Source organism: Gymnoscopelus braueri, assembly GCF_963280865.1.
Source record: "Gymnoscopelus braueri genome assembly, chromosome: 19".
NCBI lineage: Eukaryota > Metazoa > Chordata > Actinopteri > Myctophiformes > Myctophidae > Gymnoscopelus > Gymnoscopelus braueri.
In genome coordinates, this window is record NC_137621.1 from 40,842,271 (window position 1) to 40,964,037 (window position 121,767).

Below are 121,767 nucleotides of genomic sequence, written 5' to 3' on the forward strand. Positions count from 1 at the left end.
CCTGACCTCTAGGGAGTGCACATACAAAGTTTTACACAGATCGGTGCAGTTATAGGTAAAAACAGTAATTGGCATGTTATAGCGCCACCATGAGGCTGATTTGAAATTGTTCAAGTGGCATGTCTTCCTCGGACTAGTGGCCTAGTGGGTGCAAAATTTCATGGGAATTGCAAGCTGTGTTCATGATTTGAGGCATTTTGTTCAAAACGGAGCACTTCTGCAAACTTTGGAAGCCATTTTTAGCCAATCAGGATGGAATATGAAAAATCTGAAAGACTCGTTTCGTGTAATGACTATAGAGATACTCTGTACCGATTTGCGTGACGTTTGGACAAAATCTGTAGGAGTACTGTCAAATTTTTTTTGTGCAAAAAGCGGCCTCCTGGTGGCGCTATAACAGGCCCATGTGAAAAAATTGGGGCAAAGGTTCTGAATTGGCATCCAGGGAGTGTGTGTGCACAGTTTCACTACGATCAAGCCAACAGTGCCGGAGATAACCTGTTCACAGACGGACACACGGACGGACGGACACACACACACACACGGACGGACAGGGTGCAAAACATACTCTCTCGCCATGCCTTTCGGCCTGGCGGAGACAATTATTGTAGCACTGTGAGATGTGATTCTAGTGAGGCGGGTGATTGAGGGATACAGACTCATACTGTACATTAAGTTGATAAATTCTGTTAATGGAGTTGGCTCGAGAGAGATCAATATTATAATCACCACAAAAAAAAAACATTTTCGTATGAATTTTGCTCTCATACATCCCTGATAGTATGTCACTAAATGTATCAATACATGAACCTGGACATCTGTATACGCAGCTTACTAGAATGTTTTTAGATTTTTCCATTTCTATTTCAACAGTTATACATTCCATGCTATTATCTATTGCTTGACATACTTCCCACTACTTTACATTTATAGTCTTCGTCTATGAATAGAGCCACTCCTCCACATTCTTTTTACTTTCCTATTTAAAGAGTACCTCTCGTACCCCTCTATGTCAACCTCCTCAGATTGATCCTCCTTTAACCAGGTTTCAGATATTACAATTACAGTGAAAGGATTATTCTATATTTTTTATTATTTCTTTTAAAAAAATTTAGAGATGTTTGCTTTCAAGCTTCTACTATTACATGTTTTAATTGATTGCTGTTATATTCTCTATTATAGTCAAGAAGCCATGGCATGCAGACCTATTTATTCTTTTCAGTACAACTTGATCCTGTGTGTGTGTGTGTGTGTGTGTGTGTGTGTGTGTGTGTGTGTGTGTGTGTGTGTGTGTGTGTGTGTGTGTGTGTGTGTGTGTGTGTGTGTGTGTGTGTGTGTGTGTGTGTACGTGCATGCATGTCTTACAGTAACATTCATTCAGATTTCAATTCAAGAAAATAACAGAAACTTGAAAATCATGGATTCACATTTACATAAATAATGTACCAAATAGAGAGACATGGCATAACGTGTTCCATAGATGATTTCTGTATTCATATAGTACTTTGGTCAATGAGAATTGTTTCTAGGTGTTTTATAAATACATTTCTCATGACTTGTATCACGACCCAGCTCATTAGTTCTGTCAGATAACTCACGAATAGATTGAACCAATATTACAGACCAAATATATGAAACAATATTATAGAATGAGAATACGAGAGTGGATGTAATATATTTTATTTTGGCGTTCAGGCTCTGCTACATTTTTCTCCCTGCTCAGCATAATTAAGACAACCATCATTAACCTTTAAGAGCAGGGAGATATATATACATAACAACCCCCCATGGGGAACAGAACCAAAGCAGAGCCCACTGGTGGTGCTGGGGTGGTGGTGGGAGTAAACGCTGCATGACAACACCTATGAAACACTAAGCAGACAGAACACAGATGAAGGTGAGCTTAAATAACCCGCCCGATTGGACAGCTGACTGCCACGTCAGAGTATGACGTACTGTATGGGTCTGCATGATGCTGTAAACAGCACCATAGAATCTCTCTCGAGTATATGCTGCCAGAACTAACTCGCAGGCTACGTATAATTTGTGGCAAATGTTTTTTTTCCATAAATTACGCAAAACATAACGAAAGCTACAAGGTGTGTGTCAGTGTGATCAGTGTTACAGCTGATGGATGGGTGAGTGTATGTGCACGGTCTTATAAAATGTAGAAACAGGGCGGAGGCAAAGAAAAACAAAGATCTAAGAAGCGTGCACGCACACACACACACACACACACACACACACACACACACACACACACACACACACACACACACACACACACACACACACACACACACACACACACACACACACACACACACACAGTTACACCTTCTCTGGGACCGATAATATACACAATGCATACATCAGAATGTATGTGCTTTACAGTAGGCCTATGTACATTATGTTTTATGTTGTTGGTGATGGGTAAATGCAGGAGGGAGCACGGTCTAAGCGCGTACAATAGTGATGAGTGAATACTGATGCTACGGTTTCCTGTTATATGATAGAGATGAAACTATGGCTTCCTGTCACATGATAGAGCTGAAGAGAAAAGGTGGTGTGAGAACTGTCAGCTTTTTTCAACCACAGACAGTAAATCTGTCTTCAGCTTCATCTACTGTGCAGAAGTGACTGCAGAAGTCTGTCAACTACCTCTGTTCTGGTCGGGAGACAAAATTACTCAGTCCAGATGACCTCTGTTAATGGCAAGTAACTTACCAAAGTTTCCATTGCTAGGGTGTTGTTGTGTGTATGTGCAATCTAATATATACCTTTGGGAGCTTTCACATCTAATTCTTGGTATATGAAGGGACTGGAGTGCACATTAGATGTTGTGTATGTGCAATCTAATACATACCTTTGGGAGCTTTTACATCTAATTCTTGGTATATGAAGGGACTGGAGTGCACATTAGACGTTTTCAAGTTTTATTCCATTTAGCCCAAATGTGTCCTATGATAACCCAACCTGAGGACTACATTACAGGATTAGACAGAAAACCACTTCCCTGCTGATTCTTGTTATGATGAATATGTATATCAGACATTATCATACAGTCTCTAAATGTTTGACTTTCAGAGTTTCAAATCTGTCTGTTGGTGCTGCTGATATGGACCTTGAATGTTAAGGTAACAACCACCCACACTCTTGCATCATGCATATGATTACAAAAAAAGAAGAAACAACATAAAAAATACTATCAGCCGGCGCATGGGTGGCAAAGAACCTGCCCACCACCGCAGAGTCTAGGGATTCAAATCCACTGCGATATATCCGGCTTTGTCAAGCGTCTATACGAACACAACTGGCCCATGTTTGGGGGAGGGAAGCCGGGCGGGGAGGGTGATATTTGTCAATGCACATGCCCTACGGGCTGGGCAGCACCTGTCAGCAGGAAGTGTGGGGGAGTGGGACAGAGGCGCTGCATCCTTCCGGTGGGGGCTCATCACTAGCAGGTGAGCCAGTAGGGTACAACAGCACTGATATTGGTTTGGGGAGGAATCAATTGGCATAATGACTACATTGGGGAGGAAAAGGATTAAAAATAACTGGATATATAAATTTCAAAAACCGAAATAGTTGTTTCGTATTATGTTTTTTTTTATCGTTTTTTGATCATATGTTGTCCTAGAACAATTTTGCCGTGTTTGCCCAAAGTTGCCATTTGGGCAAAATAGCATAATCCAATATGGCCACTGAATGCTAGGCGGGAAAAAAAAGTTTTTTGGCTTTGCTGCCTTTTTGATAGATTTTAAGTGAAGATGGACAGGAAATAGGGAGAGAGAGACGGGGAGAGACACGCAGCAAAGGTCGTCGGGAACGGGACTCGAACCCACGATGCGCTGTCAGGCTATATTAGAGCCTATAGGTGCCCGGACCGACTACGCCAGTGATCCGGGCCGAAAACGTTACTTTTGACCCGCTTGTCCTAAAATGATGTGTATACCTATTTTTTAGGGTTTTCATAAGCGTAGAATTAATTTCTGATGTTATATTTTAAATTGCAGGTCAATCTCACCTGCAAAAAAAACACTATCGGCAATGAACAACACTACACCTGATATACACAGTATAGTACAATACTATATCCGTGCAGAACGTCAGAGTCAGTATCCGTACGGTATTGTCCTCGGAATGGTGTTACTCCAGAGTTATTAGTCTATTGACCAAGCAGAGAGGCCGTGTACCTCATTGTATAACCTCATAGCTACTGGCACAAATGACAGACCAAGTCTATCGTACTACCGCTTCCGTTGAATCTGTCTTTGCATCGTTTGTCTATGACAGTCCAGCTGCGTAGAGATCCCATTCAAGCATAGTAGGAGGTTGGTTGTCGTATGCGATAAAATAATAGATATGGAGGATAGCTAATTCTGAGAATACTTTCAACATTTAGAAATGATCATTATTTTTCTGTTAGTCAAACCGATATTATATATTATATTATACAGATATTGTTGTCCATTGTAAAAGCAAATCGCTTTCAACCATGAGGTATTCAATATCTAATTTGTTGAAAAATGTGCATTGATTCTCCAGACCAGCTCAACCCAAGGGAATACCACCACTCAGGAGAATCCCACCCCTCAGGCCACCACTCAGGAGAATGCCAACACTCAGAAGAATGCCACCACCCAGGAGAATGCCACCACTGAGGAGAATGCCACCACTCAGGAGAATGCCAACACTCAGAAGAATGCCACCACCCAGGAGAATGCCACCACTGAGGAGAATGCCACCACTCAGGAGAATGCCAGCACTCAGAAGAATGCCAACACTGAGAAAAATACCACTGAGAAGAAGAATACCACCATTGAGGTCTATTTTGATTACTCTGAAACCATTATGGATTGTGACATGAACACCACGCAATGTGTGAAAGCCTCCAATTGCAGATTTCGATCCTGGTTCATCCCCACCTTCTGTTACATAATCTGCTTCCTGGGACTCACAGGGAACATACTTGCTATCATGCATTGTATATACCATATATTCCACAAGGATCTATCTATCTATCTACTCAACATGTTCTTGGCAGACCTTTTCTTTTCCATGTGTCTCCCCCTTTGGGCAGCCAACTCCATATCAGACTGGGCACTTGGCCAGGAGGTATGCATAGCCATGCAAACCATTTACAAGGTAAGCTTCTATAGCAGCATGCTGTGGATGTCCTTCATCAGCATGGTCAAATGTGGCGTTATCAGTCACTATCACTATGAATCCTACAAGTCCCTGTGCTGCAAGGTGTCGTCACCTGTTGTCATCTGGATCATGGCACTTGTCTTCTCTGCACCAGAGATAATGTACACCACCATCAACAACCAGACTTGCTCGCCCTACACTGGCAGCTCTAAACCACTTCATGCAGCATACAGCATACAGATGAGCCAGTTAGTCTTGGGTTTTGCCATACCGCACCTGTTCATGTGCTTCTATTACTTTACCATTTCAAAAGCAGCACACAAATACAGGTTCAAGATTCCTTTATTTAAAAAGTTTGCATTTGTTGAGGTGGCAGTTTTTCTTCTCAGCCAGGTGCCCTACAATGTGGTTCAACTTTTTGGCCACATTGGTGGAATCGTGGACTACAAACAGGAAAGCAACCTATTTTGTGCCACTGATGTTACCCAGTGTGTGGCCTTCTTGAGGTGCTGCCTGAACCCTGTCGTGTATCTCTTCATTAGAGAGACATTCCGTAAGGATCTGCTGAAGTTACTGAGGGCCTGGGGTTGCTGTGGTATGTCCCCTCTACCTACATTGGACTTAATGAACCAGATGGAGGACAAGGACACCTGTGGTACGAGACAGAATGCAGCAGAGGCCAGGGTCTGCATGAACCAGGAGCAGTTGGTCATCTATGGTAGGAAACAGAGCTAGCCACACTGAGCTCACCACTATTTTCTCACCCTAAAACTATTAACAGCACCAACTATTCAGAACTGTATTACACAAACAGGGGCTTGGTGATGTGCCTTCAAATCAATATCATGATTATTTAAAACTTTTGCCTCAATTACGACAATTGACCGATAATAGATCTACAAGCTTACAACGAATTGCGATGGGACGTGTTGTGAGCTTATAGATCGGCTAGTTTCACTACTTTTTGTATATGCCACCATTGTACATCGAAATATAATACAGGGTTAAGTGGTGAATCGGACTAATCGATTCATGTAGACTTTTATAATAATCCCCTACAAGCTCACAGTGTGGTTCAATGCGAAGCGTTGTGTGCTAGTAGATCTGCTATTTTCGTTGAATGTTCACAACGTTCCCGAAAGCTTGCATATTATGACATGCCCAGGTTGTCCAATAGGTTTCATGTGGTTAAAGGCCCGAACCTACACTTTGTATTTTAGTTCTTTCTCCTTCTGCCACAGTTTTGCACATTTCATGAGAGGGTAAATGACAGATACATGATTGGAAGTTATGTGCATTACTTGCACAACTAATATGACAGAAATCTGCCTGTTGGGGCGCCATAATTAAAGGTAAAAAAGTTGAACTTTGAATGCCTACGTCGAGTCAGATTTACATAAAATGTTCTACAGACATCATCTATCCTCACTCTGACTACAAGTTTGCCTCATTAACTACTAAATTCCATCTGACTAGCCATTTTCGGTACTGTAAATCTGATTGATACCAAATCTTCTATTAATCAATATTGGACCAACCTTATCAAAACTGACATACTGTACACTACAGCTTGTTGATATTTTATTTAGTTTTAAGTAATTATAAGGGGGCGGCCATAGCTGAGTGGTTAGTGAGCCCGCCTAGGGAGCCAGAGGCCCTGGTTCCCCCAGGTACGATTCCAGGCCATGCCAGCAAATGTGTCGATGAAATGAAAATTGTCCCTGAGCAAGACTCTTAACCCCCCCGTAATTGCTCACATGCCCTCATTGGAAACAGGACCGCATTAACGGACCTGTTAAAGGAATTATCCTTATTGACCAAGCTTTCAATTTCTAACAGTCCGTATTGGCTTGAACCCTCAAAATGCCGCTTTGCATCTTGTTTAATACTGAGACAGCTCACTTTTACGTTGTTTGAGGACTTTATAATGGCAGTGATGACGGGGCCCCAACCAACTCTGATGAACAAAACTACACAAAACTAGAAAAAGTGCTCCTCGTAGCACAGGTCTCCACCAGGTGAGGTAGGTTATTGTTGGCCAGCAATGTTTGGAATTTGCCAATCAGGATGGAATATGAACATAAACATCCCTCAAATCGGATGGAGGGGCAACCTTTTGAAATTGAAAATTCTCTAATTGTCTTTTATTTGCCAGGGCCGGAGATGCTTCCTGTCTGCCCTCTAGTTGATGCTGATTGGAGGGAGATGAAAGAGGCATCATCTAATCCTCAGGGCTTTGATGTTCAGATGATGTCATCACTGTTCAAATACAGGGCAGACATAGATATTGCCAAGTAAGCAGAGATGAATATGTGTGTGTGTGTGTGTGTGTGTGTGTGTGTGTGTGTGTGTGTGTGTGTGTGTGTGTGTGTGTGTGTGTGTGTGTGTGTGTGTGTGTGTGTGTGTGTGTGTGTGTGTGTTAATGTGTGCGTAGATAAGTGTTTTCATCTCCTTTTGTGAGCATCCAAACAAATGCCCCTAAACTACAGAAAAACATTTTGCAGATAATTCTCCAGACCTCTCTGTTTAACTTTTAGGTCCCTGCTGACATTTGTTGTCAACGAGACAGATACTCTGTCCTATGAGTTGTTGCTGAGCTACCTGATGGCCTGTGTGAAGGGCGGCCATGACGCTGAGGTGTCAGACGTGTACGAGATGATGTGCGCACGTTTTCCGTCGCTGGAAACAGCTGCCTCCTCCCTGTTCATCAAGTCCTTCAGCAAGACAGAGAGGTGGAGGGAGGCCCTCAACATCCTGCAGAATATTTACAAGGTTGACTGACTGTTCATCTTATTATTATAACTTTATCTCAATAATTTCTCTTTCTGACAGTATCCATTTCATCACAGTTCTCAACCTGTCAGTCTATTGCTCCTCACTCCCTCTTTCTTGTCCACACACACACATCCCTCCATGTGTCACCAGTGTGGTTGATAATTATCATCGTGATGTTTGAACTATACTTTGATATACAGTAGCCCTGGCCGATATGCCCAAAATATCATATCACAAAAGTGATATGATATTTTATATTATTTATATATTTATCTTGAAATGCAATTGTAATTTTCCAAATTAATTCAAAGTGATGCATTTATTTAACTTTATTAGAGATTTGAGCTGTGGCAATCTCGTCTAAATACAACTGGAGCTGGGCTCCATCTATTGTGGACTTGAGTGAAAGAGTTGCAAAGGTGCAGGGTCTGCACTTTATTACCGTACAAGTTTGAACAGTCAAAATGGTTTCTATAAACATACAAAAGTAAAACAACATGAAGCATTATACCACAAATACAACTAATACTGCATAATATTACTGTAGCACTGTATTTAGACTTTGTTTAGCATATAGCATACGCTAAGGTCCGCCCTCCGGCCTCCGCCCATCGATGTTAGACAAATTGCCTTGAAATGGACAACTCTGCCATTGACTTGCATTGGAATATCAAGGTTTTTCCACATAAAATAATCAATGATTTCTGGAGTCAGAACTACAAAATCTCTTCCTAATCTCGTAAAAAAAAACTGCAGTATGCAGTGGAAAAATGTCCATGTCATTACTATTTCAACAAACCAAATACAGGCACATTTGTATCAGTCTCAAGAAAGAGGGATCTAGCATCTAATATCAATCAATTACATGTCGTTAAGTACATTATCACTGGACAGGAGTGTTTGTGTACCGCACGGTAAGACAAATAGTACCGGTTAATTAATACACAAACATGAATACAAATTTTAACGAGCGGTACATCGGCTTCACGGATTTGCGTCACGTCACGTTTGTGCCGCTAAGCCCCTGATTGGCTGACCAGACCTGTCGGCGTAACTGATTGGCAGAGCTTCGCATAGCCAGCATAAATGGAACGACTTGCATCGTTCCCATGTGCCGTCCTAGTGTTGCTAGTTGATGTCTATGTGTGTGGTAGATTCCATTGACTGCCATATATGTATAGGAGCGTTGTCTAACATAATGGTGGTTAGCAACGGTTGTTAAGCTAGCATTGGACAATTGCTATTGCGATCAGTCTATTAACAACATAACCGCATCTTGTAAGACTAAATTAACAACTGACAACAGGTGTAAGCAAAACAGGTGTAAGCAAAACACTCTACAGGCTGTGCAACATCATATACGAGCTGTACAGCATTATAAATAAAACAGACTTACATGGTCATTCTCTCATTTGACTGCTCAAAAGGCATCCTAACTAGTCACTGTATGGTAAAAAAAAACGATACCTTTGCATGGACTTGAAATACACATACCTTAGAGACCTACTTTGATACCATTTTTTTTTCTTCCTAAATCTTTATCCCACGATTTTGTAACCCCATTTTTTACACCCAGTGCCAAATGCCAATTGTCTATGTAATCCTGGGCACTACCTTCCCTCTGTCTACTTTGATACCATTTGATGTGCGAGCTCCGTTTACAACCAGTTTTTTGGCAATCATTTTGCTTCCCTCACCAGGAAGCCTTTGGTTGAATCCGGTTGGGGAAGCAAAATGCACACTTGGGAGAAACTAAATATGTGCATTATCAGCTCCCAGTTTCAATGTCAACACCCCAACAGGTCTCCCTCCCCTCGCCTTGCAACTACAGCGAAGTCATCACCGGAGCCGTTATACATGGTGATTCAGCCACGGCCTGGGCACTTTACGATGAGCTTACCAACAAGGGAATCAGTCCACACCAGGACACCTGGGATGTGCTGTTCAGGGGAGGACTGAGGGAGGCGGAACAGGAAGGGAGTGAGGGACCAGGGAGTGTTTCTCAGTCTGAGCAGCAGGAGAGGCTTCTGGGCATTCTACACAACATGAGAAACAACCAGGTGTATCCGCAACAGAGACTAGTCAGCACCATCAAAACCTGGTTTGAAAGGTACGACTGCTGAGTAAGCCTATAGGTGAATGCCCAAGCAGAACTCATACGATTCACTCAACCAGTGTTCATTTAACTCAGAGTGTATAAATGGAACCAAATGTAGGGTGTAATTCTCTGTCTTGCACACATCACTGTTGTTGTAATGCTTGAATGAACTTTGCATGATTTCTCATAAACCCTCCCTCCCCATCTCCAACACTATTCTTTACCTGCTGTCTCTCTCATTTTCTCTCTTCAGTCTTCCTGGGCAGAAATGGAAAGGAAGATGGCCCCCCATCACCACCAAGTAAAAACATTATGTTCACTCTTTCACTGCACTGTTTGTGTGTATTATCCCAAGGAAATATATTGTTTGCAAAATATGTCTTTGGGGCCTAAGACATATTGTCGATACACAGTATTATGAAACATTCTAACTAATGGGTACACGCACATGCTTTTGTGTGTGTGTGTGTGTGTGTGTGTGTGTGTGTGTGTGTGTGTGTGTGTGTGTGTGTGTGTGTGTGTGTGTGTGTGTGTGACTGTACAGTATGTCACCTATGTTTTCTCCATGGTTGTATGTTTATGTGCATCTGTATTTGATTTCATACATCAAGCTGTTCTCATGTATTTGTTCATTTTCATTCTGTGTGGATTTAGGGGTGTGTGCAGTTTTTGTGGGTCTGTGCTAGAGTCCATTCAACTTACTACTGAGGAGTACCAACGACTGAAAGACGTAGTAATGACTAACATCCTCCAAGGAAAGGATGTCTTCAAGAAGACTACACCCGAGGTACACACACGCACGGCACAGCACGTGCACGCACACGCAGGTTTTGGACAAAATGCAAAATGGTGGAAAATCTAGTCAGACGGAAATGGGCATGGCCGTTGTGTGTGTGTGTGTGTGTGTGTGTGTGTGTGTGTGTGTGTGTGTGTGTGTGTGTGTGTGTGTGTGTGTGTGCAAATATTACTGATATGTGTGTGCAGTGAAATATAATAAAATGCGATCCAGCAGGCTTGAAAACATCGGAATCAGAATTGCCACTGTAATAATACTCACATAAGCTTTCCTATGTTACCCTAATTTGTAGTCTCTCAAGCCAGACAAGTACTCTTGTACCACAAGGGCCTCGCAAAAGTTGTGACAGGAAACTGATCTGTTTGTCATTTCCATTCATTAAAATATACGTGTATTAAAGTATATTTAAAAAAATATTTTCTAATTTTCATTTCTGCTAAGCATCGAGCTAGATAGGCTTTGACTAATTAGGTTTCCAGTAGTTCTTATTTACATGACAGCAAAAGCAAAAACAAAAAGTGGGGGGAAGGCGGGAGATCGGTTTCAGGAACATTTGAAAATGGTGTGAACCAATAGTCTGTCTACCAAATTTGATTGACTTCTCATTCGTAAAAGGTACTTTCATTTAATTCATTGAATCTACCCTATTATAATTAGGGGTTCTGATTTCTTCTGACATCTGAGAATTTGTCAGGCTGCTTTTAATAGTTTTCACATCCTCCCATCATTCTCTCTCTCTCTAGGAGTTTAATATGTTCAAGGATTTTGTGAAGCAGAAGCCGGCATTTAGCGTGGTCATAGATGGACTGAATGTGGCCAATATCACAACCAAAGGCAAGCAGTCAGAGACGGTGAGAATGCCAGACATACAGACAGACATACAGTACATGCGTGTGATTGGAAGCTAATAGATGGCGTCTATTAGGTTCCACATACACACATACTGTATATTAGAGATAGGCTCGTTACTGATCTACAAAAAAAAAGTGATTTGACGTATGGATAGCATTGCAGTCGTTCACAGTCCCATGGTAAAGCAGGTATGGGCCTCAGAGAGGTGCTGCCCTAATAGTTTAAACTATTAACAAAAAGTATATATAAATACAGTAGATTTCTTCATTGAGACATTTACGTTTTGTTTTACATATTTAGATTTTGCTGAAAGAATTTGGTCTTAATAAAATTATGCTTTTAACAAGCTCAAATGTGCTGCTAAGCATCGAGCTAGATAGCTATTATAACTAGAATATTCGCAATTCTGGGAAATTGCAAAGTGTGGTCGTGGCCGCCGGGACTTGAGGAATACACCGGGAGGAATACCGTGCGACGTGCGATTCGAATTTGGTGCCGATCGCATCCCGCGTTCGTGATACGTGCCATTTTGATTTTAAGAAATAGGCCCCTCCCACTAAAGAAATAGGCCCCTCCCACAAATGTAACGGCACAATTATATTGTCATGTCACTCCTGAGATCACTTGTATTTCATTTTGAGAGGATTGATACCCCCCAAAATCATGTTTTTGCATTAAACGGTTATATGGAGATTCATTCCTGAATAGAATGTTCTGTTCAATTAGGCTTTGTGTGTTTTCATTCTCAAAATGCTTTACATGCTCTTATCACATTTTACTTTATGTATTTGTTTTACCCTACCTGTGACCTCTCTCTCTCTCTGTTCCCCAGCTGTTAGCAGTGGTGTCGGAGTTGGAGCGTCAGGGTCAGGTGGTGTTGGTTCTGGGCAGGGAACACATGCTTGAGCCATCCATGTGGCTTATCCAGCAGAAGGCACACTGCTTCTTCACCGACAACTTGTAAGTCCCTCTGAGAATATAGACACATTATGATCATTGGTGATTCCATAGTCGGCAACATTAAATAAAAAATGGCCACTACATACTCCTTTCCCGGTTGCAATGTTTTAGATGGATACAACCACTGGTCCCTCTGTTTTAGGAAACATCCTCACTCCTGAAACGTTATCAATGTCAATTCAGCGTTATCACCAGTGACCAGTCAGCAGTCAGAAACACTGAAGAGTGATTTTAACAGCCATTTCAACTCTTAACCTACAGTACTCTGAACGTATCCTAATTTTAACCCTATAAGCCCCATTCAGATATATCTATCTTCTTGCTCACCTACCTATCTCTTTCTAACCTCAATCTGCATCCATTCATCTACTTGCCTCTCCATCCGCCTGCCTGTCTCATCACTCCATCATCCGTCTTTTATCAGTTCAGAGGACGACCCCTTCCTCCTGTATGCCGCGTTGCATTCTGGGAACCACTGTCGGTTCTTGAGCAGCGACCTGATGAAGCACCACAAGGCGTGCATACCAGACAGAGGCTCCAGACACCTGTTCTTCAAATGGCAGAGAGGACATCAGCTGTTGGTGGACGGATGCATCACACCCAACAGGAGTGTCTGTTTCCAGGTGAGAGGAGAGGAGAGGAGAGGAGAGGAGAGGAGAGGAGAGGAGAGGAGAGGAGAGGAGAGGAGAGGAGGGGAGGGGAGGGGAGGGGAGGGGAGGAGCGGAAGGTAGGAGACAACGAAAAATGGAGCCAGTTTACTGTCATTCAAATGGCTGTGGGGACATATGGTAATTGGTTAATAGGTCATAGTGGGAAGTCAAATTTCAGGTAGAGTATAGATAGGAGAGAACAGAGACATTATATATACAATAATATATATTATCACTTACAGTGCGTCCACAATTTCTGCTACCCTGCTGTGTGTGTGTGTGTGTGTGTGTGTTTCAGAGTATCCCTGTTTATGACACCATAGTACAGAGTGGAGACAACACTTGGCATATTCCTTTTGACGACTCAGACGAGGAGAGGACTAGCAGTCCCAGAGTACCACACCGATGGCTGTGTCTCACCAAGACAAACAAAACCGTTCATGTGGGACGAACTGTTCATATCTCTTCGCCACTTTTGGTAAATGTTCCCCTAGAATAGGGATGAGGAGGTTCAAGTGGTTGATTTAACTCCACTAATGCAACCAAATTGACCCATAATGAAGCAATCCAATAACAGCAAACTGTCATATGGTTTAATTGTAAGTGTGATACGGCAAATGAAATTGTCTAATAAATTAAATACAATGGAAGAATTATTTTATTATCTATATCAGGGGTTTTCTTTCAGGTGGTCTGTGGACCACTGGTGGTCCGTGAAGGTATTGCATACGTGGTCCCTGACCATGCATTTAGTAATGTTTCTAAGATTATTTTTTTTATTCCACGGAACAGTGCATTAACGACATGGTGACCTATGATGACGCGTCAATGCTGTCAGTTACTGGGAAGTCGGAGGTCAAGAAATTCCACAGAAAAGGGAATTAGAATCTCAAGAAGGGGAAGTGTACCAGATTGTCCGATTGAGTAATCATTATTAAGAAATGTGCCCATATAATCACATGTGTCTGCTTACTCATACATAAGATACAAATCAGTAAATCACACTCACTCAAAATCAGGCACCCAGCAAGTAAGTGTGTGTGTGTGTGTGTGTGTGTGTGGGGGGGGGGCTGATTTAGGCAGTCACACCTGGCCTGAGTACAAACTAATTGGGCTCTGAGCTGGTTGTGACTGCAGGCACGTGTAGTCACACCCAATTAGTTTATAATATCTCAAAAGACACTTTACATGGGGGGCATGAGAAAAAAACAAAGAAAAACTTTATTGGGGGAAAAAAACACTAAGAAAAGGCTTGTCATTACACACCGGCGATTATGCGAATATACGCAAAATTCGGACTCGTTCCGAATAAATAAAAGACGCTTTTTCGCTTCGCTTTTTCGCTCCGTGGAAGCTTGGACTTTATAAGGTTTTTTAAAAAAAAGTATTATTCGCATGAAAAAATCGCCCCCAGTGTGTAAGGAGCTTTAGACTAAGGAATAAAATCAATAGAAACAGTGGAATGAAGAAGAAAAAAGGGGGGGGGGGGGGGCGGAGTTAGCTGGGGAAAGGTTTAGAGGGTGGGGGCATCTCTGAGAGTTTTGGGGAGTGCATTCCACAGGGTTAGGGTTAGGGGCAGCAAGGTACAGTATCACCCCAGATACGGTACTTGGTCTTGGGGACCTCAAGGAGTTTTACATCACCAGACCCGAGGGAGCGGGAGGGGACATGACGTTTGAGGAGATCGAAGAGGTAAGGGGAGCCAGATTGTAGGTGTTTAGTAGTATTTTGAAGTCTGGACTCAGGCCAGGTGTGACTGCCTAAATCAGCCATAACCCACACCACACTGATTTATTTTTTGGGTGTGACCTTTAAAGGGTTGAAGCTACGGTTTCCTGTTGCATGGCTTCCTGTTGCATGATAGAGCTGAGGAGAAAAGAAGATGTGAGGACTGTCTGCTTTTTTCAACCACTGACACAGTAAAACTAGCTTCATCTACTGTGCAGAAGTGACTGCAGAAGTCTGTCAACTACCTCTGTTCTGGTCGGGAGACACAATTACTCAGTCCAGATGACCTCTGTTAATGGCAAGTAACTTACCAAAGTTTCCATTGCTAGGGTGTTGTTGTTGTGTGTATGTGCAATCTAATACATACCTTTGGGAGCTTTCACATCTAATTCTTGGTATATGAAGGGACTGGAGTGTACATTAGATGTTTTATTCCAATTAGCCCAAATGTGTCTTATGATAACAACCTGAGGATTACATTACAGGATTAGACAGACAATCACTTGCCTGCTGATTCTTACCAGTTATGATTATGAATTTATGTATATCAGACATTATCATACAGTCTCTAAATGTTTGACTTTCAGAGTTCCAAATGTGTCTGTTGGTGCTGCTGATATGGACGTTGAATGCTAAGGTAACACACACCCACCCACTCTCATCATGCCTATGATTACGTGCTAATCTGTAGATTCTGTACATAATACTGTAGCTAAGAGTAGTAGAGACAATAGCTAGGAGTAAAAAAAAAATAATAATAATACAAAATAAAAAAGACTATCACAGGTGTTTGGGTGGAACAGTGATAATTTAAAGTACTTGCCCACCCGGCTTTGTCGAGCGTCTATATGAACACAATTGGCCCGTGTTCAGGGAAGGGAAGCCAGGCGGGGATGGTGATATCTGTCACGGCACGTACTCCTATAGGCTGGGGCGGGAGGAGTGGGACAGAGACACTGCATCCTCTCGGTGGGGGCTCAACACTAGCAGGGGAGCCAGTAGGGTACAACAGCTGTGACAACAAACAGATATGTGTGGGGGGAGGAATTAATTGGCATAACAACTAAATTGTGGCGAAAAAAGGGTAAAAAACAACCGTCAACTCTAAATGATTAAAAAGCAACAATAACAACCAAACCTCCACTATCAGTAATGAACGACACCAGATACACAGTATCAGGTTTATCAATAGTCAGGTATAACAATATCCGTGCAGAACGTCAGAGTCAGTATCCGTACGGTATTGTCCTCGGAATGGTGTTACTCCAGAGTTATTAGTCTAATGTTATTAGTCTATTGACCGAGCAGAGAGACAGTGTGACTCATTGTATAACCTCATTACTATTGGCATAAAAGGACAGACCAAGTCTATCATACTTCCGCCGGGGAAGTTGATTCTGTCATTGTCTCTCTTGCTCATTTGCCCAACTATCTCCTCATTGAGGAAGTGAAGGGGTTTGCAATGATTGCTTCCAGTTTCCTCAGTGTCCTCACCTCCGACACCTCCTCCACACCGTCCATTTTAGCACAGAAGACGGAGCCAGCCTTCTTCACCAGCTTGTTCAGTCTGTTTGTGTCCCTAACATAGCTGTGACCAGGGTTGCCAGATCTGCTTATTATAATTTCCCCGCAAGATTTTATTTGAAAATAGCCGATCTACAAGCTCACAACGCGTTGCATCGCGACGCGTTGTGAGCTTGTAGATCTGCTATTTTCAAATAGCTGATGTATATGTGCTCATGTGGCCCATAGTCGCTTCTTTTGGTCTGGTTTTCCTAGACCTGGTTGCTTATTTCTCTCATAGAATCTGGCAACACTGGCTGTGACCCCCCCCCAGCAGTGTTGGGCAGTAACGCGTTACAAAGTAGGCTAATATATTACTGTAATATTAAACTGTATCTTTTCCAAGTAAACGATTAGTATAGGAAGGTATTACAATTGCCAAAACAGTAATATTATTACATATAACTGATCCAAGTAACAATGCATTACTGTGTTACAATGAACACAGTTTTTGACAGAGATAAGCTCTCTCTCTATTTGCATCTATGACTGTCAGTCAAGCTGCGTAGGGATCCCATTCAAGCACCACAGTAGGAGGTTGGTTGTCACATGCGAAAGAATAACACGATGCATTGTTAGATTTTGGATCTGTTCTTTTTGAGAATGCGACTTGGCTAAAGTATGACGTACGTGCCGGTCAGGGGCTCCATGTCCGTGGCTCAAAAAGATAAAAGGAGGATAACAAATTATGAGGAAGACGACAGACATACTTTCAACACTTGGAAGTATTATCATTATGTAGTCAATGATCCAAATATTGTTGTCTATTGTATAAGCAAATCGCTTTCAACCACAAAGTAATCAATATCTAATTTGTCAAACATCTGCATTGATTCTCCAGACCTGCTCATCTCAAGAGAATACCACCACTGAGGAGAATTCCACCACTCAGGAGAATGCCACCACTCAGGAGAATGCAACCACTCAGGACTATTGTGATTACTCTATGGATTCTGACATGAACACCACAGAATGTGTGAAAGCCTCTAACTGCAAATTTCGATCCTGGTTCATCCCCACCTTCTGTTACATAATCTGCTCCCTGGGACTCACAGGGAACATACTTGCTATCCTGTATTGTTTATATTCTCGTATATTCCACAACGAAAAGAGGAGGATATATGCGGTGTATGGACTCAACATGTCCTTGGCAGACCTTTTCTTTTCCATGTGTCTCCCCTTTTGGGCAGCCAACTCTGTATCAGACTGGGAATTTGGCCAGGCGGTATGCAAAGCCATGTACACCATTTACAAGGTAAGCTTCTACAGCAGCATACTGTGGATGTCCTTCATCAGCATGTATAAATCTATCCTGTTTAAATTTGTCAAAATCAGTTTCAAAATCAATTTATTCAAGTCCCCGGGCTGCCAGGTGTTACCTGTTGTCATCTGGATCATGGCACTTGTCTTCTCTGCACCAGAGATAATGTACACCACCATCAACAACCAGACTTGCTCGCCCTACACTGGCAGCTCTGAACCACTTCATGCAGCATACAGCATACAGATGAGCCAGTTAGTCTTGGGTTTCGCAATACCGCTCCTGTTCATGGGATTCTATTACTTTACCATTTCAAAAGCAGCACACAAATACAGGTTCAACATTCCTGTATTTAAACTCGGGAAAAAGTTAGCATTTGTTGAGGTGGCAGTTTTTCTTCTCAGCCAGGTGCCCTACAATGTGGTTCTACTTTTGGCCACACTGGACATTGGTGGAATCGTGGACTACAAACAGGAAAGTAACCTATTTTGTGCCACTGATGTTACCCAGTGTGTGGCCTTCTTGAGGTGCTGCCTGAACCCTGTCGTGTATATCTTCATTAGAGAGACATTCCGTAAGGATCTACTGAAGTTACTGAGGGCCTGGGGCTGCTGTGGTACGAGACAGACTGCAGAAGAAGCCACACTGTACAAGGACACCTGTAGTACGAGACAGAACCCAGAAGAATCCTGGGTCTGCATGAACCAGATGCAGTTCAAGGACACCTGTGGTACGAGACGGAACTCAGCAGAAGCCTGGGTTTGCATGAACCAGGAGCAGTTGGACATCTATGGTAGGAAACAGAGCTCAGTGGCCACACTGAGATCACCACTACTTTCTCTCCCTAAAACTATTAACAGCACCAGCTATTCAGAACTGTGTGGGGGTGGGGGCTCCTCACTGGTAGGTGTGTCAGTAGGATACAAGAGCAGTGACAACACAGAAATGTGTGTGGGGAGGAATGAATTGGCATAATTCTTTTTTTGAATTCCTATGTCGAGTCTGATTTACATAAAAGCCTATCCTCATTCCTCACTCTACAAGTTTTTCTCATTAAAGTCCGCCTGACTAGATTTTCTAGTGGAGTAGGTCCGATTGCTACAAATCTTCTATTAATCATTAAAGACCAATCTTATCAAAACTGACATACTGTACAGCTTGTTGATATTTTATTTAGTTTTGAAGATATTGATTTCAATTTCTAACAGTCTGTGTTGAACCCCCAAAATGTCACTTTGCATCTATATTTAATACTGAGACTGCTCTCTTTTACATCGTTTGAGGACTTTAGTCTAAAATCTTATAATGGCAGTGATGAGGGGGCCCCAACCCACTCTGATGCACAAAACTACGGGATGTTACATTGTACATAAATAAATGAAATTAAAAAACTAGAAATAGTCTCCGCCAGGTCAGGTTGCCTACCCAGGGCCTGCAAACTTTAGAAGGCAGTTATAGTAAATTGGAACAGAATATATTAAAAAAAAGTGATTCATCTTGATCACATGAAATTTGCTGGAGTTGCAGGCTGTTGTTCCCCCGCCGACAGGGGGCGGGGGGACAACTTCGAAATTGAAAGTTCAATTCTCCAATTCTCTTTTATTTGCCAGGGCTGGAGTTGCTTCCTGACAGCCCTCTAGCTGATGCTGATTGGAGGGAGATGAAAAAGGCATCATCGAATCCTCAGGGCTTTGATGTTCAGATGATGTCATCACTGTTCAAATACAGGACAGACCTGGATATTGCCAAGTAAGCAGAGATGAGTGTGTGTGTGTGTGCGTGCGTGCGTGCGTGCGTGCGTGCGTGCGTGCGTGCGTGCGTGCGTGCGTGCGTGCGTAAGTGTATTTGTGTGTGTGTGTACTGTCATGTGTAAAGGTACGTGTTAATGTGTGCGTAGATACGCGTTTTCATCTCCTTTTGTGAGCATCCAAAGAAATGCCCCTAAACTACAGAAAAACATTTTGCAGATAATTCTCCAGACCTCCCCGTTTAACTTTTAGGTCCCTGCTGACGTTTGTTGTCAACGAGACAGATACTCTGTCCTACGAGTTGTTGCTGAGCTACCTGATGGCCTGTGTGAAGGGCGGCCATGACGCTGAGGTGTCAGACGTGTACGAGATGATGTGCGCACGTTTTCCATCGCTGGAAACAGCTGCCTCCTCACTGTTCATCAAGTCCTTCAGCAAGACAGAGAGGTGGAGGGAGGCCCTCAACATCCTGCAGAATATTAACAAGGTTGACTGACTGTTCATCTTATTATTATAGCTTTATCTCAATAATTTCTCTTTCTGACAGTATCTATTTCATCACAGTTCTGAACCTGTCAGTCTTTTTTACTTTTTAATACTTCTGCAAGTTTCTTTTATTAACTTTATTAGAGATTCGAGCAATCTCTAATAAAGGCAATCTCGTCTAAATAAAACTGGAGCTGGTCTCCATCTATTGTGTGGACTTGAGTGAAAGAGTTACACAGGTGCAGGGTCTCAGTTAACTTGCTCGTACTTACCGTAAAAAACTGTCAAATGGTTTTTATAAACATACAGCGACACAGAAAATTACGACAACATAATATGACTGAGTAAAAAGTAAAACTTATGCAAAAAAAATTGCATTATACCACAAATACAACTGCTACTGCATAATATTACTGTAGCACTGTATTTAGACCTTGTTTAGCATAGCATACACATTAACATAGTCAAACAAACAAACAAACCAATAGATTTGTCGCTAAGCTCCGCCCTCGCACCACTCAGCCCATCGTTGTTAGACAAATTGCCTTGATTTGGACAGCTCCAAAATCTCTTCCTAATCTCATCACAAAACCCTGCAGTGCCGGTATGCAGTGGAAAATAATCCATGACATTACTATTTCAACAAACCAAAAACAGGCACATTTTTATCAGTCCCAAGAAAGAGGGATGTAGCATCTAATATCAATCAACTACGTGTCGTTAAGTACATTATCACCGGACAGGAGTGTTTTTGACAAATAGTACCAGTTGATACTCAATCAAACATGAATAAACACTTTAACGAGCGGTACATTGCTTCATGATTCTGATGTGTTGAACTGGAACTGACCGACCCGTCTCCTAATGGAAAGGGATATAAAATGGCCCCTCCAACCGCTCTTGATACGTGGAATCACTGTTGCAGATCCCACAGCAGCAACGCTTGCGTCTGATATCTTATTATGATATTCCTATTCTTGTTTTTATTCTGTACTATATATAATTCACGGAATCACATGTGTGTCTGTCTGTGTGTGTCACACAAAAGTTTACCCTGGCATAACTCGGACAGCATCTGATCTGACCGTTTGATCTCAGACTCTGCATTTGTGTCCCATATGAACCCCAGCAGTTGGGGAAGCAAAATGGCACACTTGGGAGAAACCCAAAATATGTGCATTATCAGCTCCCAGTTTCAATGTCAACACCCCAACAGGTCTCCCACCCCTCGCCTCGCAACTACAGCAAAGTCATCACCGCAGCCGTTATGCACAGTGATTCAGCCACGGCCTGGGCACTTTACGATGAGCTTATCAACAAGGGATTCAGTCCACACCAGGACACCTGGGATGTGCTGTTCAGGGGAGGACTGAGGGAGGCGGAACAGGAAGGGAGTGAGGGACCAGGGAGTGTTTCTCAGTCTGAGCAGCAGGAGAGGCTTCTGGGCATTCTACACAACATGAGAAACAACCAGGTGTATCCGCAGCAGAGACTAGTCAGCACCATCAAAACCTGGTTTGAAAGGTACGACTGCTGAGTAAGCCTATAGGTGAATGCCTAAGCAGAACTCATACGATTCACTCAACTACAGAGTTCATTTAAGATTGATACATTTAGAGTGTATAAATGGAACCAAATGTAAGGGTGTAATTCTCTGTCTTGCACACATCACTGTTGTAGTAATGCTTGAATGGTCTTTGCATGATTTCTCATAAACGCTCCCTCCCCATCTCTCACACTATTCTTCACCTGCTGTCTCTCTCATTTTTTCTCTCCAGTCTTCCTGGGCAGAAATGGAAAGGAAGATGGCCCACCATCACCACCAAGTAAAAACATTATGTTCACTCTTTCATTGCACTGTTTGTGTGTATTATCCCAAGGAAATATTGTTTGCAAAATGTGTCTTTGGGGCCTAAGACATATTGTCAATACACAGTATTAGCATATGAAACATATTAACTATGGTTACACACACACTCTTGTGTGCCCACTCACGTTTTGGCCTATAAATCTTGATCCGTAGGTCGTACAATCAATATCTTTTCCCCTGGATTCCTTGGATCATGAAGCAACATATACTGTAGGCCCGGCCATTTGTGCCAGATTACATTTTCTGCCATTTGCTACTACTCCTACAGATTTTGTCCTAAACTAACACAAATAGGTACACATTATCTCTGTGGTCATGTGATCAAGATGTACAAGTTGATTTCTTAGATCCCATTCCAAGTGGCTATGACTAAAGTTTGCGGGTCCTGGCTAGACAACCCAGCTCAGAGGAGCACAATTTTGTAGTTAATTTTCATTCTGTGTGGATTTAGTGGCGTGTGCAGAAGTTGTGGGTCTGTGCTAGAGTCCATTCAACTTACTACTGAGGAGTACCAACGACTGAAAGACGTAGTAATGAATAACATTGTCCAAGAAAAAGATGTCTTCAAGAAGACTACACCCGAGGTACACACACACACACACACACAGAGTTTTTGGACTAAATCTGCAGTAATAGTATTAAAATACATTAAAATATACGTATATTAAATAAAGTACATTTAAAAACTATTTTAGAATTTTCATTACTGCTAAGCATTGAGCTAGATAGGCTTTGACTAATATGGTTTCGACAGCGAAAGCAAAACTGAAGGTGGGTGGAAGGCGGGAGATGGGTTTCAGCGGGAACATTTGAAAATTGTGTGAGCCAATATGATCTGTGTCTACCATATTTGATTGACTTCCCATTCATAAGCGGTACTTTCATTTAATTAATTTAATCTACTGTTCCACATTCTAATTAGGGGTTCTGATTTCTTCTGACATCTGAGAATTTGTCAGGCGGCTTTTAATAGTTTTCACATCCTCCCATCATTCTCTCTCTCTCCCTCTGTATGTCTCTCTATCTAGGAGTTTAATATGTTCAAGGATTTTGTGAAGCAGAAGCCCGCATTTAGCGTGGTCATAGATGGACTGAATGTGGCCAATATCACAACCAAAGGCAAGCAGTCAGAGACGGTGAGAATGCCAGACATACAGACAGACATACATGAAGTGTGATTGGAAGCTAATAGATGGCGTCTATTAGGTTCCACATACACACACACTGTATATTAGAGATAGGCTGGTTACTGATCTACAAAAAAGGTGATTTGACATATGGATAGCATTGCAGTCACAGTCCCATGGTAAAGCAATTATAGGCCTCAGAGCACCTCCCAGTGGGCCGCGGAGGTGCTGCCCTAATAGTTTAAACTATTAACATTTTGCAGCCATGTTTGTAAGCATAATGAAGTTGAACAACTTTTTTGCCTTATAGATTGAAATGCCCAAAGTTTTATCTGTTTTCTGTGTTTCCTTCATTTTAGACTTGTCATTTCGTTTAAGCAGAATAATGACCATTCATTTGTTTTATACTGTAAGCATTACATTTATTTCAGTATGTGAGCCCTGACCATTGTGACACATACCCAGGTGGCTCTTTAGTTACAAAAAGTTATGTCTAATAAATATATCGAGCTATTCATCTGCCTGATGAGCGGCGAAGAGATTACATAATCCTTTTTCATAATAATAGTCTATGTGTGTCCCATGTTTCCACAGGGTGGCACGCATGTTTCCTGTTCTGGTTCATTTCCCCATACCTTCATTTGATTGGCTCGGCAGCCAATTTGAACTGTGTAGGTGTCAGATGTGTTTCCGGTTCCAATATGCTGCCGAGCCAAACAAACAGTAATGGAAAAATTAACTGGAACATGAGACAGATATGCCACCATCTGGAAACCTGAGACTACAGTTATGCACAGAGTCTATAGTGTCTGCTTTGGCAATACATGAACATAAACACTTTCATTACATTGTCCTAGAGTACATTGAAATGCAGTAGCCTATATACCTAAGAAGTTACTTCCACCAGCTGGTGCTGTGAATACAGAAAAATATACAGCACAGGTCTGATAGAGAGAGCTAAACAATGCCTTTGACCTTTCAAGATTCATTCATGAATAGAACGACCTGTTCAAATAGGCTTTGCGTGTTTTCATTCTCAAAATGACATGCTCTTATCACATTTTACTTTATGTATTTGTTTTACCCTACCTGTGACCTCTCTCTCTCTCTCTGTTCCCCAGCTGTTAGCAGTGGTGTCGGAGTTGGAGCGTCAGGGTCAGGTTGTGTTGGTTCTGGGCAGGGAACACATGCTTGAGCCATCCAGGTCCTGGGACCAACACGATATGAGCCTTATCCAGCAGAAGGCACACTGCTTCTTCACCAACAACGTGTAAGTCCCTCTGAGAATATACAATATGATCATTGGTGATTCCATAGTCGGCAACATTAAATAAAAAACGGCCACTACATACTCCTTTCCCGGTGCCAATGTTTGAGATAGATACAACCACTGGTCCCCTCTGTAAAAGAGTGACGTTAACAGCCATTTTAACTCTCAGTGAACCTTATTCAAATGTTAACCCTATAAGCCCCCATTCAGTAGATATATCTATCTTCTTGGCTTGCTCACCTATCTCTGTACTTAAAGGGATATTTCACTTTCAAACATGTTTTAGGTCATTTTAACGTCTACTCTGGATTTTGACACCCCCCCCCCTTCCTATACAAACCCATTGTAACTTCAAACTCGATTTTAACCATGTTAGATTAATTAAAAATACGCGTCCTTGGTTCTGGTGACACCAAATCCCGAGTAGACGTTAAAATGACCCCAAACATGTTAAAATAATCTCAATCTGCATATATTCATCTACTTGCCTCCCGTCTCATCACTCCATCACTGTCTTTTATCAGTTCAGGGGACGACCCCTTGATCCTGTATGCCGCGTTGCATTCTGGGAACCACTGTCGGTTCTTGAGCAGCGACCTGATGAAGGCCCACAAGGCGTGCATACCAGACGGAGGCTCCAGACACCTGTTCTTCAAATGGCAGAGAGGACATCAGCTGGTGGTGGACGGATGCATCACACCCAACAGGAAGGTCTGCTTCCAGGTGAGGTGAGAGGAGAGGAGGGGGGAGGGGAGGAGCGGAAGGTAGGAGACAACGAAAAATTTAGCCACTTTACTGTCATTCAAATGGCTGTGGGGACATATGGTAATAGCTGAATAGGTCATAGTGGGAAGGAACGTCCAAATTCAGGTAGAGTATACAGTAGATAGGAGAGAACAGAGACTATATTATCACACATACTGTACGTCCACAATTTCTGCTTCCCTGCTGTGTGTGTGTGTGTGTGTTTCAGAGTATCCCTGGTTATGACAACATAGTACAGAGTGGAGACAACACTTGGCATATTCCTTTTGACGACTCAGACGAGGAGAGGACTAGCTATGAAGTACCACAACGATGGCTGTGTCTCACCAGGACAAACAAATCTGTTCATGTAGGACGAACTGTTGCATGGCGCTCACTCATTTCTACACCGTAATCTATCTCTACACCAAATCTCTTTGCCAAAAGTAGCCGATCTACAAGCTCACAAGTGAGCTTGTAGATCGGCTACTTTTGGTAAATGTTCCCCCAGAATAGGGATGCAGAGGTTGATTTAACTCTGAACGTACAAATGCAACCAAATGGACTCATAATGAAGGAATGGCCACTCACAGCTAACTGTCATAATGGTTTAATTGTAACTGTGGAACTGCAAATGAAATTGTCTAATAAATTAAATGCAATGGAAGAACTCTTTCAAACGTATTAATTATTATCTATATTACCCATTTATCATGTTTTGCAGAGGTGGGTAGAGTAGCCAAGAACCTCAAGTCCTCAAGTAAACAAAGTATTACTTTAAAATGATAATGACTCAAGTAGAAGTAAAAGTAGTCATCCAAATAATTCAGTAATGGTAGTTACTCTAACCGCCTTTTATCCTATAAAATTGCCTAGTGGGTGGGAGGCCCCAAATGCCCATAATACTGTATGGAGTCAAAGTCCACCCGTCAAATGCGCATATATGGAGATCAACATGCACTGATGTCAGACACAAAATAAACTAAATACACATATATGGAGATTAGATTTTCAACATGCACTTATCAGTAGGGAGAATTAAGCTGGCCAACTCGTTACGCGGCGGATACAAGCACCAAATTTGGTACACACATTCTTTAACGTGTATCTCACCATCTCAGAAGGGGCGCCCAAAAATTCGGACCCATTAAATGCTTTTTAAAAAGGGAATATCCAAAATGGCCGCCAGTAATGACCCATGATTCCTAAGAGGTGATATAATTCTGACATTTTGGCTTAATGTGCTAATTGTAGCTTTTACATTTATAGTAAATAGACTAATAATAAAGGATTTGGCCAAATCCTCCCATGAAATTGTTAAATATGTTTTAAACACCTTTAAACACCCAATAGGCTTACAATAGGCTTAAAAAGCACTCTGAAAGATTCCACATTAATCTTTCTGAGTGATATATTGTTAATGTTAATCATTTTTACAAACTTTTATGAATGATTATCTATATATATAATATATTGGGAAAACTTCATATGACCAGAGATCAAGCCCTCTAGTGGGGCACAACTCAGTTTTAATGCTCCCAAAATTGACTAATTTCTACAGTTGGGATAGAAGCCCACAGTTGGATGTAATATTGGGAATGTATATAAATGTTGTAACATAAGACACTGGACTTAATGTAGACTGACCCTTGGGGAAGGGAAGTAGGGGGTTGTGTGGAGGAGGGTCTGTTCATGTTTTTGTTACTCATGCCAGTGTTCACAGGCAGCATGGACCACTGCTTTATTTGTTTTTTTAAATCATTGCAGCCAACAATTTATGTAAAACACTATTCCATAAACAATAAACAAAAAATAGGTTCTCATGCATGCCAATTGATCAAGCCCATGAACAAAATAATGAGTTGGTAAAAGGTACAGGAGGTGCCATTGGTCTAACAGTCTAGAGAACCCCACGCCTTTCGGCGATGGATGGTAGCAGGACCAGAGCAGGCTAGACTTCTTGTTAATTTTGAATCACAGTACATGCATTCAGATGTAACCTCTATGTTTCAAACTTGTGCAACACAATCTCAATCATGGGCAATCCATTTCTGGATACATGTCAAGAGTTGCTTGTATTGGACACTCGCAACTGTGCAAATGAACTGTGCATTTGAAGCCAAGATCCAAGGAGAGAGCAAAACTATCAGCTTTGAAAAGTGAATGTAACCTCTTCGGTCAACTTTTAGTAAGTTTAGAGATGGCAACCTGGATGAGTTCTTCTCTCATGAGTATAATATTTATCCTCCAGCCCTGTCCAAAGACGGTAAACTCAATTTGCCATCTCAGAAATCTGATTTGTTGGGTCTAATAGCTGCCGATACTTACCCACCACTACCATCGTCTGTTGATGCAAAGATTATTGATGGTGCTGCTAATGCCCACGCCCTACCTCTCTTTGAAATGTTAGCTGAGAAGGTTAATGCCACCACGTTCGAACCTAGGGAAGCAAGTATATGTAACTAAAGGTAGGCATGTGCTTTCATCAGGTCCTCTAGCCCCAATGTCAGAGTGTGACCATGAGGAAGCAGACACAAGAGTGTGCATCCATCTGAAAGATGCTCTAGAAAAGGGTGCACAAACAGTCGTAATTCGAACAGTGGATACGGATATCATAGTGATCCTTGTTGGTCTGTTTACCAAAGACTACCCAAATATAGGCATCTGGGTTGCTTTTGGTATGGGGGGAAAAGTCCAGGAAATATGCATCAACACTATTTCCAAAAAGCTGGGGAAGAACATGAGTTTGGCTCTACCCGGATTCCACTCATTCACAGGTAGTGTTACAACTTCACAGTTCCAGGGCAAAGGCAAAAAGACAGACTGGGCTGCATGGAAATCATTTCCAGAAGTGACAAACACCTTCATTGCTATGACAGCTGATCCTTTTCAGCTGCTTAGCCAGGAATCAAACACTTTTGCATTGCTGGAAAGATACACCAGTGTTCTGTATGCCAAGACAACTGACATCGAAAATGTCAATGATCTAAGGAAGGACCTGTTTGCTCAAAAATGACTCTCAATGGAAAACATTCCTCCCACACTGGCTGCACTGCTACAAGCCAGCCTGTACCCTCACCCCAGGCAGCAAGGAAAGCCCAGAAACATCTAGTTTAATAAAGTCAATAATTATGAGTAAGAGTACCCCTTGGCGCCTATCAGAAGAAATCTGATAGATAGAAATCCTAGATAGACGCTGCAAAGTTAAGGATGCAGAGGCACTGGTACTGTGCATCCCTAGTAGTGAGCCTTCTCAGCAGCCGGTCCTTCGCCCAGGCAGCAGTGGCTCCAGAGGAGTTCACACAGCCCCAAAGAGGCCAGTGCAGCATCCTGCCACAAGTGGGCCCCAGGCCAAAGAAACAGACTCCCTCCCCCTCCCCCAGCTGAGGAGCGGCCCCCATCTCAGCGATAGCCACCAATCAGTCAGTAAGGAGGAAGAAGTTGTTGTACAGAAATGGGGGGAAAAAAGATCATGTCACCTGTCACAGCCAGGCATGTTGCCAAGGGTGCAGCGACAAAAACGAACAAAACAAAAATCTAGTTAAAAAAAAGATGATGCCAGAAGTTTCTGGCATCATCTCCGCCAGGCCGGACGGTCGAAGGCTGTTTGTCTGAAAGCTTCATCAGTGGGGTGAGGGGTGCTGCTGATGCATTTCAGCACAGATGTAGCGTTAATTCGGCAGCTAGTTTGGTCTTTTTTTTGTTTGAGCAGGTGTTTGGTCCCCCCCACCTCGAGCTTGGTGCTCTGGTCTGCAGCCCCTAAAGCCTGTGCGTTACGCCGGGCCTAGAAGACAACTCTGTTTTCCAAATTGTTAAACGACAGTTACAGCCTAATAAAAATATTCAAATAATCTTCCCTTAATGATGGTGCTTCTTAGACAAAAACCTCTCCCAGTGTTTGTGGTTGAGACCAGTGAAGTCGTCCAGTTTGGCTATCTCTTTGAGGTATTGGGCCAGGTTAAACAACTCCCTGTCCTTCTCTCTGTTCGTATGAGCCTTCATAAAGGGACGGATCTTCAGGCCGTTCTGTGGGTTCATGAGGAAGTTGCGTCTGATGTCGTCAAACATGATAGTGTTCTTCCTGCTGTAGAACTCGTCATACTTACCCCAGATCACCCCCAGAGGTTTCACGTCCACAACCCCCTTCTTTGGAGTGTGTACAGTGATCATGGCCGCACTGTCCAGCATGAACGTGATCTTGTAGTTGGGGTTGCCTGTCACTCCCAGCTCCTTCATTTTGACATCAATGTACTTCGTACTTGTGGCAGACCAGATGACTATGTCATAGTCCTCGTAGGCCGAGGTCAGAAACTCATGGAGGAACGGCCTCATCAGCTCCTGGCCCGTCTCTGCGCATGACTTGTGATCGAACAGTGTGTAGTCTATATCCAGTACCAGCAGTCTCTTGCCCTCTCTGGGTGGGTTCATCTCATCCACCTTGTAGTCCTTTACTCTGCGTGCGATTTTAGCCAGGTTCTCCTCTCTCTGCTCTACTTCAATGACCTCCTCCTCAATATCAAAGTCATTCACCACCACTGTGTCTGTGTCCTCCGGCGGTGGGGCTAAAACGTCTTCCAGGCTCTCCTCTCTGGTTCCCATCATCATGATCTTGGTGTTGGGCTTCAGCTTCAGGGAGCCCAGCTTCACCTCATCCTCCACTGGCTTCCCGTGGACCTTTAGTCCCAGCAGCTTCTGTCTCTCGGGCAGCACTCCAGTCATGGTTTTAATGGACTGTTTGAGATCCATGATGGTGTCCTCCTCTGACAGAGAGCTGATGGAATACTCCTGACCACACCACTTAATGATCATCGATACAGACATGGCTGCTGGTAAAAGCCTGTGAATCACAACCACTCCACTCACACACACACGCACACACCCCTGGTTGCAGTTAGTTATGTGCACGCAAGCAGGGTTGACAACCACACACACCCCCACAAGCAACCAAGAAAAACGGCGGAAAATCTAGTAAAAGATTAATTAAACTAAAAGATCTCTCCTGTAGATGAACATTTCGTCGACCAATAACTAAACTAAACAAAGAACACAGATATCCCCACATGAAATTCCCTTCGGTTGGTTTGGTCCAGTGTCATCAGCAGTGACATCAGCAATGATGTCACCAATCCTATACGAATAAGGGGAGAAATGCGGCGCGGCAACAAATACAAGAGAGACATTTAAGATGCTGTCGTCTCTCTTAGCCAAAAGGTTTGTGAAAGTGGTATGTCAGGCACCATGGAGGCCAACAATGACTGAGATGATGATGCCAGCTCATGGTTATTGTGGAGAGACACCCAGGGGCAACCAGGTTGACCTGTTTGAGGTCCCTATTCCCCCATGGGAGGAAAAGAAAGGAGAGCTCATTGACATCAAGAGACGACGCTTGCTCTATGAGAGTCGCAAGAGGGGCATGTTGGAGAATTGCATTCTGCTCAGCCTTTTCGCAGAACGCTACTTGAACACAATGACAGAGACCCAGCTGCTGCAATATGATAGGTTGATCAATGAGCCTAGCAATGACTGGGACATCTACTACTGGGCCACAGAGGCCCAAACCACTCCTGATGTTTACCAAGGAGAGGTCATGGATCTGCTGAAGGAGTTCACAAAGAACAGGAACCAGGAACAGAGATTGGATGCCCCCAACCTAGAGTACCTGGACAAGGAAAGCCAGTGACAGGTTGTCCCACAGGTTCTCCCACGCTCTCGTTCTTCTACCACAGGCACCGCCGTTTTTTCCCCTTTCAACGGAACCAGAGCAATGCATTATGGGATTGGTAGAGCTTAACAAGTGACCATCGCATGTACCTACATTTCACTGTGCATTGTGGGATATAATGAGTCCACATCGTATGGCGTAATCACTATACTGCACTACATTATAGTCCAGTGGTTCTCAAGGTGGGGTTCAGGAGCCCCCAGCTAAATGACTGGTAATGTTATGGGGCCCTAATGCATAGTAAACTGGGGTCCTTGATATACTGGGGGTCCGGATATAGTGCACAATATAGTAAGTAGGGAGTGATTTCAGACACAGCCTGTGTCTGGGGGTAATCTCACAAAGCAGTGGATGGGTGCAACTCCATATTTCATCTATGACATACATCTATTATGTATGACTCATATCTGGGCATGGTTTCAGCCTGATCTGACCGCTACCGACCTCCATTATTATTATAATTATATACCATTATTATTATTCTAAATGAATAAAGTTAAATATTTCAAAACATTTACACAATACATTATGTGGGGAAAAAATAGGGCATTTTGTGGATCTCTAGCCACATAGAAACAGCATGGCTCCAATATGGATCTGGGACTTAATGTGAAGGAGCACAGTGCCAACTCGAATGGGAAGTTGGTCAGATCAGTGGTTATGCAGAAATATATATCTATAAATCTACAAATCTGTCTGTCCCTTTAATGCCCTTTTTCTTATTAAACCTTCTTCAGATGTTATGCCAATTTCTGTGTTGTCACTACTGACTCACCTAGCAGTGAGGAGCCCAACTCCTAGTAGGAGTTAGTGCAGTGACAATTATCACCCTAGCCACCTGGCTTCCCTCGCCCGAAGACAGGCCAATTGTGTTTGTGTAGACACTCGTCAAAGCGGAAGGACCACGATGGATTTCGAACCCACACCCTTCGCGGTGGTGGGCAGGCACTTTACCACCGAGCGCCCTTCTTTTATGCCCATTTAAGGAGATAGTACTGACATCAGACTGGTTTCTACTATGATAATGGGTACCGCACTAAATAAGTTCTCTAACAATGGGTATACTGAAAATGGGTATTGTATAACGGGATATTGCATAACCGGAGGGGCATGTTTTGTTTTTTTGATTGATTGATTTTTATTTATTTATTTTTGACTAAAATGTATTTACATCATCATTGACATTATCTGTCAAAAGGATGAAACACAAAAAAGCTTGAGAGCTTATTTCTATTGTGGTCCTTTGAGGAGGGTACATAACTCGGACGCCGCTTAGTCGAATAGCAGACCATCGGCCGGTCGTCGCGGGCACTCGCGCCTGGAGGCGCTCGGGCGCGACTCCTTGGCCTCAAGGTCTGCTGATTCGGCGCGGCTCCGTCATGGTCCAAAACTATACTTTATCAGCGGAAAAATAAGTTGACTGCCGCTCCTCCACCGGCAGTTCCGCGACTGCCGCTCCTCCACCGGCAGTTTCCGCGGCAGTTCCGCTGCTCCGCCGGCAGCTGACGCTCCACCGCCGGCAGTCACTGCCGGGAGCTGCCGCTCCTCCACCGGAAGTTCCGCGGACGTTCCGCGGCTGTTGCCGCTGCCGGAGAATGCACTCGCTCCTTCTGCCTTTGAGTGCAAATGTGTGTAAACAGAGTGTCATGTGTTTGGCGGAAACATACAACTAAAATCAATAATGCATTCATGCAATTTGGACATACTAGACAACTAAAATAGCAAAAAACAACAACATGGGTACTGTATCTGTGTGTGTCCTTTTATGCCCATATATGGAGATCCCTGATGCCATCAATATGATGTTATAGTACCTGCGTCGAAGTACTCGGATGATGGGTACTGCACTTAGTACACCGACAGGTATTACATAACCAGAGGGGCATGCCCTAGTAAAATCAAAGTTAAATATTTCAAATATAAAACAAAGTGTGGTGCCGATCGGTCCAGCAGTTTGCAAGATCAGCTCTGGAGACAGAGAGACAGACAGATAGAAACAGACAAATAGATAGATGAACAGAGACCCTGACATATAGTACTTCATGCAGTACACAGCGTGTGTCCCTTTATGCTAATGAAATACTGTACATGCCCTCTCCCAAATTGGTACATCAGTGTTTAGACTGGCCTCTAATCTCACATTCCACTCAATAGGTCGAGCTCCATATTTGGGCAAGTCTGTAGCATCAGTCATCTATGAGTATGACATATCTATCTAGGACTCCTTATTTAGGCAAGGCTTCAGATAATACTATGATATTATTCAAGTATTATTCATATCCCTTGTGACATCTATGTCACAAATGGACAGTAGAACTTAGCCAACCCCAAATCCGGGTCACAAACACACTCTCAACCACATACAGAGATACCAATCACATTGATGCTGAATAGGCGACACAGTGGATTGACACCATTACCAGCTTCACGTTAGCGTCCATATGGACATCAGTGCCCATGCATGAGGGTACCAGCACTATCCCTTATATGGGACGATTGACCAATTTGGCGAAGACATCGGTTTAACAGATGGGTCGGGCTAGCCAATCAGCCACTTACTTTGACTTATTACTTTGCCAGTCCACGAAGCTGATGGTTTGGGTTGGCCAATCAGAGAAGCCGAAGAATTCAATCTCCCAAACACAGATACAGATATTCGTGATTCTTTGGATTCTTTCGGAAACCGTTGGTCCGTCTGGATTACCGTTTGGCTCTGCACACGTGAGACATACAGGCCAAGTTTGGGACTGAACAGTCGGATGATGTACGACCCAGGACAAATTCTGTGTGACAGATACACAGAGATTCCATAAATTACTTAAACCCTCAATACTTTGTAAACTTGACCTTTGGCTCTGTACTTGGTCTTCTCTTTTTTCCCTGTACACCAAACCTCTTAGCCGAAAGTATCCAATCTACAAGCTCACAGCTTGTAGATCGGCTATATTCAGCTAATGTTCCTCCCAGAATAGGGATGTGAGGGTTCAAGTGGTTAATGTAAAAATATAAAAATAAAGTGCCTATCACACAAATTTTTGGGGGTGAACTATCCATTTAAGGCCAATTTATACCTGTCGTGTGACAAAAAAAAGCCGTTCTACAAGCTCACAACGCATAGTGAGCTTGAGTTACTTCAGAGTTACTTTTACTTCATTGGCCTAATAGCAGTGTGCACGGGAAAGTCTGTACATTAGCCCCAGGGCTAATGTACAGAATATACATCAATTTAGACATCTCATCTTCCACAGTTACGCTGTAAATACGAGTACTTGATCTCATACCATATATGGCAATCATTATGTCAACATCTCTGTCCAATTAGAGCACGGCTGTGATGCACCGACCACAGAGTTTGGGGGGTATAAATAAACGTGTCGACGCCACACTGAACTGGACTTGATTCAGTGAAGCCAAGTTCAATCGTAGCACTAGAAACAACCTTTATAACGGTTTTCAGTTGAAGCAGAGGCGCTTGTTCCATGATCTTTAAGAAAGGCTTGTTAACCATGTCGAAGTTTGTCCTCTATGCACTGCTTATGGCCAGCTCGCTGCTTGTGACCTGCAGTGGGTCAGCCCTGATCACAGAGGAAGACAATGTCCTGGTGCTGAGAAAAAGTAACTTTGATGCGGCATTGAAAGTTCACCCCAACATTCTAGTAGAATTCTATGCCCCATGGTGTGGCCACTGCAAAGAACTGGCCCCGGAGTATGCCAAGGCGGCCCGCATGCTGAAGGCAGAGGGTTCAGCTATTCGCCTTGGCAAAGTAGACGCCACAGGAGAGACGGAGCTGGCCCAGGAGTATGAAGTCCTGATATACCCGACCATCGTGTTCTTCAAGGGAGGAGCAAAGGAGTCACACATGGATGGCAGGCAGGCTTATGACATTGTCAAGTGGCTTAAGAATCGCACAGGCCCAGCTGTTTCCACCCTGGCCGATGTCACGCAGGCAGAGTCTATGATCGCAAACGAGGTGGCAGTCATTGGCTTCTTCAAAGATTCTGAATCATCAGAGGACGCTAAAGCCTTCATTAAAGAGGCCGTAGATGATATTCCATTTGGGATGACCTCTGATGATGCAGTGTACTCAAAGTTTGAGGTGTCCAAAGACTCCGTGGTCCTCTTCAAGAAGTTTGATGACGGTCGTAACATCTTTGATGGGGAGCTTACCGAAGCCAAGTCCCATATCTTTATGTTCATGTCCAAGGCTGCTACTGACTTTAGGCACAAAATTGACCAATTCAAGAAGGCAGCAGAAGGCTTCAAGGGCAAGATCTGCACACTCTTCACCGAGGGAAAACTCAAGCCCCACCTCACGAGCAGTTACATCCCCGAAGACTTGGACAAAATCGCTCCTGTGGTCAACATGACCACAGGAGCGAGGAGGACCCGACGCGATGAACGGAGCATAGGCCAGTTCACTAACATGATCAATTTCTGTTGTAGAACGTGCCTAAATGCGGTCTGGTATGTCGACTATGGAAATTTCTGTGGGAATTGGGGCGAAGGAGAGGCAGTTTGTCCTCTAGATGAATGCTGCAGAATACATGATCTCTGCTGGCACCACTACTCTGAAGTCAAGAAGTGCCCGATTAGACCTGATTTCCAAGACTACAAATGGTACTGTGATCACGGTAAGAGGATAGGCTGCGATGATGGGACGAAGTTCTGCGATCAGGAGAATTTCTGCGTGAATGTGAACAATGAATGTGAGCAGTTTTTGTGTCAGTGTGATCGTCGCGCAGTTAAGTGTTTTGGAAGGAATGAATGGCATAAAGAGCATCACAATATTGCATAGAAATATTGTATGGCCCTGAGAACGGAGACCTCCCTCTGCGGCTGCTACCTTAGAGCATATTGGAAACTGGAAGCTGTGGAAACGTCGGATCCTGGTGACTGTGTTGGAAATGGCCCTGCCTTTGCTGTTCTCAGGCATCCTCATTGTTTTGGGTTGGATTGCACTATTTTCCCATCAACTTCAGCTTTGTGATCAACGGTTATGACATCTGTCACGATATGGCTCTGATCCGCCGCAGCCTAGGTCTCTGTGTGTCCTCAACAAAACATCATTTTTTTTCCTTTTTTTTTTAATTCCTCCAAATGGCGCTCTTACCTAGCCTATGGATGGTCCCTTCCCAGCGAGTGAACGAGAGAAGCAGAAATGACTTAATAAAATAAAATAAAACTCAATTTGCCATCTCAGAAATCTGATTTGTTGGGTCTAATAGCTGCCGATACTTACCCACCACTACCATCGTCTGTTGATGCAAAGATTATTGATGGTGCTGCTAATGCCCACGCCCTACCTCTCTTTGAAATGTTAGCTGAGAAGGTTAATGCCACCACGTTCGTACCTAGGGAAGCAAGTATATGTAACTAAAGGTAGGCATGTGCTTTCATCAGGTCCTCTAGCCCCAATGTCAGAGTGTGACCATGAGGAAGCAGACACAAGAGTGTGCATCCATCTGAAAGATGCTCTAGAAAACTGCACAAACAGTCGTAATTCGAACAGTGGATACGGATATCATAGTGATCCTTGTTGGTCTGTTTACCAAAGACTACCCAAATATAGGCATCTGGGTTGCTTTTGGTATGGGGGGGAAAGTCCAGGAAATATGCATCAACACTATTTCCAAAAAGCTGGGGAAGAACATGAGTTTGGCTCTACCCGGATTCCACTCATTCACAGGTAGTGATAAAACTTCACAGTTCCAGGGCAAAGGCAAAAAGACAGACTGGGCTGCATGGAAATCATTTCCAGAAGTGACAAACACCTTCATTGCTATGACAGCTGATCCTTTTCAGCTGCTTAGCCAGGAATCAAACACTTTTGCATTGCTGGAAAGATACACCTGTGTTCTGTATGCCAAGACAACTGACATCGAAAATGTCAATGATCTAAGGAAGGACCTGTTTGCTCAAAAATGACTCTCAATGGAAAACATTCCTCCCACACAGGCTGCACTGCTACAAGCCAGCCTGTACCCTCACCCCAGGCAGCAAGGAAAGCCCAGAAACATCTAGTTTAATAAAGTCAATAATTATGAGTAAGAGTACCCCTTGGCGCCTATCAGAAGAAATCTGATAGATAGAAATCCTAGATAGACGCTGCAAAGTTAAGGATGGGGAGGCACTGGTACTGTGCATCCCTTGGTCTTTTTTTTTTTTGAGCAGGTGTTTGGTCCCCCCCACCTCGAGCTTGGTGCTCTGGTCTGCAGCCCCTAAAGCCTGTGCGTTACGCCGGGCCTAGAAGACAACTCTGTTTTCCAAATTGTTAAACGACAGTTACAGCCTAATAAAAATATTCAAATAATCTTCCCTTAATGATGGTGCTTCTTAGACAAAAATCTCTCCCAGTGTTTGTGTTTGAGACCAGTGAAGTCGTCCAGTTTGGCTATCTTATTGGGCCAGGTTAAACAACTCCCTGTCCTTCTCTCTGTTCGTATGAGCCTTCATAAAGGGACAGATCTTCAGGCCGCTCTGTGGGTTCATGAGGAAGTTGCGTCTGATGTCGTCAAACATGATAGTGTTCTTCCTGCTGTAGAACTCGCCATACTTACCCCAGATCACCCCCAGAGGTTTCACGTCCACAACCCCCTTCTTTGGAGTGTGTACAGTGATCATGGCCGCACTGTCCAGCATGAACGTGATCTTGTAGTTGGGGTTGCCTGTCACTCCCAGCTCCTTCATTTTGACATCAATGTACTTCGTACTTGTGGCAGACCAGATGTCATAGTCCTCGTAGGCCGAGGTCAGAAACTCATGGAGGAACGGCCTCATCAGCTCCTGGCCCGTCTCTGCGCATGACTTGTGATCGAACAGTGTGTAGTCTATATCCAGTACCAGCAGTCTCTTGCCCTCTCTGGGTGGGTTCATCTCATCCACCTTGTAGTCCTTCACTCTGCGTGCGATTTTAGCCAGGTTCTCCTCTCTCTGCTCTACTTCAATGACCTCCTCCTCAATATCAAAGTCATTCACCACCACCGTGTCTGTGTCCTCCGGCGGTGGGGCTAAAACGTCTTCCAGGCTCTCCTCTCTGGTTCCCATCATCATGATCTTGGTGTTGGGCTTCAGCTTCAGGGAGCCCAGCTTCACCTCATCCTCCACTGGCTTCCCGTGGACCTTTAGTCCCAGCAGCTTCTGTCTCTCGGGCAGCACTCCAGTCATGGTTTTAATGGACTGTTTGAGGTCCATGACGGTGTCCTCCTCTGACAGAGAGCTGATGGAATACTCCTGACCACACCACTTAATGATCATCAATACAGACATGGCTGCTGGTAAAAGCCTGTGAATCACAACCACTCCACTCACACACGCACACACCCCTGGTTGCAGTTAGTTATGTGCACGCAAGCAGGGTTGACAACCACACACACCCCCACAAGCAACCAAGAAAAACGGCGGAAAATCTAGTAAAAGATTAATTAAACTAAAAGATCTCTCCTGTAGATGAACATTTCGTCGACCAATAACTAAACTAAACAAAGAACACAGATATCCCCACATGAAATTCCCTTCGGTTGGTTTGGTCCAGTGTCATCAGCAGTGACATCAGCAATGATGTCACCAATCCTATACGAATAAGGGGAGAAATGTGGCGCGGCAACAAATACAAGAGAGGCATTTAAGATGCTGTCGTCTCTCTTAGCCAAAAGGTTTGTGAAAGTGGTATGTCAGGCACCATGGAGGCCAACAATGACTGAGATGATGATGCCAGCTCATGGTTATTGTGGAGAGACACCCAGGGGCAACCAGGTTGACCTGTTTGAGGTCCCTATTCCCCCATGGGAGGAAAAGAAAGGAGAGCTCATTGACATCAAGAGACGACGCTTGCTCTATGAGAGTCGCAAGAGGCATGTTGGAGAATTGCATTCTGCTCAGCCTTTTCGCAGAACGCTACTTGAACACAATGACACTTAGACCCAGCTGCTGCAATATGATAGGTTGATCAATGAGCCTAGCAATGACTGGGACATCTACTACTGGGCCACAGAGGCCCAAACCACTCCTGATGTTTACCAAGGAGAGGTCATGGATCTGCTGAAGGAGTTCACAAAGAACAGGAACCAGGAACAGAGATTGGATGCCCCCAACCTAGAGTACCTGGACAAGGAAAGCCAGTGACAGGTTGTCCCACAGGTTCTCCCACGCTCTCGTTCTTCTACCACAGGCACCGCCGTTTTTTCCCCTTTCAACGGAACCAGAGCAATGCATTATGGGATTGGTAGAGCTTAACAAGTGACCATCGCATGTACCTACATTTCACTGTGCATTGTGGGATATAATGAGTCCACATCGTATGGCGTAATCACTATACTGCACTACATTATAGTCCAGTGGTTCTCAAGGTGGGGTTCAGGAGCCCCCAGCTAAATGACTGGTAATGTTATGGGGCCCTAATGCATAGTAAACTGGGGTCCTTGATATACTGGGGGTCCGGATATAGTGCACAATATAGTAAGTAGGGAGTGATTTCAGACACAGCCTGTGTCTGGGGGTAATCTCACAAAGCAGTGGATGGGTGCAACTCCATATTTCATCTATGACATACATCTATTATGTATGACTCATATCTGGGCATGGTTTCAGCCTGATCTGACCGCTACCGACCTCCATTATTATTATAATTATAATCTCCTAGGGTAGTTAATACCCTCACAAAAACATGTAGTAATCCTGGTCACTATACCGCCTCCCCCATGACAGCCGGGGCGCCTGATGGAGGGGAAGGGAACTGGTTGGAATAACGTGTTCCTTCCACGCGCTACGTCCAACCAGGGAAACTCCCCCCTGTCAGGTGACAAGAAGGTCAGTTGGCTCTCATGCCTGAAGGAAGCATGAGCTCGGCCCTGGCCTCCCTACTGTGGGGTGACAGGTGTAATACTGGTGTAGGGCTGGTGTAGTGCCCAGGATCACTTAGGAAATTGGCACCGGGTGAAAAAAATGGGTTACAAAAATCGCGGGATAAAAATTTAAAAGTAAAAAAAATAATAATTATATACCATTATTATTATTCTAAATGAATAAAGTTAAATATTTCAAAACATTTACACAATACATTATGTGGGAAAAAAATAGGGCATTTTGTGGATCTCTAGCCACATAGAAACAGCATGGCTCCGATATGGATCTGGGACTTAATGTGAAGGAGCACAGTGCCGACTCGAATGGGAAGTTGGTCAGATCAGTGGTTATGCAGAAATATATATCTATAAATCTACAAATCTGTCTGTCCCTTTAATGCCCTTTTTCTTGTTCAAACTGTTCAAACCCCTACAACGACCGCGACCGGGCAAGGGGCTCTACCGCAGTATCAAGAGTTCCACCACCAGGCTCTGGTGCAGTTTTGGTCCGGCTGCTGTCAGGATGCTGAATGAGGAGGCATAAGCCTTGTTCAGCAGCCTGACAGCAGGCGGTGCAAAAACTTTTCTGGCTCTTCCTGAACACACCTGTGGATTATACCAGGGACAATGACTTGGACTTAGCTCCCCCTCGGACACACCTGTGGACTACACCAGGTACAAATGACTTTTTTGTTGCACTCCCTCATGGAGCTACTTGCGGATTATACTAGGGTCAGTCCACCCTAGGTGGACACGCACTGACCTTTTGCACCTTAATCCCATGTATAACGCACTGACTTTTTTGTTTTTTTTATTGTGCTCTTTTTTTTCTCTAAGCACCTTAACGTCCATATGTATATCATGCACAGTATAAGTATAACATGCACAGTATACATACATTGCTGCTATGCTCAGGCACCTTAGTTTCTTATTATCTCAGGTACTTTGTAAATATGTAGATAACTTGTCTGGCCTTCTGTTGCTCTCTTGTTTTGATCTCCTTCCCACTTGCCCCCCACCCCTCTTCTTCTCCCCCCCCCCCTCTTCTTTCTATGGAAATTAACGTTGCGATGGGAACGATGTACAAAAACGAATTTCACCCACTTCTTTACCTTGTAAACCTGTGATGTGACAATAAAACTGATTCTGATTCTGATTCTGATTCTTATTAAACCTTCTTCAGATGTGCCAATTTCTGTGTTGTCACTACTGACTCACCTAGCAGTGAGGAGCCCAACTCCTAGTAGGAGTTAGTGCAGTGACAATTATCACCCTAGCCACCTGGCTTCCCTCCCCCGAAGACAGGCCAATTGTGTTTGTGTAGACACTCGTCAAAGCGGAAGGACCACGATGGATTTCGAACCCACACCCTTCGTGGTGGTGGGCAGGCACTTTACCACCGAGCGCCCTTCTTTTATGCCCATTTAAGGAGATAGTACTGACATCAGACTGGTTTCTACTATGATAATGGGTACCGCACTAAATAAGTTCTCTAACAATGGGTGTACTGAAAATGGGTATTGTATAACGGGATATTGCATAACCGGAAAATGTATTTACATCATCATTGACATTATCTGTCAAAAGGATGAAACACAAAAAAGCTTGAGAGCTTATTTCTATTGTGGTCCTTTGAGTGCAAATGTGTGTAAACAGAGTGTCATGTGTTTGGCGGAAACATACAACTAAAATCAATAATGCATTCATGCAATTTGGACGTACTAGACAACTAAAATAGCAAAAAACAACAACATGGGTACTGTATCTGTGTGTGTCCTTTTATGCCCATATATGGAGATCCCTGATGTCATCAATATGATGTTATAGTACCTGCGTCGAAGTACTCGGATGATGGGTACTGCACTTAGTACACCGACAGGTATTACATAACCAGAGGGGCATGCCCTAGTAAAATCAAAGTTAAAAATTTCAAATATAAAACAAAGTGTGGTGCCGATCGGTCCAGCAGTTTGCAAGATCAGCTCTGGAGACAGAGACAGACAGATAGAAACAGACAAATAGATAGATGAACAGAGACCCTGACATATAGTACTTCATGCAGTACACAGCGTGTGTCCCTTTATGCTAATGAAAGACTTGCCCATACTGTATATGCCCTCTCCCAAATTGGTACATCAGTGTTTAGACTGGCCTCTAATCTCACATTCCACTCAATAGGTTGAGCTCCATATTTGGGCAAGTCTGTAGCATCAGTCATCTATGAGTATGACATATCTATCTAGGACTCCTTATTTAGGCAAGGCTTCAGATAATACTATGATATTATTCAAGTATTATTCATATCCCTTGTGACATCTATGTCACAAATGGACAGTAGAACTTAGCCAACCCCAAATCCGGGTCACAAACACACTCTCAACCACATACAGAGATACCAATCACATTGATGCTGAATAGGCGACACAGTGGATTGACACCATTACCAGCTTCACGTTAGCGTCCATATGGACATCAGTGCCCATGTATGAGGGTACCAGCACTATCCCTTATATGGGACGATTGACCAATTTGGCGAAGACATCGGTTTAACAGATGGGTCGGGCTAGCCAATCAGCCACTTACTTTGACTTATTACTTTGCCAGTCCACGAAGCTGATGGTTTGGGTTGGCCAATCAGAGAAGCCGAAGAATTCAATCTCCCAAACACAGATACAGATATTCGTGATTCTTTGGATTCTTTCGGAAACCGTTGGTCCGTCTGGATTACCGTTTGGCTCTGCACACGTGAGACATACAGGCCAAGTTTGGGACTGAACAGTCGGATGATGTACGACCCAGGACAAATTCTGTGTGACAGATACACAGAGATTCCATAAATTACTTAAACCCTCAATACTTTGTAAACTTGACCTTTGGCTCTGTACTTGGTCTTCTCTTTTTTCCCTGTACACCAAACCTCTTAGCCGAAAGTATCCAATCTACAAGCTCACAGCTTGTAGATCGGCTATATTCAGCTAATGTTCCTCCCAGAATAGGGATGTGAGGGTTCAAGTGGTTAATGTAAAAATATAAAAATAAAGTGCCTATCACACAAATTTTTGGGGGTGAACTATCCATTTAAGGCCAATTTATACCTGTCGTGTGACAAAAAAAAGCCGTTCTACAAGCTCACAACGCATAGTGAGCTTGAGTTACTTCAGAGTTACTTTTACTTCATTGGCCTAATAGCAGTGTGCACGGGAAAGTCTGTACATTAGCCCCAGGGCTAATGTACAGAATATACATCAATTTAGACATCTCATCTTCCACAGTTACGCTGTAAATACGAGTACTTGATCTCATACCATATATGGCAATCATTATGTCAACATCTCTGTCCAATTAGAGCACGGCTGTGATGCACCGACCACAGAGTTTGGGGGGTATAAATAAACGTGTCGACGCCACACTGAACTGGACTTGATTCAGTGAAGCCAAGTTCAATCGTAGCACTAGAAACAACCTTTATAACGGTTTTCAGTTGAAGCAGAGGCGCTTGTTCCATGATCTTTAAGAAAGGCTTGTTAACCATGTCGAAGTTTGTCCTCTATGCACTGCTTATGGCCAGCTCGCTGCTTGTGACCTGCAGTGGGTCAGCCCTGATCACAGAGGAAGACAATGTCCTGGTGCTGAGAAAAAGTAACTTTGATGCGGCATTGAAAGTTCACCCCAACATTCTAGTAGAATTCTATGCCCCATGGTGTGGCCACTGCAAAGAACTGGCCCCGGAGTATGCCAAGGCGGCCCGCATGCTGAAGGCAGAGGGTTCAGCTATTCGCCTTGGCAAAGTAGACGCCACAGGAGAGACGGAGCTGGCCCAGGAGTATGAAGTCCTGATATACCCGACCATCGTGTTCTTCAAGGGAGGAGCAAAGGAGTCACACATGGATGGCAGGCAGGCTTATGACATTGTCAAGTGGCTTAAGAATCGCACAGGCCCAGCTGTTTCCACCCTGGCCGATGTCACGCAGGCAGAGTCTATGATCGCAAACGAGGTGGCAGTCATTGGCTTCTTCAAAGATTCTGAATCATCAGAGGACGCTAAAGCCTTCATTAAAGAGGCCGTAGATGATATTCCATTTGGGATGACCTCTGATGATGCAGTGTACTCAAAGTTTGAGGTGTCCAAAGACTCCGTGGTCCTCTTCAAGAAGTTTGATGACGGTCGTAACATCTTTGATGGGGAGCTTACCGAAGCCAAGTCCCATATCTTTATGTTCATGTCCAAGGCTGCTACTGACTTTAGGCACAAAATTGACCAATTCAAGAAGGCAGCAGAAGGCTTCAAGGGCAAGATCTGCACACTCTTCACCGAGGGAAAACTCAAGCCCCACCTCACGAGCAGTTACATCCCCGAAGACTTGGACAAAATCGCTCCTGTGGTCAACATGACCACAGGAGCGAGGAGGACCCGACGCGATGAACGGAGCATAGGCCAGTTCACTAACATGATCAATTTCTGTTGTAGAACGTGCCTAAATGCGGTCTGGTATGTCGACTATGGAAATTTCTGTGGGAATTGGGGCGAAGGAGAGGCAGTTTGTCCTCTAGATGAATGCTGCAGAATACATGATCTCTGCTGGCACCACTACTCTGAAGTCAAGAAGTGCCCGATTAGACCTGATTTCCAAGACTACAAATGGTACTGTGATCACGGTAAGAGGATAGGCTGCGATGATGGGACGAAGTTCTGCGATCAGGAGAATTTCTGCGTGAATGTGAACAATGAATGTGAGCAGTTTTTGTGTCAGTGTGATCGTCGCGCAGTTAAGTGTTTTGGAAGGAATGAATGGCATAAAGAGCATCACAATATTGCATAGAAATATTGTATGGCCCTGAGAACGGAGACCTCCCTCTGCGGCTGCTACCTTAGAGCATATTGGAAACTGGAAGCTGTGGAAACGTCGGATCCTGGTGACTGTGTTGGAAATGGCCCTGCCTTTGCTGTTCTCAGGCATCCTCATTGTTTTGGGTTGGATTGCACTATTTTCCCATCAACTTCAGCTTTGTGATCAACGGTTATGACATCTGTCACGATATGGCTCTGATCCGCCGCAGCCTAGGTCTCTGTGTGTCCTCAACAAAACATCATTTTTTTTCCTTTTTTTTTTAATTCCTCCAAATGGCGCTCTTACCTAGCCTATGGATGGTCCCTTCCCAGCGAGTGAACGAGAGAAGCAGAAATGACTTAATAAAATAAAATAAAACTCAATTTGCCATCTCAGAAATCTGATTTGTTGGGTCTAATAGCTGCCGATACTTACCCACCACTACCATCGTCTGTTGATGCAAAGATTATTGATGGTGCTGCTAATGCCCACGCCCTACCTCTCTTTGAAATGTTAGCTGAGAAGGTTAATGCCACCACGTTCGTACCTAGGGAAGCAAGTATATGTAACTAAAGGTAGGCATGTGCTTTCATCAGGTCCTCTAGCCCCAATGTCAGAGTGTGACCATGAGGAAGCAGACACAAGAGTGTGCATCCATCTGAAAGATGCTCTAGAAAACTGCACAAACAGTCGTAATTCGAACAGTGGATACGGATATCATAGTGATCCTTGTTGGTCTGTTTACCAAAGACTACCCAAATATAGGCATCTGGGTTGCTTTTGGTATGGGGGGGAAAGTCCAGGAAATATGCATCAACACTATTTCCAAAAAGCTGGGGAAGAACATGAGTTTGGCTCTACCCGGATTCCACTCATTCACAGGTAGTGATAAAACTTCACAGTTCCAGGGCAAAGGCAAAAAGACAGACTGGGCTGCATGGAAATCATTTCCAGAAGTGACAAACACCTTCATTGCTATGACAGCTGATCCTTTTCAGCTGCTTAGCCAGGAATCAAACACTTTTGCATTGCTGGAAAGATACACCTGTGTTCTGTATGCCAAGACAACTGACATCGAAAATGTCAATGATCTAAGGAAGGACCTGTTTGCTCAAAAATGACTCTCAATGGAAAACATTCCTCCCACACAGGCTGCACTGCTACAAGCCAGCCTGTACCCTCACCCCAGGCAGCAAGGAAAGCCCAGAAACATCTAGTTTAATAAAGTCAATAATTATGAGTAAGAGTACCCCTTGGCGCCTATCAGAAGAAATCTGATAGATAGAAATCCTAGATAGACGCTGCAAAGTTAAGGATGGGGAGGCACTGGTACTGTGCATCCCTTGGTCTTTTTTTTTTTTGAGCAGGTGTTTGGTCCCCCCCACCTCGAGCTTGGTGCTCTGGTCTGCAGCCCCTAAAGCCTGTGCGTTACGCCGGGCCTAGAAGACAACTCTGTTTTCCAAATTGTTAAACGACAGTTACAGCCTAATAAAAATATTCAAATAATCTTCCCTTAATGATGGTGCTTCTTAGACAAAAATCTCTCCCAGTGTTTGTGTTTGAGACCAGTGAAGTCGTCCAGTTTGGCTATCTTATTGGGCCAGGTTAAACAACTCCCTGTCCTTCTCTCTGTTCGTATGAGCCTTCATAAAGGGACAGATCTTCAGGCCGCTCTGTGGGTTCATGAGGAAGTTGCGTCTGATGTCGTCAAACATGATAGTGTTCTTCCTGCTGTAGAACTCGCCATACTTACCCCAGATCACCCCCAGAGGTTTCACGTCCACAACCCCCTTCTTTGGAGTGTGTACAGTGATCATGGCCGCACTGTCCAGCATGAACGTGATCTTGTAGTTGGGGTTGCCTGTCACTCCCAGCTCCTTCATTTTGACATCAATGTACTTCGTACTTGTGGCAGACCAGATGTCATAGTCCTCGTAGGCCGAGGTCAGAAACTCATGGAGGAACGGCCTCATCAGCTCCTGGCCCGTCTCTGCGCATGACTTGTGATCGAACAGTGTGTAGTCTATATCCAGTACCAGCAGTCTCTTGCCCTCTCTGGGTGGGTTCATCTCATCCACCTTGTAGTCCTTCACTCTGCGTGCGATTTTAGCCAGGTTCTCCTCTCTCTGCTCTACTTCAATGACCTCCTCCTCAATATCAAAGTCATTCACCACCACCGTGTCTGTGTCCTCCGGCGGTGGGGCTAAAACGTCTTCCAGGCTCTCCTCTCTGGTTCCCATCATCATGATCTTGGTGTTGGGCTTCAGCTTCAGGGAGCCCAGCTTCACCTCATCCTCCACTGGCTTCCCGTGGACCTTTAGTCCCAGCAGCTTCTGTCTCTCGGGCAGCACTCCAGTCATGGTTTTAATGGACTGTTTGAGGTCCATGACGGTGTCCTCCTCTGACAGAGAGCTGATGGAATACTCCTGACCACACCACTTAATGATCATCAATACAGACATGGCTGCTGGTAAAAGCCTGTGAATCACAACCACTCCACTCACACACGCACACACCCCTGGTTGCAGTTAGTTATGTGCACGCAAGCAGGGTTGACAACCACACACACCCCCACAAGCAACCAAGAAAAACGGCGGAAAATCTAGTAAAAGATTAATTAAACTAAAAGATCTCTCCTGTAGATGAACATTTCGTCGACCAATAACTAAACTAAACAAAGAACACAGATATCCCCACATGAAATTCCCTTCGGTTGGTTTGGTCCAGTGTCATCAGCAGTGACATCAGCAATGATGTCACCAATCCTATACGAATAAGGGGAGAAATGTGGCGCGGCAACAAATACAAGAGAGGCATTTAAGATGCTGTCGTCTCTCTTAGCCAAAAGGTTTGTGAAAGTGGTATGTCAGGCACCATGGAGGCCAACAATGACTGAGATGATGATGCCAGCTCATGGTTATTGTGGAGAGACACCCAGGGGCAACCAGGTTGACCTGTTTGAGGTCCCTATTCCCCCATGGGAGGAAAAGAAAGGAGAGCTCATTGACATCAAGAGACGACGCTTGCTCTATGAGAGTCGCAAGAGGCATGTTGGAGAATTGCATTCTGCTCAGCCTTTTCGCAGAACGCTACTTGAACACAATGACACTTAGACCCAGCTGCTGCAATATGATAGGTTGATCAATGAGCCTAGCAATGACTGGGACATCTACTACTGGGCCACAGAGGCCCAAACCACTCCTGATGTTTACCAAGGAGAGGTCATGGATCTGCTGAAGGAGTTCACAAAGAACAGGAACCAGGAACAGAGATTGGATGCCCCCAACCTAGAGTACCTGGACAAGGAAAGCCAGTGACAGGTTGTCCCACAGGTTCTCCCACGCTCTCGTTCTTCTACCACAGGCACCGCCGTTTTTTCCCCTTTCAACGGAACCAGAGCAATGCATTATGGGATTGGTAGAGCTTAACAAGTGACCATCGCATGTACCTACATTTCACTGTGCATTGTGGGATATAATGAGTCCACATCGTATGGCGTAATCACTATACTGCACTACATTATAGTCCAGTGGTTCTCAAGGTGGGGTTCAGGAGCCCCCAGCTAAATGACTGGTAATGTTATGGGGCCCTAATGCATAGTAAACTGGGGTCCTTGATATACTGGGGGTCCGGATATAGTGCACAATATAGTAAGTAGGGAGTGATTTCAGACACAGCCTGTGTCTGGGGGTAATCTCACAAAGCAGTGGATGGGTGCAACTCCATATTTCATCTATGACATACATCTATTATGTATGACTCATATCTGGGCATGGTTTCAGCCTGATCTGACCGCTACCGACCTCCATTATTATTATAATTATAATCTCCTAGGGTAGTTAATACCCTCACAAAAACATGTAGTAATCCTGGTCACTATACCGCCTCCCCCATGACAGCCGGGGCGCCTGATGGAGGGGAAGGGAACTGGTTGGAATAACGTGTTCCTTCCACGCGCTACGTCCAACCAGGGAAACTCCCCCCTGTCAGGTGACAAGAAGGTCAGTTGGCTCTCATGCCTGAAGGAAGCATGAGCTCGGCCCTGGCCTCCCTACTGTGGGGTGACAGGTGTAATACTGGTGTAGGGCTGGTGTAGTGCCCAGGATCACTTAGGAAATTGGCACCGGGTGAAAAAAATGGGTTACAAAAATCGCGGGATAAAAATTTAAAAGTAAAAAAAATAATAATTATATACCATTATTATTATTCTAAATGAATAAAGTTAAATATTTCAAAACATTTACACAATACATTATGTGGGAAAAAAATAGGGCATTTTGTGGATCTCTAGCCACATAGAAACAGCATGGCTCCGATATGGATCTGGGACTTAATGTGAAGGAGCACAGTGCCGACTCGAATGGGAAGTTGGTCAGATCAGTGGTTATGCAGAAATATATATCTATAAATCTACAAATCTGTCTGTCCCTTTAATGCCCTTTTTCTTGTTCAAACTGTTCAAACCCCTACAACGACCGCGACCGGGCAAGGGGCTCTACCGCAGTATCAAGAGTTCCACCACCAGGCTCTGGTGCAGTTTTGGTCCGGCTGCTGTCAGGATGCTGAATGAGGAGGCATAAGCCTTGTTCAGCAGCCTGACAGCAGGCGGTGCAAAAACTTTTCTGGCTCTTCCTGAACACACCTGTGGATTATACCAGGGACAATGACTTGGACTTAGCTCCCCCTCGGACACACCTGTGGACTACACCAGGTACAAATGACTTTTTTGTTGCACTCCCTCATGGAGCTACTTGCGGATTATACTAGGGTCAGTCCACCCTAGGTGGACACGCACTGACCTTTTGCACCTTAATCCCATGTATAACGCACTGACTTTTTTGTTTTTTTTATTGTGCTCTTTTTTTTCTCTAAGCACCTTAACGTCCATATGTATATCATGCACAGTATAAGTATAACATGCACAGTATACATACATTGCTGCTATGCTCAGGCACCTTAGTTTCTTATTATCTCAGGTACTTTGTAAATATGTAGATAACTTGTCTGGCCTTCTGTTGCTCTCTTGTTTTGATCTCCTTCCCACTTGCCCCCCACCCCTCTTCTTCTCCCCCCCCCCCTCTTCTTTCTATGGAAATTAACGTTGCGATGGGAACGATGTACAAAAACGAATTTCACCCACTTCTTTACCTTGTAAACCTGTGATGTGACAATAAAACTGATTCTGATTCTGATTCTGATTCTTATTAAACCTTCTTCAGATGTGCCAATTTCTGTGTTGTCACTACTGACTCACCTAGCAGTGAGGAGCCCAACTCCTAGTAGGAGTTAGTGCAGTGACAATTATCACCCTAGCCACCTGGCTTCCCTCCCCCGAAGACAGGCCAATTGTGTTTGTGTAGACACTCGTCAAAGCGGAAGGACCACGATGGATTTCGAACCCACACCCTTCGTGGTGGTGGGCAGGCACTTTACCACCGAGCGCCCTTCTTTTATGCCCATTTAAGGAGATAGTACTGACATCAGACTGGTTTCTACTATGATAATGGGTACCGCACTAAATAAGTTCTCTAACAATGGGTGTACTGAAAATGGGTATTGTATAACGGGATATTGCATAACCGGAAAATGTATTTACATCATCATTGACATTATCTGTCAAAAGGATGAAACACAAAAAAGCTTGAGAGCTTATTTCTATTGTGGTCCTTTGAGTGCAAATGTGTGTAAACAGAGTGTCATGTGTTTGGCGGAAACATACAACTAAAATCAATAATGCATTCATGCAATTTGGACGTACTAGACAACTAAAATAGCAAAAAACAACAACATGGGTACTGTATCTGTGTGTGTCCTTTTATGCCCATATATGGAGATCCCTGATGTCATCAATATGATGTTATAGTACCTGCGTCGAAGTACTCGGATGATGGGTACTGCACTTAGTACACCGACAGGTATTACATAACCAGAGGGGCATGCCCTAGTAAAATCAAAGTTAAACATTTCAAATATAAAACAAAGTGTGGTGCCGATCGGTCCAGCAGTTTGCAAGATCAGCTCTGGAGACAGAGACAGACAGATAGAAACAGACAAATATATAGATGAACAGAGACCCTGACATATAGTACTTCATGCAGTACACAGCGTGTGTCCCTTTATGCTAATGAAAGACTTGCCCATACTGTATATGCCCTCTCCCAAATTGGTACATCAGTGTTTAGACTGGCCTCTAATCTCACATTCCACTCAATAGGTTGAGCTCCATATTTGGGCAAGTCTGTAGCATCAGTCATCTATGAGTATGACATATCTATCTAGGACTCCTTATTTAGGCAAGGCTTCAGATAATACTATGATATTATTCAAGTATTATTCATATCCCTTGTGACATCTATGTCACAAATGGACAGTAGAACTTAGCCAACCCCAAATCCGGGTCACAAACACACTCTCAACCACATACAGAGATACCAATCACATTGATGCTGAATAGGCGACACAGTGGATTGACACCATTACCAGCTTCACGTTAGCGTCCATATGGACATCAGTGCCCATGTATGAGGGTACCAGCACTATCCCTTATATGGGACGATTGACCAATTTGGCGAAGACATCGGTTTAACAGATGGGTCGGGCTAGCCAATCAGCCACTTACTTTGACTTATTACTTTGCCAGTCCACGAAGCTGATGGTTTGGGTTGGCCAATCAGAGAAGCCGAAGAATTCAATCTCCCAAACACAGATACAGATATTCGTGATTCTTTGGATTCTTTCGGAAACCGTTGGTCCGTCTGGATTACCGTTTGGCTCTGCACACGTGAGACATACAGGCCAAGTTTGGGACTGAACAGTCGGATGATGTACGACCCAGGACAAATTCTGTGTGACAGATACACAGAGATTCCATAAATTACTTAAACCCTCAATACTTTGTAAACTTGACCTTTGGCTCTGTACTTGGTCTTCTCTTTTTTCCCTGTACACCAAACCTCTTAGCCGAAAGTATCCAATCTACAAGCTCACAGCTTGTAGATCGGCTATATTCAGCTAATGTTCCTCCCAGAATAGGGATGTGAGGGTTCAAGTGGTTAATGTAAAAATATAAAAATAAAGTGCCTATCACACAAATTTTTGGGGGTGAACTATCCATTTAAGGCCAATTTATACCTGTCGTGTGACAAAAAAAAGCCGTTCTACAAGCTCACAACGCATAGTGAGCTTGAGTTACTTCAGAGTTACTTTTACTTCATTGGCCTAATAGCAGTGTGCACGGGAAAGTCTGTACATTAGCCCCAGGGCTAATGTACAGAATATACATCAATTTAGACATCTCATCTTCCACAGTTACGCTGTAAATACGAGTACTTGATCTCATACCATATATGGCAATCATTATGTCAACATCTCTGTCCAATTAGAGCACGGCTGTGATGCACCGACCACAGAGTTTGGGGGGTATAAATAAACGTGTCGACGCCACACTGAACTGGACTTGATTCAGTGAAGCCAAGTTCAATCGTAGCACTAGAAACAACCTTTATAACGGTTTTCAGTTGAAGCAGAGGCGCTTGTTCCATGATCTTTAAGAAAGGCTTGTTAACCATGTCGAAGTTTGTCCTCTATGCACTGCTTATGGCCAGCTCGCTGCTTGTGACCTGCAGTGGGTCAGCCCTGATCACAGAGGAAGACAATGTCCTGGTGCTGAGAAAAAGTAACTTTGATGCGGCATTGAAAGTTCACCCCAACATTCTAGTAGAATTCTATGCCCCATGGTGTGGCCACTGCAAAGAACTGGCCCCGGAGTATGCCAAGGCGGCCCGCATGCTGAAGGCAGAGGGTTCAGCTATTCGCCTTGGCAAAGTAGACGCCACAGGAGAGACGGAGCTGGCCCAGGAGTATGAAGTCCTGATATACCCGACCATCGTGTTCTTCAAGGGAGGAGCAAAGGAGTCACACATGGATGGCAGGCAGGCTTATGACATTGTCAAGTGGCTTAAGAATCGCACAGGCCCAGCTGTTTCCACCCTGGCCGATGTCACGCAGGCAGAGTCTATGATCGCAAACGAGGTGGCAGTCATTGGCTTCTTCAAAGATTCTGAATCATCAGAGGACGCTAAAGCCTTCATTAAAGAGGCCGTAGATGATATTCCATTTGGGATGACCTCTGATGATGCAGTGTACTCAAAGTTTGAGGTGTCCAAAGACTCCGTGGTCCTCTTCAAGAAGTTTGATGACGGTCGTAACATCTTTGATGGGGAGCTTACCGAAGCCAAGTCCCATATCTTTATGTTCATGTCCAAGGCTGCTACTGACTTTAGGCACAAAATTGACCAATTCAAGAAGGCAGCAGAAGGCTTCAAGGGCAAGATCTGCACACTCTTCACCGAGGGAAAACTCAAGCCCCACCTCACGAGCAGTTACATCCCCGAAGACTTGGACAAAATCGCTCCTGTGGTCAACATGACCACAGGAGCGAGGAGGACCCGACGCGATGAACGGAGCATAGGCCAGTTCACTAACATGATCAATTTCTGTTGTAGAACGTGCCTAAATGCGGTCTGGTATGTCGACTATGGAAATTTCTGTGGGAATTGGGGCGAAGGAGAGGCAGTTTGTCCTCTAGATGAATGCTGCAGAATACATGATCTCTGCTGGCACCACTACTCTGAAGTCAAGAAGTGCCCGATTAGACCTGATTTCCAAGACTACAAATGGTACTGTGATCACGGTAAGAGGATAGGCTGCGATGATGGGACGAAGTTCTGCGATCAGGAGAATTTCTGCGTGAATGTGAACAATGAATGTGAGCAGTTTTTGTGTCAGTGTGATCGTCGCGCAGTTAAGTGTTTTGGAAGGAATGAATGGCATAAAGAGCATCACAATATTGCATAGAAATATTGTATGGCCCTGAGAACGGAGACCTCCCTCTGCGGCTGCTACCTTAGAGCATATTGGAAACTGGAAGCTGTGGAAACGTCGGATCCTGGTGACTGTGTTGGAAATGGCCCTGCCTTTGCTGTTCTCAGGCATCCTCATTGTTTTGGGTTGGATTGCACTATTTTCCCATCAACTTCAGCTTTGTGATCAACGGTTATGACATCTGTCACGATATGGCTCTGATCCGCCGCAGCCTAGGTCTCTGTGTGTCCTCAACAAAACATCATTTTTTTTCCTTTTTTTTTTAATTCCTCCAAATGGCGCTCTTACCTAGCCTATGGATGGTCCCTTCCCAGCGAGTGAACGAGAGAAGCAGAAATGACTTAATAAAATAAAATAAAACTCAATTTGCCATCTCAGAAATCTGATTTGTTGGGTCTAATAGCTGCCGATACTTACCCACCACTACCATCGTCTGTTGATGCAAAGATTATTGATGGTGCTGCTAATGCCCACGCCCTACCTCTCTTTGAAATGTTAGCTGAGAAGGTTAATGCCACCACGTTCGTACCTAGGGAAGCAAGTATATGTAACTAAAGGTAGGCATGTGCTTTCATCAGGTCCTCTAGCCCCAATGTCAGAGTGTGACCATGAGGAAGCAGACACAAGAGTGTGCATCCATCTGAAAGATGCTCTAGAAAACTGCACAAACAGTCGTAATTCGAACAGTGGATACGGATATCATAGTGATCCTTGTTGGTCTGTTTACCAAAGACTACCCAAATATAGGCATCTGGGTTGCTTTTGGTATGGGGGGAAAAGTCCAGGAAATATGCATCAACACTATTTCCAAAAAGCTGGGGAAGAACATGAGTTTGGCTCTACCCGGATTCCACTCATTCACAGGTAGTGATAAAACTTCACAGTTCCAGGGAAAAGGCAAAAAGACAGACTGGGCTGCATGGAAATCATTTCCAGAAGTGACAAACACCTTCATTGCTATGACAGCTGATCCTTTTCAGCTGCTTAGCCAGGAATCAAACACTTTTGCATTGCTGGAAAGATACACCTGTGTTCTGTATGCCAAGACAACTGACATCGAAAATGTCAATGATCTAAGGAAGGACCTGTTTGCTCAAAAATGACTCTCAATGGAAAACATTCCTCCCACACAGGCTGCACTGCTACAAGCCAGCCTGTACCCTCACCCCAGGCAGCAAGGAAAGCCCAGAAACATCTAGTTTAATAAAGTCAATAATTATGAGTAAGAGTACCCCTTGGCGCCTATCAGAAGAAATCTGATAGATAGAAATCCTAGATAGACGCTGCAAAGTTAAGGATGGGGAGGCACTGGTACTGTGCATCCCTTGGTCTTTTTTTTTTTTGAGCAGGTGTTTGGTCCCCCCCACCTCGAGCTTGGTGCTCTGGTCTGCAGCCCCTAAAGCCTGTGCGTTACGCCGGGCCTAGAAGACAACTCTGTTTTCCAAATTGTTAAACGACAGTTACAGCCTAATAAAAATATTCAAATAATCTTCCCTTAATGATGGTGCTTCTTAGACAAAAATCTCTCCCAGTGTTTGTGTTTGAGACCAGTGAAGTCGTCCAGTTTGGCTATCTTATTGGGCCAGGTTAAACAACTCCCTGTCCTTCTCTCTGTTCGTATGAGCCTTCATAAAGGGACAGATCTTCAGGCCGCTCTGTGGGTTCATGAGGAAGTTGCGTCTGATGTCGTCAAACATGATAGTGTTCTTCCTGCTGTAGAACTCGCCATACTTACCCCAGATCACCCCCAGAGGTTTCACGTCCACAACCCCCTTCTTTGGAGTGTGTACAGTGATCATGGCCGCACTGTCCAGCATGAACGTGATCTTGTAGTTGGGGTTGCCTGTCACTCCCAGCTCCTTCATTTTGACATCAATGTACTTCGTACTTGTGGCAGACCAGATGTCATAGTCCTCGTAGGCCGAGGTCAGAAACTCATGGAGGAACGGCCTCATCAGCTCCTGGCCCGTCTCTGCGCATGACTTGTGATCGAACAGTGTGTAGTCTATATCCAGTACCAGCAGTCTCTTGCCCTCTCTGGGTGGGTTCATCTCATCCACCTTGTAGTCCTTCACTCTGCGTGCGATTTTAGCCAGGTTCTCCTCTCTCTGCTCTACTTCAATGACCTCCTCCTCAATATCAAAGTCATTCACCACCACGGTGTCTGTGTCCTCCGGCGGTGGGGCTAAAACGTCTTCCAGGCTCTCCTCTCTGGTTCCCATCATCATGATCTTGGTGTTGGGCTTCAGCTTCAGGGAGCCCAGCTTCACCTCATCCTCCACTGGCTTCCCGTGGACCTTTAGTCCCAGCAGCTTCTGTCTCTCGGGCAGCACTCCAGTCATGGTTTTAATGGACTGTTTGAGGTCCATGACGGTGTCCTCCTCTGACAGAGAGCTGATGGAATACTCCTGACCACACCACTTAATGATCATCAATACAGACATGGCTGCTGGTAAAAGCCTGTGAATCACAACCACTCCACTCACACACGCACACACCCCTGGTTGCAGTTAGTTATGTGCACGCAAGCAGGGTTGACAACCACACACACCCCCACAAGCAACCAAGAAAAACGGCGGAAAATCTAGTAAAAGATTAATTAAACTAAAAGATCTCTCCTGTAGATGAACATTTCGTCGACGAATAACTAAACTAAACAAAGAACACAGATATCCCCACATGAAATTCCCTTCGGTTGGTTTGGTCCAGTGTCATCAGCAGTGACATCAGCAATGATGTCACCAATCCTATACGAATAAGGGGAGAAATGTGGCGCGGCAACAAATACAAGAGAGGCATTTAAGATGCTGTCGTCTCTCTTAGCCAAAAGGTTTGTGAAAGTGGTATGTCAGGCACCATGGAGGCCAACAATGACTGAGATGATGATGCCAGCTCATGGTTATTGTGGAGAGACACCCAGGGGCAACCAGGTTGACCTGTTTGAGGTCCCTATTCCCCCATGGGAGGAAAAGAAAGGAGAGCTCATTGACATCAAGAGACGACGCTTGCTCTATGAGAGTCGCAAGAGGCATGTTGGAGAATTGCATTCTGCTCAGCCTTTTCGCAGAACGCTACTTGAACACAATGACACTTAGACCCAGCTGCTGCAATATGATAGGTTGATCAATGAGCCTAGCAATGACTGGGACATCTACTACTGGGCCACAGAGGCCCAAACCACTCCTGATGTTTACCAAGGAGAGGTCATGGATCTGCTGAAGGAGTTCACAAAGAACAGGAACCAGGAACAGAGATTGGATGCCCCCAACCTAGAGTACCTGGACAAGGAAAGCCAGTGACAGGTTGTCCCACAGGTTCTCCCACGCTCTCGTTCTTCTACCACAGGCACCGCCGTTTTTTCCCCTTTCAACGGAACCAGAGCAATGCATTATGGGATTGGTAGAGCTTAACAAGTGACCATCGCATGTACCTACATTTCACTGTGCATTGTGGGATATAATGAGTCCACATCGTATGGCGTAATCACTATACTGCACTACATTATAGTCCAGTGGTTCTCAAGGTGGGGTTCAGGAGCCCCCAGCTAAATGACTGGTAATGTTATGGGGCCCTAATGCATAGTAAACTGGGGTCCTTGATATACTGGGGGTCCGGATATAGTGCACAATATAGTAAGTAGGGAGTGATTTCAGACACAGCCTGTGTCTGGGGGTAATCTCACAAAGCAGTGGATGGGTGCAACTCCATATTTCATCTATGACATACATCTATTATGTATGACTCATATCTGGGCATGGTTTCAGCCTGATCTGACCGCTACCGACCTCCATTATTATTATAATTATAATCTCCTAGGGTAGTTAATACCCTCACAAAAACATGTAGTAATCCTGGTCACTATACCGCCTCCCCCATGACAGCCGGGGCGCCTGATGGAGGGGAAGGGAACTGGTTGGAATAACGTGTTCCTTCCACGCGCTACGTCCAACCAGGGAAACTCCCCCCTGTCAGGTGACAAGAAGGTCAGTTGGCTCTCATGCCTGAAGGAAGCATGAGCTCGGCCCTGGCCTCCCTACTGTGGGGTGACAGGTGTAATACTGGTGTAGGGCTGGTGTAGTGCCCAGGATCACTTAGGAAATTGGCACCGGGTGAAAAAAATGGGTTACAAAAATCGCGGGATAAAAATTTAAAAGTAAAAAAAATAATAATTATATACCATTATTATTATTCTAAATGAATAAAGTTAAATATTTCAAAACATTTACACAATACATTATGTGGGAAAAAAATAGGGCATTTTGTGGATCTCTAGCCACATAGAAACAGCATGGCTCCGATATGGATCTGGGACTTAATGTGAAGGAGCACAGTGCCGACTCGAATGGGAAGTTGGTCAGATCAGTGGTTATGCAGAAATATATATCTATAAATCTACAAATCTGTCTGTCCCTTTAATGCCCTTTTTCTTGTTCAAACTGTTCAAACCCCTACAACGACCGCGACCGGGCAAGGGGCTCTACCGCAGTATCAAGAGTTCCACCACCAGGCTCTGGTGCAGTTTTGGTCCGGCTGCTGTCAGGATGCTGAATGAGGAGGCATAAGCCTTGTTCAGCAGCCTGACAGCAGGCGGTGCAAAAACTTTTCTGGCTCTTCCTGAACACACCTGTGGATTATACCAGGGACAATGACTTGGACTTAGCTCCCCCTCGGACACACCTGTGGACTACACCAGGTACAAATGACTTTTTTGTTGCACTCCCTCATGGAGCTACTTGCGGATTATACTAGGGTCAGTCCACCCTAGGTGGACACGCACTGACCTTTTGCACCTTAATCCCATGTATAACGCACTGACTTTTTTGTTTTTTTTATTGTGCTCTTTTTTTTCTCTAAGCACCTTAACGTCCATATGTATATCATGCACAGTATAAGTATAACATGCACAGTATACATACATTGCTGCTATGCTCAGGCACCTTAGTTTCTTATTATCTCAGGTACTTTGTAAATATGTAGATAACTTGTCTGGCCTTCTGTTGCTCTCTTGTTTTGATCTCCTTCCCACTTGCCCCCCACCCCTCTTCTTCTCCCCCCCCCCCTCTTCTTTCTATGGAAATTAACGTTGCGATGGGAACGATGTACAAAAACGAATTTCACCCACTTCTTTACCTTGTAAACCTGTGATGTGACAATAAAACTGATTCTGATTCTGATTCTGATTCTTATTAAACCTTCTTCAGATGTGCCAATTTCTGTGTTGTCACTACTGACTCACCTAGCAGTGAGGAGCCCAACTCCTAGTAGGAGTTAGTGCAGTGACAATTATCACCCTAGCCACCTGGCTTCCCTCCCCCGAAGACAGGCCAATTGTGTTTGTGTAGACACTCGTCAAAGCGGAAGGACCACGATGGATTTCGAACCCACACCCTTCGTGGTGGTGGGCAGGCACTTTACCACCGAGCGCCCTTCTTTTATGCCCATTTAAGGAGATAGTACTGACATCAGACTGGTTTCTACTATGATAATGGGTACCGCACTAAATAAGTTCTCTAACAATGGGTGTACTGAAAATGGGTATTGTATAACGGGATATTGCATAACCGGAAAATGTATTTACATCATCATTGACATTATCTGTCAAAAGGATGAAACACAAAAAAGCTTGAGAGCTTATTTCTATTGTGGTCCTTTGAGTGCAAATGTGTGTAAACAGAGTGTCATGTGTTTGGCGGAAACATACAACTAAAATCAATAATGCATTCATGCAATTTGGACGTACTAGACAACTAAAATAGCAAAAAACAACAACATGGGTACTGTATCTGTGTGTGTCCTTTTATGCCCATATATGGAGATCCCTGATGTCATCAATATGATGTTATAGTACCTGCGTCGAAGTACTCGGATGATGGGTACTGCACTTAGTACACCGACAGGTATTACATAACCAGAGGGGCATGCCCTAGTAAAATCAAAGTTAAAAATTTCAAATATAAAACAAAGTGTGGTGCCGATCGGTCCAGCAGTTTGCAAGATCAGCTCTGGAGACAGAGACAGACAGATAGAAACAGACAAATAGATAGATGAACAGAGACCCTGACATATAGTACTTCATGCAGTACACAGCGTGTGTCCCTTTATGCTAATGAAAGACTTGCCCATACTGTATATGCCCTCTCCCAAATTGGTACATCAGTGTTTAGACTGGCCTCTAATCTCACATTCCACTCAATAGGTTGAGCTCCATATTTGGGCAAGTCTGTAGCATCAGTCATCTATGAGTATGACATATCTATCTAGGACTCCTTATTTAGGCAAGGCTTCAGATAATACTATGATATTATTCAAGTATTATTCATATCCCTTGTGACATCTATGTCACAAATGGACAGTAGAACTTAGCCAACCCCAAATCCGGGTCACAAACACACTCTCAACCACATACAGAGATACCAATCACATTGATGCTGAATAGGCGACACAGTGGATTGACACCATTACCAGCTTCACGTTAGCGTCCATATGGACATCAGTGCCCATGTATGAGGGTACCAGCACTATCCCTTATATGGGACGATTGACCAATTTGGCGAAGACATCGGTTTAACAGATGGGTCGGGCTAGCCAATCAGCCACTTACTTTGACTTATTACTTTGCCAGTCCACGAAGCTGATGGTTTGGGTTGGCCAATCAGAGAAGCCGAAGAATTCAATCTCCCAAACACAGATACAGATATTCGTGATTCTTTGGATTCTTTCGGAAACCGTTGGTCCGTCTGGATTACCGTTTGGCTCTGCACACGTGAGACATACAGGCCAAGTTTGGGACTGAACAGTCGGATGATGTACGACCCAGGACAAATTCTGTGTGACAGATACACAGAGATTCCATAAATTACTTAAACCCTCAATACTTTGTAAACTTGACCTTTGGCTCTGTACTTGGTCTTCTCTTTTTTCCCTGTACACCAAACCTCTTAGCCGAAAGTATCCAATCTACAAGCTCACAGCTTGTAGATCGGCTATATTCAGCTAATGTTCCTCCCAGAATAGGGATGTGAGGGTTCAAGTGGTTAATGTAAAAATATAAAAATAAAGTGCCTATCACACAAATTTTTGGGGGTGAACTATCCATTTAAGGCCAATTTATACCTGTCGTGTGACAAAAAAAAGCCGTTCTACAAGCTCACAACGCATAGTGAGCTTGAGTTACTTCAGAGTTACTTTTACTTCATTGGCCTAATAGCAGTGTGCACGGGAAAGTCTGTACATTAGCCCCAGGGCTAATGTACAGAATATACATCAATTTAGACATCTCATCTTCCACAGTTACGCTGTAAATACGAGTACTTGATCTCATACCATATATGGCAATCATTATGTCAACATCTCTGTCCAATTAGAGCACGGCTGTGATGCACCGACCACAGAGTTTGGGGGGTATAAATAAACGTGTCGACGCCACACTGAACTGGACTTGATTCAGTGAAGCCAAGTTCAATCGTAGCACTAGAAACAACCTTTATAACGGTTTTCAGTTGAAGCAGAGGCGCTTGTTCCATGATCTTTAAGAAAGGCTTGTTAACCATGTCGAAGTTTGTCCTCTATGCACTGCTTATGGCCAGCTCGCTGCTTGTGACCTGCAGTGGGTCAGCCCTGATCACAGAGGAAGACAATGTCCTGGTGCTGAGAAAAAGTAACTTTGATGCGGCATTGAAAGTTCACCCCAACATTCTAGTAGAATTCTATGCCCCATGGTGTGGCCACTGCAAAGAACTGGCCCCGGAGTATGCCAAGGCGGCCCGCATGCTGAAGGCAGAGGGTTCAGCTATTCGCCTTGGCAAAGTAGACGCCACAGGAGAGACGGAGCTGGCCCAGGAGTATGAAGTCCTGATATACCCGACCATCGTGTTCTTCAAGGGAGGAGCAAAGGAGTCACACATGGATGGCAGGCAGGCTTATGACATTGTCAAGTGGCTTAAGAATCGCACAGGCCCAGCTGTTTCCACCCTGGCCGATGTCACGCAGGCAGAGTCTATGATCGCAAACGAGGTGGCAGTCATTGGCTTCTTCAAAGATTCTGAATCATCAGAGGACGCTAAAGCCTTCATTAAAGAGGCCGTAGATGATATTCCATTTGGGATGACCTCTGATGATGCAGTGTACTCAAAGTTTGAGGTGTCCAAAGACTCCGTGGTCCTCTTCAAGAAGTTTGATGACGGTCGTAACATCTTTGATGGGGAGCTTACCGAAGCCAAGTCCCATATCTTTATGTTCATGTCCAAGGCTGCTACTGACTTTAGGCACAAAATTGACCAATTCAAGAAGGCAGCAGAAGGCTTCAAGGGCAAGATCTGCACACTCTTCACCGAGGGAAAACTCAAGCCCCACCTCACGAGCAGTTACATCCCCGAAGACTTGGACAAAATCGCTCCTGTGGTCAACATGACCACAGGAGCGAGGAGGACCCGACGCGATGAACGGAGCATAGGCCAGTTCACTAACATGATCAATTTCTGTTGTAGAACGTGCCTAAATGCGGTCTGGTATGTCGACTATGGAAATTTCTGTGGGAATTGGGGCGAAGGAGAGGCAGTTTGTCCTCTAGATGAATGCTGCAGAATACATGATCTCTGCTGGCACCACTACTCTGAAGTCAAGAAGTGCCGGATTAGACCTGATTTCCAAGACTACAAATGGTACTGTGATCACGGTAAGAGGATAGGCTGCGATGATGGGACGAAGTTCTGCGATCAGGAGAATTTCTGCGTGAATGTGAACAATGAATGTGAGCAGTTTTTGTGTCAGTGTGATCGTCGCGCAGTTAAGTGTTTTGGAAGGAATGAATGGCATAAAGAGCATCACAATATTGCATAGAAATATTGTATGGCCCTGAGAACGGAGACCTCCCTCTGCGGCTGCTACCTTAGAGCATATTGGAAACTGGAAGCTGTGGAAACGTCGGATCCTGGTGACTGTGTTGGAAATGGCCCTGCCTTTGCTGTTCTCAGGCATCCTCATTGTTTTGGGTTGGATTGCACTATTTTCCCATCAACTTCAGCTTTGTGATCAACGGTTATGACATCTGTCACGATATGGCTCTGATCCGCCGCAGCCTAGGTCTCTGTGTGTCCTCAACAAAACATCATTTTTTTTCCTTTTTTTTTTAATTCCTCCAAATGGCGCTCTTACCTAGCCTATGGATGGTCCCTTCCCAGCGAGTGAACGAGAGAAGCAGAAATGACTTAATAAAATAAAATAAAACTCAATTTGCCATCTCAGAAATCTGATTTGTTGGGTCTAATAGCTGCCGATACTTACCCACCACTACCATCGTCTGTTGATGCAAAGATTATTGATGGTGCTGCTAATGCCCACGCCCTACCTCTCTTTGAAATGTTAGCTGAGAAGGTTAATGCCACCACGTTCGTACCTAGGGAAGCAAGTATATGTAACTAAAGGTAGGCATGTGCTTTCATCAGGTCCTCTAGCCCCAATGTCAGAGTGTGACCATGAGGAAGCAGACACAAGAGTGTGCATCCATCTGAAAGATGCTCTAGAAAACTGCACAAACAGTCGTAATTCGAACAGTGGATACGGATATCATAGTGATCCTTGTTGGTCTGTTTACCAAAGACTACCCAAATATAGGCATCTGGGTTGCTTTTGGTATGGGGGGGAAAGTCCAGGAAATATGCATCAACACTATTTCCAAAAAGCTGGGGAAGAACATGAGTTTGGCTCTACCCGGATTCCACTCATTCACAGGTAGTGATAAAACTTCACAGTTCCAGGGCAAAGGCAAAAAGACAGACTGGGCTGCATGGAAATCATTTCCAGAAGTGACAAACACCTTCATTGCTATGACAGCTGATCCTTTTCAGCTGCTTAGCCAGGAATCAAACACTTTTGCATTGCTGGAAAGATACACCTGTGTTCTGTATGCCAAGACAACTGACATCGAAAATGTCAATGATCTAAGGAAGGACCTGTTTGCTCAAAAATGACTCTCAATGGAAAACATTCCTCCCACACAGGCTGCACTGCTACAAGCCAGCCTGTACCCTCACCCCAGGCAGCAAGGAAAGCCCAGAAACATCTAGTTTAATAAAGTCAATAATTATGAGTAAGAGTACCCCTTGGCGCCTATCAGAAGAAATCTGATAGATAGAAATCCTAGATAGACGCTGCAAAGTTAAGGATGGGGAGGCACTGGTACTGTGCATCCCTTGGTCTTTTTTTTTTTTGAGCAGGTGTTTGGTCCCCCCCCACCTCGAGCTTGGTGCTCTGGTCTGCAGCCCCTAAAGCCTGTGCGTTACGCCGGGCCTAGAAGACAACTCTGTTTTCCAAATTGTTAAACGACAGTTACAGCCTAATAAAAATATTCAAATAATCTTCCCTTAATGATGGTGCTTCTTAGACAAAAATCTCTCCCAGTGTTTGTGTTTGAGACCAGTGAAGTCGTCCAGTTTGGCTATCTTATTGGGCCAGGTTAAACAACTCCCTGTCCTTCTCTCTGTTCGTATGAGCCTTCATAAAGGGACAGATCTTCAGGCCGCTCTGTGGGTTCATGAGGAAGTTGCGTCTGATGTCGTCAAACATGATAGTGTTCTTCCTGCTGTAGAACTCGCCATACTTACCCCAGATCACCCCCAGAGGTTTCACGTCCACAACCCCCTTCTTTGGAGTGTGTACAGTGATCATGGCCGCACTGTCCAGCATGAACGTGATCTTGTAGTTGGGGTTGCCTGTCACTCCCAGCTCCTTCATTTTGACATCAATGTACTTCGTACTTGTGGCAGACCAGATGTCATAGTCCTCGTAGGCCGAGGTCAGAAACTCATGGAGGAACGGCCTCATCAGCTCCTGGCCCGTCTCTGCGCATGACTTGTGATCGAACAGTGTGTAGTCTATATCCAGTACCAGCAGTCTCTTGCCCTCTCTGGGTGGGTTCATCTCATCCACCTTGTAGTCCTTCACTCTGCGTGCGATTTTAGCCAGGTTCTCCTCTCTCTGCTCTACTTCAATGACCTCCTCCTCAATATCAAAGTCATTCACCACCACCGTGTCTGTGTCCTCCGGCGGTGGGGCTAAAACGTCTTCCAGGCTCTCCTCTCTGGTTCCCATCATCATGATCTTGGTGTTGGGCTTCAGCTTCAGGGAGCCCAGCTTCACCTCATCCTCCACTGGCTTCCCGTGGACCTTTAGTCCCAGCAGCTTCTGTCTCTCGGGCAGCACTCCAGTCATGGTTTTAATGGACTGTTTGAGGTCCATGACGGTGTCCTCCTCTGACAGAGAGCTGATGGAATACTCCTGACCACACCACTTAATGATCATCAATACAGACATGGCTGCTGGTAAAAGCCTGTGAATCACAACCACTCCACTCACACACGCACACACCCCTGGTTGCAGTTAGTTATGTGCACGCAAGCAGGGTTGACAACCACACACACCCCCACAAGCAACCAAGAAAAACGGCGGAAAATCTAGTAAAAGATTAATTAAACTAAAAGATCTCTCCTGTAGATGAACATTTCGTCGACGAATAACTAAACTAAACAAAGAACACAGATATCCCCACATGAAATTCCCTTCGGTTGGTTTGGTCCAGTGTCATCAGCAGTGACATCAGCAATGATGTCACCAATCCTATACGAATAAGGGGAGAAATGTGGCGCGGCAACAAATACAAGAGAGGCATTTAAGATGCTGTCGTCTCTCTTAGCCAAAAGGTTTGTGAAAGTGGTATGTCAGGCACCATGGAGGCCAACAATGACTGAGATGATGATGCCAGCTCATGGTTATTGTGGAGAGACACCCAGGGGCAACCAGGTTGACCTGTTTGAGGTCCCTATTCCCCCATGGGAGGAAAAGAAAGGAGAGCTCATTGACATCAAGAGACGACGCTTGCTCTATGAGAGTCGCAAGAGGCATGTTGGAGAATTGCATTCTGCTCAGCCTTTTCGCAGAACGCTACTTGAACACAATGACACTTAGACCCAGCTGCTGCAATATGATAGGTTGATCAATGAGCCTAGCAATGACTGGGACATCTACTACTGGGCCACAGAGGCCCAAACCACTCCTGATGTTTACCAAGGAGAGGTCATGGATCTGCTGAAGGAGTTCACAAAGAACAGGAACCAGGAACAGAGATTGGATGCCCCCAACCTAGAGTACCTGGACAAGGAAAGCCAGTGACAGGTTGTCCCACAGGTTCTCCCACGCTCTCGTTCTTCTACCACAGGCACCGCCGTTTTTTCCCCTTTCAACGGAACCAGAGCAATGCATTATGGGATTGGTAGAGCTTAACAAGTGACCATCGCATGTACCTACATTTCACTGTGCATTGTGGGATATAATGAGTCCACATCGTATGGCGTAATCACTATACTGCACTACATTATAGTCCAGTGGTTCTCAAGGTGGGGTTCAGGAGCCCCCAGCTAAATGACTGGTAATGTTATGGGGCCCTAATGCATAGTAAACTGGGGTCCTTGATATACTGGGGGTCCGGATATAGTGCACAATATAGTAAGTAGGGAGTGATTTCAGACACAGCCTGTGTCTGGGGGTAATCTCACAAAGCAGTGGATGGGTGCAACTCCATATTTCATCTATGACATACATCTATTATGTATGACTCATATCTGGGCATGGTTTCAGCCTGATCTGACCGCTACCGACCTCCATTATTATTATAATTATAATCTCCTAGGGTAGTTAATACCCTCACAAAAACATGTAGTAATCCTGGTCACTATACCGCCTCCCCCATGACAGCCGGGGCGCCTGATGGAGGGGAAGGGAACTGGTTGGAATAACGTGTTCCTTCCACGCGCTACGTCCAACCAGGGAAACTCCCCCCTGTCAGGTGACAAGAAGGTCAGTTGGCTCTCATGCCTGAAGGAAGCATGAGCTCGGCCCTGGCCTCCCTACTGTGGGGTGACAGGTGTAATACTGGTGTAGGGCTGGTGTAGTGCCCAGGATCACTTAGGAAATTGGCACCGGGTGAAAAAAATGGGTTACAAAAATCGCGGGATAAAAATTTAAAAGTAAAAAAAATAATAATTATATACCATTATTATTATTCTAAATTAATAAAGTTAAATATTTCAAAACATTTACACAATACATTATGTGGGAAAAAAATAGGGCATTTTGTGGATCTCTAGCCACATAGAAACAGCATGGCTCCGATATGGATCTGGGACTTAATGTGAAGGAGCACAGTGCCGACTCGAATGGGAAGTTGGTCAGATCAGTGGTTATGCAGAAATATATATCTATAAATCTACAAATCTGTCTGTCCCTTTAATGCCCTTTTTCTTGTTCAAACTGTTCAAACCCCTACAACGACCGCGACCGGGCAAGGGGCTCTACCGCAGTATCAAGAGTTCCACCACCAGGCTCTGGTGCAGTTTTGGTCCGGCTGCTGTCAGGATGCTGAATGAGGAGGCATAAGCCTTGTTCAGCAGCCTGACAGCAGGCGGTGCAAAAACTTTTCTGGCTCTTCCTGAACACACCTGTGGATTATACCAGGGACAATGACTTGGACTTAGCTCCCCCTCGGACACACCTGTGGACTACACCAGGTACAAATGACTTTTTTGTTGCACTCCCTCATGGAGCTACTTGCGGATTATACTAGGGTCAGTCCACCCTAGGTGGACACGCACTGACCTTTTGCACCTTAATCCCATGTATAACGCACTGACTTTTTTGTTTTTTTTATTGTGCTCTTTTTTTTCTCTAAGCACCTTAACGTCCATATGTATATCATGCACAGTATAAGTATAACATGCACAGTATACATACATTGCTGCTATGCTCAGGCACCTTAGTTTCTTATTATCTCAGGTACTTTGTAAATATGTAGATAACTTGTCTGGCCTTCTGTTGCTCTCTTGTTTTGATCTCCTTCCCACTTGCCCCCCACCCCTCTTCTTCTCCCCCCCCCCCCCTCTTCTTTCTATGGAAATTAACGTTGCGATGGGAACGATGTACAAAAACGAATTTCACCCACTTCTTTACCTTGTAAACCTGTGATGTGACAATAAAACTGATTCTGATTCTGATTCTGATTCTTATTAAACCTTCTTCAGATGTGCCAATTTCTGTGTTGTCACTACTGACTCACCTAGCAGTGAGGAGCCCAACTCCTAGTAGGAGTTAGTGCAGTGACAATTATCACCCTAGCCACCTGGCTTCCCTCCCCCGAAGACAGGCCAATTGTGTTTGTGTAGACACTCGTCAAAGCGGAAGGACCACGATGGATTTCGAACCCACACCCTTCGTGGTGGTGGGCAGGCACTTTACCACCGAGCGCCCTTCTTTTATGCCCATTTAAGGAGATAGTACTGACATCAGACTGGTTTCTACTATGATAATGGGTACCGCACTAAATAAGTTCTCTAACAATGGGTGTACTGAAAATGGGTATTGTATAACGGGATATTGCATAACCGGAAAATGTATTTACATCATCATTGACATTATCTGTCAAAAGGATGAAACACAAAAAAGCTTGAGAGCTTATTTCTATTGTGGTCCTTTGAGTGCAAATGTGTGTAAACAGAGTGTCATGTGTTTGGCGGAAACATACAACTAAAATCAATAATGCATTCATGCAATTTGGACGTACTAGACAACTAAAATAGCAAAAAACAACAACATGGGTACTGTATCTGTGTGTGTCCTTTTATGCCCATATATGGAGATCCCTGATGTCATCAATATGATGTTATAGTACCTGCGTCGAAGTACTCGGATGATGGGTACTGCACTTAGTACACCGACAGGTATTACATAACCAGAGGGGCATGCCCTAGTAAAATCAAAGTTAAAAATTTCAAATATAAAACAAAGTGTGGTGCCGATCGGTCCAGCAGTTTGCAAGATCAGCTCTGGAGACAGAGACAGACAGATAGAAACAGACAAATAGATAGATGAACAGAGACCCTGACATATAGTACTTCATGCAGTACACAGCGTGTGTCCCTTTATGCTAATGAAAGACTTGCCCATACTGTATATGCCCTCTCCCAAATTGGTACATCAGTGTTTAGACTGGCCTCTAATCTCACATTCCACTCAATAGGTTGAGCTCCATATTTGGGCAAGTCTGTAGCATCAGTCATCTATGAGTATGACATATCTATCTAGGACTCCTTATTTAGGCAAGGCTTCAGATAATACTATGATATTATTCAAGTATTATTCATATCCCTTGTGACATCTATGTCACAAATGGACAGTAGAACTTAGCCAACCCCAAATCCGGGTCACAAACACACTCTCAACCACATACAGAGATACCAATCACATTGATGCTGAATAGGCGACACAGTGGATTGACACCATTACCAGCTTCACGTTAGCGTCCATATGGACATCAGTGCCCATGTATGAGGGTACCAGCACTATCCCTTATATGGGACGATTGACCAATTTGGCGAAGACATCGGTTTAACAGATGGGTCGGGCTAGCCAATCAGCCACTTACTTTGACTTATTACTTTGCCAGTCCACGAAGCTGATGGTTTGGGTTGGCCAATCAGAGAAGCCGAAGAATTCAATCTCCCAAACACAGATACAGATATTCGTGATTCTTTGGATTCTTTCGGAAACCGTTGGTCCGTCTGGATTACCGTTTGGCTCTGCACACGTGAGACATACAGGCCAAGTTTGGGACTGAACAGTCGGATGATGTACGACCCAGGACAAATTCTGTGTGACAGATACACAGAGATTCCATAAATTACTTAAACCCTCAATACTTTGTAAACTTGACCTTTGGCTCTGTACTTGGTCTTCTCTTTTTTCCCTGTACACCAAACCTCTTAGCCGAAAGTATCCAATCTACAAGCTCACAGCTTGTAGATCGGCTATATTCAGCTAATGTTCCTCCCAGAATAGGGATGTGAGGGTTCAAGTGGTTAATGTAAAAATATAAAAATAAAGTGCCTATCACACAAATTTTTGGGGGTGAACTATCCATTTAAGGCCAATTTATACCTGTCGTGTGACAAAAAAAAGCCGTTCTACAAGCTCACAACGCATAGTGAGCTTGAGTTACTTCAGAGTTACTTTTACTTCATTGGCCTAATAGCAGTGTGCACGGGAAAGTCTGTACATTAGCCCCAGGGCTAATGTACAGAATATACATCAATTTAGACATCTCATCTTCCACAGTTACGCTGTAAATACGAGTACTTGATCTCATACCATATATGGCAATCATTATGTCAACATCTCTGTCCAATTAGAGCACGGCTGTGATGCACCGACCACAGAGTTTGGGGGGTATAAATAAACGTGTCGACGCCACACTGAACTGGACTTGATTCAGTGAAGCCAAGTTCAATCGTAGCACTAGAAACAACCTTTATAACGGTTTTCAGTTGAAGCAGAGGCGCTTGTTCCATGATCTTTAAGAAAGGCTTGTTAACCATGTCGAAGTTTGTCCTCTATGCACTGCTTATGGCCAGCTCGCTGCTTGTGACCTGCAGTGGGTCAGCCCTGATCACAGAGGAAGACAATGTCCTGGTGCTGAGAAAAAGTAACTTTGATGCGGCATTGAAAGTTCACCCCAACATTCTAGTAGAATTCTATGCCCCATGGTGTGGCCACTGCAAAGAACTGGCCCCGGAGTATGCCAAGGCGGCCCGCATGCTGAAGGCAGAGGGTTCAGCTATTCGCCTTGGCAAAGTAGACGCCACAGGAGAGACGGAGCTGGCCCAGGAGTATGAAGTCCTGATATACCCGACCATCGTGTTCTTCAAGGGAGGAGCAAAGGAGTCACACATGGATGGCAGGCAGGCTTATGACATTGTCAAGTGGCTTAAGAATCGCACAGGCCCAGCTGTTTCCACCCTGGCCGATGTCACGCAGGCAGAGTCTATGATCGCAAACGAGGTGGCAGTCATTGGCTTCTTCAAAGATTCTGAATCATCAGAGGACGCTAAAGCCTTCATTAAAGAGGCCGTAGATGATATTCCATTTGGGATGACCTCTGATGATGCAGTGTACTCAAAGTTTGAGGTGTCCAAAGACTCCGTGGTCCTCTTCAAGAAGTTTGATGACGGTCGTAACATCTTTGATGGGGAGCTTACCGAAGCCAAGTCCCATATCTTTATGTTCATGTCCAAGGCTGCTACTGACTTTAGGCACAAAATTGACCAATTCAAGAAGGCAGCAGAAGGCTTCAAGGGCAAGATCTGCACACTCTTCACCGAGGGAAAACTCAAGCCCCACCTCACGAGCAGTTACATCCCCGAAGACTTGGACAAAATCGCTCCTGTGGTCAACATGACCACAGGAGCGAGGAGGACCCGACGCGATGAACGGAGCATAGGCCAGTTCACTAACATGATCAATTTCTGTTGTAGAACGTGCCTAAATGCGGTCTGGTATGTCGACTATGGAAATTTCTGTGGGAATTGGGGCGAAGGAGAGGCAGTTTGTCCTCTAGATGAATGCTGCAGAATACATGATCTCTGCTGGCACCACTACTCTGAAGTCAAGAAGTGCCCGATTAGACCTGATTTCCAAGACTACAAATGGTACTGTGATCACGGTAAGAGGATAGGCTGCGATGATGGGACGAAGTTCTGCGATCAGGAGAATTTCTGCGTGAATGTGAACAATGAATGTGAGCAGTTTTTGTGTCAGTGTGATCGTCGCGCAGTTAAGTGTTTTGGAAGGAATGAATGGCATAAAGAGCATCACAATATTGCATAGAAATATTGTATGGCCCTGAGAACGGAGACCTCCCTCTGCGGCTGCTACCTTAGAGCATATTGGAAACTGGAAGCTGTGGAAACGTCGGATCCTGGTGACTGTGTTGGAAATGGCCCTGCCTTTGCTGTTCTCAGGCATCCTCATTGTTTTGGGTTGGATTGCACTATTTTCCCATCAACTTCAGCTTTGTGATCAACGGTTATGACATCTGTCACGATATGGCTCTGATCCGCCGCAGCCTAGGTCTCTGTGTGTCCTCAACAAAACATCATTTTTTTTCCTTTTTTTTTTAATTCCTCCAAATGGCGCTCTTACCTAGCCTATGGATGGTCCCTTCCCAGCGAGTGAACGAGAGAAGCAGAAATGACTTAATAAAATAAAATAAAACTCAATTTGCCATCTCAGAAATCTGATTTGTTGGGTCTAATAGCTGCCGATACTTACCCACCACTACCATCGTCTGTTGATGCAAAGATTATTGATGGTGCTGCTAATGCCCACGCCCTACCTCTCTTTGAAATGTTAGCTGAGAAGGTTAATGCCACCACGTTCGTACCTAGGGAAGCAAGTATATGTAACTAAAGGTAGGCATGTGCTTTCATCAGGTCCTCTAGCCCCAATGTCAGAGTGTGACCATGAGGAAGCAGACACAAGAGTGTGCATCCATCTGAAAGATGCTCTAGAAAACTGCACAAACAGTCGTAATTCGAACAGTGGATACGGATATCATAGTGATCCTTGTTGGTCTGTTTACCAAAGACTACCCAAATATAGGCATCTGGGTTGCTTTTGGTATGGGGGGAAAAGTCCAGGAAATATGCATCAACACTATTTCCAAAAAGCTGGGGAAGAACATGAGTTTGGCTCTACCCGGATTCCACTCATTCACAGGTAGTGATAAAACTTCACAGTTCCAGGGAAAAGGCAAAAAGACAGACTGGGCTGCATGGAAATCATTTCCAGAAGTGACAAACACCTTCATTGCTATGACAGCTGATCCTTTTCAGCTGCTTAGCCAGGAATCAAACACTTTTGCATTGCTGGAAAGATACACCTGTGTTCTGTATGCCAAGACAACTGACATCGAAAATGTCAATGATCTAAGGAAGGACCTGTTTGCTCAAAAATGACTCTCAATGGAAAACATTCCTCCCACACAGGCTGCACTGCTACAAGCCAGCCTGTACCCTCACCCCAGGCAGCAAGGAAAGCCCAGAAACATCTAGTTTAATAAAGTCAATAATTATGAGTAAGAGTACCCCTTGGCGCCTATCAGAAGAAATCTGATAGATAGAAATCCTAGATAGACGCTGCAAAGTTAAGGATGGGGAGGCACTGGTACTGTGCATCCCTTGGTCTTTTTTTTTTTTGAGCAGGTGTTTGGTCCCCCCCCACCTCGAGCTTGGTGCTCTGGTCTGCAGCCCCTAAAGCCTGTGCGTTACGCCGGGCCTAGAAGACAACTCTGTTTTCCAAATTGTTAAACGACAGTTACAGCCTAATAAAAATATTCAAATAATCTTCCCTTAATGATGGTGCTTCTTAGACAAAAATCTCTCCCAGTGTTTGTGTTTGAGACCAGTGAAGTCGTCCAGTTTGGCTATCTTATTGGGCCAGGTTAAACAACTCCCTGTCCTTCTCTCTGTTCGTATGAGCCTTCATAAAGGGACAGATCTTCAGGCCGCTCTGTGGGTTCATGAGGAAGTTGCGTCTGATGTCGTCAAACATGATAGTGTTCTTCCTGCTGTAGAACTCGCCATACTTACCCCAGATCACCCCCAGAGGTTTCACGTCCACAACCCCCTTCTTTGGAGTGTGTACAGTGATCATGGCCGCACTGTCCAGCATGAACGTGATCTTGTAGTTGGGGTTGCCTGTCACTCCCAGCTCCTTCATTTTGACATCAATGTACTTCGTACTTGTGGCAGACCAGATGTCATAGTCCTCGTAGGCCGAGGTCAGAAACTCATGGAGGAACGGCCTCATCAGCTCCTGGCCCGTCTCTGCGCATGACTTGTGATCGAACAGTGTGTAGTCTATATCCAGTACCAGCAGTCTCTTGCCCTCTCTGGGTGGGTTCATCTCATCCACCTTGTAGTCCTTCACTCTGCGTGCGATTTTAGCCAGGTTCTCCTCTCTCTGCTCTACTTCAATGACCTCCTCCTCAATATCAAAGTCATTCACCACCACCGTGTCTGTGTCCTCCGGCGGTGGGGCTAAAACGTCTTCCAGGCTCTCCTCTCTGGTTCCCATCATCATGATCTTGGTGTTGGGCTTCAGCTTCAGGGAGCCCAGCTTCACCTCATCCTCCACTGGCTTCCCGTGGACCTTTAGTCCCAGCAGCTTCTGTCTCTCGGGCAGCACTCCAGTCATGGTTTTAATGGACTGTTTGAGGTCCATGACGGTGTCCTCCTCTGACAGAGAGCTGATGGAATACTCCTGACCACACCACTTAATGATCATCAATACAGACATGGCTGCTGGTAAAAGCCTGTGAATCACAACCACTCCACTCACACACGCACACACCCCTGGTTGCAGTTAGTTATGTGCACGCAAGCAGGGTTGACAACCACACACACCCCCACAAGCAACCAAGAAAAACGGCAGAAAATCTAGTAAAAGATTAATTAAACTAAAAGATCTCTCCTGTAGATGAACATTTCGTCGACGAATAACTAAACTAAACAAAGAACACAGATATCCCCACATGAAATTCCCTTCGGTTGGTTTGGTCCAGTGTCATCAGCAGTGACATCAGCAATGATGTCACCAATCCTATACGAATAAGGGGAGAAATGTGGCGCGGAAACAAATACAAGAGAGGCATTTAAGATGCTGTCGTCTCTCTTAGCCAAAAGGTTTGTGAAAGTGGTATGTCAGGCACCATGGAGGCCAACAATGACTGAGATGATGATGCCAGCTCATGGTTATTGTGGAGAGACACCCAGGGGCAACCAGGTTGACCTGTTTGAGGTCCCTATTCCCCCATGGGAGGAAAAGAAAGGAGAGCTCATTGACATCAAGAGACGACGCTTGCTCTATGAGAGTCGCAAGAGGCATGTTGGAGAATTGCATTCTGCTCAGCCTTTTCGCAGAACGCTACTTGAACACAATGACACTTAGACCCAGCTGCTGCAATATGATAGGTTGATCAATGAGCCTAGCAATGACTGGGACATCTACTACTGGGCCACAGAGGCCCAAACCACTCCTGATGTTTACCAAGGAGAGGTCATGGATCTGCTGAAGGAGTTCACAAAGAACAGGAACCAGGAACAGAGATTGGATGCCCCCAACCTAGAGTACCTGGACAAGGAAAGCCAGTGACAGGTTGTCCCACAGGTTCTCCCACGCTCTCGTTCTTCTACCACAGGCACCGCCGTTTTTTCCCCTTTCAACGGAACCAGAGCAATGCATTATGGGATTGGTAGAGCTTAACAAGTGACCATCGCATGTACCTACATTTCACTGTGCATTGTGGGATATAATGAGTCCACATCGTATGGCGTAATCACTATACTGCACTACATTATAGTCCAGTGGTTCTCAAGGTGGGGTTCAGGAGCCCCCAGCTAAATGACTGGTAATGTTATGGGGCCCTAATGCATAGTAAACTGGGGTCCTTGATATACTGGGGGTCCGGATATAGTGCACAATATAGTAAGTAGGGAGTGATTTCAGACACAGCCTGTGTCTGGGGGTAATCTCACAAAGCAGTGGATGGGTGCAACTCCATATTTCATCTATGACATACATCTATTATGTATGACTCATATCTGGGCATGGTTTCAGCCTGATCTGACCGCTACCGACCTCCATTATTATTATAATTATAATCTCCTAGGGTAGTTAATACCCTCACAAAAACATGTAGTAATCCTGGTCACTATACCGCCTCCCCCATGACAGCCGGGGCGCCTGATGGAGGGGAAGGGAACTGGTTGGAATAACGTGTTCCTTCCACGCGCTACGTCCAACCAGGGAAACTCCCCCCTGTCAGGTGACAAGAAGGTCAGTTGGCTCTCATGCCTGAAGGAAGCATGAGCTCGGCCCTGGCCTCCCTACTGTGGGGTGACAGGTGTAATACTGGTGTAGGGCTGGTGTAGTGCCCAGGATCACTTAGGAAATTGGCACCGGGTGAAAAAAATGGGTTACAAAAATCGCGGGATAAAAATTTAAAAGTAAAAAAAATAATAATTATATACCATTATTATTATTCTAAATGAATAAAGTTAAATATTTCAAAACATTTACACAATACATTATGTGGGAAAAAAATAGGGCATTTTGTGGATCTCTAGCCACATAGAAACAGCATGGCTCCGATATGGATCTGGGACTTAATGTGAAGGAGCACAGTGCCGACTCGAATGGGAAGTTGGTCAGATCAGTGGTTATGCAGAAATATATATCTATAAATCTACAAATCTGTCTGTCCCTTTAATGCCCTTTTTCTTGTTCAAACTGTTCAAACCCCTACAACGACCGCGACCGGGCAAGGGGCTCTACCGCAGTATCAAGAGTTCCACCACCAGGCTCTGGTGCAGTTTTGGTCCGGCTGCTGTCAGGATGCTGAATGAGGAGGCATAAGCCTTGTTCAGCAGCCTGACAGCAGGCGGTGCAAAAACTTTTCTGGCTCTTCCTGAACACACCTGTGGATTATACCAGGGACAATGACTTGGACTTAGCTCCCCCTCGGACACACCTGTGGACTACACCAGGTACAAATGACTTTTTTGTTGCACTCCCTCATGGAGCTACTTGCGGATTATACTAGGGTCAGTCCACCCTAGGTGGACACGCACTGACCTTTTGCACCTTAATCCCATGTATAACGCACTGACTTTTTTGTTTTTTTTATTGTGCTCTTTTTTTTCTCTAAGCACCTTAACGTCCATATGTATATCATGCACAGTATAAGTATAACATGCACAGTATACATACATTGCTGCTATGCTCAGGCACCTTAGTTTCTTATTATCTCAGGTACTTTGTAAATATGTAGATAACTTGTCTGGCCTTCTGTTGCTCTCTTGTTTTGATCTCCTTCCCACTTGCCCCCCACCCCTCTTCTTCTCCCCCCCCCCCTCTTCTTTCTATGGAAATTAACGTTGCGATGGGAACGATGTACAAAAACGAATTTCACCCACTTCTTTACCTTGTAAACCTGTGATGTGACAATAAAACTGATTCTGATTCTGATTCTGATTCTTATTAAACCTTCTTCAGATGTGCCAATTTCTGTGTTGTCACTACTGACTCACCTAGCAGTGAGGAGCCCAACTCCTAGTAGGAGTTAGTGCAGTGACAATTATCACCCTAGCCACCTGGCTTCCCTCCCCCGAAGACAGGCCAATTGTGTTTGTGTAGACACTCGTCAAAGCGGAAGGACCACGATGGATTTCGAACCCACACCCTTCGTGGTGGTGGGCAGGCACTTTACCACCGAGCGCCCTTCTTTTATGCCCATTTAAGGAGATAGTACTGACATCAGACTGGTTTCTACTATGATAATGGGTACCGCACTAAATAAGTTCTCTAACAATGGGTGTACTGAAAATGGGTATTGTATAACGGGATATTGCATAACCGGAAAATGTATTTACATCATCATTGACATTATCTGTCAAAAGGATGAAACACAAAAAAGCTTGAGAGCTTATTTCTATTGTGGTCCTTTGAGTGCAAATGTGTGTAAACAGAGTGTCATGTGTTTGGCGGAAACATACAACTAAAATCAATAATGCATTCATGCAATTTGGACGTACTAGACAACTAAAATAGCAAAAAACAACAACATGGGTACTGTATCTGTGTGTGTCCTTTTATGCCCATATATGGAGATCCCTGATGTCATCAATATGATGTTATAGTACCTGCGTCGAAGTACTCGGATGATGGGTACTGCACTTAGTACACCGACAGGTATTACATAACCAGAGGGGCATGCCCTAGTAAAATCAAAGTTAAAAATTTCAAATATAAAACAAAGTGTGGTGCCGATCGGTCCAGCAGTTTGCAAGATCAGCTCTGGAGACAGAGACAGACAGATAGAAACAGACAAATAGATAGATGAACAGAGACCCTGACATATAGTACTTCATGCAGTACACAGCGTGTGTCCCTTTATGCTAATGAAAGACTTGCCCATACTGTATATGCCCTCTCCCAAATTGGTACATCAGTGTTTAGACTGGCCTCTAATCTCACATTCCACTCAATAGGTTGAGCTCCATATTTGGGCAAGTCTGTAGCATCAGTCATCTATGAGTATGACATATCTATCTAGGACTCCTTATTTAGGCAAGGCTTCAGATAATACTATGATATTATTCAAGTATTATTCATATCCCTTGTGACATCTATGTCACAAATGGACAGTAGAACTTAGCCAACCCCAAATCCGGGTCACAAACACACTCTCAACCACATACAGAGATACCAATCACATTGATGCTGAATAGGCGACACAGTGGATTGACACCATTACCAGCTTCACGTTAGCGTCCATATGGACATCAGTGCCCATGTATGAGGGTACCAGCACTATCCCTTATATGGGACGATTGACCAATTTGGCGAAGACATCGGTTTAACAGATGGGTCGGGCTAGCCAATCAGCCACTTACTTTGACTTATTACTTTGCCAGTCCACGAAGCTGATGGTTTGGGTTGGCCAATCAGAGAAGCCGAAGAATTCAATCTCCCAAACACAGATACAGATATTCGTGATTCTTTGGATTCTTTCGGAAACCGTTGGTCCGTCTGGATTACCGTTTGGCTCTGCACACGTGAGACATACAGGCCAAGTTTGGGACTGAACAGTCGGATGATGTACGACCCAGGACAAATTCTGTGTGACAGATACACAGAGATTCCATAAATTACTTAAACCCTCAATACTTTGTAAACTTGACCTTTGGCTCTGTACTTGGTCTTCTCTTTTTTCCCTGTACACCAAACCTCTTAGCCGAAAGTATCCAATCTACAAGCTCACAGCTTGTAGATCGGCTATATTCAGCTAATGTTCCTCCCAGAATAGGGATGTGAGGGTTCAAGTGGTTAATGTAAAAATATAAAAATAAAGTGCCTATCACACAAATTTTTGGGGGTGAACTATCCATTTAAGGCCAATTTATACCTGTCGTGTGACAAAAAAAAGCCGTTCTACAAGCTCACAACGCATAGTGAGCTTGAGTTACTTCAGAGTTACTTTTACTTCATTGGCCTAATAGCAGTGTGCACGGGAAAGTCTGTACATTAGCCCCAGGGCTAATGTACAGAATATACATCAATTTAGACATCTCATCTTCCACAGTTACGCTGTAAATACGAGTACTTGATCTCATACCATATATGGCAATCATTATGTCAACATCTCTGTCCAATTAGAGCACGGCTGTGATGCACCGACCACAGAGTTTGGGGGGTATAAATAAACGTGTCGACGCCACACTGAACTGGACTTGATTCAGTGAAGCCAAGTTCAATCGTAGCACTAGAAACAACCTTTATAACGGTTTTCAGTTGAAGCAGAGGCGCTTGTTCCATGATCTTTAAGAAAGGCTTGTTAACCATGTCGAAGTTTGTCCTCTATGCACTGCTTATGGCCAGCTCGCTGCTTGTGACCTGCAGTGGGTCAGCCCTGATCACAGAGGAAGACAATGTCCTGGTGCTGAGAAAAAGTAACTTTGATGCGGCATTGAAAGTTCACCCCAACATTCTAGTAGAATTCTATGCCCCATGGTGTGGCCACTGCAAAGAACTGGCCCCGGAGTATGCCAAGGCGGCCCGCATGCTGAAGGCAGAGGGTTCAGCTATTCGCCTTGGCAAAGTAGACGCCACAGGAGAGACGGAGCTGGCCCAGGAGTATGAAGTCCTGATATACCCGACCATCGTGTTCTTCAAGGGAGGAGCAAAGGAGTCACACATGGATGGCAGGCAGGCTTATGACATTGTCAAGTGGCTTAAGAATCGCACAGGCCCAGCTGTTTCCACCCTGGCCGATGTCACGCAGGCAGAGTCTATGATCGCAAACGAGGTGGCAGTCATTGGCTTCTTCAAAGATTCTGAATCATCAGAGGACGCTAAAGCCTTCATTAAAGAGGCCGTAGATGATATTCCATTTGGGATGACCTCTGATGATGCAGTGTACTCAAAGTTTGAGGTGTCCAAAGACTCCGTGGTCCTCTTCAAGAAGTTTGATGACGGTCGTAACATCTTTGATGGGGAGCTTACCGAAGCCAAGTCCCATATCTTTATGTTCATGTCCAAGGCTGCTACTGACTTTAGGCACAAAATTGACCAATTCAAGAAGGCAGCAGAAGGCTTCAAGGGCAAGATCTGCACACTCTTCACCGAGGGAAAACTCAAGCCCCACCTCACGAGCAGTTACATCCCCGAAGACTTGGACAAAATCGCTCCTGTGGTCAACATGACCACAGGAGCGAGGAGGACCCGACGCGATGAACGGAGCATAGGCCAGTTCACTAACATGATCAATTTCTGTTGTAGAACGTGCCTAAATGCGGTCTGGTATGTCGACTATGGAAATTTCTGTGGGAATTGGGGCGAAGGAGAGGCAGTTTGTCCTCTAGATGAATGCTGCAGAATACATGATCTCTGCTGGCACCACTACTCTGAAGTCAAGAAGTGCCCGATTAGACCTGATTTCCAAGACTACAAATGGTACTGTGATCACGGTAAGAGGATAGGCTGCGATGATGGGACGAAGTTCTGCGATCAGGAGAATTTCTGCGTGAATGTGAACAATGAATGTGAGCAGTTTTTGTGTCAGTGTGATCGTCGCGCAGTTAAGTGTTTTGGAAGGAATGAATGGCATAAAGAGCATCACAATATTGCATAGAAATATTGTATGGCCCTGAGAACGGAGACCTCCCTCTGCGGCTGCTACCTTAGAGCATATTGGAAACTGGAAGCTGTGGAAACGTCGGATCCTGGTGACTGTGTTGGAAATGGCCCTGCCTTTGCTGTTCTCAGGCATCCTCATTGTTTTGGGTTGGATTGCACTATTTTCCCATCAACTTCAGCTTTGTGATCAACGGTTATGACATCTGTCACGATATGGCTCTGATCCGCCGCAGCCTAGGTCTCTGTGTGTCCTCAACAAAACATCATTTTTTTTCCTTTTTTTTTTAATTCCTCCAAATGGCGCTCTTACCTAGCCTATGGATGGTCCCTTCCCAGCGAGTGAACGAGAGAAGCAGAAATGACTTAATAAAATAAAATAAAACTCAATTTGCCATCTCAGAAATCTGATTTGTTGGGTCTAATAGCTGCCGATACTTACCCACCACTACCATCGTCTGTTGATGCAAAGATTATTGATGGTGCTGCTAATGCCCACGCCCTACCTCTCTTTGAAATGTTAGCTGAGAAGGTTAATGCCACCACGTTCGTACCTAGGGAAGCAAGTATATGTAACTAAAGGTAGGCATGTGCTTTCATCAGGTCCTCTAGCCCCAATGTCAGAGTGTGACCATGAGGAAGCAGACACAAGAGTGTGCATCCATCTGAAAGATGCTCTAGAAAACTGCACAAACAGTCGTAATTCGAACAGTGGATACGGATATCATAGTGATCCTTGTTGGTCTGTTTACCAAAGACTACCCAAATATAGGCATCTGGGTTGCTTTTGGTATGGGGGGAAAAGTCCAGGAAATATGCATCAACACTATTTCCAAAAAGCTGGGGAAGAACATGAGTTTGGCTCTACCCGGATTCCACTCATTCACAGGTAGTGATAAAACTTCACAGTTCCAGGGAAAAGGCAAAAAGACAGACTGGGCTGCATGGAAATCATTTCCAGAAGTGACAAACACCTTCATTGCTATGACAGCTGATCCTTTTCAGCTGCTTAGCCAGGAATCAAACACTTTTGCATTGCTGGAAAGATACACCTGTGTTCTGTATGCCAAGACAACTGACATCGAAAATGTCAATGATCTAAGGAAGGACCTGTTTGCTCAAAAATGACTCTCAATGGAAAACATTCCTCCCACACAGGCTGCACTGCTACAAGCCAGCCTGTACCCTCACCCCAGGCAGCAAGGAAAGCCCAGAAACATCTAGTTTAATAAAGTCAATAATTATGAGTAAGAGTACCCCTTGGCGCCTATCAGAAGAAATCTGATAGATAGAAATCCTAGATAGACGCTGCAAAGTTAAGGATGGGGAGGCACTGGTACTGTGCATCCCTTGGTCTTTTTTTTTTTTGAGCAGGTGTTTGGTCCCCCCCACCTCGAGCTTGGTGCTCTGGTCTGCAGCCCCTAAAGCCTGTGCGTTACGCCGGGCCTAGAAGACAACTCTGTTTTCCAAATTGTTAAACGACAGTTACAGCCTAATAAAAATATTCAAATAATCTTCCCTTAATGATGGTGCTTCTTAGACAAAAATCTCTCCCAGTGTTTGTGTTTGAGACCAGTGAAGTCGTCCAGTTTGGCTATCTTATTGGGCCAGGTTAAACAACTCCCTGTCCTTCTCTCTGTTCGTATGAGCCTTCATAAAGGGACAGATCTTCAGGCCGCTCTGTGGGTTCATGAGGAAGTTGCGTCTGATGTCGTCAAACATGATAGTGTTCTTCCTGCTGTAGAACTCGCCATACTTACCCCAGATCACCCCCAGAGGTTTCACGTCCACAACCCCCTTCTTTGGAGTGTGTACAGTGATCATGGCCGCACTGTCCAGCATGAACGTGATCTTGTAGTTGGGGTTGCCTGTCACTCCCAGCTCCTTCATTTTGACATCAATGTACTTCGTACTTGTGGCAGACCAGATGTCATAGTCCTCGTAGGCCGAGGTCAGAAACTCATGGAGGAACGGCCTCATCAGCTCCTGGCCCGTCTCTGCGCATGACTTGTGATCGAACAGTGTGTAGTCTATATCCAGTACCAGCAGTCTCTTGCCCTCTCTGGGTGGGTTCATCTCATCCACCTTGTAGTCCTTCACTCTGCGTGCGATTTTAGCCAGGTTCTCCTCTCTCTGCTCTACTTCAATGACCTCCTCCTCAATATCAAAGTCATTCACCACCACCGTGTCTGTGTCCTCCGGCGGTGGGGCTAAAACGTCTTCCAGGCTCTCCTCTCTGGTTCCCATCATCATGATCTTGGTGTTGGGCTTCAGCTTCAGGGAGCCCAGCTTCACCTCATCCTCCACTGGCTTCCCGTGGACCTTTAGTCCCAGCAGCTTCTGTCTCTCGGGCAGCACTCCAGTCATGGTTTTAATGGACTGTTTGAGGTCCATGACGGTGTCCTCCTCTGACAGAGAGCTGATGGAATACTCCTGACCACACCACTTAATGATCATCAATACAGACATGGCTGCTGGTAAAAGCCTGTGAATCACAACCACTCCACTCACACACGCACACACCCCTGGTTGCAGTTAGTTATGTGCACGCAAGCAGGGTTGACAACCACACACACCCCCACAAGCAACCAAGAAAAACGGCGGAAAATCTAGTAAAAGATTAATTAAACTAAAAGATCTCTCCTGTAGATGAACATTTCGTCGACGAATAACTAAACTAAACAAAGAACACAGATATCCCCACATGAAATTCCCTTCGGTTGGTTTGGTCCAGTGTCATCAGCAGTGACATCAGCAATGATGTCACCAATCCTATACGAATAAGGGGAGAAATGTGGCGCGGAAACAAATACAAGAGAGGCATTTAAGATGCTGTCGTCTCTCTTAGCCAAAAGGTTTGTGAAAGTGGTATGTCAGGCACCATGGAGGCCAACAATGACTGAGATGATGATGCCAGCTCATGGTTATTGTGGAGAGACACCCAGGGGCAACCAGGTTGACCTGTTTGAGGTCCCTATTCCCCCATGGGAGGAAAAGAAAGGAGAGCTCATTGACATCAAGAGACGACGCTTGCTCTATGAGAGTCGCAAGAGGCATGTTGGAGAATTGCATTCTGCTCAGCCTTTTCGCAGAACGCTACTTGAACACAATGACACTTAGACCCAGCTGCTGCAATATGATAGGTTGATCAATGAGCCTAGCAATGACTGGGACATCTACTACTGGGCCACAGAGGCCCAAACCACTCCTGATGTTTACCAAGGAGAGGTCATGGATCTGCTGAAGGAGTTCACAAAGAACAGGAACCAGGAACAGAGATTGGATGCCCCCAACCTAGAGTACCTGGACAAGGAAAGCCAGTGACAGGTTGTCCCACAGGTTCTCCCACGCTCTCGTTCTTCTACCACAGGCACCGCCGTTTTTTCCCCTTTCAACGGAACCAGAGCAATGCATTATGGGATTGGTAGAGCTTAACAAGTGACCATCGCATGTACCTACATTTCACTGTGCATTGTGGGATATAATGAGTCCACATCGTATGGCGTAATCACTATACTGCACTACATTATAGTCCAGTGGTTCTCAAGGTGGGGTTCAGGAGCCCCCAGCTAAATGACTGGTAATGTTATGGGGCCCTAATGCATAGTAAACTGGGGTCCTTGATATACTGGGGGTCCGGATATAGTGCACAATATAGTAAGTAGGGAGTGATTTCAGACACAGCCTGTGTCTGGGGGTAATCTCACAAAGCAGTGGATGGGTGCAACTCCATATTTCATCTATGACATACATCTATTATGTATGACTCATATCTGGGCATGGTTTCAGCCTGATCTGACCGCTACCGACCTCCATTATTATTATAATTATAATCTCCTAGGGTAGTTAATACCCTCACAAAAACATGTAGTAATCCTGGTCACTATACCGCCTCCCCCATGACAGCCGGGGCGCCTGATGGAGGGGAAGGGAACTGGTTGGAATAACGTGTTCCTTCCACGCGCTACGTCCAACCAGGGAAACTCCCCCCTGTCAGGTGACAAGAAGGTCAGTTGGCTCTCATGCCTGAAGGAAGCATGAGCTCGGCCCTGGCCTCCCTACTGTGGGGTGACAGGTGTAATACTGGTGTAGGGCTGGTGTAGTGCCCAGGATCACTTAGGAAATTGGCACCGGGTGAAAAAAATGGGTTACAAAAATCGCGGGATAAAAATTTAAAAGTAAAAAAAATAATAATTATATACCATTATTATTATTCTAAATGAATAAAGTTAAATATTTCAAAACATTTACACAATACATTATGTGGGAAAAAAATAGGGCATTTTGTGGATCTCTAGCCACATAGAAACAGCATGGCTCCGATATGGATCTGGGACTTAATGTGAAGGAGCACAGTGCCGACTCGAATGGGAAGTTGGTCAGATCAGTGGTTATGCAGAAATATATATCTATAAATCTACAAATCTGTCTGTCCCTTTAATGCCCTTTTTCTTGTTCAAACTGTTCAAACCCCTACAACGACCGCGACCGGGCAAGGGGCTCTACCGCAGTATCAAGAGTTCCACCACCAGGCTCTGGTGCAGTTTTGGTCCGGCTGCTGTCAGGATGCTGAATGAGGAGGCATAAGCCTTGTTCAGCAGCCTGACAGCAGGCGGTGCAAAAACTTTTCTGGCTCTTCCTGAACACACCTGTGGATTATACCAGGGACAATGACTTGGACTTAGCTCCCCCTCGGACACACCTGTGGACTACACCAGGTACAAATGACTTTTTTGTTGCACTCCCTCATGGAGCTACTTGCGGATTATACTAGGGTCAGTCCACCCTAGGTGGACACGCACTGACCTTTTGCACCTTAATCCCATGTATAACGCACTGACTTTTTTGTTTTTTTTATTGTGCTCTTTTTTTTCTCTAAGCACCTTAACGTCCATATGTATATCATGCACAGTATAAGTATAACATGCACAGTATACATACATTGCTGCTATGCTCAGGCACCTTAGTTTCTTATTATCTCAGGTACTTTGTAAATATGTAGATAACTTGTCTGGCCTTCTGTTGCTCTCTTGTTTTGATCTCCTTCCCACTTGCCCCCCACCCCTCTTCTTCTCCCCCCCCCCCCTCTTCTTTCTATGGAAATTAACGTTGCGATGGGAACGATGTACAAAAACGAATTTCACCCACTTCTTTACCTTGTAAACCTGTGATGTGACAATAAAACTGATTCTGATTCTGATTCTGATTCTTATTAAACCTTCTTCAGATGTGCCAATTTCTGTGTTGTCACTACTGACTCACCTAGCAGTGAGGAGCCCAACTCCTAGTAGGAGTTAGTGCAGTGACAATTATCACCCTAGCCACCTGGCTTCCCTCCCCCGAAGACAGGCCAATTGTGTTTGTGTAGACACTCGTCAAAGCGGAAGGACCACGATGGATTTCGAACCCACACCCTTCGTGGTGGTGGGCAGGCACTTTACCACCGAGCGCCCTTCTTTTATGCCCATTTAAGGAGATAGTACTGACATCAGACTGGTTTCTACTATGATAATGGGTACCGCACTAAATAAGTTCTCTAACAATGGGTGTACTGAAAATGGGTATTGTATAACGGGATATTGCATAACCGGAAAATGTATTTACATCATCATTGACATTATCTGTCAAAAGGATGAAACACAAAAAAGCTTGAGAGCTTATTTCTATTGTGGTCCTTTGAGTGCAAATGTGTGTAAACAGAGTGTCATGTGTTTGGCGGAAACATACAACTAAAATCAATAATGCATTCATGCAATTTGGACGTACTAGACAACTAAAATAGCAAAAAACAACAACATGGGTACTGTATCTGTGTGTGTCCTTTTATGCCCATATATGGAGATCCCTGATGTCATCAATATGATGTTATAGTACCTGCGTCGAAGTACTCGGATGATGGGTACTGCACTTAGTACACCGACAGGTATTACATAACCAGAGGGGCATGCCCTAGTAAAATCAAAGTTAAAAATTTCAAATATAAAACAAAGTGTGGTGCCGATCGGTCCAGCAGTTTGCAAGATCAGCTCTGGAGACAGAGACAGACAGATAGAAACAGACAAATAGATAGATGAACAGAGACCCTGACATATAGTACTTCATGCAGTACACAGCGTGTGTCCCTTTATGCTAATGAAAGACTTGCCCATACTGTATATGCCCTCTCCCAAATTGGTACATCAGTGTTTAGACTGGCCTCTAATCTCACATTCCACTCAATAGGTTGAGCTCCATATTTGGGCAAGTCTGTAGCATCAGTCATCTATGAGTATGACATATCTATCTAGGACTCCTTATTTAGGCAAGGCTTCAGATAATACTATGATATTATTCAAGTATTATTCATATCCCTTGTGACATCTATGTCACAAATGGACAGTAGAACTTAGCCAACCCCAAATCCGGGTCACAAACACACTCTCAACCACATACAGAGATACCAATCACATTGATGCTGAATAGGCGACACAGTGGATTGACACCATTACCAGCTTCACGTTAGCGTCCATATGGACATCAGTGCCCATGTATGAGGGTACCAGCACTATCCCTTATATGGGACGATTGACCAATTTGGCGAAGACATCGGTTTAACAGATGGGTCGGGCTAGCCAATCAGCCACTTACTTTGACTTATTACTTTGCCAGTCCACGAAGCTGATGGTTTGGGTTGGCCAATCAGAGAAGCCGAAGAATTCAATCTCCCAAACACAGATACAGATATTCGTGATTCTTTGGATTCTTTCGGAAACCGTTGGTCCGTCTGGATTACCGTTTGGCTCTGCACACGTGAGACATACAGGCCAAGTTTGGGACTGAACAGTCGGATGATGTACGACCCAGGACAAATTCTGTGTGACAGATACACAGAGATTCCATAAATTACTTAAACCCTCAATACTTTGTAAACTTGACCTTTGGCTCTGTACTTGGTCTTCTCTTTTTTCCCTGTACACCAAACCTCTTAGCCGAAAGTATCCAATCTACAAGCTCACAGCTTGTAGATCGGCTATATTCAGCTAATGTTCCTCCCAGAATAGGGATGTGAGGGTTCAAGTGGTTAATGTAAAAATATAAAAATAAAGTGCCTATCACACAAATTTTTGGGGGTGAACTATCCATTTAAGGCCAATTTATACCTGTCGTGTGACAAAAAAAAGCCGTTCTACAAGCTCACAACGCATAGTGAGCTTGAGTTACTTCAGAGTTACTTTTACTTCATTGGCCTAATAGCAGTGTGCACGGGAAAGTCTGTACATTAGCCCCAGGGCTAATGTACAGAATATACATCAATTTAGACATCTCATCTTCCACAGTTACGCTGTAAATACGAGTACTTGATCTCATACCATATATGGCAATCATTATGTCAACATCTCTGTCCAATTAGAGCACGGCTGTGATGCACCGACCACAGAGTTTGGGGGGTATAAATAAACGTGTCGACGCCACACTGAACTGGACTTGATTCAGTGAAGCCAAGTTCAATCGTAGCACTAGAAACAACCTTTATAACGGTTTTCAGTTGAAGCAGAGGCGCTTGTTCCATGATCTTTAAGAAAGGCTTGTTAACCATGTCGAAGTTTGTCCTCTATGCACTGCTTATGGCCAGCTCGCTGCTTGTGACCTGCAGTGGGTCAGCCCTGATCACAGAGGAAGACAATGTCCTGGTGCTGAGAAAAAGTAACTTTGATGCGGCATTGAAAGTTCACCCCAACATTCTAGTAGAATTCTATGCCCCATGGTGTGGCCACTGCAAAGAACTGGCCCCTGAGTATGCCAAGGCGGCCCGCATGCTGAAGGCAGAGGGTTCAGCTATTCGCCTTGGCAAAGTAGACGCCACAGGAGAGACGGAGCTGGCCCAGGAGTATGAAGTCCTGATATACCCGACCATCGTGTTCTTCAAGGGAGGAGCAAAGGAGTCACACATGGATGGCAGGCAGGCTTATGACATTGTCAAGTGGCTTAAGAATCGCACAGGCCCAGCTGTTTCCACCCTGGCCGATGTCACGCAGGCAGAGTCTATGATCGCAAACGAGGTGGCAGTCATTGGCTTCTTCAAAGATTCTGAATCATCAGAGGACGCTAAAGCCTTCATTAAAGAGGCCGTAGATGATATTCCATTTGGGATGACCTCTGATGATGCAGTGTACTCAAAGTTTGAGGTGTCCAAAGACTCCGTGGTCCTCTTCAAGAAGTTTGATGACGGTCGTAACATCTTTGATGGGGAGCTTACCGAAGCCAAGTCCCATATCTTTATGTTCATGTCCAAGGCTGCTACTGACTTTAGGCACAAAATTGACCAATTCAAGAAGGCAGCAGAAGGCTTCAAGGGCAAGATCTGCACACTCTTCACCGAGGGAAAACTCAAGCCCCACCTCACGAGCAGTTACATCCCCGAAGACTTGGACAAAATCGCTCCTGTGGTCAACATGACCACAGGAGCGAGGAGGACCCGACGCGATGAACGGAGCATAGGCCAGTTCACTAACATGATCAATTTCTGTTGTAGAACGTGCCTAAATGCGGTCTGGTATGTCGACTATGGAAATTTCTGTGGGAATTGGGGCGAAGGAGAGGCAGTTTGTCCTCTAGATGAATGCTGCAGAATACATGATCTCTGCTGGCACCACTACTCTGAAGTCAAGAAGTGCCCGATTAGACCTGATTTCCAAGACTACAAATGGTACTGTGATCACGGTAAGAGGATAGGCTGCGATGATGGGACGAAGTTCTGCGATCAGGAGAATTTCTGCGTGAATGTGAACAATGAATGTGAGCAGTTTTTGTGTCAGTGTGATCGTCGCGCAGTTAAGTGTTTTGGAAGGAATGAATGGCATAAAGAGCATCACAATATTGCATAGAAATATTGTATGGCCCTGAGAACGGAGACCTCCCTCTGCGGCTGCTACCTTAGAGCATATTGGAAACTGGAAGCTGTGGAAACGTCGGATCCTGGTGACTGTGTTGGAAATGGCCCTGCCTTTGCTGTTCTCAGGCATCCTCATTGTTTTGGGTTGGATTGCACTATTTTCCCATCAACTTCAGCTTTGTGATCAACGGTTATGACATCTGTCACGATATGGCTCTGATCCGCCGCAGCCTAGGTCTCTGTGTGTCCTCAACAAAACATCATTTTTTTTCCTTTTTTTTTTAATTCCTCCAAATGGCGCTCTTACCTAGCCTATGGATGGTCCCTTCCCAGCGAGTGAACGAGAGAAGCAGAAATGACTTAATAAAATAAAATAAAACTCAATTTGCCATCTCAGAAATCTGATTTGTTGGGTCTAATAGCTGCCGATACTTACCCACCACTACCATCGTCTGTTGATGCAAAGATTATTGATGGTGCTGCTAATGCCCACGCCCTACCTCTCTTTGAAATGTTAGCTGAGAAGGTTAATGCCACCACGTTCGTACCTAGGGAAGCAAGTATATGTAACTAAAGGTAGGCATGTGCTTTCATCAGGTCCTCTAGCCCCAATGTCAGAGTGTGACCATGAGGAAGCAGACACAAGAGTGTGCATCCATCTGAAAGATGCTCTAGAAAACTGCACAAACAGTCGTAATTCGAACAGTGGATACGGATATCATAGTGATCCTTGTTGGTCTGTTTACCAAAGACTACCCAAATATAGGCATCTGGGTTGCTTTTGGTATGGGGGGAAAAGTCCAGGAAATATGCATCAACACTATTTCCAAAAAGCTGGGGAAGAACATGAGTTTGGCTCTACCCGGATTCCACTCATTCACAGGTAGTGATAAAACTTCACAGTTCCAGGGAAAAGGCAAAAAGACAGACTGGGCTGCATGGAAATCATTTCCAGAAGTGACAAACACCTTCATTGCTATGACAGCTGATCCTTTTCAGCTGCTTAGCCAGGAATCAAACACTTTTGCATTGCTGGAAAGATACACCTGTGTTCTGTATGCCAAGACAACTGACATCGAAAATGTCAATGATCTAAGGAAGGACCTGTTTGCTCAAAAATGACTCTCAATGGAAAACATTCCTCCCACACAGGCTGCACTGCTACAAGCCAGCCTGTACCCTCACCCCAGGCAGCAAGGAAAGCCCAGAAACATCTAGTTTAATAAAGTCAATAATTATGAGTAAGAGTACCCCTTGGCGCCTATCAGAAGAAATCTGATAGATAGAAATCCTAGATAGACGCTGCAAAGTTAAGGATGGGGAGGCACTGGTACTGTGCATCCCTTGGTCTTTTTTTTTTTTGAGCAGGTGTTTGGTCCCCCCCACCTCGAGCTTGGTGCTCTGGTCTGCAGCCCCTAAAGCCTGTGCGTTACGCCGGGCCTAGAAGACAACTCTGTTTTCCAAATTGTTAAACGACAGTTACAGCCTAATAAAAATATTCAAATAATCTTCCCTTAATGATGGTGCTTCTTAGACAAAAATCTCTCCCAGTGTTTGTGTTTGAGACCAGTGAAGTCGTCCAGTTTGGCTATCTTATTGGGCCAGGTTAAACAACTCCCTGTCCTTCTCTCTGTTCGTATGAGCCTTCATAAAGGGACAGATCTTCAGGCCGCTCTGTGGGTTCATGAGGAAGTTGCGTCTGATGTCGTCAAACATGATAGTGTTCTTCCTGCTGTAGAACTCGCCATACTTACCCCAGATCACCCCCAGAGGTTTCACGTCCACAACCCCCTTCTTTGGAGTGTGTACAGTGATCATGGCCGCACTGTCCAGCATGAACGTGATCTTGTAGTTGGGGTTGCCTGTCACTCCCAGCTCCTTCATTTTGACATCAATGTACTTCGTACTTGTGGCAGACCAGATGTCATAGTCCTCGTAGGCCGAGGTCAGAAACTCATGGAGGAACGGCCTCATCAGCTCCTGGCCCGTCTCTGCGCATGACTTGTGATCGAACAGTGTGTAGTCTATATCCAGTACCAGCAGTCTCTTGCCCTCTCTGGGTGGGTTCATCTCATCCACCTTGTAGTCCTTCACTCTGCGTGCGATTTTAGCCAGGTTCTCCTCTCTCTGCTCTACTTCAATGACCTCCTCCTCAATATCAAAGTCATTCACCACCACCGTGTCTGTGTCCTCCGGCGGTGGGGCTAAAACGTCTTCCAGGCTCTCCTCTCTGGTTCCCATCATCATGATCTTGGTGTTGGGCTTCAGCTTCAGGGAGCCCAGCTTCACCTCATCCTCCACTGGCTTCCCGTGGACCTTTAGTCCCAGCAGCTTCTGTCTCTCGGGCAGCACTCCAGTCATGGTTTTAATGGACTGTTTGAGGTCCATGACGGTGTCCTCCTCTGACAGAGAGCTGATGGAATACTCCTGACCACACCACTTAATGATCATCAATACAGACATGGCTGCTGGTAAAAGCCTGTGAATCACAACCACTCCACTCACACACGCACACACCCCTGGTTGCAGTTAGTTATGTGCACGCAAGCAGGGTTGACAACCACACACACCCCCACAAGCAACCAAGAAAAACGGCGGAAAATCTAGTAAAAGATTAATTAAACTAAAAGATCTCTCCTGTAGATGAACATTTCGTCGACGAATAACTAAACTAAACAAAGAACACAGATATCCCCACATGAAATTCCCTTCGGTTGGTTTGGTCCAGTGTCATCAGCAGTGACATCAGCAATGATGTCACCAATCCTATACGAATAAGGGGAGAAATGTGGCGCGGAAACAAATACAAGAGAGGCATTTAAGATGCTGTCGTCTCTCTTAGCCAAAAGGTTTGTGAAAGTGGTATGTCAGGCACCATGGAGGCCAACAATGACTGAGATGATGATGCCAGCTCATGGTTATTGTGGAGAGACACCCAGGGGCAACCAGGTTGACCTGTTTGAGGTCCCTATTCCCCCATGGGAGGAAAAGAAAGGAGAGCTCATTGACATCAAGAGACGACGCTTGCTCTATGAGAGTCGCAAGAGGCATGTTGGAGAATTGCATTCTGCTCAGCCTTTTCGCAGAACGCTACTTGAACACAATGACACTTAGACCCAGCTGCTGCAATATGATAGGTTGATCAATGAGCCTAGCAATGACTGGGACATCTACTACTGGGCCACAGAGGCCCAAACCACTCCTGATGTTTACCAAGGAGAGGTCATGGATCTGCTGAAGGAGTTCACAAAGAACAGGAACCAGGAACAGAGATTGGATGCCCCCAACCTAGAGTACCTGGACAAGGAAAGCCAGTGACAGGTTGTCCCACAGGTTCTCCCACGCTCTCGTTCTTCTACCACAGGCACCGCCGTTTTTTCCCCTTTCAACGGAACCAGAGCAATGCATTATGGGATTGGTAGAGCTTAACAAGTGACCATCGCATGTACCTACATTTCACTGTGCATTGTGGGATATAATGAGTCCACATCGTATGGCGTAATCACTATACTGCACTACATTATAGTCCAGTGGTTCTCAAGGTGGGGTTCAGGAGCCCCCAGCTAAATGACTGGTAATGTTATGGGGCCCTAATGCATAGTAAACTGGGGTCCTTGATATACTGGGGGTCCGGATATAGTGCACAATATAGTAAGTAGGGAGTGATTTCAGACACAGCCTGTGTCTGGGGGTAATCTCACAAAGCAGTGGATGGGTGCAACTCCATATTTCATCTATGACATACATCTATTATGTATGACTCATATCTGGGCATGGTTTCAGCCTGATCTGACCGCTACCGACCTCCATTATTATTATAATTATAATCTCCTAGGGTAGTTAATACCCTCACAAAAACATGTAGTAATCCTGGTCACTATACCGCCTCCCCCATGACAGCCGGGGCGCCTGATGGAGGGGAAGGGAACTGGTTGGAATAACGTGTTCCTTCCACGCGCTACGTCCAACCAGGGAAACTCCCCCCTGTCAGGTGACAAGAAGGTCAGTTGGCTCTCATGCCTGAAGGAAGCATGAGCTCGGCCCTGGCCTCCCTACTGTGGGGTGACAGGTGTAATACTGGTGTAGGGCTGGTGTAGTGCCCAGGATCACTTAGGAAATTGGCACCGGGTGAAAAAAATGGGTTACAAAAATCGCGGGATAAAAATTTAAAAGTAAAAAAAATAATAATTATATACCATTATTATTATTCTAAATGAATAAAGTTAAATATTTCAAAACATTTACACAATACATTATGTGGGAAAAAAATAGGGCATTTTGTGGATCTCTAGCCACATAGAAACAGCATGGCTCCGATATGGATCTGGGACTTAATGTGAAGGAGCACAGTGCCGACTCGAATGGGAAGTTGGTCAGATCAGTGGTTATGCAGAAATATATATCTATAAATCTACAAATCTGTCTGTCCCTTTAATGCCCTTTTTCTTGTTCAAACTGTTCAAACCCCTACAACGACCGCGACCGGGCAAGGGGCTCTACCGCAGTATCAAGAGTTCCACCACCAGGCTCTGGTGCAGTTTTGGTCCGGCTGCTGTCAGGATGCTGAATGAGGAGGCATAAGCCTTGTTCAGCAGCCTGACAGCAGGCGGTGCAAAAACTTTTCTGGCTCTTCCTGAACACACCTGTGGATTATACCAGGGACAATGACTTGGACTTAGCTCCCCCTCGGACACACCTGTGGACTACACCAGGTACAAATGACTTTTTTGTTGCACTCCCTCATGGAGCTACTTGCGGATTATACTAGGGTCAGTCCACCCTAGGTGGACACGCACTGACCTTTTGCACCTTAATCCCATGTATAACGCACTGACTTTTTTGTTTTTTTTATTGTGCTCTTTTTTTTCTCTAAGCACCTTAACGTCCATATGTATATCATGCACAGTATAAGTATAACATGCACAGTATACATACATTGCTGCTATGCTCAGGCACCTTAGTTTCTTATTATCTCAGGTACTTTGTAAATATGTAGATAACTTGTCTGGCCTTCTGTTGCTCTCTTGTTTTGATCTCCTTCCCACTTGCCCCCCACCCCTCTTCTTCTCCCCCCCCCCCTCTTCTTTCTATGGAAATTAACGTTGCGATGGGAACGATGTACAAAAACGAATTTCACCCACTTCTTTACCTTGTAAACCTGTGATGTGACAATAAAACTGATTCTGATTCTGATTCTGATTCTTATTAAACCTTCTTCAGATGTGCCAATTTCTGTGTTGTCACTACTGACTCACCTAGCAGTGAGGAGCCCAACTCCTAGTAGGAGTTAGTGCAGTGACAATTATCACCCTAGCCACCTGGCTTCCCTCCCCCGAAGACAGGCCAATTGTGTTTGTGTAGACACTCGTCAAAGCGGAAGGACCACGATGGATTTCGAACCCACACCCTTCGTGGTGGTGGGCAGGCACTTTACCACGAGCGCCCTTCTTTTATGCCCATTTAAGGAGATAGTACTGACATCAGACTGGTTTCTACTATGATAATGGGTACCGCACTAAATAAGTTCTCTAACAATGGGTGTACTGAAAATGGGTATTGTATAACGGGATATTGCATAACCGGAAAATGTATTTACATCATCATTGACATTATCTGTCAAAAGGATGAAACACAAAAAAGCTTGAGAGCTTATTTCTATTGTGGTCCTTTGAGTGCAAATGTGTGTAAACAGAGTGTCATGTGTTTGGCGGAAACATACAACTAAAATCAATAATGCATTCATGCAATTTGGACGTACTAGACAACTAAAATAGCAAAAAACAACAACATGGGTACTGTATCTGTGTGTGTCCTTTTATGCCCATATATGGAGATCCCTGATGTCATCAATATGATGTTATAGTACCTGCGTCGAAGTACTCGGATGATGGGTACTGCACTTAGTACACCGACAGGTATTACATAACCAGAGGGGCATGCCCTAGTAAAATCAAAGTTAAAAATTTCAAATATAAAACAAAGTGTGGTGCCGATCGGTCCAGCAGTTTGCAAGATCAGCTCTGGAGACAGAGACAGACAGATAGAAACAGACAAATAGATAGATGAACAGAGACCCTGACATATAGTACTTCATGCAGTACACAGCGTGTGTCCCTTTATGCTAATGAAAGACTTGCCCATACTGTATATGCCCTCTCCCAAATTGGTACATCAGTGTTTAGACTGGCCTCTAATCTCACATTCCACTCAATAGGTTGAGCTCCATATTTGGGCAAGTCTGTAGCATCAGTCATCTATGAGTATGACATATCTATCTAGGACTCCTTATTTAGGCAAGGCTTCAGATAATACTATGATATTATTCAAGTATTATTCATATCCCTTGTGACATCTATGTCACAAATGGACAGTAGAACTTAGCCAACCCCAAATCCGGGTCACAAACACACTCTCAACCACATACAGAGATACCAATCACATTGATGCTGAATAGGCGACACAGTGGATTGACACCATTACCAGCTTCACGTTAGCGTCCATATGGACATCAGTGCCCATGTATGAGGGTACCAGCACTATCCCTTATATGGGACGATTGACCAATTTGGCGAAGACATCGGTTTAACAGATGGGTCGGGCTAGCCAATCAGCCACTTACTTTGACTTATTACTTTGCCAGTCCACGAAGCTGATGGTTTGGGTTGGCCAATCAGAGAATCTCCCAAACACAGATACAGATATTCGTGATTCTTTGGATTCTTTCGGAAACCGTTGGTCCGTCTGGATTACCGTTTGGCTCTGCACACGTGAGACATACAGGCCAAGTTTGGGACTGAACAGTCGGATGATGTACGACCCAGGACAAATTCTGTGTGACAGATACACAGAGATTCCATAAATTACTTAAACCCTCAATACTTTGTAAACTTGACCTTTGGCTCTGTACTTGGTCTTCTCTTTTTTCCCTGTACACCAAACCTCTTAGCCGAAAGTATCCAATCTACAAGCTCACAGCTTGTAGATCGGCTATATTCAGCTAATGTTCCTCCCAGAATAGGGATGTGAGGGTTCAAGTGGTTAATGTAAAAATATAAAAATAAAGTGCCTATCACACAAATTTTTGGGGGTGAACTATCCATTTAAGGCCAATTTATACCTGTCGTGTGACAAAAAAAAGCCGTTCTACAAGCTCACAACGCATAGTGAGCTTGAGTTACTTCAGAGTTACTTTTACTTCATTGGCCTAATAGCAGTGTGCACGGGAAAGTCTGTACATTAGCCCCAGGGCTAATGTACAGAATATACATCAATTTAGACATCTCATCTTCCACAGTTACGCTGTAAATACGAGTACTTGATCTCATACCATATATGGCAATCATTATGTCAACATCTCTGTCCAATTAGAGCACGGCTGTGATGCACCGACCACAGAGTTTGGGGGGTATAAATAAACGTGTCGACGCCACACTGAACTGGACTTGATTCAGTGAAGCCAAGTTCAATCGTAGCACTAGAAACAACCTTTATAACGGTTTTCAGTTGAAGCAGAGGCGCTTGTTCCATGATCTTTAAGAAAGGCTTGTTAACCATGTCGAAGTTTGTCCTCTATGCACTGCTTATGGCCAGCTCGCTGCTTGTGACCTGCAGTGGGTCAGCCCTGATCACAGAGGAAGACAATGTCCTGGTGCTGAGAAAAAGTAACTTTGATGCGGCATTGAAAGTTCACCCCAACATTCTAGTAGAATTCTATGCCCCATGGTGTGGCCACTGCAAAGAACTGGCCCCGGAGTATGCCAAGGCGGCCCGCATGCTGAAGGCAGAGGGTTCAGCTATTCGCCTTGGCAAAGTAGACGCCACAGGAGAGACGGAGCTGGCCCAGGAGTATGAAGTCCTGATATACCCGACCATCGTGTTCTTCAAGGGAGGAGCAAAGGAGTCACACATGGATGGCAGGCAGGCTTATGACATTGTCAAGTGGCTTAAGAATCGCACAGGCCCAGCTGTTTCCACCCTGGCCGATGTCACGCAGGCAGAGTCTATGATCGCAAACGAGGTGGCAGTCATTGGCTTCTTCAAAGATTCTGAATCATCAGAGGACGCTAAAGCCTTCATTAAAGAGGCCGTAGATGATATTCCATTTGGGATGACCTCTGATGATGCAGTGTACTCAAAGTTTGAGGTGTCCAAAGACTCCGTGGTCCTCTTCAAGAAGTTTGATGACGGTCGTAACATCTTTGATGGGGAGCTTACCGAAGCCAAGTCCCATATCTTTATGTTCATGTCCAAGGCTGCTACTGACTTTAGGCACAAAATTGACCAATTCAAGAAGGCAGCAGAAGGCTTCAAGGGCAAGATCTGCACACTCTTCACCGAGGGAAAACTCAAGCCCCACCTCACGAGCAGTTACATCCCCGAAGACTTGGACAAAATCGCTCCTGTGGTCAACATGACCACAGGAGCGAGGAGGACCCGACGCGATGAACGGAGCATAGGCCAGTTCACTAACATGATCAATTTCTGTTGTAGAACGTGCCTAAATGCGGTCTGGTATGTCGACTATGGAAATTTCTGTGGGAATTGGGGCGAAGGAGAGGCAGTTTGTCCTCTAGATGAATGCTGCAGAATACATGATCTCTGCTGGCACCACTACTCTGAAGTCAAGAAGTGCCCGATTAGACCTGATTTCCAAGACTACAAATGGTACTGTGATCACGGTAAGAGGATAGGCTGCGATGATGGGACGAAGTTCTGCGATCAGGAGAATTTCTGCGTGAATGTGAACAATGAATGTGAGCAGTTTTTGTGTCAGTGTGATCGTCGCGCAGTTAAGTGTTTTGGAAGGAATGAATGGCATAAAGAGCATCACAATATTGCATAGAAATATTGTATGGCCCTGAGAACGGAGACCTCCCTCTGCGGCTGCTACCTTAGAGCATATTGGAAACTGGAAGCTGTGGAAACGTCGGATCCTGGTGACTGTGTTGGAAATGGCCCTGCCTTTGCTGTTCTCAGGCATCCTCATTGTTTTGGGTTGGATTGCACTATTTTCCCATCAACTTCAGCTTTGTGATCAACGGTTATGACATCTGTCACGATATGGCTCTGATCCGCCGCAGCCTAGGTCTCTGTGTGTCCTCAACAAAACATCATTTTTTTTCCTTTTTTTTTTAATTCCTCCAAATGGCGCTCTTACCTAGCCTATGGATGGTCCCTTCCCAGCGAGTGAACGAGAGAAGCAGAAATGACTTAATAAAATAAAATAAAACTCAATTTGCCATCTCAGAAATCTGATTTGTTGGGTCTAATAGCTGCCGATACTTACCCACCACTACCATCGTCTGTTGATGCAAAGATTATTGATGGTGCTGCTAATGCCCACGCCCTACCTCTCTTTGAAATGTTAGCTGAGAAGGTTAATGCCACCACGTTCGTACCTAGGGAAGCAAGTATATGTAACTAAAGGTAGGCATGTGCTTTCATCAGGTCCTCTAGCCCCAATGTCAGAGTGTGACCATGAGGAAGCAGACACAAGAGTGTGCATCCATCTGAAAGATGCTCTAGAAAACTGCACAAACAGTCGTAATTCGAACAGTGGATACGGATATCATAGTGATCCTTGTTGGTCTGTTTACCAAAGACTACCCAAATATAGGCATCTGGGTTGCTTTTGGTATGGGGGGAAAAGTCCAGGAAATATGCATCAACACTATTTCCAAAAAGCTGGGGAAGAACATGAGTTTGGCTCTACCCGGATTCCACTCATTCACAGGTAGTGATAAAACTTCACAGTTCCAGGGAAAAGGCAAAAAGACAGACTGGGCTGCATGGAAATCATTTCCAGAAGTGACAAACACCTTCATTGCTATGACAGCTGATCCTTTTCAGCTGCTTAGCCAGGAATCAAACACTTTTGCATTGCTGGAAAGATACACCTGTGTTCTGTATGCCAAGACAACTGACATCGAAAATGTCAATGATCTAAGGAAGGACCTGTTTGCTCAAAAATGACTCTCAATGGAAAACATTCCTCCCACACAGGCTGCACTGCTACAAGCCAGCCTGTACCCTCACCCCAGGCAGCAAGGAAAGCCCAGAAACATCTAGTTTAATAAAGTCAATAATTATGAGTAAGAGTACCCCTTGGCGCCTATCAGAAGAAATCTGATAGATAGAAATCCTAGATAGACGCTGCAAAGTTAAGGATGGGGAGGCACTGGTACTGTGCATCCCTTGGTCTTTTTTTTTTTTGAGCAGGTGTTTGGTCCCCCCCACCTCGAGCTTGGTGCTCTGGTCTGCAGCCCCTAAAGCCTGTGCGTTACGCCGGGCCTAGAAGACAACTCTGTTTTCCAAATTGTTAAACGACAGTTACAGCCTAATAAAAATATTCAAATAATCTTCCCTTAATGATGGTGCTTCTTAGACAAAAATCTCTCCCAGTGTTTGTGTTTGAGACCAGTGAAGTCGTCCAGTTTGGCTATCTTATTGGGCCAGGTTAAACAACTCCCTGTCCTTCTCTCTGTTCGTATGAGCCTTCATAAAGGGACAGATCTTCAGGCCGCTCTGTGGGTTCATGAGGAAGTTGCGTCTGATGTCGTCAAACATGATAGTGTTCTTCCTGCTGTAGAACTCGCCATACTTACCCCAGATCACCCCCAGAGGTTTCACGTCCACAACCCCCTTCTTTGGAGTGTGTACAGTGATCATGGCCGCACTGTCCAGCATGAACGTGATCTTGTAGTTGGGGTTGCCTGTCACTCCCAGCTCCTTCATTTTGACATCAATGTACTTCGTACTTGTGGCAGACCAGATGTCATAGTCCTCGTAGGCCGAGGTCAGAAACTCATGGAGGAACGGCCTCATCAGCTCCTGGCCCGTCTCTGCGCATGACTTGTGATCGAACAGTGTGTAGTCTATATCCAGTACCAGCAGTCTCTTGCCCTCTCTGGGTGGGTTCATCTCATCCACCTTGTAGTCCTTCACTCTGCGTGCGATTTTAGCCAGGTTCTCCTCTCTCTGCTCTACTTCAATGACCTCCTCCTCAATATCAAAGTCATTCACCACCACCGTGTCTGTGTCCTCCGGCGGTGGGGCTAAAACGTCTTCCAGGCTCTCCTCTCTGGTTCCCATCATCATGATCTTGGTGTTGGGCTTCAGCTTCAGGGAGCCCAGCTTCACCTCATCCTCCACTGGCTTCCCGTGGACCTTTAGTCCCAGCAGCTTCTGTCTCTCGGGCAGCACTCCAGTCATGGTTTTAATGGACTGTTTGAGGTCCATGACGGTGTCCTCCTCTGACAGAGAGCTGATGGAATACTCCTGACCACACCACTTAATGATCATCAATACAGACATGGCTGCTGGTAAAAGCCTGTGAATCACAACCACTCCACTCACACACGCACACACCCCTGGTTGCAGTTAGTTATGTGCACGCAAGCAGGGTTGACAACCACACACACCCCCACAAGCAACCAAGAAAAACGGCGGAAAATCTAGTAAAAGATTAATTAAACTAAAAGATCTCTCCTGTAGATGAACATTTCGTCGACCAATAACTAAACTAAACAAAGAACACAGATATCCCCACATGAAATTCCCTTCGGTTGGTTTGGTCCAGTGTCATCAGCAGTGACATCAGCAATGATGTCACCAATCCTATACGAATAAGGGGAGAAATGTGGCGCGGCAACAAATACAAGAGAGGCATTTAAGATGCTGTCGTCTCTCTTAGCCAAAAGGTTTGTGAAAGTGGTATGTCAGGCACCATGGAGGCCAACAATGACTGAGATGATGATGCCAGCTCATGGTTATTGTGGAGAGACACCCAGGGGCAACCAGGTTGACCTGTTTGAGGTCCCTATTCCCCCATGGGAGGAAAAGAAAGGAGAGCTCATTGACATCAAGAGACGACGCTTGCTCTATGAGAGTCGCAAGAGGCATGTTGGAGAATTGCATTCTGCTCAGCCTTTTCGCAGAACGCTACTTGAACACAATGACACTTAGACCCAGCTGCTGCAATATGATAGGTTGATCAATGAGCCTAGCAATGACTGGGACATCTACTACTGGGCCACAGAGGCCCAAACCACTCCTGATGTTTACCAAGGAGAGGTCATGGATCTGCTGAAGGAGTTCACAAAGAACAGGAACCAGGAACAGAGATTGGATGCCCCCAACCTAGAGTACCTGGACAAGGAAAGCCAGTGACAGGTTGTCCCACAGGTTCTCCCACGCTCTCGTTCTTCTACCACAGGCACCGCCGTTTTTTCCCCTTTCAACGGAACCAGAGCAATGCATTATGGGATTGGTAGAGCTTAACAAGTGACCATCGCATGTACCTACATTTCACTGTGCATTGTGGGATATAATGAGTCCACATCGTATGGCGTAATCACTATACTGCACTACATTATAGTCCAGTGGTTCTCAAGGTGGGGTTCAGGAGCCCCCAGCTAAATGACTGGTAATGTTATGGGGCCCTAATGCATAGTAAACTGGGGTCCTTGATATACTGGGGGTCCGGATATAGTGCACAATATAGTAAGTAGGGAGTGATTTCAGACACAGCCTGTGTCTGGGGGTAATCTCACAAAGCAGTGGATGGGTGCAACTCCATATTTCATCTATGACATACATCTATTATGTATGACTCATATCTGGGCATGGTTTCAGCCTGATCTGACCGCTACCGACCTCCATTATTATTATAATTATAATCTCCTAGGGTAGTTAATACCCTCACAAAAACATGTAGTAATCCTGGTCACTATACCGCCTCCCCCATGACAGCCGGGGCGCCTGATGGAGGGGAAGGGAACTGGTTGGAATAACGTGTTCCTTCCACGCGCTACGTCCAACCAGGGAAACTCCCCCCTGTCAGGTGACAAGAAGGTCAGTTGGCTCTCATGCCTGAAGGAAGCATGAGCTCGGCCCTGGCCTCCCTACTGTGGGGTGACAGGTGTAATACTGGTGTAGGGCTGGTGTAGTGCCCAGGATCACTTAGGAAATTGGCACCGGGTGAAAAAAATGGGTTACAAAAATCGCGGGATAAAAATTTAAAAGTAAAAAAAATAATAATTATATACCATTATTATTATTCTAAATGAATAAAGTTAAATATTTCAAAACATTTACACAATACATTATGTGGGAAAAAAATAGGGCATTTTGTGGATCTCTAGCCACATAGAAACAGCATGGCTCCGATATGGATCTGGGACTTAATGTGAAGGAGCACAGTGCCGACTCGAATGGGAAGTTGGTCAGATCAGTGGTTATGCAGAAATATATATCTATAAATCTACAAATCTGTCTGTCCCTTTAATGCCCTTTTTCTTGTTCAAACTGTTCAAACCCCTACAACGACCGCGACCGGGCAAGGGGCTCTACCGCAGTATCAAGAGTTCCACCACCAGGCTCTGGTGCAGTTTTGGTCCGGCTGCTGTCAGGATGCTGAATGAGGAGGCATAAGCCTTGTTCAGCAGCCTGACAGCAGGCGGTGCAAAAACTTTTCTGGCTCTTCCTGAACACACCTGTGGATTATACCAGGGACAATGACTTGGACTTAGCTCCCCCTCGGACACACCTGTGGACTACACCAGGTACAAATGACTTTTTTGTTGCACTCCCTCATGGAGCTACTTGCGGATTATACTAGGGTCAGTCCACCCTAGGTGGACACGCACTGACCTTTTGCACCTTAATCCCATGTATAACGCACTGACTTTTTTGTTTTTTTTATTGTGCTCTTTTTTTTCTCTAAGCACCTTAACGTCCATATGTATATCATGCACAGTATAAGTATAACATGCACAGTATACATACATTGCTGCTATGCTCAGGCACCTTAGTTTCTTATTATCTCAGGTACTTTGTAAATATGTAGATAACTTGTCTGGCCTTCTGTTGCTCTCTTGTTTTGATCTCCTTCCCACTTGCCCCCCACCCCTCTTCTTCTCCCCCCCCCCCTCTTCTTTCTATGGAAATTAACGTTGCGATGGGAACGATGTACAAAAACGAATTTCACCCACTTCTTTACCTTGTAAACCTGTGATGTGACAATAAAACTGATTCTGATTCTGATTCTGATTCTTATTAAACCTTCTTCAGATGTGCCAATTTCTGTGTTGTCACTACTGACTCACCTAGCAGTGAGGAGCCCAACTCCTAGTAGGAGTTAGTGCAGTGACAATTATCACCCTAGCCACCTGGCTTCCCTCCCCCGAAGACAGGCCAATTGTGTTTGTGTAGACACTCGTCAAAGCGGAAGGACCACGATGGATTTCGAACCCACACCCTTCGTGGTGGTGGGCAGGCACTTTACCACCGAGCGCCCTTCTTTTATGCCCATTTAAGGAGATAGTACTGACATCAGACTGGTTTCTACTATGATAATGGGTACCGCACTAAATAAGTTCTCTAACAATGGGTGTACTGAAAATGGGTATTGTATAACGGGATATTGCATAACCGGAAAATGTATTTACATCATCATTGACATTATCTGTCAAAAGGATGAAACACAAAAAAGCTTGAGAGCTTATTTCTATTGTGGTCCTTTGAGTGCAAATGTGTGTAAACAGAGTGTCATGTGTTTGGCGGAAACATACAACTAAAATCAATAATGCATTCATGCAATTTGGACGTACTAGACAACTAAAATAGCAAAAAACAACAACATGGGTACTGTATCTGTGTGTGTCCTTTTATGCCCATATATGGAGATCCCTGATGTCATCAATATGATGTTATAGTACCTGCGTCGAAGTACTCGGATGATGGGTACTGCACTTAGTACACCGACAGGTATTACATAACCAGAGGGGCATGCCCTAGTAAAATCAAAGTTAAACATTTCAAATATAAAACAAAGTGTGGTGCCGATCGGTCCAGCAGTTTGCAAGATCAGCTCTGGAGACAGAGACAGACAGATAGAAACAGACAAATAGATAGATGAACAGAGACCCTGACATATAGTACTTCATGCAGTACACAGCGTGTGTCCCTTTATGCTAATGAAAGACTTGCCCATACTGTATATGCCCTCTCCCAAATTGGTACATCAGTGTTTAGACTGGCCTCTAATCTCACATTCCACTCAATAGGTTGAGCTCCATATTTGGGCAAGTCTGTAGCATCAGTCATCTATGAGTATGACATATCTATCTAGGACTCCTTATTTAGGCAAGGCTTCAGATAATACTATGATATTATTCAAGTATTATTCATATCCCTTGTGACATCTATGTCACAAATGGACAGTAGAACTTAGCCAACCCCAAATCCGGGTCACAAACACACTCTCAACCACATACAGAGATACCAATCACATTGATGCTGAATAGGCGACACAGTGGATTGACACCATTACCAGCTTCACGTTAGCGTCCATATGGACATCAGTGCCCATGTATGAGGGTACCAGCACTATCCCTTATATGGGACGATTGACCAATTTGGCGAAGACATCGGTTTAACAGATGGGTCGGGCTAGCCAATCAGCCACTTACTTTGACTTATTACTTTGCCAGTCCACGAAGCTGATGGTTTGGGTTGGCCAATCAGAGAAGCCGAAGAATTCAATCTCCCAAACACAGATACAGATATTCGTGATTCTTTGGATTCTTTCGGAAACCGTTGGTCCGTCTGGATTACCGTTTGGCTCTGCACACGTGAGACATACAGGCCAAGTTTGGGACTGAACAGTCGGATGATGTACGACCCAGGACAAATTCTGTGTGACAGATACACAGAGATTCCATAAATTACTTAAACCCTCAATACTTTGTAAACTTGACCTTTGGCTCTGTACTTGGTCTTCTCTTTTTTCCCTGTACACCAAACCTCTTAGCCGAAAGTATCCAATCTACAAGCTCACAGCTTGTAGATCGGCTATATTCAGCTAATGTTCCTCCCAGAATAGGGATGTGAGGGTTCAAGTGGTTAATGTAAAAATATAAAAATAAAGTGCCTATCACACAAATCTTTGGGGGTGAACTATCCATTTAAGGCCAATTTATACCTGTCGTGTGACAAAAAAAAGCCGTTCTACAAGCTCACAACGCATAGTGAGCTTGAGTTACTTCAGAGTTACTTTTACTTCATTGGCCTAATAGCAGTGTGCACGGGAAAGTCTGTACATTAGCCCCAGGGCTAATGTACAGAATATACATCAATTTAGACATCTCATCTTCCACAGTTACGCTGTAAATACGAGTACTTGATCTCATACCATATATGGCAATCATTATGTCAACATCTCTGTCCAATTAGAGCACGGCTGTGATGCACCGACCACAGAGTTTGGGGGGTATAAATAAACGTGTCGACGCCACACTGAACTGGACTTGATTCAGTGAAGCCAAGTTCAATCGTAGCACTAGAAACAACCTTTATAACGGTTTTCAGTTGAAGCAGAGGCGCTTGTTCCATGATCTTTAAGAAAGGCTTGTTAACCATGTCGAAGTTTGTCCTCTATGCACTGCTTATGGCCAGCTCGCTGCTTGTGACCTGCAGTGGGTCAGCCCTGATCACAGAGGAAGACAATGTCCTGGTGCTGAGAAAAAGTAACTTTGATGCGGCATTGAAAGTTCACCCCAACATTCTAGTAGAATTCTATGCCCCATGGTGTGGCCACTGCAAAGAACTGGCCCCGGAGTATGCCAAGGCGGCCCGCATGCTGAAGGCAGAGGGTTCAGCTATTCGCCTTGGCAAAGTAGACGCCACAGGAGAGACGGAGCTGGCCCAGGAGTATGAAGTCCTGATATACCCGACCATCGTGTTCTTCAAGGGAGGAGCAAAGGAGTCACACATGGATGGCAGGCAGGCTTATGACATTGTCAAGTGGCTTAAGAATCGCACAGGCCCAGCTGTTTCCACCCTGGCCGATGTCACGCAGGCAGAGTCTATGATCGCAAACGAGGTGGCAGTCATTGGCTTCTTCAAAGATTCTGAATCATCAGAGGACGCTAAAGCCTTCATTAAAGAGGCCGTAGATGATATTCCATTTGGGATGACCTCTGATGATGCAGTGTACTCAAAGTTTGAGGTGTCCAAAGACTCCGTGGTCCTCTTCAAGAAGTTTGATGACGGTCGTAACATCTTTGATGGGGAGCTTACCGAAGCCAAGTCCCATATCTTTATGTTCATGTCCAAGGCTGCTACTGACTTTAGGCACAAAATTGACCAATTCAAGAAGGCAGCAGAAGGCTTCAAGGGCAAGATCTGCACACTCTTCACCGAGGGAAAACTCAAGCCCCACCTCACGAGCAGTTACATTCCCGAAGACTTGGACAAAATCGCTCCTGTGGTCAACATGACCACAGGAGCGAGGAGGACCCGACGCGATGAACGGAGCATAGGCCAGTTCACTAACATGATCAATTTCTGTTGTAGAACGTGCCTAAATGCGGTCTGGTATGTCGACTATGGAAATTTCTGTGGGAATTGGGGCGAAGGAGAGGCAGTTTGTCCTCTAGATGAATGCTGCAGAATACATGATCTCTGCTGGCACCACTACTCTGAAGTCAAGAAGTGCCCGATTAGACCTGATTTCCAAGACTACAAATGGTACTGTGATCACGGTAAGAGGATAGGCTGCGATGATGGGACGAAGTTCTGCGATCAGGAGAATTTCTGCGTGAATGTGAACAATGAATGTGAGCAGTTTTTGTGTCAGTGTGATCGTCGCGCAGTTAAGTGTTTTGGAAGGAATGAATGGCATAAAGAGCATCACAATATTGCATAGAAATATTGTATGGCCCTGAGAACGGAGACCTCCCTCTGCGGCTGCTACCTTAGAGCATATTGGAAACTGGAAGCTGTGGAAACGTCGGATCCTGGTGACTGTGTTGGAAATGGCCCTGCCTTTGCTGTTCTCAGGCATCCTCATTGTTTTGGGTTGGATTGCACTATTTTCCCATCAACTTCAGCTTTGTGATCAACGGTTATGACATCTGTCACGATATGGCTCTGATCCGCCGCAGCCTAGGTCTCTGTGTGTCCTCAACAAAACATCATTTTTTTTCCTTTTTTTTTTAATTCCTCCAAATGGCGCTCTTACCTAGCCTATGGATGGTCCCTTCCCAGCGAGTGAACGAGAGAAGCAGAAATGACTTAATAAAATAAAATAAAACTCAATTTGCCATCTCAGAAATCTGATTTGTTGGGTCTAATAGCTGCCGATACTTACCCACCACTACCATCGTCTGTTGATGCAAAGATTATTGATGGTGCTGCTAATGCCCACGCCCTACCTCTCTTTGAAATGTTAGCTGAGAAGGTTAATGCCACCACGTTCGTACCTAGGGAAGCAAGTATATGTAACTAAAGGTAGGCATGTGCTTTCATCAGGTCCTCTAGCCCCAATGTCAGAGTGTGACCATGAGGAAGCAGACACAAGAGTGTGCATCCATCTGAAAGATGCTCTAGAAAACTGCACAAACAGTCGTAATTCGAACAGTGGATACGGATATCATAGTGATCCTTGTTGGTCTGTTTACCAAAGACTACCCAAATATAGGCATCTGGGTTGCTTTTGGTATGGGGGGAAAAGTCCAGGAAATATGCATCAACACTATTTCCAAAAAGCTGGGGAAGAACATGAGTTTGGCTCTACCCGGATTCCACTCATTCACAGGTAGTGATAAAACTTCACAGTTCCAGGGAAAAGGCAAAAAGACAGACTGGGCTGCATGGAAATCATTTCCAGAAGTGACAAACACCTTCATTGCTATGACAGCTGATCCTTTTCAGCTGCTTAGCCAGGAATCAAACACTTTTGCATTGCTGGAAAGATACACCTGTGTTCTGTATGCCAAGACAACTGACATCGAAAATGTCAATGATCTAAGGAAGGACCTGTTTGCTCAAAAATGACTCTCAATGGAAAACATTCCTCCCACACAGGCTGCACTGCTACAAGCCAGCCTGTACCCTCACCCCAGGCAGCAAGGAAAGCCCAGAAACATCTAGTTTAATAAAGTCAATAATTATGAGTAAGAGTACCCCTTGGCGCCTATCAGAAGAAATCTGATAGATAGAAATCCTAGATAGACGCTGCAAAGTTAAGGATGGGGAGGCACTGGTACTGTGCATCCCTTGGTCTTTTTTTTTTTTGAGCAGGTGTTTGGTCCCCCCCACCTCGAGCTTGGTGCTCTGGTCTGCAGCCCCTAAAGCCTGTGCGTTACGCCGGGCCTAGAAGACAACTCTGTTTTCCAAATTGTTAAACGACAGTTACAGCCTAATAAAAATATTCAAATAATCTTCCCTTAATGATGGTGCTTCTTAGACAAAAATCTCTCCCAGTGTTTGTGTTTGAGACCAGTGAAGTCGTCCAGTTTGGCTATCTTATTGGGCCAGGTTAAACAACTCCCTGTCCTTCTCTCTGTTCGTATGAGCCTTCATAAAGGGACAGATCTTCAGGCCGCTCTGTGGGTTCATGAGGAAGTTGCGTCTGATGTCGTCAAACATGATAGTGTTCTTCCTGCTGTAGAACTCGCCATACTTACCCCAGATCACCCCCAGAGGTTTCACGTCCACAACCCCCTTCTTTGGAGTGTGTACAGTGATCATGGCCGCACTGTCCAGCATGAACGTGATCTTGTAGTTGGGGTTGCCTGTCACTCCCAGCTCCTTCATTTTGACATCAATGTACTTCGTACTTGTGGCAGACCAGATGTCATAGTCCTCGTAGGCCGAGGTCAGAAACTCATGGAGGAACGGCCTCATCAGCTCCTGGCCCGTCTCTGCGCATGACTTGTGATCGAACAGTGTGTAGTCTATATCCAGTACCAGCAGTCTCTTGCCCTCTCTGGGTGGGTTCATCTCATCCACCTTGTAGTCCTTCACTCTGCGTGCGATTTTAGCCAGGTTCTCCTCTCTCTGCTCTACTTCAATGACCTCCTCCTCAATATCAAAGTCATTCACCACCACCGTGTCTGTGTCCTCCGGCGGTGGGGCTAAAACGTCTTCCAGGCTCTCCTCTCTGGTTCCCATCATCATGATCTTGGTGTTGGGCTTCAGCTTCAGGGAGCCCAGCTTCACCTCATCCTCCACTGGCTTCCCGTGGACCTTTAGTCCCAGCAGCTTCTGTCTCTCGGGCAGCACTCCAGTCATGGTTTTAATGGACTGTTTGAGGTCCATGACGGTGTCCTCCTCTGACAGAGAGCTGATGGAATACTCCTGACCACACCACTTAATGATCATCAATACAGACATGGCTGCTGGTAAAAGCCTGTGAATCACAACCACTCCACTCACACACGCACACACCCCTGGTTGCAGTTAGTTATGTACACGCAAGCAGGGTTGACAACCACACACACCCCCACAAGCAACCAAGAAAAACGGCGGAAAATCTAGTAAAAGATTAATTAAACTAAAAGATCTCTCCTGTAGATGAACATTTCGTCGACGAATAACTAAACTAAACAAAGAACACAGATATCCCCACATGAAATTCCCTTCGGTTGGTTTGGTCCAGTGTCATCAGCAGTGACATCAGCAATGATTTCACCAATCCTATACGAATAAGGGGAGAAATGTGGCGCGGCAACAAATACAAGAGAGACATTTAAGATGCTGTCGTCTCTCTTAGCCAAAAGGTTTGTGAAAGTGGTATGTCAGGCACCATGGAGGCCAACAATGACTGAGATGATGATGCCAGCTCATGGTTATTGTGGAGAGACACCCAGGGGCAACCAGGTTGACCTGTTTGAGGTCCCTATTCCCCCATGGGAGGAAAAGAAAGGAGAGCTCATTGACATCAAGAGACGACGCTTGCTCTATGAGAGTCGCAAGAGGCATGTTGGAGAATTGCATTCTGCTCAGCCTTTTCGCAGAACGCTACTTGAACACAATGACACTTAGACCCAGCTGCTGCAATATGATAGGTTGATCAATGAGCCTAGCAATGACTGGGACATCTACTACTGGGCCACAGAGGCCCAAACCACTCCTGATGTTTACCAAGGAGAGGTCATGGATCTGCTGAAGGAGTTCACAAAGAACAGGAACCAGGAACAGAGATTGGATGCCCCCAACCTAGAGTACCTGGACAAGGAAAGCCAGTGACAGGTTGTCCCACAGGTTCTCCCACGCTCTCGTTCTTCTACCACAGGCACCGCCGTTTTTTCCCCTTTCAACGGAACCAGAGCAATGCATTATGGGATTGGTAGAGCTTAACAAGTGACCATCGCATGTACCTACATTTCACTGTGCATTGTGGGATATAATGAGTCCACATCGTATGGCGTAATCACTATACTGCACTACATTATAGTCCAGTGGTTCTCAAGGTGGGGTTCAGGAGCCCCCAGCTAAATGACTGGTAATGTTATGGGGCCCTAATGCATAGTAAACTGGGGTCCTTGATATACTGGGGGTCCGGATATAGTGCACAATATAGTAAGTAGGGAGTGATTTCAGACACAGCCTGTGTCTGGGGGTAATCTCACAAAGCAGTGGATGGGTGCAACTCCATATTTCATCTATGACATACATCTATTATGTATGACTCATATCTGGGCATGGTTTCAGCCTGATCTGACCGCTACCGACCTCCATTATTATTATAATTATAATCTCCTAGGGTAGTTAATACCCTCACAAAAACATGTAGTAATCCTGGTCACTATACCGCCTCCCCCATGACAGCCGGGGCGCCTGATGGAGGGGAAGGGAACTGGTTGGAATAACGTGTTCCTTCCACGCGCTACGTCCAACCAGGGAAACTCCCCCCTGTCAGGTGACAAGAAGGTCAGTTGGCTCTCATGCCTGAAGGAAGCATGAGCTCGGCCCTGGCCTCCCTACTGTGGGGTGACAGGTGTAATACTGGTGTAGGGCTGGTGTAGTGCCCAGGATCACTTAGGAAATTGGCACCGGGTGAAAAAAATGGGTTACAAAAATCGCGGGATAAAAATTTAAAAGTAAAAAAAATAATAATTATATACCATTATTATTATTCTAAATGAATAAAGTTAAATATTTCAAAACATTTACACAATACATTATGTGGGAAAAAAATAGGGCATTTTGTGGATCTCTAGCCACATAGAAACAGCATGGCTCCGATATGGATCTGGGACTTAATGTGAAGGAGCACAGTGCCGACTCGAATGGGAAGTTGGTCAGATCAGTGGTTATGCAGAAATATATATCTATAAATCTACAAATCTGTCTGTCCCTTTAATGCCCTTTTTCTTGTTCAAACTGTTCAAACCCCTACAACGACCGCGACCGGGCAAGGGGCTCTACCGCAGTATCAAGAGTTCCACCACCAGGCTCTGGTGCAGTTTTGGTCCGGCTGCTGTCAGGATGCTGAATGAGGAGGCATAAGCCTTGTTCAGCAGCCTGACAGCAGGCGGTGCAAAAACTTTTCTGGCTCTTCCTGAACACACCTGTGGATTATACCAGGGACAATGACTTGGACTTAGCTCCCCCTCGGACACACCTGTGGACTACACCAGGTACAAATGACTTTTTTGTTGCACTCCCTCATGGAGCTACTTGCGGATTATACTAGGGTCAGTCCACCCTAGGTGGACACGCACTGACCTTTTGCACCTTAATCCCATGTATAACGCACTGACTTTTTTGTTTTTTTTATTGTGCTCTTTTTTTTCTCTAAGCACCTTAACGTCCATATGTATATCATGCACAGTATAAGTATAACATGCACAGTATACATACATTGCTGCTATGCTCAGGCACCTTAGTTTCTTATTATCTCAGGTACTTTGTAAATATGTAGATAACTTGTCTGGCCTTCTGTTGCTCTCTTGTTTTGATCTCCTTCCCACTTGCCCCCCACCCCTCTTCTTCTCCCCCCCCCCCTCTTCTTTCTATGGAAATTAACGTTGCGATGGGAACGATGTACAAAAACGAATTTCACCCACTTCTTTACCTTGTAAACCTGTGATGTGACAATAAAACTGATTCTGATTCTGATTCTGATTCTTATTAAACCTTCTTCAGATGTGCCAATTTCTGTGTTGTCACTACTGACTCACCTAGCAGTGAGGAGCCCAACTCCTAGTAGGAGTTAGTGCAGTGACAATTATCACCCTAGCCACCTGGCTTCCCTCCCCCGAAGACAGGCCAATTGTGTTTGTGTAGACACTCGTCAAAGCGGAAGGACCACGATGGATTTCGAACCCACACCCTTCGTGGTGGTGGGCAGGCACTTTACCACCGAGCGCCCTTCTTTTATGCCCATTTAAGGAGATAGTACTGACATCAGACTGGTTTCTACTATGATAATGGGTACCGCACTAAATAAGTTCTCTAACAATGGGTGTACTGAAAATGGGTATTGTATAACGGGATATTGCATAACCGGAAAATGTATTTACATCATCATTGACATTATCTGTCAAAAGGATGAAACACAAAAAAGCTTGAGAGCTTATTTCTATTGTGGTCCTTTGAGTGCAAATGTGTGTAAACAGAGTGTCATGTGTTTGGCGGAAACATACAACTAAAATCAATAATGCATTCATGCAATTTGGACGTACTAGACAACTAAAATAGCAAAAAACAACAACATGGGTACTGTATCTGTGTGTGTCCTTTTATGCCCATATATGGAGATCCCTGATGTCATCAATATGATGTTATAGTACCTGCGTCGAAGTACTCGGATGATGGGTACTGCACTTAGTACACCGACAGGTATTACATAACCAGAGGGGCATGCCCTAGTAAAATCAAAGTTAAAAATTTCAAATATAAAACAAAGTGTGGTGCCGATCGGTCCAGCAGTTTGCAAGATCAGCTCTGGAGACAGAGACAGACAGATAGAAACAGACAAATAGATAGATGAACAGAGACCCTGACATATAGTACTTCATGCAGTACACAGCGTGTGTCCCTTTATGCTAATGAAAGACTTGCCCATACTGTATATGCCCTCTCCCAAATTGGTACATCAGTGTTTAGACTGGCCTCTAATCTCACATTCCACTCAATAGGTTGAGCTCCATATTTGGGCAAGTCTGTAGCATCAGTCATCTATGAGTATGACATATCTATCTAGGACTCCTTATTTAGGCAAGGCTTCAGATAATACTATGATATTATTCAAGTATTATTCATATCCCTTGTGACATCTATGTCACAAATGGACAGTAGAACTTAGCCAACCCCAAATCCGGGTCACAAACACACTCTCAACCACATACAGAGATACCAATCACATTGATGCTGAATAGGCGACACAGTGGATTGACACCATTACCAGCTTCACGTTAGCGTCCATATGGACATCAGTGCCCATGTATGAGGGTACCAGCACTATCCCTTATATGGGACGATTGACCAATTTGGCGAAGACATCGGTTTAACAGATGGGTCGGGCTAGCCAATCAGCCACTTACTTTGACTTATTACTTTGCCAGTCCACGAAGCTGATGGTTTGGGTTGGCCAATCAGAGAAGCCGAAGAATTCAATCTCCCAAAGACAGATACAGATATTCGTGATTCTTTGGATTCTTTCGGAAACCGTTGGTCCGTCTGGATTACCGTTTGGATCTGCACACGTGAGACATACAGGCCAAGTTTGGGACTGAACAGTCGGATGATGTACGACCCAGGACAAATTCTGTGTGACAGATACACAGAGATTCCATAAATTATAGTATATAGAGAGGATGGGGAGGGCAGCAATCCAGGACTTCCGCACTATTGCGTCGCATCACAATCTCACATTGCACATTATGTTACATGATACACATCATGTGAAAAAAAAGGTACTTCCATGGCAACGTGCACAAGAATTGGATTATCAGGTCCAACCCTGTCAAACAAACAGACAGGGTCGAATACATTTGGCACTGATCGGTCCAGTGGTTCGCAAGATTTATCCCCACAGACAGGACTCACAGACAAGACCCCAAATCTCTTTGGCCATAACACAACAAAGGTGCTGCAAACAGTAAAGGCAAAGGGGATTACTTAAATACCTAAAGTGTAAGCATACAGAACTACAAAGAAGACTTGTCTCCAGTGTGGAGACGCTGATGTCTCTTCATGTGAGCCGACTCATTGAAACCCTTGTTACACTGTTGACAGTGGAAAGGTTTTTCACCAGTGTGGAGGCGCTGGTGTTTCTTGAGGTTAGATGAGCCGTTGAAACTCTTGCCACACTGTTTACAGTGGAAAGGTTTTTCTCCAGTATGGATTAGTTGATGTCTCTTCATATTACCTAAATCATTGAAACCCTTGTCACACCGCTTACACTGGAATGGTTTCTCTCCAGTGTGGACCCGCTGGTGTCTCCTCAGTCCACCTATCTCAGTGAAACTCTTGTCACAATGTTTACATTTGAAAGGTTTGTCTCCAGTGTGAATCCGCTGGTGGTTCTTCAGGTGACTTGACAGTCTGAAAGTCTTGTTACATTGTTTACAATAAAAAGGTTTTTTCTCTTCAGTGTGGATGTGCTGGTGTTTGTTAATTACCGGGCAGTAGAGGTTGTGGCTCCTCTTCATGTGTTTCTGGAGGAAGAGCTGAGACGTGAAGGCATACGCACACTCAGAACAGGAGAAGACCTGAGGAGTCTGGGAAGACTGGGACCTCGCGTCAAAGCTGCCGCTATAGATGGCCTCTGATGAGGATAGTGTATACTGGGACGTCGGTCCTTCGAGGAGCGACAACGGTTCATCAAAGGTGCCACTGTACATGGCCTCTGAAGAGAACAATGTAAACTGGGACCTGTGTCCTTCTTCCAGAAGTGGCGGCTGTTCATTGTCAATGCTGCCGCTATAGATGGCCTCCTGTGACGAGGACAGTATTGTAGACTGGGGGGGCCTCACTACTCCTTCCAGGACCGGCGGTTTATCGTCAAAGCTTTCGGTACTATTCATGACCTGTGATGGGGACAGTGTAGGCTGGGACGTCACTCCTAGGAGTGTAAGCAGTCCATGGATAAAACTACCGCCATACATGGCCTGTGAAGAGAATTCCCTCCCTCCTTCCTCAAAGCTGCTGCTATACATGGCCAGTGATGAGGTCAGTGTAGGAGTTCTGTTTAGGCCGGAAGATTTGTCCTTATACAAACCAGTTGACTGGGAACTGCCAGTTGAAGGGGGCAAGGAACTTAACCGCCAATGATGTCTGCCTGACCTGTACAATCTAGGAATTAGTGTTGTGTGTGAGTGCCAGTAGAATAGTGGTTACAAGGTTTATCTTTCAAACCAGCTAGGCCACAACCGTTCAGTGAAGGTTCATAAAAGCTCAACAGCTACTCTGGTGTGCAGTGAAAGGTGACGGAAGATGGAGGTCTGTGGTCGATACTGCTGTGCATTCCAGTTTTAAGCTGGCTTGCCTTGACACTCAGCCATTGTCAGCCATGACCAATTATGGAGTTTCAGGTCAGTCTTGCCCAAATATGGAGGCCCATGTTCTCATACTGCCCTCTAAGTTCTTTGAGTGATGAATATAGCAACCTGATATCAACAAACATGGATCACAGCCATCCCGATTCCTTATGAAAATCTGCACATATCCATCCATTATTAAAATTGCCTTGTGGGTGGACAATGGGTGGGTATCACAAAAGTAACATACCCATATTTGGAGACGACCTACTAAACTATATTCAGCCTGAAAATCAAGTATTACAATTACTTTACTGGCGTAAAGACATTACTTGGGCCCTTTATAGGGCATAGCAGTGGCGGCCATTTTGTGGTGTCACAGATAAAAAAACAAGACCAGGAGACCTGGTTCTGCCAGACCCAGACTTCACATGACGTGTCAGCCTGTGTCTATGCCCATGTATGGACGAAAGGGGGACAGACTTTTATGGCTGGGGCCTAAGGACAAAGTGACCAAAACCTGTTTTTTGCCCATGTATGGAGAAAACAGGTACAAAACATGCCCATGTATGGACGAAAGGGGGACAGACTTTTATGGCTGGGGCCTAAGGACAAAGTGACCACACCCATGTATGGAGGAAACAGGTACAAAGCCTCATGTAAGCCAGACCCCCTGTGTCCGGCAAAAACATTCATTTTTCCCAGAGATTTCCGAAAATATTTATATACATTATTTTAAGCCTGGAACCAAGCCATCCAGGCTCCTCCTGGTGAATCATGACCATAACACATCTGATTCTGATTCTGTGGCCCAAAACAATTTATTTATTATATTTAGTATATAATATAATTAAATATTTAATAATTTATATAAATATTTTTGTAAATCTCTATGGGAACAAGGGAACCAGGACACCTGGTACTGCCAGACCCCTAGTGGTTGAAAGATCAGAGCACTACGTCACGCTAAGCTTGGCCAATCAAAAAGAGGACAGAAGACAGGCCTCTTTTATGCCCATATATGGACGAAAACGTTGGCAAAGAGGGACCGACAAAGCCTCATGTAGGCCTGACCCCCTGGGTCTGGCAAAAATAAACGGGTTTTCTATTCTGTGGCACCACAAAATGGCCACTGCCACAGCTATGCCCTATATCCATCCTCCGTTCTAGCCCAAATATGGGCAATCTCATCAATATGAGACCGTACCACGATGTACATGCAACTGCAGTGATGTCAAATTAGCATGAGTAGAATAAGCACTGAAGATTGTAGTGTAGATTGGGGTCCCAGAGATAATAATGGGGGTACATACCTAATGCACATCAAACTGGGGGTCCTCCAAATGAAAAGGGTTGAGCATCACTGGTCCTTTGCTAAAGAAACCGACACAGTAACACAGCACAGTCTTTCCAAAGCTACAGGATGGAACACCGACCCAACTTGAATCTGCTACTACTCACTCGGCTGACTGTGCTGAAATTTAACAAGAACGAGGATTCAAAGTGGAAAAGAAAACTTCAGGGAACATCTTAGGGCAGGGGTTTCCAACGTTTCAGCTGGAGACTTAATTGAGACGCCACATTTCTATATAAAAAATAGGCTACATCACTTAAAGGAAGAATTCACCCATTTTCAACCTATCTTCATATAATCATTTCTCACTAATCCTTATATTAATATGGTACAATTTTTGTCTACTCGATCTGTGTCTCAGCGGAGGGCTGTGGACAATTTAGAAACCGCCTACCAGTGACATCATCGATGGGGAATCCAAGCTAATAGAAACTGCAGGCTTTCTATTTCTGTTTCTGAAGGTTAGCATGCTATAATGGAAGCCATGCATTGTTCTCACGTTAATACAAATCTAAATTCATTCGAAATCTTGTTTGAAAAAATAAATCTGCCAAATGATGTCACTGGTAGGGTTTCTGAAGTGTCCACAGCTCTCTTATGAGACACAGATCAAGTACATTTTTTTTTACCATTTTATCATGACTATTAGTGAGGACCAATTATATGAAGATGAAAATGGGTGAAGTCATCCTTTAAGCCCCATCCTTTAAGCCTTTAAGTTTAAGCCCTCACAGACTGTGAAAATAGCCGATGTAGGCAACAAGCTTACAATGCATTGCATCACCATACATTGCGAGCTTGTAGATCTGCTATTTTCACTGTTTTTAAATGTATAACATTTTGGTTTCTAATTTCATAAATAAATGTTTTTCATAAAGGATGTTTTTTCTCTGGAACTGAAATTGTAAAATGTCATCATCCTCAGTCACAGGTCATAGTGAATGGAATAGTAAGTAAATAAAATACATTAAATGCCATAATCAATAATACCTAATAACACCAAGTGTTTTTAGTGCTCCTAAAAAAAACATCACTTTACGGAGAATTATTTTTTTCTTTCTTTTCTTTGTTTTTGGTTTTCACAGATTGGCATTACAAAAAGTCATGAAAGGCTTTTATAATACACGGAGATGATTCAGTAGCGTAGCAGTCTAACTTGACACATGAAAATGAGACAGGAGTGCCATCTAGAGGTACAGAGACAAACTAACTGCGGCCAATCCCGCCGTTTCAATTATGTTGCAGATACAGTAGGCATTCATATAATACATTATAATCCACTCTATGGCACTGAAATTACAGTTACCCAATCTGGGAAACACTGCAAAATCATACAGTAAGAGTAGAGCTGATGAGACTATAGCCTGTACAGCAGGGGTCTTCAATGTTTTCCAAGGACCCCTTGGCTGAGAGAGAGTTGGAGCAGGAACTACATATTGGATTCATGTTAAATGTGTGTTTTCAGACATTTAACGACTTAAACCCTCAATACTTTGTAAACTTGACCTTTGGCTCGGTACTTGGTCTTCTCTTTTTTCCCTGTACACCAAACCTCTTAGCCGAAAGTATCCAATCTAAAAAAAAAAAGTATCCAATCTACATCAAGAGCATCACAATTGCATAGAAATATTGTATGGCCCTGAGAACGGAGACCTCCCTCGGCGGCTGCTACCTTAGAGCATATTGGAAACTGGAAGCTGTGGAAACATCGGATCCTGGTGACTGTGTTGGAAATGGCCCTGCCTTTGCTGTTCTCAGGCATCCTCATTGTTTTGGGTCGGATTGCACTATTTTTCTATCAACTTCAGCTTTGTGATCAACGGTTATGACATCTGTCACGATATGGCTCTGATCCGCCGCAGCCTAGGTCTCTGTCCTCAACACAACATCCTTTTTTTCCCTTTTTTTTTTAAAATTCCTCCAAATGGCGCTCTTACCTAGCCTATGGATGGTCCCTTCACAGCGAGTGAATGAGAGAAGCTGAAATGACTTAATAAAATAAAATAAAATCTTGTTTGCTTACTGTTTATTTCCTGCGGGGAAACAGCCATATCTCCATTTCTCTTGCTTTATGGCAAAAGCCAGCCTGATTGAAATTGCCACAGCTGTGCAATGGATCGCCGCAAGCGGATATTGTTTTCCCCCAATACTATGTGCGTGTAACCAGCCGATCACAATGAGGACGGAGGTCACGGAGAATATTCCATGATTTTTCATTTACATGCACGTCTCTAACGCCACGCTGGACAGCAACATGGGGCGGAACTCTCCTATATATTGTCTAAGGAGAGCACCGACAGGTTTGAGTTGCTGTTTGCTGAGCTGGAGGTGAACAGGGAGAAGTTGGGCATCGCCAGCTATGGAGCTTCTGTAACCACCATGGAGGAAGTATTCCTCAGAATGGGAAAACTGGTGGATTCCAGTTTGGACATCCAGGCCATTCAGATGCCCGCCCTGCAGTACCGACACAGAGGCGCTCTCAGCAGAAGACCACAGATGACACCGGCAGCACCGGTGGAATGACGGACAACACAGACCTCACAGACAGCCAGATGCTCAGCTCAGAGGCTATGGCCCTTGTGATGGTGGACAACGCACTGTTCAAACTTGTGGCAGGGCCCGATGCTAGAGGTTCAGGACCCGATGCTAGAGGTTAGGGCCGCTTCGCGGCCCTCACAGCTACGTTGCACCAGTGATCCAACTGATATGGCCATATATGGAGATTTCTATCTGTCAGTCCTTGTCCCGTTTATGGCCATATATGGCTGACTGATTTGACGATGTGGTTAGTCCGCCTGCCCATCCTCCCGTAAGGCAATTTCTTGTCCCGTTTATGGCCATATATGGCTTTGACGATGTGGTTTGTCCGCATGCCCATCCTCCCTTAAGGCAATTTCACGCTGGCATCGTGCTCCAAATTAGGTGGTTTTCCGCTAAGCATCGGAAGCCTTGGTAACAGTGTGCGCCCATGTCACACATGCTGTGCGCCTATGTCACACATGCGCAGTAGGGTGGGGTCCTAGCGGCCAAAAAAAGTGGCACAAATGTGCCTGAATAAAAATAATTTAGTTTTATATTAACTGTACAATATGTAAGTACATTGAAGGTGGGGAAAGAAGCCTAAGTATTAGCCAGAGCACTGATCAATAGTATGTGGCAAGTTTGAAGGCAAGTGGAGTGATCGTGTGCTGGCCAACCCCGGACATACACCACAGCGTAGACATTTCAATTAAAGTAGTCTTTGACTGCCATGGACGTGTTAGCGCGTCGAATTCTGCCAGGGCTCACCCTGTCAACGACGAGGAAACGCGTCCTTTTTTAAAAAAATACCTCTAAATGGCGCTCTTACCTAGCTTATGGATGGTCCCTTCACAGCGAGTGAATGAGAGAAGCAGAAATGACTTAATTTTACAAAATAAAAGCTTGTTTGCTTACTGTTTATTTCCTGCGGGGAAACAGCCATATCTCCATTTCTCTTGCTTTATGGAAAAAGCCAGCCTGATTGAAACTGCCACAGCTGTGCAATGGATCGCCGCAAGCGGATATTGTTTTCCCCCAATACTACGTGCGTGTAACCAGCCGATCACAATGAGGACGGAGGTCACAGAGAATATTCCATGATTTTTCAAGTACATGCACGTCCCTAACGCCACGCTAGACAGCAACATGGGGCGGAACTCTCGTACATATTGTCTAAGGAGAGCACCGACAGGTTTGAGTTGCTGTTTGCTGAGCTGGAGGTGAACAGGGAGAAGTTGGGCATCGCCAGCTATGGAGCTTCTGTAACCACCATGGAGGAAGTATTCCTCAGAATGGGAGAACTGGTGGATTCCAGTTTGGACATCGAGTCCATTCAGATGCCCGCCCTGCAGTACCAACACAGAGGCGCTCTCAGCAGAAGACCACAGATGACACCGGCAGCACCGGTGGAATGACGGACAACACAGACCTCACAGACAGCCGGATGCTCAGCTCAGAGGCTATGGCCCTTGTGATTGTGGACAACGCACTGTTCAAACTTGTGGCAGGACCCGATGCTAGAGGTTCAGGGCCCGATGCTAGAGGTTAGGGCCGCTTCGAGGCCCTCACAGCTACGTTGCACCAGTGATCCAACTGATATGGCCATGGAGATCTCTATCTGTCAGTCCTTGTCCCGTTTATGGTCATATATGGCTGACTGATTTGACGATGTGGTTAGTCCGCCTGCCCATCCTCCCTTAAGGCAATTTCTTGTCCCGTTTATGGCCATATATGGCTGACTGATTTGACAATGTGGTTTGTCCGCCTGCCCATCCTCCCTTAAGGCAATTTCACGCTGGCATTGTGCTCCAAATTAGGTTGTTTGCCGCTAAGCATCAGAAACCTTGGTAACAATGTGCGCCCATGTCACACATGCGCAGTAGGGTGGGGTCCTAGCGGACAAAAAAAAGTGACTAAAAATGTGCCTGAATAAAGATAATTTAGTTTTATATTAACTGTACAATATGTAAGTACATTGAAGGTGGGGAAAGAAGCCTAGGTACTATCCAGAGCACTGATAAATAGTATGTGGCAAGTTTGGCGGCAAGTGGAGTGATCGTGTGCTGGCCAAGCCCGGACATACACCACAGCGTGGGCATTTCAATTAAAGTAATAGGAGTTTTTTATTAACGACAGTTCAACTGAGAGACTGAAGAAACTGTTACTCATAACATTCCTCTCCCATCAACCCAATTTCCCTATTTGGCTCTGTTCCAATCAGATCAGTTCCAATCAGATCAGCTCATGACAGTGTTCCTTTAAAACATGCCTCCTCCTTCCCTAACACTCATGCTATCTGTTCAGATCACCCGACACCGCCCAGCAGCAGGCACCACCAGGAGAGGCCCTATCTACAGGGGCGGGCTCCGGAGCCCCCTGCCTTTCAGCAGGCAGGATCTGATCTGGGGCTTCAGATAGATTCTCCTTCGATGGGGCCCGCGCCAAAGTGTTAATTCATCTTGTTCTTTATGTTTAAAATTACTGTAAACACTTTGTAATAAACATCATTGCATTCATTCTGTGTGGTGAGGTCTCTCTTAAGTTGAAGTAGGATGTACGGCATGATGTCATGACGTCATAGCATAACACATTTTTGGAACAAAATGCCTCAAATGATGAATGCAGTGTCCGAGCGCCTGGTTTCTCACGTTCCTCCTCGGCTCGGCCTCTCCATCTCCGTCTTCTTCATCACTCTGACTTGTGCATTCCTGTGAGGCCCTAGGTTGTACTGAGAAACAGTGACCCCACACTGGTGTTTGTCTTCCTGCTGGTCTTTGCTGTACCATCAACTTCAGCTTCATGATCAACCGTTATTACATC

At 44.7% G+C, this 121,767-nt stretch overlaps 13 protein-coding genes and 9 pseudogenes across 24 annotated transcripts; 12 read left to right on the plus strand and 10 right to left on the minus strand.

The window, feature by feature from the left end:
* Positions 1-2,526: 2,526 nt before the first annotated feature.
* LOC308074800 (uncharacterized protein) lies at positions 2,527-15,196 on the plus strand (the record flags this gene model as incomplete). Its single annotated transcript, XM_080414300.1, has 13 exons — positions 2,527-2,566; positions 3,088-3,137; positions 4,549-5,869; positions 7,307-7,445; positions 7,668-7,923; positions 9,729-10,036; positions 10,278-10,325; positions 10,679-10,811; positions 11,564-11,671; positions 12,505-12,632; positions 13,057-13,255; positions 13,581-13,760; positions 15,100-15,196. The coding sequence occupies 13 exons, from the start codon at positions 2,527-2,529 to the stop codon at positions 15,103-15,105; spliced, it is 2,916 nt and encodes a 971-aa protein (XP_080270426.1). The 3' UTR covers positions 15,106-15,196.
* On the plus strand, positions 15,168-25,635 carry LOC308075161 (mitochondrial ribonuclease P catalytic subunit-like). Of its 3 annotated transcripts, XM_080414827.1 has the most exons (13): positions 15,168-15,308; positions 15,598-15,647; positions 17,415-17,828; positions 17,946-18,627; positions 19,445-19,583; positions 19,835-20,069; positions 21,285-21,592; positions 21,847-21,894; positions 22,390-22,522; positions 22,967-23,074; positions 24,187-24,335; positions 24,860-25,058; positions 25,309-25,635. In XM_080414827.1, exons 1-13 carry the CDS (start codon positions 15,293-15,295, stop codon positions 25,492-25,494), a joined length of 2,667 nt encoding a protein of 888 aa, XP_080270953.1. In that variant the 5' UTR covers positions 15,168-15,292; the 3' UTR covers positions 25,495-25,635. The 3 variants fall into 3 exon arrangements, with proteins under 3 accessions (XP_080270953.1, XP_080270951.1, XP_080270952.1); XM_080414825.1 differs by having other exon boundaries at positions 17,415-18,627; XM_080414826.1 differs by having other exon boundaries at positions 17,433-18,627.
* Positions 25,636-28,937: 3,302 nt separating this feature from the next.
* On the minus strand, positions 28,938-29,900 carry LOC308074395 (ubiquitin-like domain-containing CTD phosphatase 1; the record flags this gene model as incomplete). Its single annotated transcript, XM_080413835.1, has 1 exon — positions 28,938-29,900. One exon carries the CDS (start codon positions 29,898-29,900, stop codon positions 28,938-28,940), a length of 963 nt encoding a protein of 320 aa, XP_080269961.1.
* Positions 29,901-30,264: 364 nt separating this feature from the next.
* LOC308075181 (succinate dehydrogenase assembly factor 2, mitochondrial-like) lies at positions 30,265-30,759 on the plus strand (the record flags this gene model as incomplete). Its single annotated transcript, XM_080414854.1, has 1 exon — positions 30,265-30,759. The coding sequence occupies one exon, from the start codon at positions 30,265-30,267 to the stop codon at positions 30,757-30,759; it is 495 nt and encodes a 164-aa protein (XP_080270980.1).
* Positions 30,760-37,198: 6,439 nt separating this feature from the next.
* LOC308074964 (ubiquitin-like domain-containing CTD phosphatase 1) lies at positions 37,199-38,068 on the minus strand (the record flags this gene model as incomplete). Its single annotated transcript, XM_080414532.1, has 1 exon — positions 37,199-38,068. One exon carries the CDS (start codon positions 38,066-38,068, stop codon positions 37,199-37,201), a length of 870 nt encoding a protein of 289 aa, XP_080270658.1.
* A 360-nt stretch (positions 38,069-38,428) lies between these two features.
* Positions 38,429-38,923, plus strand: LOC308075047 (succinate dehydrogenase assembly factor 2, mitochondrial-like; annotated as a pseudogene). The gene has a single exon. The product of its transcript is annotated as a succinate dehydrogenase assembly factor 2, mitochondrial-like (transcript).
* Positions 38,924-46,063: 7,140 nt separating this feature from the next.
* On the minus strand, positions 46,064-46,933 carry LOC308074876 (ubiquitin-like domain-containing CTD phosphatase 1; the record flags this gene model as incomplete). Its single annotated transcript, XM_080414379.1, has 1 exon — positions 46,064-46,933. One exon carries the CDS (start codon positions 46,931-46,933, stop codon positions 46,064-46,066), a length of 870 nt encoding a protein of 289 aa, XP_080270505.1.
* Positions 46,934-47,293: 360 nt separating this feature from the next.
* Positions 47,294-47,788, plus strand: LOC308074618 (succinate dehydrogenase assembly factor 2, mitochondrial-like; annotated as a pseudogene). Its single transcript has one exon. The product of its transcript is annotated as a succinate dehydrogenase assembly factor 2, mitochondrial-like (transcript).
* A 7,140-nt stretch (positions 47,789-54,928) lies between these two features.
* Positions 54,929-55,798, minus strand: LOC308075180 (ubiquitin-like domain-containing CTD phosphatase 1; the record flags this gene model as incomplete). Its single annotated transcript, XM_080414853.1, has 1 exon — positions 54,929-55,798. The coding sequence occupies one exon, from the start codon at positions 55,796-55,798 to the stop codon at positions 54,929-54,931; it is 870 nt and encodes a 289-aa protein (XP_080270979.1).
* Positions 55,799-56,158: 360 nt separating this feature from the next.
* On the plus strand, positions 56,159-56,653 carry LOC308074448 (succinate dehydrogenase assembly factor 2, mitochondrial-like; annotated as a pseudogene). Its single transcript has one exon. The product of its transcript is annotated as a succinate dehydrogenase assembly factor 2, mitochondrial-like (transcript).
* Positions 56,654-63,794: 7,141 nt separating this feature from the next.
* LOC308074282 (ubiquitin-like domain-containing CTD phosphatase 1) lies at positions 63,795-64,664 on the minus strand (the record flags this gene model as incomplete). The annotated part of the gene is made up of 1 exon (XM_080413668.1): positions 63,795-64,664. The coding sequence occupies one exon, from the start codon at positions 64,662-64,664 to the stop codon at positions 63,795-63,797; it is 870 nt and encodes a 289-aa protein (XP_080269794.1).
* A 360-nt stretch (positions 64,665-65,024) lies between these two features.
* LOC308074857 (succinate dehydrogenase assembly factor 2, mitochondrial-like) lies at positions 65,025-65,519 on the plus strand (annotated as a pseudogene). Its single transcript has one exon. The product of its transcript is annotated as a succinate dehydrogenase assembly factor 2, mitochondrial-like (transcript).
* A 7,143-nt stretch (positions 65,520-72,662) lies between these two features.
* LOC308074888 (ubiquitin-like domain-containing CTD phosphatase 1) lies at positions 72,663-73,532 on the minus strand (the record flags this gene model as incomplete). The annotated part of the gene is made up of 1 exon (XM_080414396.1): positions 72,663-73,532. The coding sequence occupies one exon, from the start codon at positions 73,530-73,532 to the stop codon at positions 72,663-72,665; it is 870 nt and encodes a 289-aa protein (XP_080270522.1).
* Positions 73,533-73,892: 360 nt separating this feature from the next.
* Positions 73,893-74,387, plus strand: LOC308075182 (succinate dehydrogenase assembly factor 2, mitochondrial-like; annotated as a pseudogene). Its single transcript has one exon. The product of its transcript is annotated as a succinate dehydrogenase assembly factor 2, mitochondrial-like (transcript).
* Positions 74,388-81,527: 7,140 nt separating this feature from the next.
* Positions 81,528-82,397, minus strand: LOC308074625 (ubiquitin-like domain-containing CTD phosphatase 1; the record flags this gene model as incomplete). Its single annotated transcript, XM_080414130.1, has 1 exon — positions 81,528-82,397. The coding sequence occupies one exon, from the start codon at positions 82,395-82,397 to the stop codon at positions 81,528-81,530; it is 870 nt and encodes a 289-aa protein (XP_080270256.1).
* A 360-nt stretch (positions 82,398-82,757) lies between these two features.
* On the plus strand, positions 82,758-83,252 carry LOC308074973 (succinate dehydrogenase assembly factor 2, mitochondrial-like; annotated as a pseudogene). Its single transcript has one exon. The product of its transcript is annotated as a succinate dehydrogenase assembly factor 2, mitochondrial-like (transcript).
* Positions 83,253-90,393: 7,141 nt separating this feature from the next.
* LOC308074394 (ubiquitin-like domain-containing CTD phosphatase 1) lies at positions 90,394-91,263 on the minus strand (the record flags this gene model as incomplete). Its single annotated transcript, XM_080413834.1, has 1 exon — positions 90,394-91,263. The coding sequence occupies one exon, from the start codon at positions 91,261-91,263 to the stop codon at positions 90,394-90,396; it is 870 nt and encodes a 289-aa protein (XP_080269960.1).
* Positions 91,264-91,623: 360 nt separating this feature from the next.
* LOC308075008 (succinate dehydrogenase assembly factor 2, mitochondrial-like) lies at positions 91,624-92,118 on the plus strand (annotated as a pseudogene). Its single transcript has one exon. The product of its transcript is annotated as a succinate dehydrogenase assembly factor 2, mitochondrial-like (transcript).
* A 7,125-nt stretch (positions 92,119-99,243) lies between these two features.
* On the minus strand, positions 99,244-100,113 carry LOC308074306 (ubiquitin-like domain-containing CTD phosphatase 1; the record flags this gene model as incomplete). The annotated part of the gene is made up of 1 exon (XM_080413707.1): positions 99,244-100,113. One exon carries the CDS (start codon positions 100,111-100,113, stop codon positions 99,244-99,246), a length of 870 nt encoding a protein of 289 aa, XP_080269833.1.
* Positions 100,114-100,473: 360 nt separating this feature from the next.
* Positions 100,474-100,968, plus strand: LOC308073915 (succinate dehydrogenase assembly factor 2, mitochondrial-like; annotated as a pseudogene). Its single transcript has one exon. The product of its transcript is annotated as a succinate dehydrogenase assembly factor 2, mitochondrial-like (transcript).
* A 7,140-nt stretch (positions 100,969-108,108) lies between these two features.
* LOC308075045 (ubiquitin-like domain-containing CTD phosphatase 1) lies at positions 108,109-108,978 on the minus strand (the record flags this gene model as incomplete). Its single annotated transcript, XM_080414633.1, has 1 exon — positions 108,109-108,978. One exon carries the CDS (start codon positions 108,976-108,978, stop codon positions 108,109-108,111), a length of 870 nt encoding a protein of 289 aa, XP_080270759.1.
* Positions 108,979-109,338: 360 nt separating this feature from the next.
* On the plus strand, positions 109,339-109,833 carry LOC308074893 (succinate dehydrogenase assembly factor 2, mitochondrial-like; annotated as a pseudogene). Its single transcript has one exon. The product of its transcript is annotated as a succinate dehydrogenase assembly factor 2, mitochondrial-like (transcript).
* Positions 109,834-121,767: the final 11,934 nt, after the last annotated feature.

Bases quoted from the DNA above. Each gene is read 5' to 3' on its own strand.
- LOC308075161 (XM_080414825.1), top strand. The intron at 19,584-19,834 runs GTAAGCAGAGAT...TTTAACTTTTAG, and splicing joins ACAGACCTGGATATTGCCAA to GTCCCTGCTGACGTTTGTTG. The intron at 22,523-22,966 runs GTACACACACAC...CTCTCTATCTAG, and splicing joins TCAAGAAGACTACACCCGAG to GAGTTTAATATGTTCAAGGA.